Here is a 144,179-nt window from a genome sequence, read left to right on the forward strand (position 1 = left end):
TAACTCTGACCCTCACATCATCAACACTAAGATCAAGACTTTTCAACACTTCTAAAAGTTTATTAAAAAGCCTTAACCCAGTTGTATCATCCACTTTTAGAAACTCAAGAAAGTACTCCTCAATTTTTATTTTCTTACCAGACATATTAACACATCGTACTACTAAAGTCATTTGTTCTTGATCACTCACATTAGGAGTACAATCAAGAATAATGGAAAAGTATTTGCTTTCTTTGATTATAAGACGATCACGTCTCAGATTCTTCTAAAATTTGATGACTTGATAATCAGTATTCAGTGATGATTCTCCTGCCTGAGCTCTTCAAATTTTCAATAAATAGAAACAATATCCGTAATATAAAAAAACAATATCAAAAGATAAAATCAAATTTATCAAAAACATCAAACTTATCTGAACAATTAAAGCGGAAAAATTATGCAAAATCAAAGTAGCAAAATTATAGAAAAAATCAAATCAAATCAAACTTATCTGAAACAAAGAAACACATAAATCAAAGCAGCAAAATTATTATAGAACAACAAAATCATAGGAAAAAAACAAATCAAATTTATTTAAAATATCAAACATATCTAAAAACATAAATCAAATCAAATCAAATTAAAACACCAAAATCATAGAACAGCAAAGCAGCAAAATCATTATGCAACTTTATTAATTCACTTTTACTTACCAGGGAAACAAATCGCAGCAAACTAGCAGCAGGCAAAACAGAAGGCAAAAATGAAATTGGAAGACGACAAGCCGCAAACAGAAGTCAGACGGCAAAACAGAAGGAGAGAAAGATGCAAACGGAAGTTAGGAATGGCCCTGACAGCAGCAAACGTGAAAAAAGAAGGAAGAAGAGAAGACGCGAAGAAGAAGAGAATGAAGAGAAGAGTCGGTGCAATTGGTAGGTTATTATCCTATTTTTTATAATTATAATTTTTTTTTAATATACTGAACTAAAAAAAATTTGGGACCCCTAAAATTTATGGGCCGTGGGTCTGCGCCCCAAAAATCAAGACCCACGGTCGGCCCTGACTTTAATCACCCCAGCATTAGTTTACCTTTAGGTAATAAAGTCTTCCCCATCATAAGGCTCCTCATTAGAGGAATCATAGGATTCTAACGATGACCAAAGAATATTAAAAATTCTTCGTATTCCTCATTATGAATCACAATGTGGCATTTTTCTCATAAGGATCCATCTCACAACTTTGCCTAAAAAGAGTAGAAATATACCAATAAGCCAAAAACAAAAATATACGGAAGATAAAAACTTATTAGTGAAAAGATAGAAGATTTAGTGTGAATTCCAAAGGGGAAGACAATTTGTGAAGCAAAACTCAAACGAGAATATGGAAGAGAAATGCATAATCCTCCATTACAGGGGATGGAAATTTGAAAAGAAAAATGGCGGTTATTAAGAATGGACTCTTGGGTTTCTTTTCATCCAAGCATTATACATCTTGCACCTCTACATAATTGAGGCCACGCTTCAATAGATAGGCAGCCCAAATGAAGAGAGTATGAAAGTTGAAGAGTTCTCTCACACCATTAAAAGGTGTTTTATCCTTACTACGGAGGCTTCTAATAACAAGTCGATAAATATCTCATAAAAACGCATCGTCAACTTTTGATCGAGAGTCCAGAGCCAGGTTATATAGATCTGGACATTCGGCTTTCAAATGTATGGACATTTAGTTCTATAACAAACCAATAGCCTCATATATGAATAGAGAATCGGCATCTGATGGCCATGAAGATATTAGCTCACTTGACATAAAAACCGAGTGTCAGTGTGAACGTAACAATGGAGGAAATTTACATGCGATATCTAGGGGAGTAGGAGGAAAGAGTACAAAAAGCTCCCCCGCACAGGACTCTCAAATTTAAGGAGCCTAATTTTTTTATATAATATTTAACTAAATTATTTTTATTATTTATTATGTTAAAAATTAAGTGAATGTTAACTTATCTGGAAAATATCTAAGGTCTAACGGTCTAAGAGTCTTAAAGAGCCAATTTATTAGTATTATTATATGATATCTAATTAATTGTTTTTTTCTTATGTCAAAAATCAAATTAAATTAGTTTGGTATTTAACTTTATAGAAACATTATCATAATATAAAAGTATTATATTTTTAATGAATGGTGTCTAATCTTTTCATTTAGCGCATGGTTCCAAAAATGTTAACACGACCCTAGTGAAGGTTTCCTATGAGATGATTGTGTTGTCCTCATGAAAGTGTGACACCTCAAAAGCCCTAATAGAAAAGTACAAACCTAGAAATACAAGGTTTTATTGAATCTTTGAGGTATGATGAAAAATACTAGCTTGTTTTGTTTTTTCTTTCTCTTCAGCTTAGACTGAAACTAATTTAGGCATCGAAATTTCAACAAATGATAAGATGAGTTTGTACTATAAACGCTTTAAGTCAGGAGCCATTCACGAAAGAGTATATTAAAGATTATAAAGAGTCTTAATCATTAACTTAACCTTTTAGAATTAATTCACATTGTATTCTTACCAAAAAAAAAAAGAATTAATTCACATTGTATAATTAACAATAAAGTATAAAGTATAAGAGTTAATGGATAGTCGAAGGTAGGACGTTAATGTAGGTCAAATGCATGGACCATACACCTTTTAGCAAAGGGAAAGAAAGAACTCCGGTCACAAAAGGGGAAGAAGGGTTGCACCAAACAACAGAGAAATAGTATTCAATTCTAATCTACGAAACTTCATTGGTTAGGTGGGGTCCGATCTTTGCGGCTTAAACCCCTCTCCTCTCCTCTCCTTAATAATTCTAATAATGCTTTGAAATTGAATTCTTCTATTCTAGTTCAATTTAATACTAAAAGTATGCTTTTAAAATTAGCTGGATATTAGTTTACTGCAAATTGGATTGAGGCCTGGCCTGGTGTTGACATTTTCATTCAACTTTTGTTTAAAAACAAGTCAAATACTCCACGCTCTTCTCTTCTCTTTATATACATAACAAGCTACGAGATCCCAAAAGACAAATAAGATGGCTATGCAAGAAATACTAAGAAAAGACCAAACTTCTGCACCTCTTTCCATGGAAGATAAACTACCTACTGCCGATGATTCTGCTTGCTGCGCAGATGTTAAGGTCACTTCTTCTTCTTCTTTCCATCTAAGTATATGTTATATAATCACACACTTCATATATAGTTTTTATATATGTTTATGCCAAAATTAATGGTTATTTGATGTATATATTAAATACAGGTTGGAAGGAAAAGAGCATATCATGAGACTGAAGATCTGAATTCATCTTTACCAGAAAATAATAAAGATTTAAGCAAGACCAAGCAGGTAAAAAGGATGGAATCATATAATACAACTTTCTTTATCTTCAAGTAGATTTAATTAGTTAGATGAATATCTGATATTCTGAAAGGGAAATCTCCAAAAAATTCCAAGAGAAATGAATGAAGATGTAGGGAATTACTGTTGAGACAAACTCATCAACATCTGCTCACTTAAGGCCAAGAGAACCACTAGTTGGGGGTAGGGTAGGGACACCTCCAATTTGTTAAGTATGGTTGCACAAAGTAATAATCATGAAATATCAATTCTAAAAGTCATATTAATTGACTTAATTACATGCTTTCATGTTGATTAACAGTGGGCTTTGACCTTTATTAATTGCGTGATCCATGTTCTAATTCATTTTTTAACTTAGAATATTCAATTTCATACTGTTCTCAAATCAAAACCCTAGTCAAATCCTCTTCCCTATATATCTTCTTGTTTTCTGTTTTTTAAACTATTCTCAATTTTTCATCAGACAATTGCTGCTGCATCTGATAAAGAAAGACCCACCATGGAATCTGATTCAAAAGCATCTTCTTTTAGCCACCAGGTTTAATTTTTTCCCTTCTTTCTCTTATAGTATTTTCAGTTTATATATCTATCAAGCATGAATTAACCAGAAGTCTCATTTTCTGATGATTTTTCTGAACTTGATCATAGATTCATATATGAAAACATCATAAATTAGTATCTATACATTCTTTTGGTCAACCATGCATATAATTTTTTTTAATTCCATGTATATATAGTTGACTAATCATTATACTATCCTATTTCTAAATTAGGTTATAGTAATCATATAGTTGAGAATCAATATTTTAATATCCACTTATATATCCTTAATTTTGCATGAATTAAGTTATTAATATTCTTTTTTATATTTGTGTATATATACAGGAAAAATGGGTTGAATCAACTAGAGCTGAAGTGAGAGAAGTGAGAGAAGAAAATGAAAAACTGAAGAAGCACTTAGGCCAAATGATGAAGGATTATCAGGCCCTTCAAATGCAATTCTATGAAATTATACAACAAGAAGAAAGAAAGAAATCAAAAGTTACGGTTACAGAAAACAATTATGAAAAAGTTGAAGCAGCAGATCATCAACTTGTTTCGCTTAGCCTAGGGAGATTCTCAGGTGAATCCAAAAAAGATGAAAAGACTAAAACTTGTAGCCAAGGAATAATATTGAAAGAGGAAGACGAAGATCAGAAAAGTGATAACAGAGACTTATCTCTTGCATTAAAAAGCAAGTTTGAAGCGTCAGAAAGTGATGGAAATGAAGCTAATTTGGAAAAAAGAAGTCCAGTTAGCAGCTTTGAAGAACCTAAAGAAGATTCAAGTGAGACTTGGCGACCTAATAATCAAAAGGGAGAAGATGAAGTTGTGCAACAAAACCCCCTCAAGAAAACTAGGGTTTCTGTCAGAGTTAGATGTGATACTCCAACGGTTAGTTCTCATTCATCTACTATACCAATTTTATTCACTATAAAACAAAGTTAAATACTTTCATTGAGATTTTATTTCTTTATAATTTCATATACAAAGATTTTAACTTTTTCTACTTACATTTTGAATGATTTAATACAAAAAAAATCAAATTCAATCAAATTACTCTTTTTATTATTATTATTATTATTATTATTATTGGGAAAAGGGATGAAGTCCTAAAATCTCTATATATTGTTTTGGAATTACCCTAATCAATCACCAATCAAGTCCTACAAATGATCTATCTCTTACTTGTGTCTCGTTCAATTTATGAAACATTACATATTTATCATACTTGAATTGGGTTAAAGTATGATAAATATGTCAAGTGTGATAAATGAAATAAAGAACAAGTAAGTAATGAGATAGAAAATTGAAGACAACATATTTTCTTCTTTAAAATTCGATTGCACTCTATAAAGACTTTTTAGTGTATATCTCTCCGATGCAATATAACTAATCAATGAAAAAAGTGAGGCATATGGTATGTATTAAGAATAAAAGTGCACAAATGGCACTAATTTATAGAATGTATTGCATTAGGAGTAGAGTATAATTTCTTTTATCTATATTCAGGTAAAAAAGCACAAACGGTTACTAAAGTAGAGAGTATTTGCACCAATGATCACTAAAGTAGATTCTTCATTAATAAAATCACTAAAATAGAGAGTATTTGCATTGGATATCACTAAAGTATATTCTTCATCAATAAAGTCACTGAAGTAACACATCTCCTTCAATAAAGTCGCTAAGACCGACTCCGGCGACTTACTCCACCAAAATACTAACGTCATCGACATATCGTAAACATGATTAGAGGAGTAGTCACGTGTTGTTCACATGGTTGTCAAATGTCCAAAAAGGAAAAGAAAGTATCACATTATCTAACACTTGGCAGCCAAGTGAACAATACGTGGAGCAAGTCGGACATTGTGACTTTATTGACAGAGATGTACTAGTAACTTTATAGTCTCAAAATCTACTTTAATGACCAAGAGTTTTTGGGCTAAACTATCAAACATTGTAAGTTTAGTGACCCAGAGTTTTAGAAATAAAATGTTCCTCGAATATTACTGCAGATGAACGATGGGTGCCAGTGGAGGAAATACGGGCAGAAAATATCAAAAGGAAACCCATGTCCTCGAGCATACTATCGTTGCACTGTTGCACCATCTTGCCCAGTAAGGAAGCAGGTGCAAAGATGTCCCGAAGATATGTCCATATTGATAACCACATATGAAGGAAAACACAACCACCCACTTTCTCTTTCAGCCACAGCTATGGCTTCCACTACTTCTGCTGCTGCTTCCATGCTCTTATCTGGTTCATCCTCCTCAACCACCAGGCTCAATCCATCAGCCTTAATCAGAACCACTCCTGCTGATCTTCATGGCCTCAATTTTTATCTATCAGATCATCATAACCCTAATTCAAACCAATTCTACTTTCAAAACTCCTCTCAGATTTCACCTTCCCCTTCTCATCCTACCATCACTCTTGACCTCACCAATTCAATCCCTTCTTCTTCTTCTTCTCATTTAAACAGGTTTTCTTCCTCTCCTTATCCTTCCAATATCCCCAAATTCATCCCCTCCACTCTTAATTTCAGTTCCGCTACTGATCAATCCAATTGGGGCAGTGTTTACACTTCTTCTCAGATATACAACAGGAGCCAGATTGGAGGTTTAAACATAGGCAGGCCACAAATGAAAACACCTCAACAGGAGAATATAGCTGCTGCAACTAAAGCAATCACAGCAGATCCAAGTTTCCGATCTGCTTTAGCAGCTGCACTCACATCCATCATTGGTAATGCCGGCGGCGGTGGTGAAAGTCTTAGTAATGTGGATAACTCTGTGCAGAAGTTGAAGTGGGGTGAGCATTTTGCAGTGGGTAGTAGTGGCTATTCTCCACCGACGTCGAAAGCTAATGCATGTGCGACTAGCTACTTGAACAAAACGACGACGAATTCTCATTCAGGAAGTTTGATGGTTCTGCCTAATTCATTGCCCTTTTCTTCCCCGAAGAGTCCTCCTGGTGGTGACAACAAAGAGCACAATAGTTAATTATATTTAATTTGTTGAATCATTAAATACATGATAGATTATTATTTTTTACAGCAAGTAAACCAGGTGTTTTCCATAGTTAATTATGCCAGTTGAACATATATATAATAGGAGAATCTCTTTTGTGGATTTGAGAGGGAGATTAAATATTGGTAATTTAAATGTAATTAATATATACTTTGTATATGTTTTTTTTTTTTAAGAAACTTTGTATATGTATTTAAATGTATGATTTGAATGCATAATTTTTTTATTTTAAAAATTACTAATATGTTATTTAATTTTCAAACATAAATATATTTTTTTTTTAATAAACAAACATAAATATAATTAAAGGAATGGTAAAAATAAATATTTTATAAAATATTATCACTATATAGTAGCGTTATAAACTAATTGATGTTAACGTGATAAATTTTCATAAATTTTTTTTTAAAAAAATGTTTGTAATTTCATTAGATGAAAAAAAAGTACAAGTAAAATGTAAAGGAATAAAACATCACATAATTACATGTTAAAACAAATATAATATCCACATAGGGATGAAAATAACTACAAAGAGCAAAAAGAACTCGTAAAAGGTATAAAAAACACAAAACAACAATATATTTCTCGTAAATCCAAATCTGTAGAAAAATATCTGCAATTCAAATTTCATCCTTTAGACCATTCCGAAAATTCGGATCTGAGTCCTTTTTTTCAACCACGTAGATTTATTGATCTACGGACAAGATAAATCATTTCCACTCGTACTAAATCCGAAAAAAAGCATAAATGACAGAATAATAAAGAGCAGATACAATCAGACGGATAAAGAATTCCGATGAAATATATGAACACAAAAAAGCAATAAAAAGAAATACAAAAACTTAATTTAATATGAGGAAGTAGATCAACAAAATAAAAAGATTGACGGAAAAAAGGAAAAGAAAAAAAGAAGAAAATAATGGGTAGTTTTTTCTTTGTTTCCTGTAACTCCTAGAGAGGATTTGAGCAGTTATAACCGTACCTCACGCTGCGCTTCTTAATTAAATAAATTTTCATACTTAATTATAAAAGATGAGATGATTCTAAAAATATGAGTGAATAGATATAAGTTTCAAGTTTTTTTCATTCAAAAAAGTTTTTTTTTAATTCTTCTTAAATAATTAATTAGATTAGACTAGAGAATTGTATATGAGCTATTTTGATTAAATAAATTATAATTTATATTCAACTACTAATTAGTAAATGATTCAGTTTAAAAATTGAGATTTACAAGTAGATAATAAATATCACAGTATAGTTGATATGCTTGGTTTAGTAGTTCATGCATATCTATTGTTTACGGATCTTGTAGAATTGGTTTTTCTTACGAAAATAGCTATTTACGGTTTTTTTTATGGTATTGTTAGCGATATTTTCGAAATATCTCAATTTTCAACCTTGATATGTTAGTAGAATTAAAAATTGTAAAAATAATACGAGCGTGGAAAAGAAGCTAGTTCTCAAAAGGGTAAAATGATAAATAAATAAATATGCTTAATGACTTGACTTTTAACGAGTGATTGGACGAGAGCTACAAGGACTAAAAATAAAAACAACTATTTTCAGTCTTCGATGTTGCTTGACATGTCGATTGGAAAACAATTTTACTTATATGAGTACCGAAAATAAAAGCGATTAAGACACAAAGATATAAATTTCTATTTTTTATTATTTTTTTATTTTTATTGATTTTGTAAAAAAAAATCAATGTTTTTGTATTACACTTGTGAAAAATAAAGCATAAAATTACAACTAGCAATATCACTTGAAGCTGACAATTCAAAGCAATGATGCAAGCTATAAAACTTAAATTAAAAATAATTGCAAAAATGTGTACGAGATTAGACAAAAGTAAATAAACTCGTTGACATTATCGGAGTGGTCGTGGGTGAAGCTAGGAACATCGTGGAACTCAGATTGGAAATCGTCGCGTTGTTTGGGTAATTCTGGAAGAATTTGGAATAACTTTTAGGGACTATATCAGTACTTTGCCATTTAATTGAATATGAATATAGTGATTTTTAGGTTTGGAAAAAGCAGTTGATTTTTGTGGGACTTTGGAGCTCAGTTTCGAAGGTTGTAGCGATAGGATTTGAGTGAAACGGAAATTGAGATTTAAAGTTCGCGTGTAATGGAAGGGTTTGGAAGTGAAATCTCGAAAAAAGGTTGAGTAACGGGCTCGGAATAATTTTTTGAAAATAACTCTAACAGAGTAGTTGTTTGATGGGTTTGAAACCAAAAGTTTGATTCTGTTTTGTGGAGGCTACTTCAAGGATAGTTTTGAAGACTAGAGAAGGCTGAGTTTCGAGATGTGGTATAGCTAAAGGGATTAAAATTAATTTAGGATGAAATGATGGAGTGCGGAGTTTGAAATAATTTTTAGAAAAGTGACCTTCAGAAAAGTTGTTTGATAAATTTTCAAAAATGAAAAATTCAAAAGCTTATTTTTGGGTCTTTTTAATTGATTTAAAATCTATTAAAAAAAGTCTCTAAATATGATTTAGAGTAAGTGTGCAAACTAAGAATGACTTGAAAATGTGGTATCAAAGATATTGGTTTCACAAATTTGTTTGAAAGCTTTTGAGGAAGATGACAATGGTGGATTTTAGTCTAGACTAAGAAAGGTCGAATTGATCACTGGGTATTGTTGATAATGATTAAACTAAGAGTTAGCAAAAAACGGATTGAGATTTGGTTAACTAAGAGAATTTGAAGATTGAAGTTTCTGAAATTTGGAAGCTTTATTGAAGAATTTGAGAACTTAATTTGGAAAAATAGGTTAAGATTTACTAAATTAAAACTAAGAAGACGAATTTGACAGATTAAAGATTGATAATATGGTTTGAAATAGGGTTGATTTGTTGATAAATTGTTTTAATTGGTTTTTATTCGTTGATTTATTGAAGAATTTGAGAACTTGATTTGGAAAAATATGCTAAAATTGACTAAATTAAAGCTAAGAGTACGAATTTGAGAGACTAAATATTCATGATATCATCCGATGTAGGATTGATTTGTTGATATAAATTATTTTGTTGATTGGTTTTTATTGATTGATTTGTTGGGGATTTTAAATGAAGAAATTGAGCTTCATTTATAGTTCTTCGGGCAACCAACTACCATAATATAAGAACTCCTCTTCTTATGCGTCCCCTTCCATGTCTCCCACTAATTTTTTTGACATGTATCATCCTTAATCTATTTAATCCTAATCATTTTAACGTTAGTAAACTATGATTCCAACTTTAGTTAACTTTCTTCCTCAACAGCATAACAAGAAGACACCAAAATTCTTTTTCCTCTCTGATCATCTAAACACGTCTCTCTTCCAATTTCTTTTTATTATTCACAGATTTTTCTGTTTCAATCTGTAGATTGTTCAACATACCTGTGTTCAATTCCAATTTCCAACTCCTCCTTGTTCAATCTATTGATAGTTAATTTTTAAGTTATTATTCAGAGAAAAACGATGATCGGAGGAAAGAAAATGACAGACGCATCCGATCGGAAGAGAAAATAAAGTTAACCATAAATGGTACTCTTAGATTCTACAAAAGCTTTGTAGTGATTGCATCAGCAATTAAACCATAATTAATTCCTATAAGCCTGAATGAAAAATTACAAAAGAAATTAAAAAAAAAAGGACTGTGAAATTAAAAGAGATGCATGAATGAAGAAGAAAAGAGAAAATTGGAATTTATTGGCGAAAGTACAAGAGTGAATGAAGAGGAAACAAAAAAACCAAATTCATCTATAATAATCATCCATTCCACTATCCATTCCATGAATCCATTGTCGAAGGAGAAAAAAATAGCAGTTAAAAAGAGTGCTGTGAAGTTAATCAAAACTGGTTAAATAATGTTAATAGAGTTAATTAATATTAAATATCATTAGATTTAATATAACACATGTCAAGAAATTAGTGGGAGACATGGAATGGGACATATAAGGAGGGACAGTAGATTTTCTTCCCTTTCCGTGGTGAAGCTCTTAGCCTAGTGGTTAAGAGCTTACTTATGCCTTGAGAGGTCATGGGTTTGAATCACATCCGGGTCTGGTTGGGATTTTTCTTTCTTGTTTAATGTAAGCGCATTGTGCGCAATTTTGAAATTGCTGGAATTTCTCGCATGTGTTTTTATTTTTATTTTTATTTTGTTGAAAAGACCAAATTAATTAAATACATTTAAAATAGGATAAAATTATAACATATGTTTAAAAATGTAAAAATTAAATTATCCCACAACAATTTCCCCTATTTTATTTTATGCGTAAAAGATTGGAAATAAATTTTGAATATAAAATAAGTCTTCTAAAAATCTAACCCTTAATTTCCAATTTTCAAAAATTTGACCACAATCTTTCTAAATTTTTTACTCAAAATACTCAACTCTAAAAAGAACTCTAAAATAAAAACACCTCTTCTCCTTCTTCTTCTCAATCGCGTTTCTCTCTCTCTTACTACACTCAAAAATCAAAAATAACTTCCTCTCCAAACCTCTACACAAAATGTGATTTCTAGTTCTCCTCTCCTCAAGAATCATTTCTCATGGGTAAGTTTCTCACTCTTTCTTCTTCGTCTATGCTTTAATCAAGAAAAATTTGAATTTGAAGGTTCAAGAATGTTGGAAAAATCGGCCATGGAACCCGAAATGGGGTTTTACGATTTTGTGGATTTTCCACTCGAAATTCTTGTAGAAAATGATGTTTATGGTTCAAGGAATGTAATGGGAAGTAGAATATGGATTTGTTCGTGTGATTTTGGATTTTTGGGTGGTTTGTGTGCCGATTTTTGCAACTTTTGACTAATGGTATTTCGAATTGCAAAGATTCAAAATTGAAGGGGTATGTGATGTCTATGATGTGTATGTAAGCTCTAGAAACTGATTTGAGTGGAAAAGAATAGAAATTTTTGAACTTAGTACCTCCCACCATGATTCGGGAAAGTCGAATTCTCTGCTTCTTTTTATTTTTATATATTTTTTTCAATCTTGTTGCTCATTTAATCTCTCAATGCTATTGATGATAAATGAAAAACGTAAATAACTAGCTTCTAAAACCGAGAATTAATGAGTTTGAGTTTTACCAGTCAATCTTGTCTACGTGTTGCTTCATGAGATCACTATGTTGCCACAGTTTTGGAAGAGGCCTTGAATTTTTGGTCGCCTCATTGAAATTTTTTAATTTTACCCCTCGTACCCATGTCAATCACATTGAGGGATGTGGTGGAAATTACTGGATTGCCGATTCTTAGAGATGACATTCTGAGTTTAGTCCAATGCGGATCTTCCGAAGGGTTTTGTGAAGGGTTTGACTACTTATGCTTCGATGGTGTCCAAGCTGTTAAAGAAACAAAAGTTCACTGATGATGATCATCTCAATTTTGTTTGGATACTTTTGAGTGAATGGCTTGTTCTCCGACGGTGGAAGTATTTGTGATTGCCAAGGTGTTGTGATAGTCGTTACCCCATAAGTGGATCGAATAGCCACAATTCTCTTCGAATCTTCGGACCTTCCACGTTTCTAGTAGGGACCATGGCAGGTGCCGTTATTTGGGAGGTCGGTGGATTTGTCATTCTGAGTGGCATGTATGTGGAAAACTTAGGGAGAGAGCATGTACTATGTGCATCAAGAACATATGAAGGTTAAGGTATAAGCGATATGTTAACTTACTACCATTGAGATTTGATGCAAACTGTTGGATCCATGCAACACACTCTGCGATGGACCACTCATATGTATTTGGACTCCTCTAGTTTGAGGAAGAACAGCAGATGCGTCTATTCTTGCTGCCAAACCTGGAAGTATCTCAATTAAACGATTTTCCAAACGCTGACTCATGTGGGCGGCAAGAATAGACATTGGTTCATTTAAGAAAGTGGACGAAAATGCATTATCCAGATTTTCCACCGGTACTTCTTCTAAAGTTGGAACCATGGTAGTAACCCGTGTGGGTATTATAAAACCCCAAATAGTTGGTATCGTTCCATTAGGTTTCATTGTATTTATTGGATATAAAACTTTATTTATGCAGAGTTTCACGCTCACCGCACCAATTTGATAACAAATTTCCTTTATTGACAGTTGTTCCTTCCCTGAGAAACGTCGTTGGGTTCGGCTATGGACACTCCGATAGTAAAGTCAGTACAATATTAGAAAGAATAAATGAATATCCAAATGATTTCAAGAAAGTGTATTAACTTACTTACAAAGATGTCCTAAGGTCCTTAATTGGGCTTTAATTAGACCGTTGCACCATTACTTCCATTAATAGTCATTACTCCTATTAATTGTCATTTTTCTCCTTTAAAAGGAATAATTGGATTCTTTATAACTGCTCAAGTGGCGTATTAATGTACATTCGTTCCTTCTTGATACTATTTTAGAGCAAGTCCTTTAGACAATCTTATATACGGATCTGGATGTGTATAACTTTGGCTAATCTCCTAAGATGACGAGTCTAACATATTAAGATTTAGGAAGGCAAATCTCACATGTAGATTCATTCGTCCTATTTGTCAGTTCCTCACTTTTCTTATTTTCCACGTATTTGAGGGCTGATGGCATCTTTTCCCAATCCAAATGAGAAAAATTAAAGTGCTTGTTCAAATTTGTTACTAGTTGATATCAAAAAAGCCCATTTCAACCAATATCACTCATTGTTTCGTTTCCTTCTATTCGACTTCATTACTTTTGAGCTAACTCAAAATTTAGAAGCAAAAGTAAATGGCGGGTTTTGAGAATCCAATTTCAAATATAATTTATCAAATTTATGAATAAATTTATTTAAAAGATGTGAAATGTGTGGAAAGATCTGACAATCAAGGTCATACAATCACACCTGGACTTTTTTTTAACTGGAAAGAGGAGAGAAGCTAGTAAGGGTCAAAAGAGGGAGAAATTAATTTATAATAATAAAAATCTCTATGCCAAGCCATTATTTTAATGGTATGTGTTGAGTTGAAATTAGTTGCATCCATTTAAATCGTAGCTTCTTAGATATGGTGGAGGTTATGCTTACTCTCACCATTGGATTGGATAACATAGAAAGCACATTTAGATCTCTGAATCATTAACAAGTAATATACCAAAAACAAATTAATTTGCAAATTCATGTAGTACAATTTGTTTTGAGCAATAAAGAAGACAAACCTTATGATACTAGACAAACAAACGAAAAGCTTTTGCTTTCACACCATTAATGAGAATACCAAAATCACTATTTAACTTCTTCTATACAATGGAAAAACCCCACTTCAAACAAAAACAACTGAAGATAAGCCAATCCAACTTGGATTAGGAGGACAACAGATTTTACTTAACTTACTTCAGCCAAACTAACCTCTTCCATCGGACCATCCTAACATAGAAAACAAAGAGAATATAATAAGCAACTCATCAAATGAAAAAAGCCATTGTAAAACCTTATCCAATCCTTACCACATTTTCTTTGTTTTCATCAGATCCATCAACATTGTCTATGGGGCTGCCTTCGCCTGTTAATCCAACTGTTAATGCAAGTAATTTATTAGCTTTAAATCAAAAAGTAAGACTATTTGTTACCTTCTTCACTAGAAGTAGCCGAACTCTTTCCCTGCTTTTCCATCTTAACTTTTTCTTTCTCCTTATGTGCTTCTTGCTTACTCGGCCTTTGAGGTTTCTTCTGTGACTTACGACCACCAGCAGTGTCTTGTGAATTTACAATGTTTTTGCTCCGACGTACCTGGGTCTTGGGTGTACTAGTGTTTTTCTGAAGATTCACTTTCTTGTCCGATTCTCGGACTGTGGAGACTTTAGCACTATCAGCATTCAAGGACCTAGGTCTCAGTTTCCTAAAGTCTGCTGTAGATGAACTGTGAACTTCATCATCAGATGATCGAGCTCCGACTTCAGGAACTTGTGAACAAGTTTCTGATACTTGAACCTGCTCTTGATTTTCTGTAATGTTGTAGCTCTCTAATAGTTCCCTCACAGATTCTCCAATTTCACTCAGTTCATAGCGTCCCACATATGATTTGAGCTCATCCCTCATCCGTTGAATAGGCTACATTTGATCATATTTAGTACAATAAATCAGAATCAAGACACAAAGAGTAAGTAGAAATCCACAAGAGGGTAAAAAGAAATTGACAGACCTCACATCCAGCCTCCAAAGCAAGCTTGAAAAAGCCAATAGAAATGGAGTGCTTAGAAACAGATTCAGAAAGCTTGATTTGTGATAACCAATATGAAGAGGAAGCCAGCATGTTGAACTTCTTGCGGCTAGAAGTTCTAGAAATATCAGAAAGAGGTGTCTCATTTTTTGCTTGTCCACTTGTAGACCTTTTAGACATAGTTCTAGCCTCAGATATGGGAGTAATGGTCCCAGTTGATTTTGCAACCACATTAAGTGCTGACTTGGCAGGAGTGGACAGCCTTCTTGGTGGCTTTGCAGATTTTTCCTTGCTGGAAAGATTAAGGACGCTCACACTTTTGCTTACACTTGAAACTGACCTTCCCCTGGAAATGTAGAAAGGAAAGCGACATCAGCTTTAACTAACAGATCATATAAAAGAAAAAATGGGTCATGATATCTAGTATGTCTCCTACCTTTAAAGCACCAAAAATCTAGGACAGTTTTGAAAAAATCAACTTATAAATGTAAACTCTCGATAATCAATGCAAAAAAAATTAACGAAATTTAGTTTGGATTAAAGCCATGGTTTCAGTTCTATAAGGGTGTAGACCAAAAGATGCAAATTTTCCAGTTAATCTTGAACTTGGACTTAACTCATCCCCATAAAAACAATTTGGAGGAGAGGATTTCGTGACACTTATAGATAATTCATTGGAGCGTGAACTTTGCAGGACCGGACATCTAGGCCAAACAATGGCAGTGGTCACATTGGACTAGAAAACTCGTGTAACATCTTAACTGGGGTTTAACTCGTCCAAAAGGCACCTTAAAGGAAATGACTTATATTTACCTTTATAACTAGCCAATATGTAATACTCAACCATCTTCTTCACCCCTGTTTACCACCCTCCCTAGAAAAGGCTACAATTTATTGAAAATGAAATCATAAAATAACTATCTATAATTCTTGAAAGCTATGAAAAAATCTGTCCACTCTGTAATCCTATAAAGACCAATTAGCACAACAATTGAATCAACTTAATAGCAGTTAATTGATCTTTCCAATTTGAGAAAACAAAACCTAATTCCTTCAAAAAAAAACCTAATGAATTTAATCAGAATCTACTTCTAAATTCCGCCAACTACTGAATTAAATCAGAATCAGTTTCTCAATTCGACTTACAGAACAGCAAAATCTCATAGTTACCATAGTTTCGAAAAGGATTTCGTTTCTCAGGGAAGAAAATTATAAAACAGAAACAAATATTTTAAATAAGAGCAAAATAAAGAATTACTTCTTTGAAGTAGAAGAATTAGACAAATCAGCCACCGGTGGGCTTTCCTCTTTCACCTTCGTCGCCGATCTGAGCGGATATCTCAATTTGGATTTCCCTATACAACAAGATAAACAGATCAGGACTCGATTAAAAAAATCCCTAAAAAAAGAAAGGAAAACCAAGAACAGAAAATAGTTATACCAGTAACAACAATAGCAGGCTGCTGCTCTTTCACAATTTCTTCCATTATTAAACTTAAATCAAAGAGAGACAAAAACACAAAACCGAGAGAATGTATGTAAAAGTATGTATGTCTTTGTGTGCTTTTTCTAGGGACAAATGAAAATTATCAGCCTTATAAAAGCATCCAAATAATAACAGCAAAGAACCGACTGTTGTTCTACCGTTCCGTTTGACGCAAATGACTTTTTAAGGCGGGAGTATTCCATAACTCAAATTTCATTGCTCACTCGCTCTCTAGAACCAACACCTGTCACCTATTTACACGTGGCTATCACCTATAGGATGTGATGGGTCAAAGATGAGTGACAGCATAAGAGAAAACGGACATATATATTTGAACGAAGGAGCGCCCTTGGTGTTGGGGGCCCATCGCCTCCATACAAAACGCATTAATCTGGTTATTTTCGAAATTTGAAATTCAAAATCATGAGCCGTTGATAGATGAAACTTGAAACTGTCAGTTGACGGTTGAGATGGCATGTTTTCTATTGGATTAGGGTAGGGCTTTTGTGGGCCTCAAATTGGGCTTTGTGGGCTATGTTCTGCTTCATTTGAAATAAAATAAAGATAAATAGTTGCAATCAGTGTGGAATAATCTCATCTGCAATTATTCATATTTATCTACGAACCTTCAAACATTTTGATTTTGAGGAAGTTCTGAAAACCATACATGCATCATCCCGGACTAAATCCATATCTATCTATAATGTTATTGTTAAAAATTCTAGGGTTAATGTTAGAAAAAATGATCAAAGTAACAATTTTATATCGTTATTATTTGTCAACTTGAAATTTATATACATAACGTACTAAGTGTAGTTTCACTAAATTGAAATTTATATGCATAACGACTAAATGTAGTTTCACTAAATTGAAGTTTGCCAATATATTCTATGTCATAAGATCTTTCCAACAGTATATTATAAGTTTAAAATGAACAAGTTATGAATAAGAAACCGGTACTAAAAGCAATTGGAATAGATTAATTGAGAATAAAAAACAAATGCTTCCAAGTAAAAAATGGACAAGCATTTTGTTGAGTTTATATAGAACTATTCTTAAACTAATAAGCTTAGATGCTCACACCTAGAGGGTGCAGTAGAGATTCATTGCGATGGGGGTATACCTACACGTCATGAGCGACACAAATGTTGAATTGACATAAACCCTTAATTAGGCTTGCTTACTTTTGCTTTAGTCCGTACTTTTTATTTCTCAACAATTCAGTTTTTATTTGCATTATAGAATTAAATCTCATTTAATAAATTAGTTTTCTAAAATTACTTTAATTAAAATTTTCTAATGGTCACCTCCATTCATGAAGGGTCACCACTATTTATTCCAGTTCAAACACGTAGAAATGGAAAGTGTTTAAAACAAATTCCAAAATATTTTACTCTTAAAACCTCTCTATCCATCTGTTCTTATTGTTCTTGTTTCGATGATAACAAATTACACACGGTTAGTATTTGCCTGCGTAACCTATATCCTCGAAAACTATAATCAATAGTGATGGAATCTATTTTAAGGGGATTGTCCATACATGTCTCGGGTCCTTCATTTTCTTGTCGCCTTTTCCTTCAGCCCGTTTTTTATTTATCAACAATTTACGTTTTTTTTAGGTTCATTTAGCATAATTAATTCTCTTCTAATGAATTATTTTTTAAAATTAAAATTCAATAAAATATTTCTAACCGTCACCTCTATTCATAAATAGAGGTCATTGTTCCTGATCATACACTATTTTGTGTCTATTTATTTTAATTTGAACAGATAAAAAATGTTTAGAAAAAATTCCAAATTTTTTCACTCTCTCAACATATCTCTATATATATATATGGATAAGTAACTATAGAAGGGGCCTATATATATATATATCTGTTTATGTTGTTTTTGCTTCTTATTCTGGTGATAACAAACTACACACGATTTGAAAATTTATCGTAAATAATGAGATACTATTCATACAAGCATCAAATTCTTCGTTTTCCAAGTTTCTGTGAAAGGTTTAAACCTTTTTCATACGCCTTCAATTCCTTTCTAGCATAGACAAAAAAAAAATAGTATTTTTTATTTTCCAAGTAAATATACATGGATACTGTAAAAAAACAAAACCGATTGTTTCTGTTTTCGAACTGAAACGGCAGAGAATGGGAAAATAACAATCTATGTAATAACCAATGGGATATTCTGAGCAACTAAGTGATAAATCCTATTTAAGGATTATTATAACTAATACGAAATGATAACCAATTACAGTTCCTATTCTGTATATTCCTATTCTGTAACACTTCTCTCAAACTAACTTGTACAAATGTAATCAATTTGAGTTACTAGTAAGGCTTTGGTAAGCACATCTTCTAGTTGACTCCCTGTTATCACAAGAAAATGACATTAAACTTCTATATAATGACATTAAACTAGACCTGGGCATGGGCCGGCGAGCCCGCCCGCCCGGCCCGGGCCCAAGCTCATTTAGCCGGGCCTGGACACATAAAAATGTATTCAGGCCCGGCCCGGCCCGGCCCAAGTCCGTATAAGCCCGTTAAAAACTGGGCGGGCTTGGGCTTTGCATATATTACATCGGGTCGGGCCGGGCCCGACCCGATACAATATATACTATTTTTAAATATTATTATTAATTATAACTTATAATATAATTATATAAACAAAAATATAAATATATAAACATTTGGGCAGTGAAAAGGGTGGAGACAGATTCAGAAGCAGAAGGGACGGTGGTTCTTGGGTTCATTGATGACAGATTCATTCCTCAAAGATCCCTTGTCACCATATTTGGCGGACCAGTAACCGCCTAGATCAGGCTTCACCATCTGCACAAGGATTGGAAGGTCAAAACTTAGATTCACAATATGGGGAAAAGAAACATTAAAGCAGCTTACCTGTTCTTTCTCCGCAGGGGGCATCACGGCTCTCATGGCATCCGCCGGAAGTTGTAGGCTTCTTCTTCTTCTGCAGAGGGAGATCAGCCATTGTATCAGCGGGGCGCTTTTCTGCACCCTTCTGGGGATCCGCTGCCTGCCCCTTCTTTCGAGCCTCATCCTCCTTCAGTTTCTTGCGTATCTCTACAAGAGCGTGACTGGCCTTAGACAAACCCCTGGCAAAAGAACCATAAAATAATCAAGGTTCAAGGAAAAACAAGGTTAGCTTCATCGAGATCTGTAAACTTCACATAAGAGGTCTTGTCCCCATCCTGGCGGATCAAGGGAATATCATTCATCATGAAGTCCAAGGCGTCAGCGTATGTCCAGGCATCCGCCTTGACACTTTTCATGATTTCCGCCACTCTCTCATCATTGTCCGTCAATATACGCATATCTCCAGCCATATGCAAGGGTCTGGCACTCCAAACCGACGGAAAGCCTAGAGACTCGCCCTCCCTTATCTTTACATAGAAGAATTTCTCATCCCAAAGATGGACATTGGACATTTTGCCGCTAAACGGCGAATAGGTTCCAAACTTAGCAAAGGTGTAAAAGGACTCGGCTTTTCGTTTCGTCGGTTTGTGAAGAGTTCAAAAGACTCGAGGGTTACAAACTACCCCTAAATTTGAAGCTAAATAACAATCCAGAGCTACATCTAACCAGCCATTTGGATGCAGCTGGCTGATAGTGATGTCAAAGTAAGCTAAGATGTCCGCCATCATCTTAGGAAGAGGAATCCGGAACCCTCTTTCTACGTGACAACTGTATACAGATAAATACCCCGTTGGCAGACAGACGGGTCTCTGATGAGCTTCCGCTAATTTAGTCTCGTAATTCTTTATCCAAGGAAAGCGATCCGCCAGATTTGCTAGATCCGCAGCGCTCATACGGGAGGAAGTGGACTCCGCACGAGGCGCCTTTTTCCTAGATGGGGCTGAAGAAGATGCCTCCATCCCTGAAAGTCGCCTAGAATCTAATGCCGGAGAAAAATAAGTGACGGCGATGGGAAAGTTCTGAATCCTATCGGAACGAGTTCGATTGCTATTACGCGCCGAGTTACGCAACTCAGCTAAGTCGCAACTGACAGTACCTTCGGAAGAATCGGAATTTTCCGAAGAAGAAGAAGTCCAGCTAACTACGGTTTCAGTAGAAGTGGTCAAATTAAAAAGTTCAAATGTAGACTCGGAGGATGAAGAAGAACTCCTAAACATTCAGAAAAATAGAATGAAGAGATTCACTTACATGGGAGTTAAAGCTTTGAGGATTCTGAGCTCCGAGAGAATCTGGGCAAAAAACTCGAAGGAAAATGAAAGAGGAATGCAAGTGGAAGTGGAAAGAGAAAGAGAGGAAGGAAGAAAACGTTTTCTCTTTCCTCGAGCGGCGCGCCTACGACACGTGTCACCCATCGATTGGCATCGAACAGAGTGACCATCAATGCAAGTCATCATGACGGCGCGCGAAGAAGCTCAAAAGCCCTAAAGGACTTTAAAGGAACTTTAGGGGGGCTTCTGATAACATGGGGATATTATCCAAAGGATCAAATGAGATATTCTCCTAGAACCGTCGCGTCTTGATCACCTGATATCGGAATGGTACGGCGTATTCAGCAAAGAGATCCGATAGGCGGATCACCAAGACTTCGCCACAAGAGATCCGCAATCAAACCTATGTGGCGATCCGCCACAACATCCCAATCCGCCAGCGGAACAGCTGAGCCAACCCCGCAATAAAGACCATTAATGAGCTATTAATAAGCTAACGGGCATACTTAAAGGAAACCAGTAACCGCCATTAATGAAGCATTAATGGAGACTTTCTAGTTACTAAAGGTTACAACTTCATGACTATATATAGCTTGCATCTCAAGCTATCAAGGTACACATTCACACAATCCTAGAAACCCTACTTTGTCAATTCAGTTTACTCTTTCATACCTTATACTGACTTTGGCATCGGAGCTTCCCCCCGTCGAACCCAACGACGCCCCCCACAGGGACGGAAGCTAGTCGGAAATTCTCCACAAGTCATCACACATCATATAATGAAAACCTTTCTCTCTACCTACGTTCCATAGGGAGACTATTGCACTACCATAACCCACAGCTGGCTCCCACTCACCAATATTACTTTGACCACAAATTAGTCATCCACACTTTCCTAAACAACTATTTAGCCACGGAGAACAAAATCTCGGTTAAAATATTAACTTTGCGTGTCCACGCACTAGTGATGACCCCACGCGGCCACACCCGGACAATCGATAGCCATCCAGTCGAACTCAACTGTCGCATATCACTATGCCTCGACTCATCAACCGACGTCAGGCAGAAGAACACTATTGACTCACATCAAATTGTTCGTCCTACTTCCTTCGGGGGGAGAGGAGACTACTTGATCAGGATTATGGATTAGGATAGACAAACCCACTAAGGCACTAGACCAACACCTCCCGGGCCAATGCCTATTGGCACACGGTGGCACCTTTAAGCTCTATAAAAAAGACTTCCAACACTCAATTATAATAAGGTCAGTCACTTTCTCTCTCTATCTTAATACTCTATCTTTCTCTCTTATTCTTCGATTACTAGTTTGAGCATCGGAGTGTTCCGAAGGACCGTTCCTGGTACAGAGACGTGAGAAGTCCGAAGATTGCCAACTAACCCACATCTATTAAAATATATATTCTACCATTTTCTTATATTTACATATTCATAATAATTATTATTATTCAATTTTTAAAATATATTTTAGAATTTTGAATTATCATACTAAATTTATTAATCTAGTATCCTAAAATGTCATGGATTGATATTAAAAAGATATTATTGTTTATATAAGCTTTATTAATATTATTACATTTCCCTATGTTATAAAGTTTAAATATGATTAAAGATATTATGTTTCATAAGATTTTTTTTAATTTCGTTTAAATCTTTGTTAATTCCTGTTTGATTTTTTAACCTTTGACTTTTTGTGTGTGTGTTTTTTTTTTGGTATTTTGGATTGTCCAGTTTTGACAATGATAGCATTTCTAAGATAAAATAATTTCTAAGATAAGATAATATAATCAAATGGATAAGATGAAAAAACATGTTAATATTGTACGTCTAAAATTTTACAATTTTACTTTTAATATTAGCAAGTAAGATCAAATTTTTCTTAACGTTATTAAATTGTCAATTTCAGACATCATTATAAAATATAAATACTTTTTTTGAATTAATACTAAGACTTTAAATTAACGAGGTATTAATATCCTCAAAAATAATAACTGATAACTAATCTGGCAAATCAAAAAATGAAAAAATACTAGCATGGGAAAAAACTTTTCTGGCTACAGAACGAACCGTTCTATTCGCTAGCCTAGGAACAAATGATACCGAAAATATATTACTTTGTGTAAATTACAAATATTTTGTTCTTTATTCTGCACCAGTTCCATTTCATCTGGTTCTAAAAAAATAAATTTCACATTTCTTATGATTAAATAATAGAATTAGAGCTTAATATATTTAAACTCGACAACATATTTGAATTTTTTTGTCAAACTCGTACCAAACACAATATAATTTTTTTAAAAAAAATTCCTCATCTATTCATATGTTTATGATTTGTTACTAATGAGTGATAAAATGACACAAATTTATTGTATAGATGACAAAATTAATACAGTTTGATGAATTATTTTTGAAATTTCTCCTAACTTATTAATGTTACGCATAACATTGTTTTAACTGTTAATATTACGAGTAAAATTGTACAAGTTTAGACATTAAAAAATAAATTTGTTCTTAACTATCTTATCTCTAAAAAAAACTAGTATAAGAAAAGAAACCCATGAAAGTAGTTGTAGTATAAGAAAATGAAAAACAAATTGAGAAATGTTTTTTGCTTTTCTTGGATGAAGAGGATTAAAGGGGAAAAAACAGAAAAGGTGGTTGGTCATTTTATATATCTTTGGATACACTCCAAGAATTTCAATGAGTTTCATTTCATGTTTACTTCATTTCCCATATATTTCTAATTTTAAACATTTCCAAAATTATCCTAAATATAATTCGGTTAAAAGTTGTTGCTGGTAGACATGACATTTCAACATTTTGTTTAATTTAACTTAACATTTTTAATTTAATTTAATACTTATCTCAACAGTTTAATTACTACTCCTGTTGCCGCAGCAGGCAGACAACTCCAACTCTAGCGTGGGCCTGCATGCACCACCTAACTTCACCACCCTCAACCATCACGCGCCACCACATTTTTGTCGGTTTCCCTCATCTACGGCTTAGATATTTCACGCGCTTTGCCACACGTAGTGCAATTTCAAATTATGCGTCAGGAACAAAGAAGCTGGACACTTGTTCCCGAAGTAACTGCAATGCCCAGCTCAACCGCTTTTCATTTTTGTTATTATTTTCTGTTCTCGGCCTTACCGTAACTTTCAATTTTCAATTATTTTTTGAAAAATTATTGAGCTAGTGAATATTGATTTACGTAAGTTTTTTGTGAATACTTTTTTATATGTATAAAGGAAAATAAACCACAAAATACCAGGAAAACAAAAAGAAAAAGGAATAAAATCTCTAAAGTCCGTAAAAAAATCAGCAAACAAAGGAAACAAACCACAAACTTCAATCAAATTCATGTTCTTTATAATTATTTATAATTATAATTATATGTTGTTTATAAATTCAAAACTGCAGAAAATAATTGTAATTCAAATTTTATCATTGATTTTTTTTTAAAAACCTGAACTGATCCTATTAAAATCACGTAAATATAATGAGTTATGTTGCAGTCTAGATAAATCGTTCCCGCTCATGTTGAATCCGAAGAAACTATAAAAATAGATAATAGATCAATGCAAATCAAACCAAAAAAATATGATAAGGTATATGGATTCTAAACAAATTAAAAAGTAATAAAAAACACAAGAATAAAATAATAGATGAGAGAAGAAAAAAAGAATATAAACTTTTTTTGCTTAAACCATGCAGAACTCTTTAAAATCGTCCATTTTGGTTATTTTGTTCCTTCAACTTAACAGACAACTCATTAGTCAATCTAAATCATTGAAAGTGAGATAACACCTTTTATTTTATTTTTCAATCGGAAAAGATTTTGACAACTCGCTTTTCAGTTGACTTTCCATATGCAATGTGGCTTTTCCCTTTGAAAAAAATTACCCGTTCTTATAGCATATTTTGTAATAGTCTCTCCAAAATCATAAATACTTTGAAATATCATCATAAAAGATCAAGTTGCAATTTTTTATAAAAAGAAAAGCCATATTCCATATGGAAAGTCAATCAAAAGATGAGTGATCGTCATTAAAAGTGCACGTGATCGGTTAACTAGTCCATTAATGTTAATTTGATCGGTTAATCATTTGATCTTTTTTAAAAATACTAACCATACACTAGTCCACTAAATTTGGTTAACCACCAACCAATTGACTAATTATTTCAGTCGGTTTACATTTTATTTTGGTTTCTAACCATTAGTAGATAAAAAAAAGTAATTTTTATTGTGAGTGAGACGGCGGGTTAATGACAAACTGAAGAGATTAACGGCGGAGAGGGAGATGTGCGTGTACTGTGTCTGTGTGGATATAGACTAAAGAGTGAATGAGATGAAGAAGACGATAGAAACGAGAAAGATGGACTAAGTAAAAATATAATTCAAAACAAAGAAATGAAAAAAATAATATGTGGATGGATTATAAATTAACAATCTATAGTTGATTTCTGTCATATTTTTTTTTATTAATTGTTGTTGATTATCATTTTATGTCGATCATTATTAATTAATTCTTATTATTTTAAAATTTTAGTTTCTTCTACTTAATAAATGAAATTGCACTTAATTGAATTTTCAATGAAAACTATGCCTTGGAATTTTATACATGGATTGAGATGGCTTCACACATTCTTCATTTTTTACATTATATAAAACCCCTCTTCATACTTGAATTTTTTTAGATTTACGTGGGATTGTAAAATAAAACCTACCTATTTCTTCCTAAAGAGAAAAAGAGTTGATCTTCTAGCATATAATTATACATATACAAATAAATAAATAAATATATTTTTATATTTTTAATATTTAATTGATATTCGGTCGGTTTCGGTGAGTAAATTACACCAATGGTACCTGAACTTTACCCTAATTTACACTTTGGTACCTAGATTACATTTTATCTTAAAAATATACCCGAAGTAACGATGACCGGACAATTAAGTATATTTTACCGGTTAATGATCGGTCAATGCGATTTTGACGAGTAAATTACACTGACGGTACCTGAACTTTACCCGAATTCACATTTTGGTACCTATATTTCATTTTATCCAAAAAATACACTTCAAGTAAAGATGACTCAATATTTTAGTATATTTGACCGATCAGTGATTGATCAACCCGAGTTAGACCATTTTAAATTAAAAATTGAGACCAATCATACACTCAATTAATATAAAATTATAATATTGTCATTTAGCTCATAAATGACAATATTATAATTTTATATTAATTGAGTGTATGATTGGTCCCAATGTTTAGTTCATATTACCCGGTCACTAACCGATCAAATGAACTAAACCTTTCAGTCACCTTTACTTGTCTTATATTTTTAGGATACAATAAAATCCAGGTACTGAAGTGTGAATTATGATAAAGTTCGGGTACCATTAATGTAATTAACTCATGAAACTCGCGTTGACCGGTCATAACTGGTAAAAATATACTAAATTGTCCGGTCATCGTTACTTCAGGTATATTTTTGGGACAAAATGTAATTTAGGTACCAAAGTGTAAACTATGTAAAGTTTAGGTACCATTGGTGTAGTTTACCCCGGTTTCGGTTAACCGTGATTTTTGAAATATTAAAACTGTAACCACGACTATTAACCATTGTTTTTTAAATTAAAAACCATACACTAGTCCATTGGTTTCGATTCAGTTTGGTTTTTCGGTTTCCAGTTTTTCGGATTTTTATGTGCACTCTTAGTCAACATCTTATTCGATTGAGGAAAGATAAGGGGCGCGTTATGTCACTTTCAGGGAGTTGGAGTGGTTAATAGAATGTCCCTTAAGTTCGAGGGACAAAGTGACCAAAATGGACAACTTTAAGGAGCTTCATGTGATTTAGACCAATTTTCTTTCTTCCTTCTTAAAAATTAAGAGTGGTCAGGGTTTTTTCAAAAAAATATAAGAGAAAAGTTGACTACATAAGGACTTTATATTACTTTATCTTAAACTCGACGATATTTAATTATTTAATTGGTAGCATACTAAGAGCATCTCCATCCACTTGCTAATTGAATTGCAAGCGATGGTTAATCCTATATGACATATTTTATAATAAATATAAGGGTTCCGATATTTACAGCCTTAAGGGCTGTAAATAAAAACCTAGAAATTCTTATTATTAATTTTAATTTTGTTTTCCAATATATAAAATTTGTTGATACTTCAATGTTTAAATACTTAAATGCATTTGTCATAATATTGTTTATGTTTCCAATACAAATAAATGTTTATTTTAGAACTAAAATTCTTTTTTTATTGAAAATATAAAAAAAAATTATGAATAATTAATGTTTATATTTATTAAAAATATAAAAAAAAAACATATGAATAATTAATGTTTATATACAACCTTTCTTACAAAAAAAAAAATGTTTATATACAATCTTTAGGGTTGTATATATCATTTGCCTAAATATAAATGTAATTAAGAGTATTTTAATAATTATTTTTTCTGTAAAGGTTATAATAGTCTTTCCATGTACAATGATGGAATAGACTTTACTGCTATTATATAAATAGAACTTTATATGCTAAGTTTAGAGTTAATAAAGTTTTATAGATTCTTTGTATTCTATTCGCCTCTCTTTCTATGTTCTTCATCTTCAATCAATTCCAGATTCATTTTGTTCTAAATCGTTTGTAATTTCAGTTCTATTATAGTATCAGAGCACGTTTCTTTGATAATCTTTATAGTTTCAACTTGAATCTGTTGTTCTTTCCATATGGAAATCATGTTTTCTATTTTTCTAGAAATCAATTCATTCTATCTTTGTTTCATTCATTCCAATACAATTTTATCTCTTAAAAACGAGTTTATGCTCAAGTTCTAGTTTTGAATCACCTCATAATATACATCGCACAACCCCTAGTCAACCAAATCGACATGCAAAAACCTCTTTCTCGATCTATCACACAATCCTTCGAGTTTTTGCTATTTGCATCCCATAGAGAACTGATGAGAGTTAACCTCGAGCTAATTCTCGATTTGCTAAACTAAGGGATAAGTGTACTACGTTGTTAATGAAGTAATAAATCTGGTTAAGTACATGTATCTAATCCACAAGATTTATACCCACAAATATCAAACTACTCAGGTTTACAACGTTATCTAGTATTATACACAAGTAATATATTACTCTTGCAAAGACGATTACAAATAAACCGACAAACTCTGTTAAGTATTTTAAATCGTGATTCCCTTTTAAGGCGATGTTAATTCTAATTGATTCAAAACTAGGGCGTGTAAATGTCGTGACTTGTCAATTCTTACAGTTTTTGGGTTGTCAATCCCGATGAGGCAACTGTTATCGCCATATTATATAGAGTCTAGAGTGTAGTTTAAGCCCCATTCATATGCTTTTTTAGCCTTAATACCCTAGTTGATAGTGTCTTCTGTCTATTATTCATCTAATGATTGTTTCGAGTTGTTTCAGGAACAATCGAGCATGAAACATAGCAAAACGAAGCAAAAAATGACAATAAGCGAAGTGCTACTCGACGAGCTATACATAGTGCTCAGTGAGCTACACATCTACTCATCGAGAACAATACCAACGAGTAGTCAACCATTGAGAAGAAGTCAACAGATTGAGAAATCACGAAAACTGACATAGCTCGGCAAGCAGAAGCAAGGCTGCTTGGTGAGCAACGACTTAAAAGACAAATTCGTTTCCTAATATGCTTCTACTTTGAGAGTTATGTTTTGATTCAATCTCGAACATCATGATCCGACTTTGAAGAGGCCAAGAAGACCTAAATGGACTAGGAAGGAGACCCAATCATTATAAATACAGGCTTAAGCTCTATGTATTAGGGATCATTCAATTATCATTAGTATAGCTTAGTCATAGTTTTAGTTTTACTTTCCATTTTCGTACTTTAGTTTATATATCGTTTTTCCTGTAGTTTAGTTTTCTGTTTTCATTCCACTATTATAGTTAAGTAAGCTTTAACATTAAGTCGTTTCTCACCTTTTATTCTCAAGTTCAGTTTGTCTAATTCGAGTCCCCTCTTCCTCTACATTCTCTTCATCTTTTATTCTTGAATTAATAAACCCAACTTGATGGACATGAATTCATCTTTAATCCATCTGATCATGCCTTAGTGTCTTAGCTCAGACATGAGCTAAAACACTATAGGCTAGGATGGCGGTGAACCATGCTTAACGAGTATGGATCGTTAATAGGCGTTTATATTGTGTTGTAGGATTTAAATAGAGAATTAACTAAAAGTAATGTTTTCTTTTATCTAAGAAACCTAACCAAGTAATTAGGTAGAGAAGTTGATTGTGAAACCTAACCGAGTAAACGAGTCAGCTTAGCATATTAGTTAATCATATACACTAACTGGATAATGCGGCTTCATGGTCTAGGTTACGGCTTACCCTTGGTTTTCATAGCGTTTAATGCCTTCAAGCACTATTAAGGATGTTGCCTAACCAAGCATTGACCTAATAGTATTTGAGTAAGATTTAGTAAGTTCTTAACCCGAGCTACTATTTTCTAATGGAAAATTACTGTCTCGAATTAACCTTTAAATTCATACAACATACACTTATTGATGCATATGAGTTAGCAAGAGGATCCTAAATCCATATGTTCAAACATATTAACTGTTTAATTGCTTGCTAGTTTAAATTACTTTATTAATAGTTAAGATTACAAACTCAATACACTTAATTCAATCCTTAGATAATATAAAATTTGAGTACAAATAGGGCATTAAGTAGTAGTCTCTGTGGGATCGACATCGTTCTTAGGAACGTTTACTACTTGATATGATAGAGTCCACTTTCTCTTAATTGACATATGTGATTACCCCTAATAGTAACACCTAGATAAATCCTAATGGATTTCGTAGTTTGTAATCAACCTACACAATAATCAATTATGAGAATCAAAGCAAGGAATAAATATCAACAAGTATAATGGAAATGAAAATCGTAAATTATATATCGAAACTATGAAAAGAGTTTAAGCGGAATACAACCGAATCTAGCATATAAAAATAGTACAAACTAGTTAACATGGTAAAGAGGAGGAAGATTCGGCCTATTAGAACTAGCTAACCGGACTCAACGTCGTGGCTTCGGATTAGGAGGTGGAACTTTCGAGCTTGGGGAAAGAGGATGGAACCATAACTTCGTCAGGATGATGAAGGAAATTTTGCTACCACCAAGCTATCAAGGTGTAAGGAACTTTTTTTTTTTGCATAAAATCTGAATATCTAAAATTGGATTTTAAGCTAGTTTATATAGAGAAAATTACAAGACATAGTGGCAGAATTGAAATTACATAAAGTAAGAAGACTTTGAATGGTTGCAAAAAGACTTCGAATTTGCATGTTGAAAGAAGACTTTGAATTTGCATAAAGGTTGCAAGAATATTTTGAATTCGATGTAGAAAATAGGCTCCGTACGAATGTAGAAGCACATGATGCTTATAGGAAAATATGCATTTTTGCTGAATTTGGATCCAATACGGTGTGATGAGTTTTAGCATGGTGTGTTGGGTGCCAGCACGACTTGCTCACTATTACAGCACAACGTGTTGGCCCTAGTGTTGGGCTTATGTAACTCTTTTCTCCCTTTCACACTTTGTCCCCTTTGCTTGTCTTTTCCTTTGACTAAAACATTAACCATTAAAAAGCTCAAATTATACATTTCAAAAGGGTGACTTTCATTTTCACACATGCAAATTTTTATTCCAAGAATTACACCTTAATTTAATTCTAATAAAGACTTTAACATTATTGAAAAGATAAAAGAGATTAAAAATATGAAAATATAAAATTAAAATAACTCAAAAATTGATCTTTTTTAACTAAGAAAAAATGAAATTGGATGAAAGTGATTGAAAGTGGGTAAAATGGAGTGAAACTACAAACTAAGAAAAAGTGAAAGTGAGTGAAAGTGAATGAAATTAAGTGAAAAAATAACTAAAACCATCGAATTTTGACTCAAAACTCACTAAATAAGTTCAAACAAGTACTTTAACTACAAACGTAATAAAAAAAGTGACTTAAATTAAGCCAAAAGACTGTAAAAATCCTACATAAAGATAAGGATAAAACGTCCCTATCAAGAACCCTAGTTTGGTTCTTATGGCTCAACTTCTTAGCACTATGTCATTTTCCCTTTCACATGACACAAGATACATGACAGACATTTGTTTTCGTGTCGTCTGAATATTTTTCGTGACAATATTTTAACTGTATGTCATCTGAAGACGAAATAAAAAAATGCGCTCAATTCTCAGATGACATTACGATTACAGAATCCTGTCATCCAAAGAAAACGCGCATTTTCATTAAATTTGATGTGCTCAACAGATGACACTTCTAATAAATGAATGTCATTGTATGCCGAAAATAAAAAAGCGGCAAATGAAATTTCACTTACGCGGCCATACCAAATTTTAGGCGCTCTATATCATTTGACTAAAATTTCAACTGATATATAAACCCTCTCTCAATCCCAAACCCCAGTTTAGGTTACAAGTTTCATCCCTCTCATCCCTCTCATCCCACTCCATCTCCATGGTTGATTTGAACATGCAATCACTAGGTGAGCTCAAAATATGGTACTGGTAAGCCATATTTTCTTCGTTCCTAGCTGTATTAGAGTATCATTGTTCCTTACTCTATCTTTTCCTCATCCGATTTACTTTGGTGTATATCGATTTCAGCAGCTGGTATAATGATTTTGTGATTTTCAGACCTATCGTTGAAAGGTTTAGATCTCTCGCTTAGCTACGCTGATTTTTTATTGTATTTAGATTCACTGCTGTAAAGCTTGGGTCTTTATCTTTTTTAATCTAGGGCAAGACAGCGCCTGATACAGTAGATGGTATGAACTCATCTGATTCCTTTTTATTTGAACACTATTTGCAGGGATAGTAAGAATGCTTCAGTACATGGGAAGGCTGACTGAAGAGATTGTCAATCGGTTCATGCCTTTAGCATATGGGAAGATTTCTTTAACTTACTGAATATATATTAATGTTATGTTGGTTTGAACTGATTGGTCATGCCTTTAGAAGTGATTGTGTATGTATGATGTACTGTTTTGTAACCTATAACTCATTGATTTAGGAAACTAGCCTGATTTAGTATATATATTGTTATGTGGGTTTGAACTGAACGATTACATATATGTATGATGTTTTGGGTGATGATGAAATGATTGGTATGAACTGATTGGTTAGATATAACTGTTTAGGAAGCTAGGACTCATAGAGTTTATGTATGAATGATCATTAAGCATGTGGCTGATTAGGCATACTCTAAAGCTTTGAATGTTCATTGAGATTGGCACTACTCTTACACCTATGAGTTATACTGCTAGAAGTGATTGAGTATGTGTATGTGTATGAAACATGTTTATGTATGATGTTCTGTTGATATTTATGTTTGAGGTTCTCTATGAGTATGTGTATGATTGTTCATTTGGGCATGTAGCTTATTCATCATGCATCAAGTATTAGAGAAACATTGTAAAAGGGTCATTAAGCATGTGGCTGATTAGGCATACTCTAAAGCTTTGAATGTTCATTGAGATTGGCACTACTCTTACACCTATGAGTTATACTGCTAGAAGTGATTGAGTATGTGTAAGTGTATGAAACATGTTTATATATGATGTTCTGTTGATGTTTATGCTTGAGGTTCTGTATGAGTATGCGTACGATTGTTCATTTGGGCATGTAGCTTATTAATCATGCATCAAGTATTAGAGGAACATTGTAAAAGGGTCATTGAGCATGTATGAAGCATGTATTAAAAGGTAAATTTAGGCTAATTGCATGTACTGGTATGGCTTGCAAATGATAAGATATCACCATACTCTTTTTTATTTGAACATGACCTATAATGATAAGTAAGGAATAAGTTGTCTTGAATAAGTAAGGAATAGACATGCACGAATAAGTTGTCTACTTGTTATAGCATGTTCACTTGAATATACATGTCTACTTGAATAAGTTGTCTACTTGTTATAGCATGTTAGGCATACTCTTAAAGCTGAAAATGTTATAAACTCAACTGGCTCATTTTTATTTGAACATGACCTATGATGATAAGTAAGGATTCTGAATACAATTCGTTTATGAAGCATGTATTAAAGGGTAAATTTAGGCTAATTGCATGTACTGATATGACTTGCAAATGATAAGATATATTTTGATTAGATAGAATATACATATACATACGAACTGAATAACAAGCTCTACATAAAGGGTTATGTATGTGCATTGGCCATACTCTTACTATGTTCCTTTCCACTCGGTTTGATATCGTAACAACAACATTAAACATAGTGATAGGTTTATGATGCATTCAGCACAAACAGAGTCCCTTGTTTTGACAGCATCATAAACCTCATTACTAAGTTTAGAGTACCACGAGTACAACCCAAGTGGAAGAAGCATTGTAAAAGGGCTAGTTTAGTCTACTTGCAGATACATACAAACTGAATAGCAAAGCTCTACGTTATATTACAAAAGGGGGGATGAGTGTTGCCTTTCGGTTGTAATTGACAGTCCAAAGTTCCTTAGCTGTTTTGACTAGTGAGAGGAAATTTGGAATTAGAATGAGAACCACATTTGGATATCACATTGCCTTTCAATTCTCCTTTCACTTAGCCAAGACAACTTAGGAGATTTGAACACCCTTCATATTCAGCACAAACAGAGTCCCTTGTGGTGACAGCATCATAACCCTCATTACCAACTGGAAGGAGCATTATAAAAGGGTCAGTTTAGGAGCACAAAGCTCTACGTTATATATTACAAAAGGGGGGGGAATTAAAGGTCCAAAGCTCCTTAACTATTTTGACTATAGAAAGGAAATTTGGAATTGGAATGAGAACCACATTTGGAGCTCACATTGCCTTCCGATTCTCCTTTCTCTTAGCCAAGATAGTTTAGGAGATTTGGACACTCTCATATCCACTTTGCATACTCCTCAGTCCATATCCGGGCGATCCCCTCATACTCTTCCCTATTGCTGCGGTATTGCTCAGCAACTACTTCTTGTCCAGGATATGGCTCCTCACTGTGGGGCTGTAGAAGTAGATCATATATGTGTCACAGACACTACAAATGCATAGAATAATTAGAACCAAAATATGATGTTGTATGTTTAGCAAATGAAATAGATAAATGGTTGCATTATACCGTGGCAGTGGAAAAGCGATGGTTATTAAGGATACGGGGAAGATGAATCGACCCCTGAGGAGCCACTTTAGGATGATATATCCTATTCCGGAACCAAAATTGAGAATAAGAGGAGAGATTTATTAGTGTATTTTTATGGAGGTGATTATATCTTACTGATCTGAGTTAATATTACTCTTGCAGGTCTGTTTGGGAAATCCGGATTGTAGCTGATTCTGATTTCAAATACACCCCTTTCATATGGGGTATATTAGGGGCCTTTCATCTTGATCGACCATGTGAAGAAGTTACCATCGAGAGGATATGTATGTTATCATCCAAGAAGAATCATTAGAAATACACAGAAGAAACCAGGAAGGGTTACAGAACAATTATGGATTGACATACGTACCATTGATGGCCAAAAGGCACTCTGGGTTCTCCATGTACAACTTATTCAAGTCAGCAATTATGTCTCTTGGAGTTTCAACAAGGGGATCCATTGTTGGTAAGTTTTCTGGATGTTGAAGGTATGATTCTGAATTATGATGCATATATTTATAGTGATATGATTGTGGTAAGTGAAAGACCGTGAAAGGGGAAGGGTCACGTAATTACTACTGAGTTTAGGATTGTGTGTAATATTAATGACCTGTTTGGCTTTTGCAGATACCAAGACCTTTGGGATTATATGCCTAATTATTACTCCAAGATATGGATTGACTTATGGAAGATTGATTTTTTTTTGTGTTTTAATTCAGAAATGTATTGGTTATTCAAGATATGGATTGATGTTAGACACAAATGTAGACATATTATGAGTATTGGTCTCCAATAAAATTAAAACCATTGATATACAGAATTTAATATTCATATTTTAGAATGTTTCTGTATTCAGGTATAAAAACCAGAAATTCAAACGAAGAAGAAGGCATAAAGTGACATTTTAATTTTTAAAAATGTCATTTAAACAGCAATAAAAAGACATTAAAATTAATGTTTCTGTTACATGAAAAAAAATCATTTGACATGATTGATTAAGACGTGTGCCATCTAAACAGGCTATAACAGCAGAAATTATTATACGAACTGTCATCTCAAATTAAATATGCCAATTTCCCACACGCTAACCTGACGGTTTTAATTGTAAAAATGTCATTTGATGACATTAAAGGTGACGGCAGTAATAAATAAGCTGCATTGTAACAAGGGTAAAATGACAGTAAGAAAATAGGCTAATGTCATGTGTGATGACGAAACATGACAGAACCTGACCGTCGTCTGAAGGTGCAATAGACGGCAGCGAGCCCCGTGACAGATTTATATCTCGCAGGACGACGGTTTTTAACCGTCGTTTGAAGAGGGTTTTGGCATAGTGTAGTCTTAACAATTGCCATTATTGGAGTAGAGAGGAAAGTCAATTATAGTCAAGGAGGACCCATGGGTATCAAAGCTCAATGGTTTTTGCATAAATTCATTTTTAGTCCCTAGAATGGAAAAGGCAACAGTTGCTGATCTTTTACTTGAAAATAGGAGAGGGTGGGATATGAATAAAATCTAGGGATGTTTTAGTGAAATGGAAGTGCATGCAATTACTGATATAATTTTACCCGTTCGGATTTGTGAGGATGAATGGATCTGGCAATGGTCAAAAGATGGGATATATAGCATGAAGTCGGGATACCGTATGGGATTAGGGTTTGGTGAAGGGGAAACGGTAAACAACGGGTGGAGGAAGCTATGGAGATTGGAGTTACCACCTAAATTGAAGATGTTTATTTAGCGAGTTTGTGCGGGTTGTCCTCCAAGTCGATCTAGATTGATCCAAAAGAGAGTTTCGGTACCATTGGAATGTCCTATATGTAGATGGAGATGAAAAAGAGAGTCATTTGTTTACTACCACTTGTTTTGCAGGTACAGTATGGAAAATTGCAAGACTAATATCACCTAACCAGGCGAGCTTAGCTTCAGTACCTGGTTGGTGCGGGAGCTGGACTCAGTATCATCTGACATAGCTGTCCGGTTGTGTTGCGGGCTACAGACCATCTAGGACCATCGGAACAGGGTGGTGTGGTAGGAAGATTGGTGGCCGACTGAGCGGAGCTGGAAATGGTGCATAGAAGGCTACCGAGACTGGGCGGCATTTCAATGGAAGATGGTGCGACAGAGACCCCTTAGCCCGTCGGCGCCTCAATGGCAGCCACCCCCTCACGGTACGGTTAAATGTAACACGGATGCAGCTATTTTTGCAAATGAGGATAGATGCGGACTCGGAGCCGTGGTACGGGATGAGACAGGTACATTTATTTTATGTAGTAGTAGTCTAACCCATGGTCTAAAAGACTTAAAGGTTCTTAAAGCATTGACGGCCCGTACAAGCATGCTCTGGCTTAAGAGTCTTAACTTTACACAGGTTGAGTTTGAAACAGAAGCTAAATTAGTGGTGAATGGAATTCATTCTTCCTCATTGGATCTCTCAGAGTTTGGATCAATAATATAGGATTGTAAGGTCATTCTAGCTGCTAATCCTACGTTTAAAATTTCATTTATTTCTCGTTTAGCGAACATGACTGCTCATCTATTTGCTAGGCGAGCCCGTTCCAATACTAGCGATTACGTTTCGACAATTATATCAAGTTGGCTGTGTAATGTAATTTTTTTGGAGAGGACTCCTATTATTTAATGTTATGTTGATTTTTGTAAAAAAAAGAAGAAGATAATTTTAAGAAATGAAAGGTGCATTTATCAATTCATAAGTACCAAATTTGATTATTTAGAAAATAAATTCAAAAATATAAAAAATAATATATTTTAAAATGAACAAGATAGTCCAAATACACAATAAATTTTTCAATAAACCGTAAGTCAGACCGTCGGTGAGCAAACTAAACTTGAATTACATGAAACAGCAACCATTAATATTGAATTATATCAACTACCTCAAATAAATAAAACAAAGACTTATCAATTTTAAAACAATCCAATTATATTAAAATTTCACACAACAAATCAAAATATACTCACAAAATTGACAAATAAATTTCAATTCATATGATAAAACAAATGTTTTGACTATTTTTTTTTTTAAAATTTTTACGCACAATATGCTTACAATAAAAAAGAAAGAAAAATCCCTACCAGACCCGGATGTGATTCGAACCCATGACCTCCCTAGTCATAGATTTAATTAGTTTTTTTTTTTTTTACAGAAGATAGATTTTTTTTTAAGAACATAGATATAATTAATTAATCGTTCATTTAGTTCAGATTTCATTCCTCTTAAAGCTACAATAAATGATATAAAAGGCCAATGAGAATTAGTCCGTATTAAGGAGTTGAATATCTGTTTGTTAGGTTTGAGTTTGAGTCTTTCTATCCAAAATTTGCCTATTATTGATAGGCGATCTATAAATCTTACTTTAAATTCTTATCAAGGTCTATGATTTACTCTGTCCTTGGAAATGGATATAAATATCGTTGCCTAAACTTTTTGTGAAAAAAAAACTAGAAGTCTTTATTTCACTTTTGAACTTTTTCAATTTAAAATACTTATTGTCCTTCACATTGTTTTAAGGGATAAGGTAAAAAATACACCTAACATTAACAGTCAGAAGTAATTTTAAATTTATCCCTAATATTGGCGAGTAGAGTCAAATTGAGAAATAATTTATCAAACTGTCTTCTTAGTCATGAATCGTGTCTTCTATACTTAGCACGTGCGTCATTTTGTCACTCATTAGTAACAGATCAGAACCATATAAATAGGCGTAGTTTTTTTTAATAAATAAATAATATATTGTATTTTGTTCGAGTTGAGAAAAAAATTCAAATATTTCATATAATTTAAAAATATTAATCTCCAATTTTATTATTAAATCAAAAATTTTAATGTGAATTTTTTTCCACGATCAACTGATAGGTAACTGGTGTAGAACAAAGAACAAAATATATGTATCTTATATTGATATTTGAAATTGACTCAACTTACCAACGTTAGGGATAAATTTGCTTTTTGCTGCAAACGTCATGGATACAATTGCATCATTTTAAATGTTACGGGTAAAATTGCTTCTGAATGTTAACGTTAGAGACATTTTTACACCTTATCATTTTCTTAATAAAAATTAATAATTCAATAGATTAATTTAAAAAAAAAACGTGTGGTTTCATGTTTCACAGATCGATCCTTGCTGATTTTTTCAGAGCAAAAAAAATAATGCGTTTTTCTTTGTTAGCAAAATTGTGGATTTTTACCTAATGCTGTTATACCACTAACATCGCAAGAAAATTTTTTATCTACTTTTTTTACACTTTTTGACTTTTCAAACATGGTTTTCTCTTCTTTCATTTTCTGGAATTTCCAATCTAATGATTTTTTCCGTGTTTTGTGTATGCCATATATGTCACAAATTTCAAAGGTAGATTTAAAGGGTATGAACTGAAAGATCTCATCTGGAATGCAACAACATCATTGTTATCGTCGTAATTTATAGCATTTTTAGTATTTAATTACTAGATATTTTGTACCATTTTAATAAATTTTAATAATGATTTTTGTATATTTTTTTTATTTTAGATATCTAAGTCAATTTGTGTGTTTTCTAGGCAATTTCGCAAGGTTTTCGGCACAAATAACCAAGTCGGGGCTTAAGGCGGAAACTCGGGAGTAAAAGGGACCAGAAAAAAGGAGTTTTAGTGACACCCAGCGTGCATTTCATCTCGGATAGGTGCTGTAAAATAAAGTCCAATTGTTCACACTAGGACAGATTTGACACATTTTCATATTTTCAACTTATCTCCCTCATACGGACTCGGATTGAGGCGATTCAAAATGCGTTGGAAAGCTAAGAGAAAGATGAATAAATGACTAATAATAATCATCTCCAAATTCGAAGTGAATCAGGCCCAGAAAATTATCCAAAGTTGATGAATATGTTGAAGTCTAAGATTCCTTTCACACCTTTACACATTTCAACTCCTAAATTATTAAAATCTTCCACCATGCTCTCTTAAATGCTAAATTCAGATGATAAAGAGTGGGAGGCCATAAGGATGACTTGGTCTTTGGAATTATGTGTGTTATTTTACTATAAAAGGAGGCATTGAGTGCCGTTTGAAGACACACCAAGCTTAGGCTTAATTCTTCCTTCTATAATATTATTTTGTTGATTCTTCTCTTCAAGAATCAGTTGTGTTTGTTATTGTGATTATTGTTATTGTTGTTAAAGTGTTGTTTGTGCAAGAGTTCATCTAATAAAAGTAAGTTTCAAGTTACCGAAGAAGTTCGTTCGGCAATTGTCATTACGGTTTCTTCTAAACTTTAATCTTTTTTATTAATATGAACTCTATTATCTATCTTTCTAAGGTGTGTTTTAATCTAATCATGGGCTAAAAACCCCTTAGCTAAGGCTAAAAGCGGATCTTAACCTTAATTATGTGGTAATTACGTTTAATCTATTTAAGTTATCTTTATCCTTTTTGAGAACTAACTTATGATTCTTAATGCTTGTAGGAGATGGGCCAACTCTCTACTTGAATATAATTAATCGTTTATATTGACTGTGATTAAATTGATTAATCGAAATTCATAAGTTGGACCTAATGACCATTTAGTGTGGCTTATTGGTTTTCCAAGGTTTTTCATGAATCTTATTACAAATCTTTGATTTATTACTTGAGCCGGACCAAGGGAAAGTAATAAATCGAAGGTTTGGAAATAAGAAAACTTAATGCTTCTTTGGATTAATTACTTAAGCCGGACTAAGGGAAAGTAATTAATCGAAAGTTTAGAACTAATTACTCGAGCGATTTTTCTTGAATCTTAAGTAATCACTTTAGTCGGACCAAGGTAAAGTAGGTTAAAAAGGTTTAGATTTAATCTTATTATAAATCTTAGATTTATTACTTGAGCCGGACCAAAGGGAAGTAATAAATCGAAGGTTTGGAACTAAGAAAACTTAATGCTTCTCTTGATTAATTACTTGAGCCGGACCAAGGGAAAGTAATTAGTCGAGAGTTTAGAACCGATCTCGAGAACTATTAGTTAATAAGAAAAATTACCATCTTAAAAAGGATAAAACAACTTAAAAGGGGTTAAGTGTTATTACCAAGCAAAGAGGTTAAGTGAAGCTAGAAGCCTTAGTTTCTTTTATTATAAGTAATCTCTCACTTAATTTGTGTAATTTTCATTTCATTTCTTGCTTAAGTCTTAGCTTGGTTGTCCAACAAACTCTACATTTCGGTTGTTTAAATAATAGATAGTAAGCAAAGAGATTAGTACTTATAAACACCATTCTCGTGGGAATGATACTCTACTTTCACTTTATTACTTGATACATGACTAAGGTACACTTGCCTTCACATGCACGTATACATAAAACGTGCATCAGTCATTTTAGAAAATCATAAAGAATGACTAAAAAAGATAGAAGAGAAATCAACTGGAGCCAAAGAATGGTTAAGATAGAAACCCAACGAGCATTGGGCTAGAGCTTGTTTCCATGGAATGAGAAAATGTGATATATTGCTAAATAACATACGTGAGTGCTTCAACAAATATATACTTGATACAATAATTGAAAGAATCATCACATTGTCTAAGATGATTAAGGTGAAGCTGGTGAAAAATGTGCGAAGTTCAAGTCAGACTTGATGAAGAAGAGCAATAAAAGATGGTGTCTCAAAATTCTGAAGAAACTATAAGCCAACAAATTAGGATTATACAAGACATTTTGAAGATATATTTCCAGGTGGTCAAAGAGTCCATATCAATGGCTTACATACTTAGTTTATAGTAAACCCGGATGCACATATATATAGTTGCATGAGGTGGAAGCTGACTGGTATATCATGTACTTATGCACATGCTTCCATCATTGCACAAAATGATGTCATAAAATTATATTGCTAATTATTATTCTGTAAAAAATTACCTTAAAGTGTACATTTTCTTTATTGTGCCAACAAATGGAATGGATGAGCAACCTTAAGCAGATGGACTAGTATTTATTGTGCCTACAATTTTAGTTTCATTAATTTAATTGATAGTTCAATAATTACCTATTGATAACAATGCAATTTTGTTACCTAACCATAAGTTCCTCATTACATCCAACATCTATTTTAACCAACATAATACATAAACAATCACAATATAAAATAAAATGCCTTTCCATGTGCACATTAAGCTCCACATTATGTCTCCATTTAATATTCTATCTTTTTCAAGCTCCACTATTATCAACCTTTGTTGTTCTCCTTCTCATTCTCATTCCATTTCTCTTTCTCTTTCCACCTCTTCGAGTCTCTCACATTCCCCTTTTAAGCTTCCTCAATAGCCTAAGGACGACAAACTTTACCCTTTGATTCATAGGTGGGCCCATCCACTTAAAAAATTTATATACATTTGGTTTCTTCAAATTAATGCACATAGTTTCAAGAAAAAAAACCAAGACACTCTTATAGATAGAAGAGTAAGCTCAAATTGCAAAACACACAAATAATTATTTACCCCAAAGTTCATATAGTTGAGATACATTCTCCCTAGATTCAAATCACTTCAAGAAGTTATAATTTGTATTTGGATTCTATAACGACATATCCATCTCCCACAAAGTTCATGAGATTTTGTTTTTATGAGGAAGATGCCACATATATTGTTTATGGATTTTGATTTTAATCTTTAGGTTTTATGAAATAAGGGGATGACTGAATGTATGATTTGATAAAATAAAGTTAGAGACGATTAAGAAAGAGAAAAAAATGGAGAAGGGAAATAAGGTGGGTAACAGAAGAGCGAGAAGACGATCGTTTATAGGAAATTGAGATATTTTTTTTGGAAGAAAAATCTTATAAAAAATTAAAAGTAATTCAACTATTGGCGGAGGTTGTATTTCATTTTAAAACAGGTGGATAATGATATCATGTGATCGTTTATAGGAAGCTGAGATGTTTTTTTTGGAAGAAAAATCTTAAATGAGTGTAAAAAAATAAAAGTAGGCCCTGTTTGGTAAAGAGCGTTTTGGGATAAAAAGAGCGGTTTTGACCAACTTTAGAGGTTTGACCACTGAAACCGCTAATTGGAGTGTTTGGTGGAGAGAGGTTTGGGAGAGAATTTTGGGATGAAAACGCTAATTTAGAAAAAGCTCTTAAAAGGAGTTTTTTCAATTAACGTTTTGCAATATTAAAATTAATGGACTTCTTTAACCCTAATAGATAGACTCACTCTTCTCCTGCGCCAAAATTAATGCCCTTATTCATCTTTTTGCACAAACCGCTATTATCAATCAACTAATTTTTACCAAACAGGTCTACACAAACAGCTAATCAAATCAGCTAGTCAAATCAACTAATGTAATCAGCTAACAGCTAATAGCTAATTCCCAAACAGGGCCGTAATTCAGCTATTGGTGGAGGTTGGATTTCATTATAAATAGGTGGATAACGATATCACATGATCGTTTATAGGAAACTGAGATGTTTTTTTTGGAAGAAAAATCTTAAATGAGTGTAAAAAATTAAAAGTAATTCAGTTATTGGTGGAGGTTGGATTTCATTTTAAAGTAGGTGGATAACGACATCACCTGATACGAAATGTTTGACCAGTGGAGGTTGGATTTCATTTTAAAGGTTGGATTTCATTTTAAAGTAGGTGGATAACGACATCACGTGATACGAAATATTTGACCAATTATATGTACCATAGAAGTTACCAGTAATCTACAAAATTGAAAATTTTTACACCAAATATTATTTGTTCCATGATTCAAAAAAAATGTTATTTGTTCCAAAGATAATATACATACCAAACTATCAACCTAAATAAACTTTATCTAGTTGAATTTAATCAATATTAATTAGTAAGACCATTTACTTGCGAAAGTAATGTAAAAATTCTCATATTTGAGACCGGTTTAATAAGAGCATCTCTAGTGGTATGGGAAAGGGACTTACTTGCAAATAAAAAAAATTGGTTGGTGGTAACCAACCATTAGAAAGGTTGCAACTTAAATAGGTTTGTAACTTGTGTTGGTTACACCCAAAACCATTACCCAACATATACACATATTACACATAGAGGGGAGAGTGTAAGCCAATCATCCAATTTTTACCCTTTGATCTAGCAAGTGTGATCCACTCTCCAAAGAAAACGTGTAAAGCTCACCAAAAGCAAGATAAATCTAATATTTTATGGGCCCAATAATCAATATTAGGTTATTTATTTTAGGGTAAATTCCAAAAAAAAACCCCTGTGGTTTGATGTTATTCCAAAAAAACCCTTGTGGTTTGTTAATACAAAAAAAGGACTGTGGTTTGCACCGTTACCCGAAAAACGGAGAATGGCTTAACGGTGTTAAAATGCTGACGTGGCACAGGGGTAAAGTTGGAAATTCGATTTTTTTTCCTCTCTCCTCCTCCTCCTTCTTCTTCCTCTCTCCTCCTTCTTCTTCATCTCTTCTCTGGATTCCAGAAATCTATGCACCGTACACGACTTGAACTCTCTGAACCTCACAAATCTATCCAATCCAAAACACTCCAACTTTCTAATCTCCATTGCACTACTGAACTTTTGCAACACACCATCCGTGCTCTTCGACTGTCTAAGAAGCTCCATGATCTGATCTCAGCATCAGAAACAGACCCTGAGAAGCTGGATCTAGCCAAGGCACCGCAGCTTCATTGCGAGATCTTGAGCATGTGCGCTGAATATGACTTGATGGGAATTGATTGCATAGACGAAGAGCTCAATTGGGTTAAAGAAATTAGGGAAAGATTGAGAAGTGAGGCGATGAAAGTTCTGGAGAGGGGAATGGATGGGTTGAATCAAGCTGAAGTTGGTACCGGATTGCAAGTTCTGGAGAGGGGAATGGATGGGTTGAATCAAGCTGAGGTTCGACGAGAATCGGAGGAGGAGGAAGGGGTGCCAGGGGATTGCTGCGTTTTTGGTAATAAGGAATTAGTGTAAATGTATTTCTTATTTGATGGATTGCTGCGTTTTTGGTGTGGAGGTTCGACGAGAATCGGAGTCGGAGGAGGAAGGGGTGCCAGGGGATTTTCAAGAATTTTTAGTCGGAGGTTCGACGAGATATCTGTTCAGAATTTTCAATCTGGACAGATTTTCGGAAATCTGGAAATTTTCCAGATTTCTGGAAATTTCCAGATTTCTGGAAATTTCCAGATTTCCGAAGAAATCTGGAAATTTTCAGAAATCTGGAAATTTCAGAAACTTAAAAAAAAGAAAAAAAAGAAGGAAGAAGAAGAGGGATGAAGAAGAAGAAGAATGAAGAAGAAGAAGAAGAAGAAGATAAAAAAAAATCGATTTTCCCGTTTTACCCCTGTGCCACGTCAGCACTTTAACGGTGTTAAGCCAATTTCCGTTTTTCGGGTAACGGCGCAAACCACAGTCCTTTTTTTTGTAATAACAAACCACAAGGGTTTTTTTGGAACAACATCAAACCATAGAGTTTTTTTTTGGAATTTACCATTTATTTTATCATTTTATTGTTTAAATGTTGTTTATTGTTTTACATTCATTTTATCATTTTATTGTTTTTGTATTCTATTTTTTTTTGCATTTAGTTTATTGTTTAAAAGCATTCATTTATCTTTTTTTTTAAAAGCATTCATTTGTCCTAATATTTATATATGCAACGGATCTATAAATAGAATCATAATAATTGTGATCTATAATTATAATAATAATTATTCATTTGTTTCTTTCAAAATGTTACCATTGTGTCTAATCCCGGTGTAGTTGCTTGTTTTGCTTTGCTTTGCTTTCCTTTTCTACCAAAAAAATAATAATAATGTATATTAAATTAATTATTATATTAGATAAATATTTTTTTATTAATAATGAGTATTGAATTAATTATATTGTTGGATAAATGAAGATTTGCAAAACGATTATCAAAGCAATTGAAGCTAGAGATTAAATTGATCAATTGAAAGGAAATAGAAGCACAAAAGAAACAAAATAATGGACAGAACTGACCTGTATAGGAAATAAAAAGCAGAGTGAAGGAAAGCCATGGGGGAGGAGGGGGCGAGTTTGAACCGATATATGAATATCGCACAGAGGAGAAGAACTTCCGTTTCTTTTTCTTTTATGGGTAATTGAAAAAAACAATAACTAAAAAGAATAAAACCTCCCACAACTAAAGAGATGGACCAAACCTACATCTATAATTAGCACGAATAAGGACAAAAAAGAAATATATGGAAAGTATAAACAATTACAGTATAAACAATTAAAAAGTATAAAGAATTAAAAAGTATAAATAAGAAGAAAGTACCAGATTCAGAAATTGGAGAAAGAAAGATGCAAGTAGAAAGTACCTGATTCAGAAATTTTCCATGGATGAAAAAGAGAAAGTAAATGGAGGGGCTGAGGAAAAGAGAGAGACGCTTAGGAGATGGTAAAGGAGAAAGTCATTTGATGTACTAGATTAAGGCTTATACGGTTTAGGGTTTAGAGATAATCTTTTAGTAATTAGTTGATTTAATTAAAAAATTAAAAAATTAGAGAAGAAAACCAAGAGTCTGATATCATAAAATTGGCGCCAAAATATCCCTCCAGATTATTTTATTTGTTATGGAGACACAATAGACTTTTGTCACAACAAAATCATTTTGTTATGACAAAAAATGGTCATAATAAATATTTATTTATAATTTCAAAATCTATTGTGGCGAATACCGTTTGTTGCCCTAATTACCAATATTGTGACAAAACTCAAAATTGCAGAAGTATGTTATTGTAACAAAACTATTGGTCACAATAAAATAGCTTTGTTGCGACAAAATAATTGTCTCCGTATATGCTTAATTTTGCACCAAATTTTCCCGGCATATATATTGCTACAAACTACTGTGACAAATGGAATTTGGTCACAATATATATTCGTATAGTGACAAAATTTTGTAAAAAAAAAGTATTTCATCACAATCTCATGTAGCTTGTTTACGTATTGTGACAAATATTTTATTTTGTCATAATGACCATGTTTATTGTGACCAACTTACTTTGGTTATAATACAACACAATAACATGAATTTTTTTGTAGTGACTGTACATAGTTTCAGAAAAAAAATCCAAGAGACTCTTATAGAGAGAAGAGTAAACTCAAATCGCAAAACACACAAATAATTATTTACCCCGAAGTTCATACAGTTGAGATACATTCTCCCTGGATTCAAATCACTTCAAGAAGTTATAATTTATATTTGAATTATATAGCGACATATCCATCTCCCACAAAGTTCATGAGATTTTGTTCTTATGAGTAGGATGCCACATATATTGTTTATGGATTTTGATTTTAACCTTTAGGGTTTCATGAAATAAGGGGATGGCCGAATGTATGATTTGTTAAAATAAAGTTAGAGACGATCAAGAAAGAGAGAAAAAATGGAGAAGGGAGATAAGGTGGGTAACAGAAGAGTGAGAAGACGGTCGTTTATAGGAAACTGAAATATATTTTTTTTGGAAGAAAAATCTTATAAAAAATTAAAAGTAATTCAGCTATTGGTGGAGGTTGTATTTCATTTTAAAACAGGTGGATAATGATATTACACGATCGTTTATAGGAAACTGAGATATTTTTTTGGAAGAAAATTCTCAAATGAGTATAAAAGATGAAAAGTAATTCAGCTATTGGAGGAGGTTGTATTTCATTTTAAAGCAGGTGGACAATGATATCACGTGATCGTTTATAGGAATCTGTGATGTTTTTTTTGGGAAGAAAAATCTTAAATGAGTGTAAAAAATTAAAAGTAATTTAGTTATTGGTGGAGGTTAGATTTCATTTTAAAGGTTGGATTTCATTTTAAAGTAGGTGGATAACGACATCACGTGATACGAAATATTTGACCAGTGGAGGTTGGATTTCATTTTAAAGTAGGTGGATAACGACATGACGTGATACGAAATGTTTGACCAGAGGAGGTTGGATTTCATTTTAAAAGTTGGATTTCATTTTAAAGTAGGTGGATAACGAAAGGATACGAAATGTTTGACTAATGATATGTATTAACCTACAAAATTGAAATTTTTACACCAAATGTTATTTGTTCCATGATTAAAAAAAAAGTTATTTGTTCCAAAGATAGTATACATACCAAACTATCAAGCTAAATAAACTTTATCTAGTTGAATTTAATCAATAGGGCCAATTAGGAAGTAATGTAAAAATTCTCATATTTGAGACCGGTTTAATAAGTTAAATTGGATATCCTGTTAAGTTAAAGTGGCAAAATGGGGTTTTCTTAGAGCTGGGAATTGAGTAGCTGACGTTGGTATTAAATGAGCGGGGCAACACACAATAAAGAAACAGTTATCTTTTTCAATTTATTGATCTTTTTTGAATATCTATTTCTTTTTTATTTTAAAGCTCTACACCAGTAGAAAGAAAGTAAGCACAGACACAGAGAAGAGAGAGAGAGAGCAAGCAAAGCATAGCAAAGGAAATAAATTGATGTCACTTTAGATCGCCATTTCCTTCAGATGCAACCGCACTTGCACTTGCACTTGCACTTGCTCATGGTACTTCTTCATCTCCCTCAATTATAAATGCCTTGCATTTTTCTCTATTTCTTCTCATTCCTTTAATTCTTTATTTCCTTTTCTCTCTCTCTCTTTTTCTTTTTATTTGGGAGATTACATTGGTGTATACTCATGTGTTGATGTAGGAATGGTAGATTTGAGACTTTTAGAGGACACATTCTTCAGGTATGTTGCAGATCTGGTCTAACTCTAACTTATTGATTGCCTTTCTAAGTTTAGCTCTTTATTCTCTGTAATTTGCTTCCTTTTTTTTAATTGAACTGGATCTTTGTTTAGGGATCTTCATTTAATTTCTGGATTTTCGTTAATGCTTTTGTTTATCTGGTCCTCCATTTGAGTTCACTAGAATTTGACGTGTTTTTGTTCAAAATTTTTTATATGGGTATGAATTTAGTAGTTGATTTATTGGATAACAGGAGTTATTTTCTCCCTTGATTCATCACTAATCTTAATTGGTGAGCAATTCAGTTGATTTTTAGCTCACGTAATGGGTTATATTGGGTGAAGCTACAGTCTTCTCAGGGAGAAATTCTCGGGAGTGAAGTTTTTATCTAAAGCATTTACAATGCTGTCAAACTAAAGGGAGGAGAGGCTTTTTCTTTAACTGTTTGCTTGAAATCTGCATCTTGAACAGGGTTGTTGATGAAAATGAGTTTTGTTTGATTGGTTTACTAAACTAAACTGGAGTATAGAAAATGCAGTGAGCAGATTTGGTTCAGGCATTTTAAGGATGCGTTTATTCTTTTTATATTGTTAAACATTCAAAATGAATTATTTCTTAAGGATGCGTTTATTCTTTTTATACTGTTAAACATTTTGTAAGTGCAGAATTTGGGATTTGAGTATCTGTGATTGTCATCTATCCAGTCATGGGCAAATCACCGGGAAGATGGATCAAGAAGGTACTGTTTGGAAAGAATTCTTCCAAATCTCATACGGCCAGGGGCAGGGAGGTAATTTTTCTCGTTGTAATTATTAGGTGCCATCACTACCTAACCCTTGCAATTTTCACATCATCTCTTTGAAATACCATGAATTTCATCTATTTAATGTAAATTTGGCATCCCTTGTAGTTTTCCCTTTTGATTTGATCCTTTCTTGATAGATTTGAATCCTAGTTGCTCTTACCATTGAGGTAAGACTTGATGATTGACTGCATTGGACTTCTAAAATATAGAAATGCACGTTAGCGATTTGCATGTGGTGTTTTTTTGATATAATATGCAGGCATGCAGCTGATTACGGCCTGAGCTATGCTAAATAATATAACATGTATTTGTGACTGGAATTTAATTGTTTGCATGGTATTTTAAAAGTTACAAAGTGTTTATCTTGTAACTGTTTTTTATTTTTTCTATTACAGTATGTACTTTAGAAAATTTAAAGCATATTTCTTTTCTTTTTTATTTGTCCCTTTTGTTTTTAACTATCACAATATTACCATTGACTTCCCCCAAGTGCATTTACAATTGTACATGGATGCTTGTTCTTTAACTTGGACTATTGTGTACAGAGAACTGCAAACCAGAAAGAGGTATTGGTTACTGCCAAAGCAACTGAAGACGATGATGTGTTTTCAGTCCCTCCCGTGATCTCCAATCCAATCCCCATTACCACTGTTCTCTCTGAAAGGCATATAGAACTTGAGAACCAGGACGATGCAGATTTACATAATAACGAGGGTATATCTTTGCAAGGGAATCAAGATGCAAATTCACAAGTGTTGAGACCTCAAGTAGAATTATCTGATGCAGAGAAAATAAGGCAAGAGGAAGCTGCAACTTTGGCACAAGCTGCATTTAGGGGTTATTTGGTAATCTTCTCCCTACTATAGATAGTTGACTTGTTGAAGTTATCTCCTGAAATAAGCCTCTAAGTTTTGGTGATACAGAGGTCTGTTCCCTGTGGGATATTTCAATAGGGGCTAGGCTCACATTGGGCAAGCACTACTTTGAAAAGCAATAAGAAATTTGAATTTTCCCATCCCTTTTAACAAGTGTTCTTCTATTTGAAATAATTTTGTGTGAATCGTGGAGTGACCTATATTTTCTATGAATCTTCAATTTTTTACGCTGGAAAATATTTCCTCTAGTATGCTTGCAATGTAATCCACTGTGGTGCTTTCATGGCTCATAAGAGAAGGAAATGAAATTTGTTCTCTGGAAATACCGCACCAATGCTTCCAGTAGGAATACTTTTTTTTTTGATACAGTAGGAAAACTTTTATACGTTCACTTACGTTAATAGTCAGTTCCTTGGATTTACTGCTATGAAGCTTTCAATAAAATAATTTATAAAGTGCATCAATGTTTACAATGCATTTGCATTCATGTTTGAGACATCTCTCACTGCAAAAGGATTCATGGGTTAATCTTCTATCTACTTGTAGTTTATTGTTTGATTTTCCATAAAATAAACCATAGAAGATCTCAGTAGAGGTTCGACATTCACTAATTTAGTTTATTTTGTGAAGGCTCGTCGGGCATTTCGAGCCCTTAAAGGCATAATAAGGCTCCAGGCTCTTATACGTGGGCATTTGGTCAGGAGACAAGCTGTTGCCACTTTAAGCTGCATGCTAGGGATTGTCAAGCTACAGGCCCTTGCTCGAGGAATGAAAGTGAGGAATTCAGATATTGGGCTGGAGATTAGTAAAAAATGCAATGTGTTAAAGCCTCTGGTAATTTCTTGAGTAATCATCCTTACAAAAAAATTCCGGAACTGCCTTATCTATCATCATGTATGTTACTTTGTTGCATGTTTTGTTAAAACTGCTCAATCATGTCTCTTATATAATAATAACAATATTGATAATTGTTGCTCGGACACTTCTCTTTAGTAGTGTTTCTGCGTCCTGTGTCCTTTTCGTGTCCGTGTCTGTTTTCATTTGAAGGTTATTTTATGAAGGTTATGTTAACGTTTCCGGTGTCCGTTTCCCTGTCCGTTTCTGTGTCCGTGCAAACATAGGAGAGAAGTAGTTCTTCTGCATATCCATTTGTCCATTGTTTAGCTATGTTTGATATATATGTTGTTGATCAGGATGGCAAGCTTGGAGATCGAAGTGGAGGTCATGTTTCTATCGAAAGGGCAAGACTATCAGCAAATGTTTTTGTTCTGAAGGTATGATTGCCCCATGTCATGCCAAAGAATCTTTTGGATGAGGAATTAATAAATTTTACAAACTACTTCATGATTCGTAATTAATTAAGCATACACATCGATTATTATGCGTCTTGTGAATAAAACTAAGGCTTTACTTTGAATAAAACCGTTTCAAAAGTTAAAGCATAAGCTAGCATATATGCTTGGTTGGACTGTGATATCCTATTTCTTGCATTCAGGTTTGTAGAAGTGAAAGTATAAGAGTAACCATAGGATTCTAACCCTCCGTTTAAGCTAGAAATCTCCAGTTTGACTCCTAGTGTACCCAATAGACTTTGATTAGGAGAGGAGCTACCTAAAGGGTGTCTAATCAGCCTTGAACCGATTAATTGGATTCACTTACTCAAAAGAAATGAAAAAGAAAGCTTCTAACCCTCTGAACATGTATTTTATGCCAAATTTGCTACTAGCTAAACCTGCAGATACTCAAATGTTTTTCAGTGATGACATCAGAAATTCTGGTTATCATGACATCGACATATTTGTGACTAGCTCATCAAATTTTTGGAATAGGCTGTCTGTGGCATGTAACTCTGGTCTCAAGCATTTGCCATTTCATAGCACCTCAATAGCATTTGATAATATCAACGTCAAAGTGAACATTAAACCCTCATGAGCCCCTTATTTTGTTGGTACCCTTAGATTTTGGGCTTTGGCTTTTTAGCAGTGAAATTAATTTTGAACATTTGGACTAATTTTAATTGCAAATGTTATCCATTTTAAAATCTGATGGGCTCATTTCCGCAGCTTGTGGCTTTGTCACCTACTGCGATGCCACTGTTCTTGTATTATGATTCTGTGGAACCAAATTCAGTTCCAAACTGGTTAGAACGCTGGTCAGTATCTAACTTCTGGAAGCCAATTCCCCAACCAAAGAGAATTCCTAAATCTCAAAGAAGACAGAGTAATGGTCATATACTGGAAGCTGAAACTGGTAGACCAAAGCGCAGCGTTCGAAGGGTCCCTGCTGCAAATATTGACAATACCTCAGTGCAAGCAACCTCTGAATTGGAGAAACCAAAGCGCAATTTTAGGAAAATTTCAAGTCATGCAGCTGATACAGTGCAGGAAAATCCACAAAATGAGCTTGAAAAGGTGAAACGCAGTTTGAGAAAGGTTCATAACCCTGTAACCGAAAATGCCGTCCAACCAGAGGTTGAAGTTGAGAAACCAAAAGATAGTCTTGATAAAACATCAGGTACTACTGTTGATAATCTTTTGGTACAGAACATAAGCAATTCAGGGGAAAAGATGAAGAAAGAGATAACCTTGACAACACCAAAACTACCTGATGTGGTGAAGAATGAGCCGATTTCGATGACTTCCAAATTGCCAGATATTGAAACTACTCCTGAACCATTAGGAGTTACTGGAATATCAGAAATACATAGTGATCAAGCTGTGGTTGAATTAGAGCCTTCAGTTGAGAACTGTGGGAAAGATGAGAACACTCCTGTAACAAATGGAGAGTTAAACCATAAGGATGATCCAACGGAAGATGGTAATAACAAACACAGTAAAAAAGCTTCAATTCTACCAAAGCAAGAACGTGCAGAGAATGGATTACAGAGTAGTCCAACAGTCCCAAGCTATATGGCAGCAACTGAATCTGCAAAGGCAAAGCTAAGAGCGCAAGGTTCCCCAAGGCTTAGCCAAGATGGAGCTGAGAAAAGTAATAGTGCACGGCGTCATTCTTTGCCATCTTCTACAAACAGCAAAATCAGCTCACACTCACCCAGGACACGAACAGTTAATTCTGGTGGCAAGGGGGGTAGTAAAAGTGACAGATCTCTATCAAAAGAAGGAAATGGTATGAAACATTACTTTGTAATTAAATTACCAAGCTTTGCATTCTCATGAAATGAACTTGAATGCATTTTGTTATATGAAAAATTCCGATTGGTCTTGGACCACTGTAGAAAGTCTCTTCGTTTCATAGGGAAATGGTTTTTCTTAGCACTTTGACTAAATTACACTGTTGGGATTATCCCTTCCCGGTTCATGATTTGCATCTCCTAAATGTGTGATTATGTGTTTTATATATATATTCATGTCCCGAAAATCATCATCTGCCTATTTTCATCATATAGGACTTGATAGAAACCTGGCAAAACTTCCACTTCCACTAGAAGCTTTTATCTAATCTTCCTTCTTAATTTTTTCCTACTTTCCCCAAATGGATATTTAGCTGTGTTAAACTTTAAGAACTGCATGTTTGTAAGTTAATAACTTTGGTGGTGATTAATTTTGCAGCAAAGGCGACCCCGGTTGAATGGAGGAGATAACTTTTGAGCCTAGCATCCGAATGATTGCATGCGAGAAACTGAGTTCCGATATCATCCACAGTTCTCATCTTTTGTGTCTGTAGTACAAAATTATGTTGTAAAACTATGACTTGGACTATAGTTGGAGGGTATGTTGGGTCTGAATCGTGCTAGATTTTCCTGCAGTGGATGTTTGTGAGTGAATGTACATCATAGGTTTTGAATATCTATTGTGCTATAATGCTACATTAATTCTTAGCTTTGCTTGATATTTAAACAAGTCTTGATGCTGATAGTGAAGTTATTCTTGTCTTTCATCTCGATAAGTTAATATCAATGTGTAATTAAAAATTACTTGTTTCCATGATTCCTTATTACATTATTACATGTTGAATTTCTGTGTTATACTGCTTCGTCCAGTGCTCTTCCCGACTAAGTCATTTTGACATCTCTAGTCAAAATTGTAGGTATGAGATTCTGAAAATCTTTATTGGCTTGGAGTAAAATGTACTGACCGCGAACATAAGAGTTCAAATCGTACAAATTGCATCTCAGACTGGCCATGATGTTAAAGAATACAAACAGAAAAACTATGGATGTTTATTTCATGCTGCTGGAAACCTATACAACACAGCAAAACCTGTATACTAAGAAAAGAAAAAATTGACAAGATAATGTATCATCGTAACTAATTTAGTCATTAATCTGATTGGGATCTATCACTGTTCCATAAACTGCTGCTCTATTCCTACTTAGTAAGTTTCTGCTGGTTGTTGGTGCTGCAGAACTCAAAGGTCCAACATTAGGAGGCAGAGGCATTTCAGCAGAATGTCCAGAAATACAAAGAGCACCAGAATCGTCTTGCAGCCAGTATACTTCAACCATAATACCTCTAGGATTTTCTTCAGATTGTGTTCCTGGAATCCCAACAAATCTGGCTCCCACAGGAATCTACATTTTGTATGTAAATAAAGATAAGTAGAGTTGAATTTATGATGCATTTAAATTTTCCTACTCCATTCTTCTTTATATGCCGTTTTAACATCATTAATTTGTTCGTTTTTACATGCCATTTTATATTATCTACACACTTTTGACTTTTTTCTTTCTTTCTCAATCTTGTAACTAAACCATAATAATTAAGAGAGGTTCAACCATTTTAATAGCCTAATTAATACTTAATTGGTATTGGTGAATAACCTTAAAAGACAAAAAAAAAAAACCATGACTATCATATAATCTGATCTACAAATAACTAAGCTAGGTATAATACCTGAACAGCAATTCCAGAAGTTAGGGTCAAAGTCACCATCTTTCCTTCGGCGGCAGCATTCTCTAGCTCAGCCTGCCTAGCAATATTCAAGAAAACTTCCTCAAGTGTTGCAAGACCAATTTGGATATCTGCTATACCAAATTCTCTTTCTTGATCTTGGAGCTCAGCAAAAAAATTCTGTATAAAAAAAATAAAGTTATAAAGGTGTTATAGATAAAAAGAGGCAGAACATGCTTGTGTGACCAAACGTTTATCATCTATCAAAAATGAATTTAAGGTACTACATATATATTATAACTATCTTAAGCTATATTTGAGTGCTGTAATGCCATTCATAGTAAAGCCAAAACGTGTAATTTGAACAAATATGCATGCAGGTGACATCTACCTCTATAGTTTCATAGAACATATATTGTATTCAATTGATTGAGCAATGTATCCAACCCAACAACATGTGCAAACCATCGAGGCAACAGTTAAAATAAAATGAAAAAAAAAGCACGCATTAAAAAAATTTACCATTAAAAGCTTCTCTCTATCACGAGGTATGACGAAAGTCAGGAAAGATTTATTCTCCTCTGCTGGCACTACATCCAAATGCTGTTGACAGATTTCCCCAAATCAGAAATGAGCAGTAATGATAATAAATTACTGAATTATGTCACTCGATCAACTTACATATTTGAAAAACTGCTTTACATCCTCACGATTCTTTGCAGGCTCCACATTGCCGCTTGAAGTAGACTGTCCTACAGTGCTTTCTGTAAAACTAACATTTGTAACAAAACCAGTCCCAAACCTTGATTTCAACCTTATTGAAGTTCCAATGCATCGCAGTATACCCTTGGCCATAATTCCAATACGATCACTGAGAATGTCAGCTTCTTCCATGGAATGTGTAGTTAGAACAATGGAACGGCCTACTTTCGCATTCTGTATGATATCCCAAACAAGCCTCCTCGATATTGGATCCATACCAGTAGTCTGGCATATTAACAGTTATGAGAAAGTAGTTTGCATAATAAATAGATCAAAAGCTCATGCAGCATTGCAACATAACACATTGAGAAAATGAATTCATTTCATATTGAATCCCATGCTTCATACCGGTTCGTCCAGAATGACCAACTTTGGGTTCCCAATAAGAGCTATTGCAACACTGAGCCGGCGTCTCATTCCTCCACTATAACTCCTCGTTCTCACTTTAGCTGATCCAGTAAGTCTCACTTTTTCTAATGACTCTTGAGCAACCTTCAGTGACAACAAAGAACTCCAAATTGTCATACACTTGGTTAAGTGAGATCATCAGTCAAGCATCAAATATATACACAGAAGCAGTCTTGGTTACCCACAATTAATCTTTAATTAGAGAGCATGAAAAAGAGAATCTACAAATATTCTTATTAGAAGTTAGTTGATACCGAATTGATTGAAGACGGATGTAGGCCTTTAATACTAGCAAAGAGATGGATGTGCTCTTCGCCAGACAATGCATCCCAAAGGATGTCAAACTGTGAAAAGATGAAGTAGTTAGTTCTAGTATAGATGCAAAGGCAAAATTAAAACAAAATTATACAAGATAAACAGCACAAACAAATGCAAACGTATGCATAAATATAAAATATCAAATGCTAAAATATGCACATAAACACACAGAAATTTCACCTGAGGACAAACTCCTATAAGTCTTCGAATGTTTGACATGGCAACAGAACTTCTAATGGAATTTCCATAAACCAAAGCTGTCAACAAGTTAATGCATGACATTATTATATTACTCTTGACCTCATACCTGTTTCCAATGTAGTTTTGATCAACAGAGAAAGATTTTAAATAAACATATTACCATCTCCATTAGTCACTGTTGTTATGCCAGTCAAACAATTAATTGTTGTAGTCTTTCCAGCACCATTTGGTCCAAGGAGACAGAATAACTGATCCTTTGCGAAGTTCAACCACAAGCCCTGCATGTTTATTCCTAAATAAGCACCCAAACAGTACAGAAATTCAAAAAAATTATGGGAAAAATAAGCAGCTTAATCTGTCTGATACTGGAGTTGATATACTTTTACTTACCTTAATTGCATGATAAGGTTTAGTCTTCTTGCATTTACAACAACCAAGCGTCCTAGTCCCACTATATGTCTTTACAAGCCCTCGTACCTGAACTGCAATACCATGATCAACTAAGCCTTCACTCACATCACGCTTAACAGTGTTTTCCTCTTCAAGCACATCTTCATCTTCTGGAGTAACATGTTCTTGCAGTGGGACTGAGCCCATGCAACTACAGATGCCACCCTCTATAAAAATGGGAAACACAGTCAGAATATTAGCCTATAAAAAAACATGCATAGTAAATTTCATAGTTCACTTCACATACCTTCGACCTCATTACCACCTTTCCCAGTCCAATACCCAGGGTTTAAGAAGTAAAACATAGATCTTCTCACACCGTATGCATTTGGAATTATATTATCAAAGTAGATAGCCAAAACACACCACAAAAAATACGTTGCCAGAAGCCAAATGTAAACACCATTCTGTCAACAGCACACAATAACAACCAGATTAACTTTTAATGCAAATAAGAGTATATAGAAAAATTAAGAAAGGTAAATTTAGTGGAAAATGTAAGGGGATCAACAGTCCATATATGGTTTTGAACTTAAAAGGTGTGCAGGCTGGAGTGTTATGCATAAGTTTACATACAATTGTTATCACGCAGTCTTCTACAGCAGAAAAATCATAATCTTCTGCACACCTTTTCCGTCCACTCCAGCTAATCCCAGCATCTTCAGGAGTTGCAGTTGCCTGAGCAAGCAAATTTACTGATACTGCCAGAAGATTTGGTGGGAAGAATGACCAGATAGTTCGTAGAGCTCTAGAAACATCTAGACCATATGGAAATCCAAATATCGTAACCAGCTGCAATGGAAAAAGGAAAGTTGAAATAATAAGAGCACAATGAAACAGTAATCCTGCATTTTCTAATTGGTATACATCTATTTCAAAAATCTACTTGAGATGAAAACCAAGCTATATACTGGATACAAAGATTAAATAATGAATCTTTCTCTTTTTTTGGTTTACAAGGACAAAAACTCTATTCGCTCCCATTATGCATCTGCAAAGGTCTGATAATATTTCCTCGCTTTATTTTTTTTATTTCTCTTAAATCAAGTAATATATATATATATATATATATATAGAGCGAGAGAGAGAGAGAGATAATAACACTGTTTTTAGAAAAACAGCCTAGAAGAGGTGTTTTATGTTTAAATCATATTTTATATTCCCCCTGAAAGAGGGTGATACATATCATCCAGTATAACATGCCTATCACCCTAATACAAAATGGTGAGATCCGGTTTGTCTTATATCGTTATATGATGGAGTAAATAGTCTTGCCTGAGTAAAAAAGCCAACAATAAATACAGAGAAACCAACTGTCGTCGCGGAAGATGACTTGCTAATGAAGGTTGACAACAGGAACGCAAAACCACTCTAACATCAAATGCAAGATTATAATAGAAAAGGTTAGAATGAATAGGGATGAAATAAATTAATAATATCCCAGAGAATACAGAATATTGTCTCACCATGTTAAGCAGAAAAAGATAAAACAAAAGAAAGACAACTGCAAAACTGTTTTTCTTGAAGAAGTCAAACTGAAACATCATTCCAAAGAGAACAAGCAAAACTGATGAAATTAATGCAAGTATTCCGTCCCATATGATCCATGACAACCAGTATGCAGATTCATAAAGACCTGTCATATTCAATGCCTGAGGAACCAAATAACCAAGAATCAAAAACATAATTGAGAAAATATGTAGACTTGAAGTACACAAGGGGTCAGCTTAACCATCAATTATATACGATTTTGAGTTAAAGGTTTCAGGTTGAGATCAAAGAGATGTGGGTGGGTGACCATGTCGCACAATCATTTTCATCCTACGTATCTAAAGAGTATTGAAGCACACCTGACGAAGTTTGAGCTCTTTCTCTGCAACCAAAGATCCTATTTGCAATACAAATCCAAACATGGAAAAAGCAAGAAAAAAAGCTGATCCAACTTGAAGCAAAGCAGAGACTCTCTCCTGCGCAGGATGTGGAAATTCCTTCAGCCCAACCACCCAGCTAAACTTTGGATCTGAAGAACCATGATAACAAAATTAGAAATGTATTTATTCAAACGATGGACACACTTTATGCATGTCAAGATTCAGTCTAAGAGCACCAGCAATTCTTAATTCTGAACACTTGGCTAATGTTTTGACAAATTCTTTATGCACACGTCACAATCTTGCAAGAGAAAAGAAAAAAAAGCGAACAAATGTTTCTCACCTCCAATGATGGACCGAGCAATTTCCCGTTCTGCTGCAATCTGAAGTGGAATTAGAAATTTCAATACAGGATCCTCAAATGAACCTCGATTTCTAACTGGGGTAGAATTAGTCTGCAAACCGTAGCTGATAATAGTAGAGTTTATTTCTCTGAAATGGAGAGCTCCTGGGCAATGCATAGGATTATTCAAAAGCCAATTATCTACATCAGCTGTTGTTCTGAATGACTTAACCTGCATTTTGCCAGTCAAACTTAAAGATTTTATGATGTTAGACCCTAAATACAGTAAGTATAGTCTTTCATCTACTCAATCCTTCTCTTGAACTAGTTTCTGCTCAACCAAAACCAACATATCCAATCATAAGAATTTGAATGCCGTAGATTCAGTATATGCTCTTGAAAAGTAAAGAGTGATATATGATCGCTCAAAGGTGCAATTAACCACTACCAGAGTCAGATAATAAGGAACTTCCAAAATAAAAAATAAAAAATTAGATTTAAAACGCTGTTCATTCAGAGTTAGCAATAGACATCCTTCCTAAAAATAAAAAATTCTGCTTTTTTTTCTTTCACTTCCTCAGGAAGAAGAACCTGCTGAGCAATACTTCCTTTTGAAGAGATTTTATTCTTGGTTTGTCTTTCAAATTTCATTTCTAGTTGAAATCAACAACAATTTATTTTTTTTCCATATATCCCGACAGAAATCATTTGGAAAAGATGGTAAAAATAAGAGTTTGTAAAAGAAAATCATTTGACCAGAATTGGGTACAAAAAAGTACCAAAACCAAGAGAAGAGTACATATATCATATATGTAACACTCGATCAAAATATACTCCCTTTCATCAATAATTTCTACGTGAGCGCTTCCCACTTCTCATTCAAATTTTTGCCAGTTAGGAAGTAAACATTTCCGCTAACACTTAGTGATAATAGCAAATTACTTAATAATACAGCTCTGAACGGAAAAGATACTTTCCTACTTTCCTCAGCAATGTAGATCATACCTTATTCGACGGAATCGGCCTCTCAGGATTATTGGCCAAAATGGAATTGACAATACGATTAACTCTAACGCTGTCGTTTCCACTCCATACGAAGTCAAAACATGGCCTCTTAACGTATAATTTATCCTCGCAGGGAGGAATCGGCGGTGAGACAAGAGCCTGAGGATCAAGAATGGTCTTGTACACCGTTGTATTAGAAGTGCTAGCATTGATTGCCTTGTCAATAACGAAGAGAAGGAAAATGAAGAACAAGGAAGAGAAGAGCTGGAGAAAAGTAGAGGTCTTGTTTCTCCATGAGAGCAAAAGGTTCTTCTTGAACAGAGCATTGAATTGCAGGACTAGAAGTGGAATTCCAGTAAGTAATTCCATATCCGTGAGCGTACGTGCCTTCTCTTCTTCCTTCATTCTCCTCTTTCCTTTCCTCGACTCGATGTGGATTCGGAAGATCACTTTGCTTGTGGCTTCAGCAGGTGTGAAAAAGCGCGGTTCACATATATGTTTAATGGAGGGGCAATAAGGTAATTACATTTGGTTTTCTTAATTTCCTCGAAAACAATTGATGTATGTGTTAATGGACTGGGAAGGGTAAAGTGGGAAAAAGAATTCGGGAAACTTATGGAGCTTTGTTTTTGTCGAAATTACGATATGTACCACTGGAGTGTGAAACAGTTTTTTTTTTCTTTTTTAGTTTTTTAAGATGAAAAAAAAAATGATTTGACTGGTTCGCGAATCTCCAATCTGGGCAGGGAATCCTCTGTATCAAATTTCATATTCAAATATGAAAAAGATTTCATTGACCCTTTACCCCGTGTAGTAGAAAGTTGTTTGATTAGGATATAATTATTTTTAAAGTATAAAAACAAAATTAATATTAAGTTCATATCTTACTCTGGGAAAAAAAAATCATGAAGAAACAAAAATGTAAAAGAGTTTTAAGATAATTATTTTTTCATATAGAGTCTTTGAATATTGGTTTGGTTATGGATCTAACTTTTATTTAACTTTTACGTCGAGTTTAGAGACACGCACCGCTAAAGGATTCGACCAGCTGACGTAGATATTTTCACTTCTATGTGGACAAATTAAAAAAAAAGTTTCTAGACTAGGGAAGTGAGTAAAAAGAAATTACATAAATCGATTTTAAATATGTTTTTCCAAGTTGGAAATCGATCTTGGAAGAACCTGCTTGAAATGAATTTTAATGTTAGTGGAGAAGATCAATTCGGCGATTCTGATACTGGAAATCGCGAAATGGGAGGAGGAGAAAATCGAGCTTTGAAGAACTACTGACAATTGATTTTTGTAACTTCTTTTTAGTTTTTACTCTCTATCTCTCATAGTCAAGAAACTCTTATTTTTATTTCTCAACGTCAACACGTCGAATCGCCCCAATGACATGTGTTGTCCAAACTCGACAGAAAAATTAAATAAGGGTCGGATCCATAAGGAAATCAATGATCAATGACTCAATATGGAAAAATAATTGATTAAAAGGTTGATCCTTAAAACACGTAAAGTTCAGAGGAATTATGCCTTTTGCCTTTTTAAATAAACAAATGTTAAGTTTAATTTGGCACTACTGGAAACAGACTTGAAACTTATTAATACTCTTAATATGTTGGTTAACAGATTGTTCAAAACTGAATAGTATGCTTGTGGTTCTTTCATTTCCTCTAAATTGGGTAATAACCCCAGTTTTGTTTGGAGGAACATATGAAATTCGATTAAAGTATCCAAAAGCGTATTAGCTGGAGGATTGGGAAAGGAGATTTGATTTCAGTATGGCATGGTCTGTGGCTAATAAATGATGGAGGCTGCCAAATTACTTCTGTTTGCACTAATGAAAATAAAGATGTGACGATAGTAGATCTGTTTATACCATGAACTTACATTTGGAATCATAGTAGATTGGTTGAATCAAGAAGTCGACATTATTTCTAACATGGTGATGTGAAAGAAAATATGTTGTTCCCATTTCAGTGTCCCCTTCCATACCCCTCTCATAAAAAGTGGTCACTGTTTAATTAAAATAATATATTTTGTGAGCTAAGAGGATCCACACAATAAAAAAGGACCACTTTTTGTGAGAGGGACATGAAAGGGGACACTGAAATGAGGACATCAGATTTTCTTCCGGTGATGTCTGCGGCAATTCGAGATGATAAGCTCATATGGCCTTTCTCTAGAGATGGGTTGTACTCATAAAAATCAGGATATCGTTTTCTTAAAAGTACACGCACGGGGAATCTGACTAGTGCATGATGGAGTCGATTATGGAGTCTTCATATTCCGGCTAAAAATCACATTGTTTTTATGGAAATTATGTGCTAAACTATTGCCTCTTAGACCGAGACAAATACAATGACAAGTTCCTATTTTAAGCAATTGCTTATTATGCTTATCATATATTGAAGTTGGTTGGCATTTATATCTCGGGATATGACTATACAAAGGCATGTTGTTTGGCCGGTGGTTTGCAAGCTCCTGGATGAGACTAGGTTCTATATATGATGTCGACAGTGGGGAGTGAGGAGGCGAGTCGGCCTAGTGTCATTTTGTGGATAATTTGGCAGCAACATAATGATAAGATGTGGATGGGGAAACGTCGGTCTCCCATGACTGTTGTTATGAGTGTAGGGTGGTTTATTTCGGAATGGAAAGAGGCGCGGAATGAGGGTTCTGGTCAAGCTCAAGAGGTAAGGCGGGAGGTCAGTCGGTGGTTCATTAGCAGAAGCCGACTGCTGGCTATGAAAAATGTAACCTCGATGCGGCCATATTCCAATTAGAGAACACTTTTGGTATGAGAGCAGTCTTCAAGGATGCATCATTAATTTTATTACGTGTTGCAGCTCCTTTGCGACAGACATATTCAAACCTCGGTGGCTGAAGCATTGACTCTATGTGACGTGAGACTCTGGGTATTCTCAATCGAATTTCAGAATGTTCAATTCGAGACTGATGCCAAAGGAGTGGTGGATCGTATTTCAACAAAGGTTTTTGATATAACTGAGTTCAGGGTTGTTATCGAAGAAATTCATGATATATTACTTATCCATTCAAATCGTTATGTGGCATTTGTCTCTAAATTAGCGAATAAAATGACACACTTAATAACTCGTAATTCCCGTTCTAATTTTAACATCTTTAATAATTTTATTGCTTCTATTTATTTAGATAATGCATTGGCAGTTGATTGATAAAGTTGACTTTTTATATAAAATTTTCTTTTACTAATAATGTGTTCCTTTAATTTGGCCAAAAAAAGTTACTATTTGGTCTTCTAACTTTTTTTTTTATCAGATCTCTAACTTTTGAAAACCATATATTATTAATATCATATGTGAAATAAAATTTAGAGTTTAGTTCTTAGCGAATCGCATTAATGATTAGTTTATTTATATTACATTTTTGTTTAACATATTTGACTACTTGTTTGTATAAACATGTTAATACCCGCTGATCTACAAACATGATGATCAGGCTGAACTGGAGTCATCTGAATAAACTGAACAAACTTTCAAAGAGAGCCGGGCATCCCTTCTCCGTTGCTTAGTTAGTATGTTACTAATTAGAGTAAATAGACTTGAAAGCAGATTTTAGATGAATGTGATTGCGTACCTTATGTTTTTTTTTCCCGGAATGACTATTTATAGATAACTGAAATGTATCTACCATTGAGTAGTTTTCCACGTGTTGACGGTTGATTGGCTTTCATTTCGTGTCCCTTTTCCTTTACTGTAAATCATGGTGTGACATAGGAATTAAGAGCGTATTTCTAGAATTTGGCCTTGTGATTGGCCTACGCCTAAAGCTCTTTATTGGTCCACGTGTACAGGCTTTAATTTCATATGATATCACCTGTTTAATGAAACTTAGTTATTTGCTAATAGTTATTTGAATAAAATGATAAATAAGGATATTAATCTTTTATAGATATTATTATCTTCTTTAATAATTCATATATAAATGATGAGAGATTTATAAATTAGTAGTTTGGGGACAATCCATTTTCTCAAACTCTTTTTCATCAAACAATATTATTAGAGATTTTAACTAGTCAACCTTTTAAAATAATAAAAATAAAAACCTTTCATTTTATTCAAAACTTTTATTTACCAAATAAGGCCTTAGTATAAATCGCCCTTTTAAATTTCACTAGATGACCTCAATCACCGTAAAATGAGTATTATAAAGTGGATTACAGACATGTATACATAAATGCCTAAAGTTTGTGACTTAACACATTAAAAATTTATATTTGCTGGGCTTAATTGTTAGGTTGGCCCCAAAAGTTTTATCCTTCTCGTGGGAGTTTTTAGATCTTCTCCTTTTTGTGGGAGTTTTTCGGGTTTTCTTTTTCGATTGATCGTGAACTCTGTCCTCGTGTTACTGACATGTTTTTGAATTTCACGTCTGGTCGTTGTGGCGTTGTCGTTTACTGGATTGAGTTTTGGTTCGTAGTTACTTGGTGCCTTGGTACCGTGGATATTACGTTTTTTGATATCCCTATTTCTGAGCGTCCGTTTCCTGTCTTTTAGTGTATGTTATGAAGCAGTCCTTCATTGATATGTCCTTAGCTGATGGGAGTGTTAATACCACGGGTAGTTTGGCATTGGTTAGCAAGTTCCTCTCCGAAAGGTCGATTAATTTTGCCACCATGAAATCTCGTTTGGCCGATATTTGGATGCCAAAGAAATGAGTCTGGATAACTGCAGTTGATTCTAATTTATTTTTGCTTTGAATTTTTCCACAAAATTGATAGGGATATTGTTCTGGACGGTGACCCTTGGTCTTTTGATAATAAGATGTTGATTCTGGGGGAGTGTAAAGCGGTTCAGGCTCCGGAGCAAGTTGAACTTGTGATGTTGAGTATTTGGGTTCAGGTGTATGGAATGCCTATTGGGTTTTGCTCTGAAGTTGTGGGAAAATAGATTGGAGACTTTATTGGAAGCCTCCTTAAGTACGATACCACTAATGATTCGGTGGCTCGTAAACTAGACTTTATGCGGATCAGGGCAACCTTGGATGTATGTAAACCACTCAAGCGTTGTAAACTCATTAAGCATTCAGAATCAGAATCCTCATTTCTTCATTTTAAATATGAGAGATTGTGTAACTTCTACTTTCTTTGTGGTATTGTGGGTCATATACGCTATTATGATAGACTTTTCCACACAGACACTCGAACTATAAAGAGAGAATGAGGAATCTAGTTTGTTTCCCAGGCTCTGAAGGAAAATAGACAAGCATAGGTACAACAGAATTATAATTTTTTATCTATTTCCCTTTTCTCAAGATCCATTAATTGTTATTTAATATAAAGAGGAAATAAACAAGTGTACCTTTATTGATGATCTATCTACTGTTACAAACGAAGTACCCACTAACTTCTCAATCGTGTTTCACGAACAATGAAAACAATAGAATAGAAAACGGTTGGTAATCAATCAATGAATAACAATCTAAATTGATTGCCTCTAAAGGAATCGATACGAGATCAAAGAGAGAGTAAATGAAAGGAGTAATTAGACGAGTGGAGGTCGGAAGAATTTATTCTCTTCTCTTTTTATGTTGGCCGAATTCCATATGTCATGGGGTCTATTTATAGCCTCTAAAATATTAACCCTAATCGTATTAGGTTAAAACTCTTAATTGGATTCATATTCCAAATAGATTTATTATTAGATAAATAAATACAATTTATCTTTATCTATATCTTAATATATATAGATAATAATCTTAATCATAATTAGATATTTATTTATGTTAGAGATTTAATTAATTAGAGATATAATAACATTAAACCTTGTAATTAATATTATCACATACTTATTTAATTTAACTATAACTATAATCTAATTATAATTATTAATTAAATTATATTATCCCTAATATATAAATTCTGGCCTCCATTAATCTCCACCATCTCAACTACTATTTCGTCCTTCGATTCCAAATCCCATGTGCAACCCAATAGGTTCTTACCGCCACTAGCCATATATATTTATTGGAATTAATTCAACCTGATTAATTTCAACTAAATATATAACGGAATAAGTTCAAAGACTGTTACTAGCAGAACCGTAAAGATCCTCCAGATTGATAAGAAAACAGGTTGATACTAGCGTTTACCTTTCCATATTAGGTCCAGTATAATTCAATATTTTATCAACTATATCCTTATACAAATCTGTAGCTATGGAATATGTCAAGTTACATATAATGAGATGTCTGTTTTACTTGTCCAGGTAGAATAAACTCTGATTAGATAGGTTAAGTGAAATCTTCATTTATACTCTTAATTCTATCACCTTGCACGGATTTCCAGTTAATTCTCCACAAGAGGCCATGTATACATCTCCTATCTATCAGGAGTGACGAATGATCAATCTAATGTTAACTGCCCTATAATTACTTTATATGATACCCAACGCCTGCTCGCACACACCCCAGAGTTATCCTTATTATGGACCATGTTTAAACAAAGTCAAAATACCAAACTCCATAATCCAGAATCACTAATTAATGTTTGTTTGAGTATGAAGATTACTTATACCTGCTAATACTATTTGAGATGAACCAGATGACATTTAGATAAATCCATCCATCATGTTATCTTAAGTCGGGTCCCTAATCCTAATGAACTCCTTCACCGTATCCATGTAATTGCCTAGATATTTTCAGATCTAAAGCGTGTGGGATCAACTCTCTGTTAATTACACCAGAAGACACTATTACATACAAGTCTCAACAACACTATGTTAATCCTATGAACATATTACTTGACTTGAGGTTGTTTTAAGTTTATTAACTTATTATAAAGTATAGTCTCACTTCATGCTTGTATGAACACTTTATGATTGCTTAAATAAACATGTGGTTTCTTTTATTTAACTTAATTAGTTCTGATAAAAGATTAATGCCTTTATATAGTTAAACATACTATATTTTATAAAACAAATGATAACGAACGATTCATTTACAAATAGTTTATATCCTACAACAATTGTCTATGGCCATGTTTGGGAATTAGCTGTTAGCTGATTACATTAGCTGTTAGCTGTTAGCTGATTTGACTAGCTGTTTGTGTAGATCTGTTTGGTAAAAATTAGCTGATTGATAATAGCGGTTTGTGCAAAAAGACGAATAAGGGTATTAATTTTGGCGCAGAAGAAGAGGGAGTCTATCTATTAGGGTTAAAGAAGTCCATTAATTTTAATATTCCAAAACGCTAATTGAAAAAGCTCCTTTTAAGAGCTTTTTCTAAATTAGCGTTTTCATCCCAAAACTCTCTCCCAAACCTCTCTCCACCAAACACTCCAATCAGCGGTTTCAGTGGTCAAACATCTAAAATTGGTCAAAACTTCTCTTTTTATCCCAAAACGCTCTTTACCAAACAGGGCCTATAGGACACTAAACCCCAACATCTCCCACTTGGACTAAAGCTAATTGTTTCTAAAAACATTCCCATAAGCGTTCGTATGACAATTATGAACCTTTTGGGGTAAGGCATTCTTTAAATGGATCTATAAAATTGTCCTTGATGGGCACTCTTTTAATTCTCACATCTACTCTAGTTGTTATCTCTTGGAAGAGATAATAACGACCGAGGTAGTGTTTGGACGTATTATGAGACTGTGGGTCCTTAGCTTGTGCAATAACTCTATTATTAATACCATTAACAATGTTAGGCACCATGCCTAGTTTATTAATGAACTTCCATTCTAAACTTCCTTTTAAGCTGCTATATACTCTAATTTGATACTGACTCGCTTACAGTTTCCTACTTAGAACTATTATAGCTAATCGTACCTCTTATAGAATAAACTTGTATTCTATGAAATCATCTTTATCTATTTGATGACTTGAATCAGAAAGTCTCCAACTTTCAAATTATCATCTCCATATAATCGGAACATACCTTTAGTCATTTTAAGTACTTAAGAATGTTCTTGACAACAATCTCACGACCATCACTCGGATTGACCTGTAATCGACTTTGTCATGCTTAAAGCAAAAGTGATGTCAGGTCTAGTACAAAACGCGTTTAGCACTTTGCCAATATATGTAGACTGGGAGGGGTCAAGCAATATTCTCAATCTATCTCCATAGATCTTAATCCTTAAGATATAAGCTACTTCTCCCAAGTCCATTATGGAGAAATTTATACGATAACCAAAATTTTCATCGATTGTAGTATGGCTACGTTGTTCCTGTTAGTAAAATATCAACGACATATAATACTAAGTAAGCGATTGAGCTCCCATTGGTTTACATGTAAAGGCTTACACAAGCTCCCACTAGCTTATATGTACATGCTTACAAAAGCCTCATCATAAGTCGTTGGTTCATTGTCTAACACGAGAACCTCTTCACCGTCTCCCACTAAAATCCAGATATTTCTAGGATTTGATGAATTCAACTAGACTTACGAGGTAGTAGTATCATATGTGTCTCATCTTATGAGACAAATTTGGGTTCCACCATCTCCCACTAGAAATTCAAATCTCTTTCAGATTTGATGAACTCGAACAACCCTACAAGGCAGTAGTGTCACCAACGTCTCATCCTATGAGACAGATTCGGGTTCCACCATTGATTCCACAATTTCAGTTGATCCCTCTTCTTGAACTTTGTCAAGTTCAATCATGCTTCCGACTTGTGTTTCTAGCAGAAACTCTTTCTCTAGAAATATAGCGTGTTTCTAGCATAATTTTATCAAGTATCCATGTAATCGACACCCTCAACTTGAGTGTATCCATTGACTGCCAAACAAGCTTTGTACCTTTCAAGGGTACCATCACTCTTCAATTTAACTTTAACCACTTATCTATATTTAATAGGGACTTTGCCTTGGGGCAACTCATTCAAAGACCAAGTCTTAGTAAGATGTATTGCCTTTAATTCCTTATTCAAAGCTTCTTGCTAACAATTCCTTATACGACTTAGGTTTTGGAATAACAGACAAATTCAAGACATAATTCTTAAAGGAATAAGAAATCTTTTCATAACTCAAAACCCGCGAGAGTGAATATCGAGCATTTTGTATAGGACAAACACATTACCAAGTTGATTACAATGATAATCATTAAGGTGATAAGAAACATCCCTATTTCGAATAGACCTCCTAAGTATAACTTCCTCAACATAATTTTGTATTTAATTATCATAATAGGAATTATCAGGCAAACTACTAACAAGATCATGATCATCAATATTTACAATAACATATTGAGAAAGCAAAGGACTAGGTAAGGAAGATGAAGGCATACCTGAAGCATTAAGTTCTATATTAGTTAGATGAGTATGAGAGACTTGACTATCATGCCCTTATGTAGATGCAATGTCTGGATCAGACTAAACAATCACTTGTTCCAAAACCAAATTATCTAAGAACTCATCACTCAAAAACTGGTTAATCTTATGCAGTTCTGCTGTGCAAATGCAGCACAAATTATTATATTTTGATCTTGCATCAAGTATTTGGGCACTTTCTCTAATATTTTCCATCATGCCTTTAAAATTTCACATGCGCTTTCAATATAACTCCTTAAGGAAGAATAGTTTTTTGGGACCTTTTTGGATTTGCACCATGAAATTCCGATTGATGATACATTATCTTGTGGTAGGGCATCAAATATCATTCCCTTTTAGAATACCATTTATCTATCAAGTAATATTTATCTAGACATGTAAATATAATTATTAAAGTAAAATGAATAAACTTAATGAATAATGCTAATTATCAAAAGGAGGTTTTGAAAAATTTAAAATTGGATTGCTAATAGTATCTTAAATATTACATAATATATATTTTATATATACCAATTCATTTATAATTTAACATTTCTCAAAACAAAAACCTAATATTTTTATATTCTTCAAAAAGTTTCTAATAATTTCATTAGTTTAATTGTTAATTTTAATCCATATATTCTAATAATTTCATTAGTTTAATTGTTAATTTTAATCCATATAAGCTTGAATAGAAATATGATTTTCAAAAACATATTAGTAAATTTAGATTTATTAGTTTACATTTACCATTAAAATGTAGCTAGATGAACATGTTATCATGTTATTAGTTACTTTTAGTAAAAGAACAAAACAACGTTTATTTGGATAAAGAATAGTATTACAAATAAAAAAGTTCTTAAATGTTGAATTGAGAAAACTCATAAAACTAACATTTTTAAAATTAGAGGTTTGAATCCAATAAGTATTTTTAAACATCTTTCACCAAACACTACTATTAGAGCTTGAAGTGGTCTAAATTTCTAATTTTACCTCAAACATCTCTTGTTAGAAATGTGCCTTAGTTAATTTATTAGCAGATAATGTTTTATTTAATTATTTGAATTTAGGAGAAGTTATTCAGTTATTGCTTATGTTTAGGAGAAGTTATGGAAGTCAGTTGTAACTGATGTTTGTATTGCTGTATAAATTTCCTGAAGTTCAATAGAAGTTTGTGTTGGTTCCAAACTCTTAAAAGTTAATTACTACAAATTGGTATCAGAGCATTTTTTTCTTGAAGGACTTGTGAGTGAGAAGGAGAAAGATGGTAACAAATAATCCATCAAATCTTTCACCTCCAATCCTTGATGGAGAAAATTATCAAGTTTGGGAAATCAAAATGAAAACCCATTTAAAAGGTATTGGCTTATGGCAGTGGGTTGAAACTGAGAGGGAAATACAACCTCTTGGAAACAATCCGACACTTAATCAAATTCGAGCTCATGAAGACGAAGAGACGAAAGGTCTAAGAGCCTTGTCTCAAATCCATGCCGGTGTTGCTGAGTCCATTTTTCCAAGAATTATGGGCTATGAAACTGCCAAGCAAACTTGGGATACTTTGAAGGGTCTCTATCATGGCAGTGATAGAACAAGAAGAATGCAATTGTTAAATCTCAAAAGAGATTTCGAGATTTTGAGAATGGAAGAAAAGGAGACTCTACAAGAGTTTTCTGATAAACTAATGACGGTGATAAATAAAATCCGATTGATGGGAAAAGATCTACCCGATAGCCGGATCGTAGAGAAGGTGCTTGTAAGTTTGCCCGAAAGATTTGAGGCAAAAATTTCATCTCTGGAAGATTCCAGAGATATCAGTCAAATTTCCTTGTCTGAATTAATCAATGCTCTACATGCACAAGAGCAAAGAAGAAGTTTAAGAAAAGAAGGAACCCAACAAGTAGTTGAAGGTGCTTATATGGAAAATGGTTCATCTTCAAAAGGAAAAGCTCAGTCCAATATGCTATCTGTAGCAAGCCCGGTCACCATGAAGACGATTGCTGGTATAAAGGGAAGTCTCAGTGTTACAAGTGCAAAAAGTTTGGGCATATTCAAAAGAATTGTAGAACCAAGCCTAAAGAAAGTGTCAAGTTGACACATGTTGCCGAAGAAGAAGAAGAAGAAACATTGTTTTGAAATTGGTGAGATGTGCACCAATATGAAGCATTTGGAGAGAAGTGCTCCAATTCTAGAATGGTGATGGGAAGTACATCATCAAAACAAACTTTGAAACAAGTTGGGTGTTTGTAAATACTAAGGCAAGGAGGAGTTTGTTGGAAATGTGCCTTAGTTAATTTATTAGCAAATAATGTTTTATTTAATTATTTGAATTCAGGAGAAGTTATTCAGTTATTGCTTATGTTTAGGAGAAGTTATGGAAGTCAGTTGTAACTGATGTTTGTATTGCTGTATAAATTTCCTGAAGTTCAATAGAAGTTTGTGTTGGTTCCAAACTCTTAAAAGTTAATTACTACACATCTCTTTGCCAGACTAGGTCTAAATGATGGGTTTGAGTTCAATTCACTTTCTCAAACCGCTTTTCACTAAACACCACTAATATATGTTTTAACTAGTCAAACCTCTAATTTTACACAAAACATCTATCTCACAAGTAGAACCTTTGTATTTTTTAAAAAAAAAATGCCATATATCATTCCATTAGATTAAAATGTACAAATACATCACGAAAATTAGGAGGAATAAAACCTCTCACCTATACATGCTACAACTAGTACAAGATCCACAAAGAGAATAAAAAAGACTACAAAGAGCAATAAAAACCATAAAAGGAACAAACACAATAAAGATAGAAATCATATCCTTATCAATGTAATCCATTCTTCATCATTTAGGTTCTTCCAGATATTTGGATCTGAGTCATTTTTTTTTTGCAAACGTGCAGATCTATAGATCTACGAATAAATGAACATTTTTCGCTCTTGCTAAGATAAAAAATAAATAAATGAAAGAAGTATAGCTAACAAGTGTAGATCTGACGGAAGTAGAAGTTCGATAAGGCATATAGACTTCAAACCAACGAAAAAAGTAAATCTGAAACTAAAAACTAAATCTAAAACATAAACATGAAGAGGAAGAAGGAAGACAAACTTTCTTATTCATCCTCTAAGTAAACCTGATTAGAAAGCTAGAACGGAAAAAAAAGATGAGAATGGAGCAGTAGGGCAAAGGCAACAGTGGCAGGGAGTTGGGAAGGAGAGCTTAATGAGAAGAAAATGTGGAGAGAAGGATGAGCCTCTCTTTACTTTTCTATAAAAGATAAAGTCTTTGTATTTTAGAATACTGCTTTTCCTAGGGATGTAAATGGGGTGGGGATTCCCCGTCCCCATTAGTGACCCATCCGGACGGGGTCGGAGAGTCCCCCCGATAAGGATCACCATGGGATGGGGATGTAGATAGTTTTGTCCCCATGGTGGGGATGGGGAAAGGTATTCCCGTTCCGTTAATCCCCGACTATTCCCCGTGATAATTGGTTTTTTAGATAATTTAAGTACACTTATTAGGTGATCGATTGTTTTCAATTTTCAATTTGTTGTGGTTTGAAAAATTTGAGAATGATTGTTGATACTTGACATTAATTATTAGCTACATACTATTTTTTTTTTCTTGAAACATAAACGGTGATTCCCCGCATAGAATGAGAAATGGAGAAAAAGTTTTTGAAACATTTGTAAACGGGGATTGAGGATCGCCACGGATAGGAATGAGTATCTTCGACTAATTCACGGGGATGGGAATGGGGAATCCCTAGTCTGGGAGCGGGGATGAAAAATACATTTTCCGCCCCGTTTATGTCCCTAAATTTTCCCTTCTTTCATTGGAGTGCATCTAGTTTCTTTGTGTTCAATTAATAAAAGATAAATTCTAAATTTGCCTGTACGAATTTATTTCTAATGTAATAAATATTATAATTTTATCTCTAATATATCCAAGTAAGATCAATTTTATTTATATTTAATAAAAAATTTAATTAAACTAATTTAATGTTATTTTATTAATGATTTCATTGTCTCATCAAACTTTCAAAATATCTTCTATTTTTTTTATTATGTACTAGCATACTTATAAATAATCTGTGAAAATATTAAAAACTAAGTTTTACATATGAAAATTTATCAAAAACATAAAAATTTATCACAAAAAAATACCAATAAAAAATACCTAAAATGTTTACTATGTTATTTTATTTATTTTGATAGTTTCTCTGATTACTCGGTTGAAGCTCATCATATACTATTTAAATGATTTTTTTTTTCTAATTAAAGCTTTCTACGTACATTAGGAGTTGAACTCGAAATCTAATTTAATCGACTTAACTTTAATTACTAAATATTTATTATATTATTAATATAATAATAAATAATATGTTAAAATGTATAAAATACTTCAATTTATAGGTGCCTTATATGGTTACTTTGTTTTTGGCAAAGAACCATTACTTGGTGTGTTTTCACCATTGGATGATGGATTAGAAAATTAATCCAATGGTGAAAAACACACAAAGTAAAACTTACTTTGTTAAAAACAAAATAAGCATAGTCTTTACCCAATTTTTATAAATAAATTTATTTAGATGTTCCCATATGAGAATTAAATAAGGATCAAACCATCTGCTCAAATTTTCTATTAGGAAGAGAATAAAATAAATAAGGATCAAACCATCTGCTCAAATTTTCTTTTAGGGAGGGAGAGAGTAAAATTGTACTAACATTTACTATGCGAGGGTGCATTTTCTCAACAATAATACAGACAAATTTGGACATTTTCTATAATTCGTCTATCCAAATTGCCAAAATTGGTAATTACTGAATATGGGGGTTTATCTTTAGAATAATTAAGGGTTTAAGGGTTGCATAGGCCATTTGCAGACATTCACTTCACAGTCCATACATACCGGCTGAATCGGAAGATGCATGAAGCCATTTTTACGGAAGTTTTGGGAATTCAAATTTGTTGCAGTTTCAAGCATATCTATTAGATCTTTTAATATCCACAATATCCACCCCCATAATGCCAATATTTAGCAGAGAGAGACCTTCCATTTTGTTGCTCTCAATTTCTATCCCTTCCCTCCTTCCGTCCAACGCGGCCTTTGCACCGGTCACTAAACAACCTCACTTAAGCCAGCATTTCAATGGCGGATGATACCCATAATGCTGCAAGTTTTTGGACTCAGGCTGATGCATTGCTTAGGAAGAACTTAACTTATCAGGTCTTGTCCTTCTCCCTGTAATCGCACATCATTGTTAGATTATGATTACTCTTTTTGGAAACGGCTACCGTGTGATCAATGAAATTTGACAGTGGTAGAAAACTAGAAAAAACGTTACAATTCAAATTTCTGCTTTCTCTTCTTCTGTTTCACATAAAAAAATAGAGAATGATTATTGTACTGGTTTTTGATATACTGCTTTGATAATAATTGTATTTTGATTTTCTTTTCTCTTGACAGAAACGAAATGCTAGGGCGAATTGCTGCCTAATTTTCTTTCCTGTCTTCCTGTGTCTCCTGTTATTTATTGCTCAAACATTGGTTTCTCAGTTTACTAGTGATGATAACAATGTCAAGTGTGATTGTCACTGTGACTATTCAAAAACTCGTGAAAGATGTGAGAAACTCTGCGGTCGAGAGTATTCAAATTTGGAAATCAGGAGTTCTTGTCCGCTTCCTAGTCCGCCACACTGGCCTCCGATGTTACATATTCTACCTTCTTATGCTCGTGGTGTGAAATTCAATGCTATTCCATTCACAGACTTGGCAAACGACGGGCTTAATGACTCCTATCCTGTAACCATACTTCTTTTCACTGGGAAAAATCAGTCGCTAGGAGAAAGTATATCTCTTTCAACTGATTGTGTAGTTCAATTTTTCTTGTTTTGCTTAATTTAATGGTTCTATATTGGAAATGAGTGATTTATTTTACTTTATTTCATTTTATATTTTAGTTTGCCCTTAACTTGTAATTCGTTTCCCAATAGTTGTGGCTAGAAGCATGTTTACAAGTTCTTTTGCTCTTAATTCTTCCGACCTTTTGGATAGTTTAGCTGACATTGCTCTTGTAAGTTCTTTTTCTTTCTTTCTTTCTTTGCCCAACTTTTATGCTGCATCTCATTTGCACTCTTAATTCGTATAATTTAATTGTCCAGTATTTTCAACATGTAACTTGCTTATAGCAAATGTTGACTTTTCAAAATGTTGCAGGGTTCAGATACATTTTTGATAGGTGGATTTCCTGAGGAGGCCTTAATTGGGGAGGCTCCCCTTTACTATATTCAACATGACTGCTCATCAAACTCAAATTTGGCTATTGCCATTCCTCAGTTTGATATCCATTCAGGTATAATTTTATGGCGATATTCAATAAATACTGAATTGCTCGTGTCAAAAAATCTATGGTGCACAAGTTAATATTGTTGACTGTGAACATGCGGATAGGTTTATCTCAATATCAACCTGTAGAATGCAATTGAATTTGAGAATATATATTAAATCAAGTTTTTTGAAGAACACATAAAGAGACCTTTGAATTTTAGCATATATCGTTCTTAGTTGTTAAATGATAGGCTTTTTCTCAAGTCCATACAAAAACTGTTGCAGGATTTCATTTGCCGAAGAAAATGAAAGAAAAAAAACACTCATGAGTGTTTGAAATATAGAAGTGGCATGTTTTCTAATTTATATAATATAAGGATCAATTAACAGTCTCAGTTCTGATGACTTAATGATAAAACATGGCAACCCATTACATATTTATATTATAGTCAGACAAGACTATCTTGAAGTTTTAAGAGGATAATTTTGATACTGGTTTGCAGTCAAATAGAGATATATAAAAACTCAACAGAATTGTACAATTCTATAATCTATACCTTTTTGTTCTTATCCTCACCTGCCTACTTTTCCAAATATGACTTTTACGTGTTACTCAGGCACACCTACAGAATCTGCAGAATGAATGATACTTGATTTCTCTCTCTCATTTCTTTTAATTGTGTAAGGTATTTTTGATTATGACATTCTGACTTTTTTGTTTTATAACCTCTTACCGGAAAATATAGAGGCAACGTGTATTCAAGGCCTAAATTTGTGGCGCAATAGTTCTTCTGAGATAAATGATGAGTTGTATAAAGGATATCAAAATGAACATGGAGAGACAATTCAGATACTTACAGGTTTCTTGTTAAATTTGTTTTGTCCAACTTTATTGTATGCTTTATGCTTAAGGACCGCCTATTGTTCATTTTCTGCAGCCTATGATTTCTTAAACTCTAATGGGAATACTTTCAATGTGAGTGTTTGGTACTATCCAGCCTTTACGCTGCGTGTTCCACGCTTGGTGAATCTGGCAAGTCTCTGTTCATGATGAGCCTGTTATTGTCACTTATCTAGTTATGATTTCTATCAATTATTTTTTTGACTATGGGTGAATTATTGTATTAGATTACTTCATTTCTTATTTGGAGAAAGGTGATTTCATATATCTACATGTGCAGTTGTATGTGTATAAATAAAATTCTCGTATAATGGACAAAATAAAACAGTTAATTTACATCTTTTGATTTCTGATTAGTTTTGCATTCTAGAGATATTATTTGCTGTGGAAAATTAGAATGCTCGTTTTTTTTTTTTTTTCTCTGTGAGGGTCACTTGGTGGCCTTTACAGCCGGTCCCAAGCCCGGACAAAGGAGGAGGGTTGCGGTAGGTTTGTGGCGGCCAGCGTAAAACTTAGCCACATCTTATGACATGAACCATAATATAAATATCGTTGGGGCGTTCCCTACTCAGCGACGCGCTGCACTTCCTAGACCCGGGTGTAGTGATAAATGTGCAAGGGTTGCTAGGTCGTCGCCCCGAAGCGGCGCGCCACCCCAGGACCCGGGGGTGGTGTCAAATATGCAAGGGTTGCGGGTAAATAAGCTAGTCCACGGTAATGGTAAGGGTAGGGGTAAGGGTAGTAGGTTACGCTTTGGGACATGGAACATAGGTTCTTTGACAGGAAGATTAGCTGAAATTGTAGATGTTATGAAGAGGAGGAGAATAAATATACTGTGCCTACAAGAAACCAAGTGGGTTGGAGCCAAGGCTAGAGAGATAGCTCCTTGGGGTTATAAGCTTTGGTACTCAGGAAAGGATAAGGGTAGAAATGGAGTAGGTGTTCTTATTGATAGGGAGTATATTGATGATGTAGTAGCGGTGTCTAGGAAGAGCGATAGAATTATGAGTGTTAAGCTAGTGATAGGGGATGAGGTTGTGAATGTCATTAATGCATATGCGCCACAAATAGGATTAGATGTGTCTATAAGACAAGCTTTTTGGGATGACTTAGAGGAAGTGGTGCAACAGGTTCCTAGGGATGAAAAAATGGTACTGGGGTGATCTCAATGGACACGTGGGTTCTAGGCGAGATGGGTTTGAGAGTGTTCATGGAGGGTATGGTTTTGGAGATAAGAATGAAGCAGGAAATGATATTTTGGAATTCGCATCAGCCTATGACTTGAGTATCATGAACACATGGTTTATGAAGAGAACATCCCACTTAGTGACTTATCGGAGTGGCGGTAATGCGAGCCAAATTGACTTCTTCTTAGTAAGGAGTGCTTGGAGAAAGAGTTATATTGATTGTAAGGTGATCCCTGGTGAGAGTACGACAACCCAACATAGAGTAGTGGTGCTAGATTTTCGAAGTAGGAAATGTATAAGAAAACAAACACCACAAGTAGAGACTAAGATTAAGTGGTGGAAATTGCAAGGGGAGAATCAACAAAAATTTGTGGATGAGATGACCAAAAAAGATATTTGGACTTGCAATATGGATTTAGATATAGATTCGATATGGAATAAGATGGAGCATAGTATAAGGGAAGTAGCGAAGGAAGTTCTAGGGGAATCTAAAGGTAGCATGCCATCGGGTAAGGACACATCTTGGTGGACAGAAGAAGTACGACAAGCAGTAAAGAGTTAGAGAGAATCCTATAAACTATTGGGGAAATGTAGGAGTGACGAGAACTACGAAAAATACAAAGAGGCTAAAAGGGAAGTAAAGAAGGTCATACGAGATGCTAGAGCAAAGGTGAATCGGGATCTGTATACAAGATTGGATACGAAAGAAGGGGAAAGAGACATATATAGAATTGCTCGGATGAGAGATAGGAAGACGCGAGATCTCGGAAAAGTTAAATGTGTGAAGGATGTGGACTAGAAAGTCCTAGTTGGAGATAAAGATATCAAGGAACGATGGAGGTCCTATTTTGATGACTTATTTAATGGAGATCGCCAACAAGATGTTGGAGATATAAGTATCCATCACGATATGATAAATCATGAATGCCTGCGGAGAATTCAAAAGGGTGAAGTCAAAATGGCATTAAGTAGGATGAAGTTGAAGAAAGCAGTAGGACCTGATGGCATCCCTATTGAGATTTGGAGATGTTTGGGAGAAAGAGGAATCGAATGGTTAACGACGTTCTTCAACAAAATTTGGAGAAACAATAAGATGCCATCAGAATGGAGGAAAAGTATCTTAATCCCTTTGTATAAGAACAAAGGCCATGTCCAAGATTGTGCCAACTATCGAGGAATCAAATTAATGAGTCACACTATGAAACTTTGGGAGCGAGTGATCGAACAAAGGCTAAGGAGGACGGTGAAGGTCTCGGAAAACCAGTTTGGCTTTATGCCGGGAAGATCAACTATGGAAGCCATCCATCTAATGAGACAATTAATGGAGCACTATCGAAATAAGAAGAAAGACTTGCATATGGTTTTCATTGACTTGGAGAAAGCATATGATAAGGTACCAAGGGAAGTACTTTGGTGGGCCCTGATAAGGAAAGGCATTTCGCGGAAATATATTGACATCATAAAGGACATGTATGAGGGAGTATGCACGAGTGTACGTACTAGTATTGGGAAGACTGAAGAGTTTCCTATTACGATTGGAGTGCATCAAGGTTCCGCACTAAGCCCATTTCTTTTTGCCATCGTTATGGATGAACTAACAAGTTCACTTCAAGATGGTATACCATGGTGCATGCTATTTGCAGATGATATTGTGTTGGTTGATGAGACGAAAGAAGGAGTGGAGAGGAAGTTGGAACTATGGAGACAAACTCTAGAATCTAGAGGCTTTAAGTTGAGTCGAAGTAAGACACAGAATATTTGGAGTGTAAGTTTAGCGGCCATAGGAGTAGGGAGGCAGGGACAATCACCCTAGATGGGAGAGTTGTTCAGGCCTCGGATTGCTTCCGGTATTTAGGATCTATTATCCAAACGGATGGAGAAGTAGATGGAGATGTTGCTCATAGGATTAAAGCTGGTTGGTCGAAGTGGAAGAGTGCTACGGGTTTCCTTTGTGATCCCGGCATGCCTAATAGATTGAAGGGAAAATTCTACCGGACGGCAATTAGACCAGCATTGTTATATGGTACGGAGTGTTGGGCAGTGAAACACTGCCACATCCATAAGATGTCGGTGGCGGAGATGCGTATGTTGAGATGGATGTGTGGTCATACGAGAAAGGACCGGGTGCGTAATGAAATAATTAGGACAAAAGTAGGGGTCACATCTATTGAGAATAAAATGAGAGAAAACCGACTAAGGTGGTTTGGCCATGTGAGACGTAGAGCGCTTGATGCGCCGGTTAGGAGAACCGAAGAGTGGCAAAGGGATGTAGTGGTGAGGGGTAGGGGAAGACCTAAGCAAACTTGGAGGAGGGTGATAGAGAGTGATATGAGTTTACTGGGAATGGAGGAAAATATGGTAGTGGATAGGACGGAGTGGAGGGAGCGAATTTGTGTCGCTGACACGACTTGATTTCACGGTTTTATATGATGGTTCATGTTAGCCGACCCCGAATCATTTCGGGACTAAGGCTTTGTTGTTGTTGTTGTTTCTTTACTTTCTCTTTCTATTTGTCAATCTCAAGTTATTATTTTAATTTTTAACCTTTCAATTTAATTATTTTATTTTATTTAAGAAAAAATTGGCATGTTCTTGTGTGAGAGAAAGTTGAATATAGTGTAATTTGAATTAAGTGTCAATTTGGCCCCTGAAGTTGGCAGACAGGTTCAGTTTAGTCCAAATCGAAGTTTAATTATCAACTCAGCCCTGAAGTTGGCAATATTTGACAAATTAGCCCAAATACAATCCATTTCAATACCTAAATTTTTTCCAAATTTGGGCTAATTTGTCAAATTTTGCCAACTTGAGGGTTGAGTTGATGCATGAAATTCGATTTGGACTAAACTGAACCAGTCTGCCAACGTTAGGGCCAAATTGACCCTTAATTTAGTGTAATTTGGTAATCCTAATGCTGCTCTTGAATTTCTCTTGCATTGGAAATGTTTGCTCTATTATTGCAGTCCTACGCTGTCTTCTTGACAATGTTATGCAGCAAACAAAAATGATAACTTTGTCTTTCGAACATTACATTACTTATATGCAGCTACAGCCCTAACTCAGTTATTTCTTTGCACACAGACATACATCTGCATGTATTATGCGAAATATTTGCACATTAATGTGTAATTATCCTTTCAAAGTAATGAGCTACATCTGTAAAAATCTGAAGAATTTGCATCCAATGTGTTCAATAAATTTGTTCAATTTAATTTCTTGGTTTCTATGTTTTGCATCATTAATATCAACTTTGTTAGAATCTTGTTGTTTCTACCCTCTGTGATTTACCATTTCCTTTTTCTTGATTTTGTCATTCTTACCTCACTATGATCTGATATTTGCAGGTATCCAATGCTTACATTCAGTTTTTGCATGGGTCTGGTACAAAAATTCTATTTGATTTTGTCAAGGAAATGCCTAAACTTGCCACACCTACTACCCAAATCAATCTGGATTTCTCATCTCTTCTTGGTCCACTCTTCTTTACATGGGTTATTCTACTGTTATTCCCTGTAAGCATTTGAAGCATTCTTTGTTCACATTTCTTTTGAGGCTTCAATTTGCTTATGTATATAGTTTTTTCATTCGGTCCTCTTAGTGTTCAAAGAAGCGCATATAGAGAACAGTTGAACTAGCAAGCTGTTTGTGGAAGCACTAGATAGTTTAACTTGTGGTTGAAAGTTGAAATTTAATCCTAATTCTCCTTGTAGAAATGGAAGTGAGTTCCTGATGTAAATATCTCCATATATCTTCTCACAAGTTGCTTACAAGATTCTCGGTGTTATATAAATAGATTGCGTCCTCCATTGGCTAAAGCTATGGACTGCCGATAAGCGAAATTGTAGATAGACAGGCTTTGATTATTTAATGATATAGTTGCGCTGGATGCTCTGTTGGTTTTGGTTTACTTATTGAAGATTGTAGAGTTCAGCTAATAATATTCAGAACTGGCTTTTTCATCAGAAGCTAAGTGGTTTGGAACTGTTCCAGCTTTTAGATTTTTTTCCTCAATGCTAGATCAGATGGAGTTTTAGCATAAGCTCCTTCAGCTTAGTTTCAATCATTGATTAATAGAAGCAGAAAACATGTCCCTAATTTTACCTTTTTTCCAGTTATTAAATGTCCTCTTTTTTACCTTATGGTGTAGGTGGTGCTAACATCATTGGTTTATGAGAAACAGCAGAAACTGAGGATCATGATGAAAATGCATGGTCTTGGTGATGGGCCCTATTTTATAATTTCTTATGCCTACTTTCTTTTAATATCTTTGATGTACGTGATAGTTTTGGTGATTTTTGGCTCGCTAGTAGGTAACAATCTCACTTTTAATACGCTTACAAGCCCTTAATTTTTTAACCCTTTTTGTTCCCTTCTTGTTTCTAATGGTTTTAAATTGCAGGATTAAAATTCTTCATGCTGAATGATTACAGCCTCCAATTTGTGTTTTACTTCATCTATATTAATCTCCAAATTGCCATGGCCTTTCTGGTTGCTGCTTTGTTTTCACATGTTAAGACTGCTTCAGGTTTAATTAAAATTGAGTTTGATTTATTTGTATTTATATTTACCTCAAAAGTATATTAATTTTCCCTCTCTTGATGGTTATAATTTCATGGTTGCAGTTGTAGCGTACGCATGTGTCTTTGGAACTGGTCTTTTGGGTGCCTATGTTTTCGAAAACTTTGTTGCAGACTCATCATCTAGTAAGAAGATGAATTTTTGAAAGTGATGCATTTGCAAATTTCTTTGTGTATTTTGACAATTTGGAATTGATTCATACTAACAGATGAGGGGATTTGTTACATTGAACTTAAAACACTAATAGTACCTCTGCTACATGTTATGTACTCTTCCTCACAATTATTTCTGTAGGTTCTGCTACATTTTGCATCCATTATTTGATTTGTATTCCATTATTTCAGGAAGCTTGGTTATTGCATTGGAGTTATACCCGGGTTTCTCTCTATATCGTGGGTTATATGAACTTTCAAAGTATACATTAGCCGATACTAGGATGGGGTGGGGAAATTTAGAAGATAAAGAAAATGGGATACAAAAAGTCTTATACATAATGCTTGCTGAGTGGTTAGTGTTAGGTTTTGTTGCATATTATATGGACAAGGTTTCATCATCTGGAAGTGGAAAACATCCTTTATTTTTCTTGCATAACTTTGGAAAGAAGCGTCTATCATCTTTCCAGAAGCCTAATTTGCAAAGAGAGGGATCTACAGTCGTTGATATAGATAAACCAGATGTCTGTCTAGAGGTAAGATTTCCTCATCTAATGTTTATTAATGGTTCTGATTTACTGGTGGAGCACTCCGTCTAAGATCACTTCCTGCTCTACTAATCTGTGCATACAGTGAATAATAAGGTGGAGGTTGAGACAGAAAACTTGATTTTTGCTTTTCTTGAGAAAATTTGAGTTTAAACCCAACAACAATCAAATGTCATAAAGAGCTGGAACATATTTAAATAACTGGAACTCCTAAATGCAGAGATGGGGCATAATTAGGACGCCAATTTGCTCAAATGTTTCTCTTGAGTGACAACAGTTAATAGGTACCACAATCTTCTTGTGGTAGAGAAATCCAATATGCAATTGCAAGGGCATTATTGTTGTTGACATCAAATAAAATCTCTCCAACAAAGCAAAGGGCAATAGAGGGCTGATAATCTTGGAAAAAACAAGCCAGAACCCCAAAGCTTAGATGCACAATACACCTGATTCACTCTTTGAACGCTGTGTCAAAGAAGTTCATTATAGAGCCCAGCAAATTCCAATAAAAATTAGTTCGGCAGTTATGTGCTTATGTTTCAGTTCTTTTTATATTTTTCTGCTGCTGAAGCAGGATGATGCTTATCTGCTTCCAGTTTTGAAATGTCCGATGAAGACTGGATACTGTATTGTTGAACCAAATGTTTTTGGGTTGCAGTCTATTTATACTCTAATTATTTCAGACCTGTAGCACCAGTGTTAATTTCTCAAACAGCGAGGCCGGTCTCATTTATCATTATTCTTTTTTTCCTTTCATTCAGAGGAATAAGGTTGAGCAGTTACTTCTGGAGCCAAATGCAGCTTATACAATTATTTGTGACAACCTCAGAAAGATGTATCCAGGAGATGATGGAAACCCACCGAAAATGGCAGTGCAGGGATTATCTCTTGCATTGTCTAAAGGGGAATGTTTGGGTATGCTTGGTCCTAATGGTGCTGGGAAGACCTCTTTCATTAGCATGGTAAGTTAAACCTTGTCCTTCCATTTTCTACTATGAACATCTGTGAGATATTTCTTTAGGGATAAGGGACTATTAGGGTTCATTCAGAACCTTAAAAAGTCTATAGATTAGAATGTAATGCATAATTGCATATGGGTTGAACCCACAACTCCCATCTACTTTATTTGTAGATGGTAGAGCTCAATAGGAAAACTGAAGATGCATTTTGCTTCCAAAAGTTGCAACTTTCTTGTTCTACCTTGTGATTAAACTAAAGCATGAGTAGATATGTTAGCTATACAACTCATCTCTGCTCAAAATATTTTGATCATTTTGATCATCTCTTATGTTCTGAGCAGAGATGTTAGCTATAGAAGTGATCTCTGCTGAAATTATTTTAATCCAGGACATCCTTGCTTATCTTTATTTTTCCATTTAAGTGGCCTTTTTAAATTGAAGTCATTCTTAAATGCTTGCTATCCTTTTTTAAATTATAGTTGCTTCTCTGTAACATTCTTGAACAAATTTGTCTAACTTCAGAATCTGCTTGTCAAAATGAAAATCAAATCAGTATTTATGCTTCTGTTATATTTGAGACCCAATTTTTCTGGACTAGATGATTGGACTGACGAAGCCAACCTTGGGGACTGCATACATTCAAGGTTTGGACATACGAACACAAATGGATTGGATTTATAACAGCATGGGTGTTTGTCCGCAACATGAGTAAGAAAGAATTCTCATTCATGTCTCTCTAGAATACTTTATTCATCCTCGATTTGAAAGGAAACTTTTCAAGTAATTCTACATTTCGGTTTCTACTGTTGAATTCAGCCTGCTTTGGGAAAGTCTAACAGGAAGGGAGCACTTACTGTTCTACGGAAGACTAAAGAACCTAAAAGGTTCTGCCTTAAAACAAGTTAGTTGCTGTTATCCCTAATAAGAATCGTCTATTCTTCTTGTTCTGTAGTATTTGCTTTTACAGTACTTTTTTTTTTTTCCCACCGTACTTGCTGCAGGCAGTGGAAAAATCTCTCAAGGGTGTCAACCTATTTAATGGTGGGGTTGCTGATAAGCAAGCTGGGAAATACAGTGGAGGTATGAAGAGGAGGCTTAGTGTTGCCATATCACTCATTGGAGATCCTAAGGTACAGGACAAATATTAAACACAAATTGGTACATTAAACAATTGGATAGTTGAAAAATAATTATGAGTTCCGTTCATGTTATACCAATACATTTCTTGCAAAAAGGTTGTTTATATGGATGAACCGACCAGTGGGTTGGATCCAGCTTCTAGAAGGCAATTATGGAGTGTTGTGAGACAGGCGAAGCAAGACCGAACAATTATTCTCACCAGTAATCTCTCTATCGCTGCCCTCCATTTTCTATTCTTGATAACTTGCTTGTCATTGAGGTTGTTCTTTTTTCATTGTTTAGCACATTCAATGGAAGAGGCAGAAGCATTATGTGATCGAGTAGGAATTGTAGTGGATGGAAGCTTAAGATGCTTAGAAAGCCCAAAGGAGGTAAGTGATGCAAAAAAATGTGTGAACTTGTAAGAGTTTTGGGAAAAAGATGATCTTACTTAAGCATTGACAGCTGAAGGCAAGATATGGGGGATCTTACACCTTGACAATGACAACGTCTGTGGATGAGGAGCAACAAGTAGTGAACATGGTGCAGAAACTTTCTCCAAATGCTGAGAAGATATATAACATTTGTGGAACCCAGAAGTTTGAGATGCCGAAATGCGAGGTGAGCATTGCAGATGTATTTCTTGCAGTTGAGATGGCAAAAATTAGATTCCCAGTTTCTGCTTGGGGTCTGTCTGATACCAGTTTAGAGGATGTATTTACCAAGGTCGCTAATGGGTCTTAGCCATACAACATTCTTTATATGATTGTCAGGTTTTTATGCTTATTTCTCTAGTGGATCCTCATCTCATCCATACAACATTTAATCTATGCTACGTGTTTTTAACTTATTATTGGGATGGAATGGAGGATTTTGTCATAGGATAGAGAGACAGAAAGACTTAATGTTCAGTTCATGCATCATTTGAAAAACGAGTTTATCATTTTTTTCCGGTTAATCACTATGTATTCTACGCACAGCCCAGACTAACTACGTATTTTAAGTTACATACCTACCAAGTATTTTATGTTACATTCTTATCTTCAGGATTCAAACCCTTATTGAATGGTTAAGCTGATTCAATACCTTAACTTAACAGAAGATATGATTTGATATAATTTTTGCTTGGTTACATCTTCTTTGCTATGTCCATGAGGGTAACTTTACATTGATCTAGTTATTTCTTTTACTTGCATTTTGTTATTGTTATTGTTGTTTCCCTATAAGGCTCTTATGAGTTGGTTAGCTATATTATAGGCTACTAAGTTATTTGAAGGTTGTAACCGTTTTTGTAGAATACAACTGTTGTAACCGTTTTTGTTCTATTTAGAGGACAACAAGGCACACAAAAAGTAATGAGATCACTCTTCTCCTAAATTCTTCTCTTCTTCTCTTTCTTCCTTTCTCTCTTTCTCTTTCTCACCCTCAGAACCTTCTAATTCTGCTAAATTCTAAAAGTCAGAATCTTAGTTCTAACATTAGTATCAAAGACCTTTCGCTGGCCAGTTCCTACCTTGTATGGTAAGCAACACTGTTAAAAGAACCCGCGCAAAGAAAGCACAAGCTATCGCCATGGAAGCTTTGGAACAACAAATCAAGGCTATGGATGCTAGGATGAAGGAGCAAGCTAAAGACTATTGCCACCAACATGGAAGCTATAAAATCTCAGTTCAGTGATGTTCAATCCGCTCAATAGCCGAGGATTGAGTCCATTCTTAGATAACAAGCTAAATCTCAAAATTCCATTAAGGAAGTTATGAGATCCTTAGCAAACCTGACCTTGATGTTTCATAATGGCCCTGTTTGGTAAATAGCGTTTTGGGATAAAAAGAGCGGTTTTGACCAACTTTAGAGGTTTGACCACTGAAACCGCTAATTGGAGTGTTTGGTGGAGAGAGGTTTGGGAGAGTTTTGGAATGAAAACGCTAATTTAGAAAGAGCTTTTTCAATTAGCGTTTTGCAATATTAAAATTAATGGACTTCTTTAACCCTAATAGATAGACTCCATCTTCTCCTGCGCCAAAATTAATGCCCTTATTCGTCTTTTTGCACAAACCGCTATTATCAATCAGCTAATTTTTACTAAACAGGTCTACACAAACAGCTAATCAAATAAGCTAGTCAAATCAGCTAATGTAATCAGCTAACAGCTAACAGTTAATTCCCAAACATGGTCAATACCCAATCAAATTCGCCCCCTCTTAACTCACCTCGGCCTAATTCTCCACTCTAGAAGGATAAGGGAAGCTCTTCCTTTATTCCTCCCATCTTAAAAAGGGAATATTAGGACAACATCTCAAGTTTCCAAACTCTTAGGTTTTCATTAAGGCTCTTTATTTTAATATGATGCTACCTAATGTGCTATTTCTTCCTTTGATGGAACGCATGTAGAAGTCTTATTGAGCAAACATGAAAAATATTTCCAAATGTTTGAAGTTGCTCAAGAAAGGAAGTTGGATCTGTTGGACTTATAGGCAAACCTCCATTGTCATGCAATACCAAGATCAATTTGAAGAGCTGAAATTGAAAATGGAAAGGATTCACCCCTCTAACTTTGAAACCTTCTATGTTTCAAGTTTTATATCGAGTCTTAAGCTTTGGAAACCGTATGGTTGGCCGAAGGCAAGTCAGTTCAAATTGCATTAGAAATTCCAACTCAGCCGAAGGAGGATATTGTCTCTACTATAAAGTCAAACATCCAAGCCTTCGGTTGGAGCCCTATGGACATCACGGGAATCTCTCTTAACTTGATGGTGCATTCACTAAATATTCAAAAGGATGCTTCTCCAGTCAAGTAGAAACTCAGAAACCATGGGTTGGAGAAGCAAAAAATTATAAAAGCTGAAGTAAAAAAACTACTTAATTGCATGCATATTAAGGAAGTCGTGTACGCGCAGTTGATTGCCAATGTCGTGTTGGTCAAAAAATCCAACGGCAAATGGTGTATATGTGTGGATTTCACAGACCTGAACAAGGCTTGTCCGAAGGACTCTTATCCATTGTCGTGCATTGACATGCTGATTGATTCCACAACTGGCTTCGCCATCTATTCACTTCTAGACGTTGCAACTGGATATCATCAGATCCCGATGAATCTTGAAGATGTGCCGATACCTGCTTCAGAATAGACGAAGGCACGTATGGCTACAGAGTCATGCTATTTGGCTTGAAGAATGCAGAGGCGACTTACTAAAGGCTGGTTAACAAAATCTTCGGAGATACAATTAGGGAGAAAATAGAAGTATGCGTGGATGACATGATTGTTAAAAACAGATATGTTGAGGAGCATGCGACTAACCTAACTACGGTCTTCGCCACTTTACAGAAACATAATCTTAAACTGAACCCAGAAAAATGTACCTTTGGAGTCTTTTCGGGTAAGTTTTTAGGGTTCATGATTTCTCAACGTGGCATTGAGGCTAATCCGGACAAAGTTCAAGCCATTATTGATATGGAGCCTCCTAAAAGGATTCATGACATTAAGAAATTGAATGGGAAAATTAATGCCTTGGTGCGTTTTATCTTTTGTTCGGCTAAACGTTGCATGCCATTTTACAAAAGTTTGAAGGGAGTAAATAATTTTAACTGGACGACCCAATGCCAAATGTCCTTTGAACAGTTGAAGCAATTTCTCGCTTCTCCTCCACTCTTAAGCAGACCAGTGCCTGGTGAGACTTGTACCTTTACGTAAGTGTTGGCGAAGGCTCTATTGGCGTGGTTTTGATTCGGGATGAGGAAACATATCAATTTCCTATTTATTATGCCAGCCGTGTGTTAAGAGATGCAGAGGTTCGTTACCCGAAGCTGGAGAAGTTGGCATATGGAGTGGTTATTGCAGCTCAGAAGCTAAGACATTATTTCCAAAGCCACACCTTTGTGGTTAGGACTGACATGCCTTTTAGAAAAGTACTGCAAAGACCTGAGACTTTAGGAAGGATTGCTGAGTGGGCTTTCAAATTAACAGAATTTGACATTCAGTTTAAGCTCCGAAAAGCGCTTAAAGCTCAGGCTTTGGCTGATTTTTTGGTAGAAATTCTTGATGAAAAAGTCTCATTCCGGCAACTTCTAAAGTTTGGGAGAGTTTTGTTGATGACAGTTCAAGCAGGGAAAGGTCTGGTATTGGAGTCTTCGTTCAAGGGCCTGAATGGCATTAAGCTTCGATATGCTCCAAATTTGGAGCTCGTTGCATCTAATAACGTACCAGAGTATGAGGCATTATTACAAGGTCTACGGATCCTCAATATCATTAAACGAGATAAAGTCGTCCTCAAAAGTGATTTTCAGCTGGTCGTTTGCCAGCTTACTGAAAATTTTGAAGCATGTTCGGAGGTCCTCTAAGTGATTTTCTAGGTATTTCTGTCACTCGCACATCCGATGGCCTCTCTCTCAACGAAAATATGTAGCTGAAATTATTGAGAAAGCCGGTATGTCAGTCTGCAAACCGTGTCTCACACCCGTTGACACCAAAGCTAAGCTCAACACCTCCTATGGCAATCCGTATCATGATCCCACTTCTTATCGTCGCCTTGCTGGAGCCTTACAGTACTTAACTCTCACGAGACCGAGCATCGCTTATGCCGTGCAACAAATTTGTCTATTTATGCATGATCCGCGCACCCATCACATGAATGCACTCAAACGCATAATCTGATACCTTCAAGGAACTCTTCATCTGGGTCTTCATCTTTATCGCACATCACTCGACAAATTGGTCTCCTACACCGATGCGGATTGGGGCGGATGCCCAGACACCCAACGGTCAACTTCCGACTATTGTGTATATCTAGGTGACAATTTGCTTTCATGGTCTGCAAAACGATAACCCACACTCTCTCACTCTAGTGCTGAAGCTGAATACCTAGGTGTCACCAATGTCGTATCTGAAACATGTTGGCTCCGCAACCTCCTCCTCGAGCTTCACCACCCTCTCCCCACCGCCACCTTAGTCTATTGTGATAATGTGAGTGCCATTTACCTTTCGGAAAATCATGTTCAACATCAATGCACAAAGCATATTGAAATGGATATTCACTTTGTTCGAGAGAAAGTGGCACGTGGTCAAGTTCGGTTTCTCCATATAAATTTTCGTCACCAAACTGCGGATATTTTCACCAAAGGTCTACCAATTCAATTGTTCGAAGACTTCCTCTCTAGTCTCAACGTACATCCTCCTTCCGTTTCGACTAAAGGGGGTGTATTAGAATAAGTCAACTTTCTGTTACCATTTTATTTGTTACCATATTTTATCTGTTACCATATTCTATCCCTAAAATCTTGTGAAGATCACAATTTGATTGTATTTCAATTACCTAGTTAGGACCTTAATTATAGGGATATTTATTTGTAATTATTGTATAAATATTAGTGAAGGGAATGAACCAAGCGAGGATTCCAATCCTATCAAGCTGTAGATTGTTTATAAATAAAAGAGTTTGGTGTGGTTTGAACCCATGACCTCTCATCTTAAAACAAGACTTTTACCAAACTTAACCACTTTAAGCTATTAAAAAAAATTCTACACAGGTTAAATATAAAGCAATATTAGATGGGCTACACGAGATAAAACTAACGATACTCAAGGGCAGAGCCGGTGGTCGGGGGGCTTCGGCCCCCCGGGCTCTGGGTTGGCTCCGCCCCTTCTTGTCTAAAAAAGCTGACTGTATCTTCTGTATTTAAAGTGATCAATTAACTCTCTGAAAGGTACCTATTATCTTTCTAATTTTTTTTAAAATAATCTATTAGCTCCCTGAATTTTTAGATTTCAACATTTTCAAAAAAATTTCTTATTCCGCAACGTGAATTTTAAAGGAAATCATTTTAAATAAATTTAACTACAAATTGAATATTTTTTTAAAATTGGGGACAATTGATTTTTTTTTTTTTTATTATTATTTTTTTTAATACTGAAGTTAAAAGATGCATTAAGCCCTATTATGGTGTTGCTAGGTGGACACTCATTTAAATATAGATGGGATTCTTGCGAGGCAAATCTGCCAAATAGTATTTTAAGTTAAACTATACCTTCAAACATATGTCATTGTACTAAATACCATTAAACTATGATATTCTAGTTTCAACCCTTTATAAAAATACAAATTTTATTTCAGGCTACAATACAATTTCCAACAGATTTCATATCTGCAAAATCATAATTAGATCGAGAAAATAAGATACTGTCAAATTAAGCATGTGGCCATTTCACTTTTTTCTTTCCGCTCTTGTCGCCCAAATAACAATTTCCTTTAATCATAAAAAAAAAACAATTTCCTTTAACTTAATCCGAAAAATCATAAGTAATAGATTTATCTATTTTAATTGTATTGTAATTAACAAGAAAATGAATATTATGTGAATATTAGTCATTTAAAAGTGATATTGGCCGTATTTAGCAAATAGTTGTTAGTTAATAGCTGATTATTTTTTTCGTTAACTGATTTGACTAGCTGATTGTGTAAACTTGTCTAGTAAAACTTAGTTGATTGTTAATAGCTGTTTGTGTAAAATGACAAATAAGGACATCGTAAAGTTTTTATTTGGAGTTAGAGGGTAGTAAATAGAAGTAAAAATTCCATAAAAAAAGATGGAACAATAAGCTAATTGAAAAAACTCCTAAAATGAGCTTTTTGGACCTAATAACCTCTTTTAAACCTCTCTCCACCAAACGCCACTATTAGAGATTTGACTAGTCAAAACCTCTAATTTTGCATCAAAAAACTCTTTATCAAACAGAGCCATTATAGAATGATATTTTTCATTTTTCAGAATTGCTTTTTGCCTTTCAATACCAAACAAGAGATAAAAACTGTTTGATAAATTTCGAAAAAGCTGTTTAAAAAAAAAAAAAAAAAAAACAACTAACATCTACTGCTAAAACAAATGAGTTCTAAAAGTGATATAATTAATTTCTAAATATTATGTCACATAGTAAAAAGAGATTCGCAAAAAATTAAAATACTAAATTGAGAGAGGTATCCAAAATTTAGAGAATTGATCAACCTACTAGTTTAAAGATCCCTTGACTTATGTATTAAGCTATTTCCTTTATTTGTTTAATTTTTGGCACTTTCTTGATGTCTTCTAGGAAACGACTAAACTAATAATATCATTTTAATTAATGAAAGGTCTATGTTGCAACACGTGGATTAATTATTAATATTAAGCAATTTACATTTATTTAATCTAACTATGCAAGTGTCTAACAACTTCACTCCTGGGAACAAGTAACCCACGTAGACGGGCCATTGACTAAATATATAATAATTCATCAGTGAAGGGGCATTTCTGATATTCCGATCAATCAGAAGGGCATTTCTCACTTCTTGTTTAATTCACCATAGTTTGTCAAAGCCGTGTGAGGGCATTACTGTAATTTGACCAAGGCCAATTTCGGCATTCAACCTTGTTCTTTTTTCTTTTGTTTGTCCAATTTTTGGTATTACTGCTACTAAACAATGGAGTTATATAATTTATTTCCAACCTGAAAATCTAAAAATATATAATACTTTTTAATTTTTTTTGAAGAAAATACTTTTTAAATTCTTAAACGAATCCAAAATAAGACAAAACCTCCTGAATAAGTACTAGAATTTATAATGATTAGTGTAGTATGATAATTCTATAAAATCATTACGATTATTAATAATAAAAAATAATAGTAGCAGAAAAAAGAAAAAGGTTATATAAGTAATTGCAAAATTTTGTAATGAGCGACCAGAGAGAGTGCATATTTACAGAAAGTCTCCACAGGCAAAGGTCTGATTGGAGAAAAATGGAAGACGCTCTTCTTTTATATTCCTAACTGTCACCTACACTAACTAAAGAAACGGTCTCTTTGCTTCCATTTTTGGCGGGAAAATTCCAAGGTACTATATATCTGGATATATTACTTGCTGTAGATCCTCTTTCGTGCGTGCGTGCGTCCATGGCTGATACATCACGTAGCCCTGCAACTTTCTGGACTCAGGCTGATGCTTTGCTCAGGAAGAACTTAACTTATCAGGTTCTGATTCTCTCTCTGCTCTCACTGGGTGAAGATTGATTGATTTTTTTCATGCTTCATTTTTATTTGGGCGCTTTTTTTATAGTTTATTCTTGCTTGTTGATTAAGGTTCCAAGCTTTTTTTTTTTTTATTTCCTTTTTATGTTCTGCGTTCTGGATTGTGTGTAATTAGCTGATTACCGGTGTATTTTGTGGATTATTGCTCCATTATGTATATCAATGATACTACTCTCCTGGGAGATTTCCAGTTATTTTTTTAATGTCTTGAATTTTTATTTGGGGGTTTCCTTCATTTAGACTCCTTTTTCCATTTGGAGCAATTGACTTCCATATCATATAAATTTTATATATGTTTTAAGTTAAACTTCATCTTAATTCCCCGTTGTTTCTCTATCCTAGTGGAAATGGTTTCAGGCTATTACTCATTTTCTTCCATTAACTTTTGACGACGATGGATGGTTATCTATGTCAATATAGTTAGCAATTAATTTTCAATTCAATGGGGCTGAAGCTTGATTTGTTTTTTGAAATTCCGTGACATGAAAATACTGAACGATTTTCTTTTCCATTTTTAATTCAGAAACGAAATGCTAAGACGAATTGCCGGCTCATTTTATTTCCCTTTGTCCTCTGCATTATACTTGTCCTTACTCAAGCATTGCTCGATAGAGAATTGAACAAGCCAAGTAGGAATTGCGGTTGTGTTGAAGAGGATACAAATGGAGATGGTAAATTGGAGAAAGTTTGTGGTTTGCAATACTCCACTTTGGATCAAGTTGCCACTTGTGCCATTCTCAATCCCCCCCAATGGCCTCCCTTGTTGCAAGTTCCAGGTCCTCAGTATCGTGCAGTCAGATCTGATGTTTTTCCTGCTAGAGACTTGCCAAACGAGTCATGCAGGAGCTCAGGGTCCTGTCCTGTAACTATACTTGTCACCGGGAACAATCATTCGATGGGAGAAAGTATATCTCTCTGACCCTATGCTGATGCACATATGTCATTCCCACTTTACTTGTTTTCTCTGTCGCATTTCTAATTCTACTGATCATGTTTTCTCACTTACTAGAAAATGGGAAAATGAATATTCCTTGTTTTGTATAACCTGTGATTTTTTTATGTACAGGTTTGGCTGGGAATATGTTCCCAACTTCTTTAACTTTTAATGCTTCTGATACTATGGGTAGTATAGCCGGAAATCTGCTGGTAAGTTATTTTGCCTTGTTCATTGCATTTTCTTCTGTCCTTATTTAGTTTCACTTTTACTGTTTGTTATTTTATGCGAGTAGTTCTTACTCTAATGTGACTTCTCTTAACGGTTCAGGGATCTGATACAGAACCAAATCGAGACATCTTTCTTGATCCAGCTTTCACTGAGAAGTCGCCTCTGTATGATGTTCAGCCCCAATGCCAGTTTAACTCTAAGCTCACTGTTTCTGTTCAATCAGTCATTGAATTTAAAAAGGGTATGATTAACAACTTTACAGTTAAGATTCATGTAGTTACTGGTATAGTAATGATGCAAATATGTTTTGACTTTGATCACAATGGTCCATAGGAAATTTTGTTTGTCCTTCTGTTCCTTCTGTTTATTCCCTGCTGTGCTGTTGGTGTAGCTATTTATATAAATAGTTTACCTCCCTTATTGGTTCTTTAATTGTGTAAGATCATGTGCATATAATCTTCTCATTTCTTTTCTTGTATTGTCTTAACTACAGATGTAGAATGTGTTCAAGGTCTAAACTTGTGGCGCAATAATTTTTCTGAGGTGAATGAAGAGCTATACAAAGGATATCGCCGAGGGAATTCAGCTGGGAAGATCAATGAGATACTTGCAGGTCACTCTCCTGGCTGATTCATTTCTTTTGTGTGGTTGAATTTGATGCAATACCATGTATGCGGAATTCTAACAATATCATCTTTTGCAGCCTATGATTTCTTAAACTCTGGTGGGAATAATCTTAAAGTGAACGTATGGTATAATTCTTCCTATAGAGATAATGATATTCAAGGGCAATTTAACTATGTACGGGCACCACGTGTAGTAAATCTGGTATGTATGGATTGGTTGCGTAGTTAATTGGCTTGGTTTTGAATCTTGTGAACTAGAGCTTGAAATCGTTTCTTTTTCAAACTTACTTAAGACTAAGGAATGAAAGTCATAGGAAAAAAATGTTGAAAGTTAACGATTGTGATATTTCGTTTTTTTGGTGGGTGGGGATGAAGGAAACTTTAGCTATTTACTTTTGGCGGGGAGAAAGAGGGGCAGGGGGCAGCCTTTATCTTGTTTTGGGAAGGGATGTCATATATTGTATTGGCTGGGTGATGCCTTTTCTCCATTATTGACTGGGGAAATTTTATGCAGTCAGTTTAAGAAGTTCTCCCTGCCCTTCCAGAAGAACAAGGTTACAACTATAACTATCAGAGTATTCTCTTTTACTTATTTTCATGTTTCTAGGTATCAAATATTGTATATAACCTGTTGTAGAAATTCATATTTACCCCCCTTCTCTGAACTTATGTGCTGTTGAAGCATTTCATCATTCAAAATTATTTACCCTGACATTTATACACTTGGTCTCAGGTGTCAAATGCCTACCTTCAGTTTCTCCAAGGTCCTGGTACTAAGATGCTATTTGAGTTTGTCAAAGAAATGCCTAAATCTGCCAGCAAGATCAATGTGGATCTTGCATCTCTTATAGGGACACTTTTCTTTACATGGGTTATTTTACAGCTATTCCCTGTAAGCATACGAATTATTTTTTATTGCCGTATTTCAATTTAGTGTCTTCTATTTTATTTAAAATTTTGTTTGCAACGTGATAGCTATCATTTGTTTACCATAAATGGTGGGAAAGCATGAGGACCCTGGGTGCAAAGGATTATTAGGAGTGATTATAACTTATCTCTTGTTACAAAATTGACCCAAGTCATCTGAGTTTGTTTGCTAATAGGAAGTTCTATTTGAAGTTTTTCCTTTAAATGAACTGAATCATGACAATGAAGATATCAAGTAAGAATTGTTTCATAATGCAACATAAAACATATCAAGTTAGAACTGTTCAGGAACAAAATATGGTCAGTGGGATATTTAAGCATTGATGCATAGTTTGCCTTCACAAATGGCTATTTACAATATCAGACTTCCTATTGAGTGGCTTTTTGTATATTAATTTTGAAGCTCAATTATTTAATTGTGTCCCCAGCAATCTGCTTTGTCCTTGATCTCATTTATACCACATTCTGGTTTTTGTATGTGATTTTGGGATTACCTCTTCCTTTACATAGTTTTTTTCTGATGAAGAACAATGCGCGTAACAATATCACTAATGCCATCTTTCTAAATGATGTAATCTTCTGAATTTACCTTCCAATGCAGGTGGTGCTGACAGCACTGGTGTATGAGAAACAACAAAAACTGAGAATTATGATGAAAATGCATGGACTTGGTGATGGGCCTTACTGGATGATTTCTTATGCATATTTTCTTTCCATATCTTTGTTGTACATGTTTGTTTTTGTGCTATTTGGCTCAGTTATAGGTAAAATTCCCAACATTTATGCTTTTAGTTGTTGTCTTGTGTGTTTGTGTCAGGTTTCTAATACAGTTAATTTCAGGGTTGAAATTCTTCACAATGAATGACTACAGCATACAATTTGTGTTTTATTTTTTATATATGAACCTTCAAATTTCCACGGCCTTTCTAGTTGCTGCAATCTTTTCAAATGTGAAGACTGCTACAGGTTTGATATATTTCTTATTATAATTTCAGTCTAGCTTTTTTTTTTGGTATGTTTATGGTTGGACTTCTGTGTCTGCAGTTGTTGGCTACATATGTGTATTTGGAACTGGGCTGTTAGGTGGCTTTATTTTTCAAAACTTTCTTGAGGACTCATCATTTCCAAGTAAGTAATAAGTTCTGTGAAGTATTTTCTATATAATTGGTAAAACTTTAGTTATTAATTTTATTTATTATGATTAGCCATCCATTCAGTTCCCTTTCCTATGATTTGTCTTCAATACTTTTTCCCCCTTAGTTAACTGATGAGGTGCATGGTATCACTAGAATGAAAGAATATGTTTGCTGATACAGATTGAAAGCGATAAATGAAGGTTTTAATCGTAAACCTACAAAGATGTTCTTCTCTAGCTAGACTAGAAGGAGTGAATCCCGATAAACAAGGTATAAACCTTAATTCTCAAAGAGAAAGAGTATTTGATTGATAAAGTTGCCTTATCCTTACAAAATGAGGGTTTAAATACAACCTCTAAATGATAAGTAAAGGACAGGAACTACCCCTATTAGGGTTACAATATGGTTAATAATAAAAGGGTAAGGTAGGTAATGCGCCCAGACAACTGGTACAGAGGTGCAGGTACGGAGCGTCAGAGGTTGTTTGTGAATTCCTTTGGCAGGAAGTAAACTTGAGAGCCGCCCAGTGTAGTTGTTGGTACGCCTCATGGCGTACGCCTAGATCCGCCCCGCTCGCGTGTCCAGGGGATCCGCCCTCTTAGATACAACCTCTGTGGGAACGCCGAGAGGAGATCCGCCAAGGCGCGTGTTATTATTGATCCCAGTTAGGATGTCCGCATCATTCTCTCCTTCTTTTAAAGAATTCGGCACTGGTTTGTCTGTGTTGTTCTCCAAAGGGCCATCTGACTTCCACGGGCTAAGGTCACGAACATTGAACGCCGGTGAGACTTTACCAAGCCAATTTGGCAAAGCTATGTGATAGGCATTGGCATTGATCTTCTTGGTGATCTTATATGGCCCGTACTTTCTCGGTCGAAGCTTGCTGCTTGTGGCGTTGGCGAGTCTCTCTTTTCCTAAGTGTACCATAACCTCATCTCCCACTTCGAACTGTAGGTCCCTGCGGTGCTCATCCGCCTTAGCTTTTAGTTTCTGGTTTCTCTCCTCAAGAGTCTCCTTCACCTCTTGGTGCATCTGGACATAGTCTTTGGCTAGCTGATTTGCAGTCACGTTTCCTTTGGGAAGATGGGCTATATCAAGGACGTGATTCGGGGTCTTAGTGTATACCACCTCAAAGGGTGACTTCCCAGTTCCCGAGTGTACAGATCCATTGTAGGCGAACTCAGCTTGTGCTAAAACCACGTCCCACATCCTGGGCTTATCCTTACATTTGCTGCGCAGTAAGTTTCCCAGAGTCCGATTGACCACTTCTGTCTGTCCGTCTGTCTGAGGGTGGGCGGTGGTACTAAACTTCAGAGAAGTATCAAAAAGAGCCCACAAGGTCCGCCAGAAGTGACTCAGGAACTTTGTGTCATGGTCTGAGACAATGCTCTTTGGTACGCCATGTAGTCTGACAACCTCTTTGAAGAATAGCTTGGCAGTCGCTGAGGCGTCGTTAGTCTTACGGCATGGTATGAAGTGTGCCATTTTCGAAAACCGGTCAACAACCACAAAGATGGAATCCATGCCTCTCTGAGTTCTGGGTAACCCTAGGACAAAATCCATGGACAGATCCTCCCATATGGTTTCTGGTACAGGCAAGGGTAGCTGTAAGCCAGCATTTGTAGCGTGTCCCTTGGCGGTCTGGCAGATATAGCATCGTTCTACCAGGTACGCCACATCTCTTCTCATTTTGGGCCAGAAATAACGGGAACTCACTGCTGCATATGTCTTGTCTCGCCCAAAATGTCCCCCCAGGGATCCGCCATGTAGATCTCGGACCACCTTCTCGCGTATAGAAGTGCAGGGTAAACAAAGTTGGTTGCCCCTCATTAGATACTCATCCATCAAGTGATACGCCCCATCCCCAGGTTGGTGCTGGCACTTCTCCCAGATACTTCCAAAGTCAGGATCCGCCAGGTACTCTCCTCTGATGTGTTCGAAACAATCGGTCTCCAGGTTGACTGTTTTTATTAGTGCAACCCTCCGACTCAAGGCGTCCGCCACTATGTTCTGTTTTCCCGCCTTATGGATAAGCTTATAGGGGAACTTATCTATGAAGGCAGACCACCGGGCGTGCATGGCACTTCGAAGTTGCTTCTGACTTCCCAGGTATTTGAGAGCTTGATGGTCAGTGTAGAGGATGAACTCTTTTCCCACCAAGTAATGTTCCCATACTTTCAACGCCCTCACTACAGCATAGAACTCTTGATCATACGTTGCCCACCTTTGCCGTGCCTCACAGAGCTTCTCACTGAAGTATGCAATGGGCCTCTTTTCTTGCATCAAGACACCACCAATCCCAATTCCACTGGCATCACACTCAACTTCAAACAGTTTGTCAAAATCGGGATACGCCAGCACTGACGCTGTACTCAGCTTTTCCTTGATCAAGGCGAAGCTCTCTTCTTGGGCGTCCGCCCACTCGAACCCCTTTCCCTTCTTCAAACATTCCGTCAACGGGGCCACTATGGAACTGAAGTTCTTAATGAATCGGCGATAAAACGTTCCTAGCCCATGAAAACTCCTGATATCCCCCACGTTCCTCGGAGTAGGCCATTCTCGGATGGCTCTTACTTTCTCCCCATCAACTTGGATTCCAGTCCCGCTGACCACGAATCCAAGGAAAACTAAGCTCTCCATGACAAAGTCACACTTCTTGGTGTTGGCGTATAGTTGGTGTTTCCTTAACAGGTCAAACACTGTCTGCAAGTGCTCTTCATGTTCCGTCAAGGTCTGGCTGTGGATCAAAATGTCGTCAAAATACACAACTACGAACTTCCCAATCACTGGGCGAAGCACCTGATTCATCAGTCTCATAAAAGTACTAGGGGCGTTGGTCATCCCAAAGGGCATAACTAACCATTCATACAATCCATCTCTTGTCTTGAAGGTCTTCCACTCATCCCCAGATCGGATTCGTATCTGATGATACCCACTCCTGAGATCAATCTTGGAGAAGACTCGAGATCCGCCAAGTTAGTCCAACATGTCATCCAACCTTGGAATCGGGAACTTATACTTGATGGTGATCTTGTTAATAGCCCTACTGTCAACACACATCCGCCAAGACCCATCCTTCTTCGGTGTAAGTAAAGCTGGAACAGCGCAAGGATTCATACTCTCCCTAACGTATCCCATCTCGATGAGTTCCTCCACTTTTTGCCTCATGACATCATTCTCCTTTGGGCTCATTCGATAATGTGGGAGGCTTGGCAAACTAGCCCCAGGCACCAGATCGATATGATGTTGGATATCTCTCAAAGGTGGTAACCCACTCGGCAGTTCGTCGGGGAACAGATCTTGATACTCGCCAAGTAGGCGGGTCACTTCATTCGGCATCTCTCTTTCGCCCCTTCGGGCGGCCTCGTGATTCGCCTTAACCATCACCACATACACCATCTGGCTCTCCTCACATTCGCTGACGAACGATTTGTGTGTAGGACAGACTACCAAGGTAGACTTCTCGTCGGCCTTTGGCTCTCTCACCATTGGTGTAAGGACAAACTTCACCCCATTCTTCACAAATCTGTAAGTGTTCTCTCTTCTGGCGTGGGTGGCGTTGTTATCAAACTGCCAGGGTCGGCCCAACAATAGGTGACATGCGTCCATGTCGACCACATCACAACAGACTTCATCATGATAGTTACCAATCTCAATAGGTACCTTGCATCTCTGGGTCACCCTCAACTCGCCCACGTTCTTGATCCATCCCACCCTGTAGGGATCAGGGTGCGCCTCTGCCAACAATCCGAACTTCCGAACGGCGTTGCTACTCACAATGTTCTCTTGGCTCCCACTATCTATTATCACATTACATCGCCCACCTTTCACAAGACAGCGGGTCCTGAATAGTCGGTGCCTCTGATCTCCCTCTATTCGGCTGGAGACTAACAAACGCCGTACCACATGAATGGCGTATCTCTCTTCACCCGCCTCATCATCATCTTCTCCCAAGGGTTCACAAAATACTTCATCCTCTTCGTCATAGTCATCTTCATACCTCTCCACCATGTTGGCGCTCTTCCTCCTAGGACACTCGTTGGATCTATGGCCTGACTCATTGCACCGAAAACATTTGAAAGGTGCTGGCCTTGCATACGGATTGTTGCCTTTGGGTGGTATAGGTGCTTCCCTGTATGGTCTAGTATCTCCAACGGATCCTCTTCCCACACTGTTGACTTTGGCCCCACTGGCACTCGCCACCTGCTTGCCTTTGTCATAAGATTCACGTTATCTCTTCCTCCAGGCGTATACTCAGTAGTGGCGGATCTCCTGGATCTCCCGGTCAGTTGGGATTCAGCCTTGAGGGCTAAATTCCTAGCATCTTGTACTCGCACCACCATCTGTGTGCCAATTCGATCTGGATGTTGTATCTCAACCCTTCTAGATACCTAGAGGTCGTTTGGCTTTCAGTCTCAGACAAGTTGGCTCTCGCCGAAAGCCTTAAGAACTCTGAAGTATACTCATGGACACTTCGGGTCCCTTGAGAACATCCCCTGTCGGAGCTGTAAATATACTGCTCATAATCCGGCGGTAAGAACCGCTCCCTCAACATCGCCTTCATCCGTAGCCAAGATCTAATCGGATCTCTGCCCCCTCTTCTTCTTTCTTCCCTCATCTGATCCCACCAAACTGATGCGCCACCCTTCAGGCGATACGCCACCAGTCTAACTTTCCTCTGATCAGGAATACCCGCATACTCAAAGAAACGTTCAACTTCCGATAACCAATCTAAGAACCCCTCTATATCCAATTCTCCTCCAAAAGACGGTAAGTCTATTTTTAGCTTAAAGGCATCATCTCTATCAAAGTTCCCTAGATCTGGTTCTGCCCTAGCAATACCCACACGTCTGTCGTCAATCGGGCCACCATTCCTCACATTTCTAAAGGCACCATTATCCCCAATATCCTCAAAATCATCACTATCACTATCAGCGTTATGTACAAGGACAAAGTTGGGTCTTCTTACCTCAGGATCCCTAGGACCCATTCGTGGAAGTTGGACATTTGCCAATGGTAGTCGAGGTGGCGTGGGTTGCCTTTGGGGTCGTGGTTCAAGGACTCCTTCCCTCCTCTGGTCGGACTCCCCGGCGGCTGGTCTGACCACTGCACGGATCTCCAATCTGAGGTTTTCCAGGGAAGCGGTTAGCTCCTGGAACCGTTGGTCGTTTTGTTTCTGCCGCTCAAGGCTGGCCTGGATTTGTTCCGCGAGGTGCTCTCTCAGCTCCTCATATCTCCGGTCACTGGTTTCCATGGAATCTTGCGGTTGTCGGGGTTGAACCATTGCCAAAAGAAGTTTCGGGTCAGGAAACGATTGGCTCTGATACCAACTGATACAGATTGAAAGCGATAAATGAAGGTTTTAATCGTAAACCTACAAAGATGTTCTTCTCTAGCTAGACTAGAAGGAGTGAATCCCGATAAACAAGGTATAAACCTTAATTCTCAAAGAGAAAGAGTATTTGATTGATAAAGTTGCCTTATCCTTACAAAATGAGGGTTTAAATACAACCTCTAAATGATAAGTAAAGGACAGGAACTACCCCTATTAGGGTTACAATATGGTTAATAATAAAAGGGTAAGGTAGGTAATGCGCCCAGACAACTGGTACAGAGGTGCAGGTACGGAGCGTCAGAGGTTGTTGGTGAATTCCTTCGGCAGGAAGTAAACTTGAGAGCCGCCCAGTGTAGTTGTTGGTACGCCTCATGGCGTACGCCTAGATCCGCCCCGCTCGCGTGTCCAGAAGATCCGTCCTCTTAGATACAACCTCTGTGGGAACGCCGAGAGGAGATCCGCCAAGGCGCGTGTTATTATTGATCCCAGTTAGGATGTCCGCATCATTTGCCTTTTGTGCTATTCCATATATTGTTTTAGTACTTCATAAATATTTGACCTTTTAACAAATCTGAAGAAGGCTAGGATCATTAATTTGATTTACTTTAAGAAACCAATTGCCGCTTCTCCATGTGCTATGCAGTGTACTGTTTTATTTGTTTATGTAGCCTAATCATAATGTTTCAGTGATTATTGTCTTCGGCTGTCAGTTTCTATTTGTTATGATTATTCACTGTATGCTGCAGGAGGCTGGATCATTTTCATGGAGCTATATCCTGGTTTCTCTATGTATCGCGGGTTATATGAGTTTTCAGAATATGCTTTTTCTGGAAATGCAATGGGGAAAGATGGGATGCGGTGGGGAAATTTGAGTGATGCAGAAAACGGAATGAAGGAGGTCTTGATTATCATTTTTGTTGAATGGTGGGTGGTACTTTTGGTTGCATATTATATGGATAAAGTTTTATCATGCGGAAAACATCCTCTATTTTTCTTGCAAAATCTTCACAAGAAGAATCCAACTTTTCGCATACCTAGTTTAAGAAGGCAGGGATCTAAAGTTTTTGTCGACATGGATAAACCCGATGTCATTCAGGAGGTAACAATTTTCTTATATCTAGTTTTAATACTGAGCATTCAATTATCTGACGGAGAGATACTGTGTTTAGTGAAGTGTGGTGTTAGTTAATACTATTTAAAACATTCTACATATCTTGTGGGTTGAAATAGGAAAGTTGACAATTCCATGTTATTAGTTTCATTCTAAATAATGAAGAATGCTTTTGCTTTTTCACTTTAAAACGTAGAAGAAGAATGTGGTTGCACTTGTAGGTTAGTCATTGTCTATGGAACAATAGATTTTTGATGATGATGCTCTCAAGTTATATGCCACTTTTACTTTCAAAATTTTGATATATGTAGAGGCTTGTGGAATGTTTATTTTCTTTGTCGAAATATTTTTCTTTCCTTTCAATATACGTATGAATCTTCAATAATACAGAGGGAGAAGATTGAGCAGTTACTTTTGGAGCCTACCACAACTCATGCGATAATCTGTGACAACCTAAAAAAGGTGTACCCAGGAAGAGACGGGAACCCTGAGAAATTGGCAGTAAGAGGATTATCTCTTGCTTTGCCTCCAGGAGAGTGTTTTGGAATGCTTGGTCCTAATGGCGCGGGGAAGACCTCGTTCATTAGTATGGTAAGTATATGGTATATGCTCTTTGGTTGCAATATGCATAAACTACAGAGATTTTTCAAAGTAAAATCACCTGTTATTAGCAGGTTGCCGCAGGAATATGAACCACTGTATTGAAATAATAGATATCACTTCAAGCAGTTACTTTCTGAATTTGTTGTCGTAGTTAAAGAAAAGAATTTTTGAAGGCTGAGTTGGGAAAATGGGCATCCCTTTCGGCTTGGTAAAGAAAAAGTGGTTGCTCTTAACTCAAATCATGTGCTCAATATGTATTTGGTCTCTACTTTTGTACTTTATATTTGGTTCCTTGTAGCAGCTTCAGTTTTAGATGGGACGTTCTAACTAATTCAGTTGTATTTGTAGGTTGGTTAACTTTTATAACTTTTTTTTTATTTGTTCTGATGTTTAGATGATTGGGCTCACCAGGCCAACCTCCGGAACAGCATATGTTCAGGGTTTTGACATACGGACTCATATGGATTGGGTGTATACCAATATGGGTGTTTGCCCTCAGCATGAGTAAGCTAAAAGTTCTTGTTCTTTTCTACCTATAGTGCAGTTCTGTTCTCAACCTCAAAGCCAGCCTGTTTCTAATATATGTATTTGTTTCATGGACAAATTTTTAGCCTCCTTTGGGAAACATTAACAGGAAGGGAGCACTTACTATTTTATGGAAGACTTAAGAACTTAAAAGGTGCTGCTTTGAAACAAGTAAGTTATCATCTTCACCTTTTGGTTGTCATTGAAATGTGATTTGCTTTCTTCAAGCAATTGGTGGCTGTCAGGATTTTGGAGGATTTTGAGTTGAAAAACTGGCATTCTTACCTTTGATTGCTGCTAGTTTCAAAGCTTAAAAAAAGGCAAGATTATAAACCCTCAAAGTTTAATCAGAAAATACGGGTAGTGGAATTAGAATTTTATTTTTTGAAGAAGATAGTGAGAAGAGAACAGAATTCCATAACTAATATCTTCTTGTTTAACATGTATAAGGATTTTAATTCTAAGTAAATCTGTCAAATATATCACAAAGTGCCAGTTCATGGTTGTGTTAGATAAGGGAGAGCATTTGTGTGAAATGGCAGAGCGTTTGATCATGTACGCAGTTGAGTTTCACTCTTCTGTTTCCCTTTCATATTTTTCTTTATTATTTCTCTTCTATAGGCTGTTGAAGAATCTCTCAGGAGTGTTAACCTGTTCAGTGGTGGGGTTGCTGATAAAAGGGCTGGAAAGTATAGTGGGGGTATGAAGAGGAGGCTTAGTGTTGCAGTATCACTTATTGGAGATCCCAAAGTATGCCATAATATCTCCTAAATTGGATGATCCTTTTGATAACATCTAAACGTTTTATGCAAATGCCATAACAATTGATATTTTTTTCTAGGTTGTTTATATGGACGAACCAAGTACTGGATTAGATCCAGCTTCAAGAAACAGTTTATGGAATGTAGTGAAGCATGCGAAGCAAAAGTGTGCAATTATTCTCACCAGTATGCATTTACATCTCTCTCATAATTTCCATGTTTTGTTTTTTTGACTAGTTATAGCATACAAGAAAGCCCTTTCATTCGCTATACTTGTCTTTATATATGTGTTCAGCACACTCAATGGAAGAGGCAGAAACATTGTGTGACCGGCTAGGAATTTTCGTTGATGGCGGATTGCAGTGCATAGGAAATCCAAAAGAGGTAATTGATGTCAAAACTGCATTTGTTGTACATTAAGATTGAATATTACACTGAGAACATATTGTGATGTTTATCTTCCGTTTGCATTCATCTGTCATTAGAACTGTTCGAGTCCTTTATATTGTTTTTATTAGAATTTTGTATATATATGGCGAATGACAGCTGAAAGCTAGATATGGAGGTTGTTATGTGTTTACGATGACGACTTCTTCGGATCATGAGGAAGAGGTGTTGAACATGGTGAAGCAACTGTCCCCAAATGCGGAACGGACATACCATACTAGTGGAACTCAGAAGTTTGAGATGCCAAAACATGAGGTGAGAATTGGAGATGTATTTCATGCTGTTGAGACTGCGAAAAGCAGATTTCCAGTTTTCGCGTGGGGATTGTCGGACACCACGTTGGAAGATGTCTTCATCAAGGTGGCTCAAGGGGCGAACTAGCTTTATTGATTCTGTTCAAAATTATTCATCTGTAAATTTCAATGCATAGGTAAGTATACCAAATGTAGTGACTCAGCCTCAGTGCTTCTCTTTTGTACTATGAATTACCTAAACATAGTATTGATTTTTGTATATGTATAGCAGCAAACTACACTCTTTGTAACGATTGCCTTGAAATTTGAAATGATATATTCATTTGTATACCTCAATATTCAGAATTAATAAAAATAAATTAGTGACATTCTTCAATGTTGTTTGAATTGAATAATAGATACTATCCATACTGCCAAATCACTAATTATGTTTCAGATAAATATCAATTATGTTTAAAATATTTACGATGTTACAAAACCTGTCAAAATGCTAATAACTAAATTTGTCATAAGTTAATAATCATAAAAAAAAAAAAGAATAAAGTTCGTATTTGCTTCTATCTTTTTGGAGAAATTCAAATTTACTTCTAACATACTAAACTGTGCAAACTTAATTCTAATATTTCTAAACAAGATCAATTTTTACCTAACAGAATGAATGAACTAATTTGACCGTTAAGGTAAAATTGTCTTGATAAGAAATATTAACGGTAGAATTGCACTATTTCTTACCTTAGGAGTAAATCCCCACTTGCTAAAAAGCGATAGAGTTCCTATAAAAAAAAATATCAAACTCTAAAATATTTAGAGTATTACTAACAAAATTACAAATAATCTATTAAAATGTACAAATTGTATCAATTTATCGATAAATTTATTTAGAAAGTCTGATATGATAGTGAAATAATTGTCAAATTAATCCGTTTTTTGATAGAGATGAAATTGATCATGTTGAAAATGTCATGGCATTTTATACCAATTCTCTTATTTTAGATGGGGACAACTGAAATAATAAAATAAAAAAAAACTTAACCATGAAAAGAAAAGTGAGCTATAACTCAGACTTCCTTGGACGGAGGAAGTAGATTTTTTATTGAGAGAGTTTCGGTCAAATAAAACTAATATGGTTTAGAAATGGATATTAGTATCTCTAATTAAACGTAACTGATTTGGAAATTTTACCCATCTCTATCTTCTTTTTTCTTTTCTGTCATCGACATCCTTATCCTCTCTCTCTCTCTCTCTCTCTATATATATATATAATTAGTAACAGTGAATTAAGATATAGTATTTGGTGAGAACAGAATACAAGGTTTAAGGATGGCCAAAAAGTACTGTTCAGTTTATGGTTTTGTTTGGATAGCATTAATGTTGTTTGGTATCAGTAGCAGCAGGTGTGAAGCAGATCAGAAAGAGGAGGTCGGAATTTATGAACTTATAAGGGGAAATAAATCTTTCAGTTTCACTAACTTTGGTGCTTCTATGCTTTCTGCTATTCTCCCTGACAAACATGGTCGGTATAGTAATTTCACCCCTCCTTTCTTTCTTTTCTTTATCATCAATCAATTATCAATTTATTTGCAGGGAAGTTAGCCGATGTGGTTCTTGGGTTTCCTTCAGTCGAATCTTATAAGGTCATATCTTATTTTAATTATTCTTTTTCAACTATTGTCTATGATTTCTCAAAAAAATAAAAAATGGGTTATGAATGCAGAATGATACAACATACTTTGGGAATATTGTTGGACGTGTTGCAAACAGGATTGGAAAAGCAGAATTCAAATTCGATGGAACCCTTTACAAATTGGTCCCTAATGATGGCAAAAACATGCTACATGGTACTACTTTTTCTCTCTCTTTTAATTACCACCATTTCATTTAATTTCATGCTCAATTTAATTAATTCCTTTTTGTCACCACCAGGTGGTCCAAAGGGATACAGTGAAGTTATATGGAAAGTGCTCAGTTACAACAAATATAGCCACGTCACTTTCACCTATCACAGCTTTGATGGAGAGGAAGGTACACACCTTTTTATTATATGATTAAGCCGGTTTGTTTTACTACTGTTGCGATGAGGTGTTTTTTTTTAATATAGATAATGATAAAATCTTAAATGATCTTGAAAAAGCAACGAGAACCAAAAACTTTCTAAATCTCTTTAATCCGGATGACTGAATAAATTGATTTGGACAAATTCAAATATACATCAAGTTTAAGGTGACAATAGATCATTATAAGTAAATATATCGCACATTTTAAACAAATTAAAGTGGTTAATAAACATTTTAACCAAATTCAGTGAGCTTACAACATCCTACAAAAATTAAAATGGCTAATTATCGTTTTAGACCAAGTTCATAAGTTTTAATGTATTAAACCAAGAAAAAAGGGTTAATATATTAGGAGCCAAACAACTTATGCCGGTTCTGATATTTTATGGACTCAAAAGTTATTATATATATATATAAGGAAAGAAAACATTTAAACCCTTTTTTGACTTAAAACCTATGCAGCCGCACTCCTAATTTATATTCAGAACCATCCTGCTTATATAATGTCTCATTAACTCCTAAATTTTCTTAAAGTTACTTATCAGCTATAATGTTGGGAAACAAAAAAAACTCTTCAAACTTTTTTAGAACAATAATAAGGTTGATATCTTGTATATAGGTTTCCCAGGAGCAGTATCAGTAGAAGTGACATACATGCTAATGAGAAGAAACATGTTAGGTGTAAAAATGGTAGCCAAGCCTAAAAACAAGGCAACTCCAGTTAACTTAGCACTCCACACATATTGGAACCTAGGCGGACACAACAGTTGCAACATCTTGAACCACACAATCCAAATCTTCGGATCCAAAATCACACCAGTCGACAATGATAAAGACCTTATCCCAACAGGAGACATCGTCTCAGTCAATGACACACCTTATGATTTCTTACAACCTCGTCAAATTGGAAGCAAGATCAATGAAGTGGATGGTGGATACGACATCAACTATGTGCTAGACGACCCTACTTCTGGCCGTCATTTCAAGAAGGTAGCAGTGGTTAAGGAAAGTGTGTCCGGAAGAAAATTGGAGCTGAGGACTGATAAACCAGGAGTTCAATTTTATACAGGGAATATGTTGGATAATGTTGAAGGGAAAGATGGAAGTGTTTATTCAAAACACGCTGGATTTTGCTTGGAGACTCAGGGTTTTCCTGATGCTGTTAATCATCCTAATTTTCCTAGTCAGATTGTGTTTCCTGGCCAGATTTATCGTCATTTTATGGTCTATAGATTCACTGCCTGATTTTGTTCTAATTTGTATTTTCAGTTTGCTAATTAGCTTCATCAACTATTAGATTCAAACTTTTCTTATTATTATTATTGTATTCAGGACTTTTAGGATTTTCCAAATAGAAGGATAAAGGTTAAATTTAATCTTAATGTTTTAAGAAAAGTTCAGATTTAGTATGAAATTGTGTAGATTTAATACTAACAAAATCAATTTTGGTCTTATGTTATCGAAAATTGATTTAATTGATTTAACTGATATTTAATTGTCACCTCACACCTTTCAAATCTCAATTATGTTTAATATATTTATTGTATTACTAACAAAATTACAAAAATTCTGTTAAAATACGGGATTGGATACCCCCAGACCACGGAGGCCCGTATTCCTTGGACTAGGCTTGGACAGTATAAATTAAGCTTAGGTCTAGGCCCGCTAACGCCCATCTATTTTTTGGGCTGGCTTAGAATTGATTAAAATAGCACGGACCAGCCCGCCTATTAATATGAACTAATTAAGCTTAGGTCTAGGCCCGCTAATGCCCATCTATTTTTTTTTGTTTAAATATTTACTTTTAAATATAAATTTTATTTTTTATAATTAAAAATTATGTATATATATTTAGATGAGTTTATATGAGTTGGGCTTGAAATTTGATTTTTAAGCACAAGCCTAGTCCGGTTCGAACCCGCCTAAATTTATAACATGAGGAGCTGAGTTTGGACTGAGTACTTTTATATAAAAACCCAATAGACCCGGTCCGAGCACGACCTAGCCCATGACCAAGTCTAGCTGTATATAAGTGAATCACCAATTTTTTTTTATCAAACTGTTTAAAATATTAGTGTGTTATTAATATAGTTATAAAAAAACTCAAATAAAAATGTATGAAATTGCTTTAATATTTATCGATCAATTTGTTTGATAACAATTAAATAATAATTAAACCATTGCAAATATTAGGATTAAATTTACACTGATTGCAATCTCATTTAAAACTCAGTCACATTCAACGGAGATTCTCATTAAAAAAAACAGAAAAAGAAAAAAACACATAAAAATAACTGATTGACGCTCAAAAAGACAAGGTCATTCACTAATTATTTTGTCTTTATGACATTAAGAATCAAATTGACAGAGAAAGAGACCATGCCATAGATCCTTCAGATTAAATTTGTAAACCCTCTAATATTCTACGATTTCTGAGACAACACCTTCCCAACCAAAGCACAGACTTAAACGACACGGAACAAGAGTAACTCAAGAATCTGGAATTGGAGTCCTACACAAAGGGCAAACATCACTGATCCTCAACCAACTGGCAATACAATTTTCATGGTAGACATGTGAACAACCCAAACGAATACCTTCTAATGCTTTTCCAACCAATAAATCTTGCTGACATATTACGCATCTCGACACTGTTTCAATCCTAAACCTCTCTAATGCTCGAGTGTGCGACTGCATAATTGTACTGATACGAACAACCATAGGAATAATCTTCGGAACAGTAGAAACCGGAGATTGACGAGCACAATTTATAATTTTGGTAATGACGACGACAGGAATAAAATTATAGGGTGTGTTTATCCCTTCTAATATACAGGTTAAGACTTGCCAGGCAGATGGGTTGTTCAACAGAAATTCCCTTTTGGCTTCAAAAACAGCTCTTGCTTTCTCATCCTCTCCACAGTGTACGTGGACCATGAATTTTGCTTCTTCTGCCGTTGCTAAATTCTCTTCGTTTTGTTCGACCAGCCGTGTTTGGCATTCGTACCTTCTAACACTTCCCATCGAAACCGAATTAGATTTTCTTACTTTACTTTCCTTCCTTACAGTAGGTTTTATATATATATAGGGGTTGATTCTTAGTTTGAATTTAGGATTCCAAGTTCTAGTTGGATTCGGAAAATATATTATTTCCTTTCTGCGTGGAAAACAAATTACTTGCTATAATTTCATTACAATATACAATGTTTTCTATTCCATCTCTAGGGACATCTCTCCCGTTGAAAAAAATAGAGAACAATATTAAATATAACGATGTAACAGATTTTTTCTTATTTTTTTTCTTATTAAATATTGTAAATTAAGTGTATATATATATATAGGTGCCTTTTAAAAACAATTTTTACCCAAACATTTATCGGTTTACTAAAAATTCATAAATAATTTATCAAACTATATTTTCAATCATAAATTTTATCATCTCCATTCTATATATATGCGTCATTTTTTTACTTGCCTGTAATAAATTACAAAAGTATATATACATATGAAAAAAAATTAAAAACTATACCATGTTTCATACGAGTTGGACAAAAAAAATTAACAATTCAAATATTTTGTCAAAAAATATATTAATCTCTAATTCTATTATGAAATTATAAAAAAACATAATTTTTTTAAAATCAACTCATGTAATGTAACTGATGCAGAATACGAGAATAAAATATCCATGTTTTTAAATAATGTCTAAAATTGACCAAACTTATCAACATTAGGGATAAAATTGCTCACAACTTTCAATTTTAGGAGTATTTTTACATCTTATTCCTATATATATATATATATATATATATATATTGGAGTCCAATCACAGAATGCGTCATATCCTCACACGCCTTTCACATATTCTCTCTAGATTTTTATATGCTTTCTTCTTTATTCTGTCAAAATAAAGAATTTTCTTCTTTTTGGGAGTCTCCATCACTCATAGATTTCGACATTTTCGGAGTCATTTTCTTAGTGGATTCGATCAATATTTTCCTATTTAAACAAGCAGTCTCAACTCCTATGTAACAAGGCAACTCTCTTTATTAAAGTATGATATAATATTACTTCTCTTTTTATCTCTTTTCCTTTAGATCAGAACTGACTCGGAAGTATTAAAGTATTTGTCATTGGTATCTCACAAAGCTTAAGCATACTCGCCCAGAACTCCGTCCCTAGTGACAATATCTGCTTTCTCTTCTGGGTCAATACAAAATTACAACTAAATCATATTATCAAACTTAATTCTTAATATGTCATGATTTTCTATATATTATAAATAAAGTATGTTTTTACACCATAATTTAAAAATTCTAGATCCAATTTATAAATCCTAAACCCTCAAAAATATACCCTTTACATTAAATTTATAAATTTTAATCCTTAAAATATATTAAAAATGCTGATTTTACTAGTTTGATATAATTCAAAATCATTATTTGATATAGTTGTAAATATATATATATATATATATATATATATATATATATTTGAAAACAGTTGTAAATAATTTTTCAAATATGAATTTCTGTGTAAATTTCCCTTCTCTCTTATCCTGTTGTTGGGACCCTTAACAACAGAACTTTCTGGATTAGGCCTTGACCTATAGGTTCTGGTCCAATGGACTTGATATTTTGTATGGGCGAACAGAATGCAACAGTTGTTCGAATATTTTTAGGCCGCTTCCGTGGGTGGTGCTGAAACTTCCAACAATAAATAACTAGACCCTTCGGACACAACTTGCATTTTTTTTTTCTTATAAACCAAAATAAAAATGTAATATTTATTAATTATCAATAAATTTGACTTTTTCTTTTTCAATAATATTTTTTTTTGTTATTTTTAATGATTCAACTAATCAATAAACTAATCACTATAAATTTGGAGTCACTTGGTGGTTTCTTTGGAAGAATAGAAACACTGTAATTTTTGAGCTCAAGTCCAAGACATGGTTTGAACTCTATCAGAATATTAGGGTCTTCTGTAATGAGGTTAAAAAGGCAAACTATTTACTGTTAAGTGATTGACAGCAACATCAACATCCTAAAGTCGAAAAGTTAATTTCTTGGAAACAACCAACTCCGCAGTGGGTTAAGTTTAACATTGACGGTGCCTTCAAAGGTCACTCCCTCCGCGCTTCTGCTGGCGGATTAATTCGGAACCAAAATGGCAATTTGACCGTTGGCTTTGCAAGGAATATCAGTCACTGTTCCATTACCAAGGCGGAGCTTTGGGGTCTTTTTGAGGGTCTCTCACTGGCTTGGACCAAGGGGCTGCGTTTTGTTGAGGTGGAATCGGATAGCCAAACCGCGATTAGTATGATTCAGGGCCGAGAGCAATGCCCCAACGACTTTCATAATTTGGTAAATGCCATTGAGGATCTGCTGAGTCGTGACTGGATGGTAGTTGTCTTCCACATCTACTGTGAGGGAAACAGAAGTGCGGACGGGTTAGCGAACCTTGCCTACGATCTTCCTTTGGGCTTGCATATCTTTGACCAACCCCCTAGGGCAATTAAAGATCTTCTTCTTCAGGACATCCTGGGTGTCTCCTTTCCCAAGCTGTGTTCCCTGTAGCTCCTAGACTACTCTACCTAATAAAAAAACTGACATTTAGAAATAATTTATTTTCTAACGGACCGTTTGGTATTCTACGAGAATATGAATAGAAATAAAGGTTTGAATAGGGATAAAGATAAAAGTTTGAGATAAAGATAAAAATAAGTTAGAAGAACTTATTATCTCATGTTTGATAGGTAGGATAGGTATAGAGATGAAATGATTCATTTTACTATATTACCCTTATCCAAATCTATACTATATATAATAGCGGAAGCAGAGAGAATTTACAAGAAGTGTTTTAGAGTCTTTTTTGCTTATGGCATCGTAGGAACAAAAGAATAAATGAGTTTTTTTTTAAAAAAAAAGAATAAATGAGTTAATGAGCTTTTATTATCTCTGCATCATAAGTACTATATTAACACATTATTTATTGTCAATTATTAGCCTATTAAGTAAATTAATCAAAGAAAGTGTGAGTTACCAGAAGATGAAAAAACATTAAGCGAATGAAATCCAAAAGTCACAAATAAACCTATATATAAAGCATGATATATCGTATTCCATCATTATATTCATTGGCCACCGAAAATCAAAGATCTCGTTTAATTTTGATTATGTATTAGTTTTGTTCTTAATCTTATAATTTTGTTCTTACTTCAAATAATATAGTCTTATAATTTTTTTCTTACTTCATTAAGAGATTCTGATTTATTTAAGTGTAGTTTCCATTGATAATTATATTAATAGATTTTTTTTCAAGAATTGGGAGAATTTAGACTTTGATATCTCTAATTGAAGAAATCAGATGGAAATAGAAGAGACATAGACAACTAAAATTGGGAAAAGCAAATGTGTCAAAAATTAGAGGAAATCGTTATGTTTCCAAAGGTAATTATTCGATTTTTTTATGTAGTAGTTATTGTGTCATCAATTGTGTAGTTCCACACCTCTCGCTGCCTTATCTATGTTTTCTTTTTTATTTGTCTTTTTTTTTCAAAATGACTAAATAAATATTTGTATTTTTCATAATTTTTTAGTATAAGTTGCTAGGTGTAATCGTTTCGATTGTTAACTCTAACTAAAATATCGATTTTCGGCTTTATATAAACTCAATTATTATGTTTAATTGGAGTTAGATTAATTTTCCAAATTCAGAACTTGGTGAAGTCCACTGATTTTTTTTAATTTAGGTTTATCTAACTCATATGGATTGAATTTTTTATTTTTATACATTTTTGGTATGAACAGATATAAAATTTCATACAATAGTTGCTTATTGAAGTTGGAGACATATTGAAGAAAATAATTAAAGAGGTATTGAAACATTATACTTATAATGAAATTTATTTCAATTATAAATTATGTTTTGTCATGATTATTATTCTAAATTTTTTTGTCATTTTCAGTGATGGATTTTATATCTATATCTATACTATATATAATAGCGGAAGCAGAGAGAAATGAAGAGAAGTGTTTTAGAGGCTTTTTTGATGAGTTGTCATCGTAGAAAAAAATCAAAATTTAAAAGGTTTAATTAATTAAAAATAACAAATTTATATTTATAATATATTAAATAATTACTAGCCCATTAATTAAAATAATAAAAGAAAGTAAGAGTTACAGGAAGATGAAAAAATACAAAGCAAAGGAAATTCAAAAGTCACAAATAAACTTCAATATAAAGCATGATAGATAGTACTCCACCACCATATTCATTGGTCATGATAGATAGTATCATATTTTTGAAGGTAATTATTCGATTTTTTTTATATATTGTAGTTATTTTGTTCTCAATTGTGTTGTTGTTTTATATTTATTAAACAATAGTTTTTATAATTTCATCTTTCATATCTATTTCTGCCGTTATCCAGGTTCTATACTGTCATATTCATTGGCCATGATAGATAGTATCATATTTCTGAGGTAATTATTCGATTTTTTTCATATATTGTAGTTATTTTGTTCTCAATTGTGTTGTTGTTTTATTTTTATTAAACAATAGTTGTTATAGTTTCATCTTTCAGATCCATTTCTGTAGTTACCCGGTTCCATACCTCTCACTACCTTATCCATGTTTTCTTTTTTATTTGTCTTTTTTTTTTCCAAACTGATATCTCCAATTGAAGAAATCCGATAGAAATAGAAGATGCATGGACAACTAAAATCGGAAAACACAAAAATGTCAAAAATTACAAGAAATTCTTATGTTTCTCAAGGTAATTATTCGATTTTTTTCACATATTATAGTTATTTTTGTTATCAATTGTGTTGTTGTTTTATTTTTACTAAACAATAGTTGTTATAGTTTCACCATTAAGAGATAAAATTTCATTTCTGCTGTTACTCAGGTTCCATACCTCTCGCTAGCTTATCCATGTTTTCCTTTTTGTTTGTCTTTTTTTCTTTCAAAATGACTAAAATAAAGATTTTATATATTTGCATTCTTTTTAGTATATGTTGCTAAGTGTTATCGTTTCGATTATTAACTCTAACTAAAACTTAGATTTTCGGCTTTATATGAACTCAATTTTTAGCTTTAATTGAAGTTAGATTAATTTTTTTTAATTCAGAATCTGGTGAAATCCACTCAATTTTTTAGTTTGAGTTTATCTAATTGATATGGATTGTATTTTTATTTTTATGCATTTTGGTACAAATAGATATAAAGTTTTACACCATAGTTGTTCATTGAAGTTGGAGACATTGAATAAAATATTAAAGAGGTATTGAAATATTATACTTACCATGGAGTTTATTTCAATTATAAATTATGTTATATTATTATTATTATTCTCAAGAAGTTATTTTTTCCCACCTCTCTAGACAAAGAGATTGTAAGCATCTAATACACTTGATAAGATGTTTATTCTTGAAGAATTTGGATTATGCTAGATACGAAGGTAAATAAAAATAAATTTTGATGCTCAAAATCCTAAAAATGTACATTAATTATAGGATATTGAGATAATTGTTTTTGCAACATTGGATTATATAGTTTTTAACTATTATATTGTGGTTTGTACAAAATTGTTAGTATTTCAAAAGTTTTTAACACATGAAAATGAAACATGATCATAGGACAAGTTGTTGAAAAATATTAATTAAAAAATATCATTATTTGAATCTCTACAAATTCTCAAATGTTGAGCATAATGATTCTAATTAATAGAATTAATTTCACATATTAATTATAAAATATTTTTTTGTACTGAGTAGTTACGATTGCAATTTAATTCTATTTAACTAAAATTAATTTATGGACTTAATACTTCATTAAGAAAAAATAAAAAATTTAATTAATGGGTAAAAAATATTTCCACTCTCCTCTTTATATGTTTATATCTTGACATTCTCTCTTATTTTCGAAAAAAAATGAAAGGAAGATAATTCTCTCCTAATTATCTTTTTTGTCCCTTCATTTTTGTTTTCTATTCTTTTATTTGTTTTTCTTGCTTACAAAATTCAAGAATATATAATTATTAGAAAATATTAATAAAGTCAAATAAGTGATATCTGCGAGCGTGACTGATATTCTATACAGTGAAAGAATGAAGAACAAATTGATTGAATGTCTTGATGAGATATTACAAGATGAAAATATGATAAATCATCACCTTAAGCTGACTCAATTGGATATATTGGATTATTGTAGGAGAATGAATAATTGAATTCGAATACTTGGTGATTTTCCATCAAGCAAAATGATTATCATCAAGATGAATTTGTGACTAATTCTTATGAATTTATTTTTTTATATGTACTATATTGAATTGATAAATTTTCTTCATATGCAATATTAGAAAAGTATTAGCTGTAATAGTTTTTAGCATAATATATTGATGTTGCTTCCATTTTAACATAGGTTGTAATTATTTTGTATCATAGATTTAATCTTTAATTTTAATTGTAGTTTAATTCAATTTTTGTTTAACATATATTGTAATTCTTTTGTATCGTAATATAATATTTAATTTTAATTGTAGTTTAATTCAACTTTTGGTTTTTCATTATATTCTAATATATTTCTTAATTAATCTCCTATTTTATTATTATTTCATAGAATTCGAGTTATAAAAAATTAAGAAAATGTATTAAAATTACTAAAATGTACAAATCATTGAATTTTGTAAAAATAAATAAATCATTTACCTTTAATTAAAAGTATATAAAAAAATTAATCAATTATTTTCAAAATTAATTTAATTTAATTTGAATTATCAATAAAATATATATTAATTTCAAATATACATAATATAAAAAATTTTCATAGTATAGCATGATATAAAATTACTTAAAAATAAATATGTTAATTTATTTATTTATCTAAATTATATAAAATTTTCATATCCAGTGGTGAAGCTCTTAGCCTAGTGGTTGAGAGCTTACCTATGCCTTGGGAGGTCATGGGTTCGAAATGATAGTAATTTAATAAATTTAATAAATTTCATTTTAAATTGATACTACAATAATATATGGACAAACTTAAGTTTTCAAAAGTTCAAATATTAAAATTAACTTGAAAAATATTTGGAACACTATCTAAATTTTCAAAACACAACAAATAGAATAAATAAAAAAATTGAGGAACAAATTAGATTTTTTCCATCTAAATAAACTATCCCCTTATACCACCCCCTCTAGGTATAACTTTAGCGGGATAGGAGACTTATCCCTCCTTATCGGATAACTTGTCAAAATTAACAAGGTGAAAACCATGCCCGAGATCAATCATGGTGAAGTTGCCTTCAGTCTTCCAAATCTTAGTCGCCCAATTTCGTAGAGCAATATACCCCACATTCTAGCCCAAGATTTTGATATTCAGAGCATCAACCCAAGCTTCTGACCATTCATCAACAAGTTTTGATTTAATCATAATATTTGGGAATAATGGATCTCCATCAACACACTCAATACAACCCATACCTGTAATTCTCAAATCAATTGGCATATAATGCGGCTCCTTCATAACTTCATTAGCAACCATATCTCGGTAAAATCGCGGGAGACTAGACTGGTTTTAGGGAGAGCCATCAAACAGATCTAGTGGTGTTGGCGGCGGCGGCGACCTTTGTGAAAGAGAGGGGAAGGGTGTAGTGTTAGCGTGAGCCATTTAGTTACATCAAATCAAAAGTTGGCCAAATATAAAAATAGTTTCACGATATCAATATTTTTTATATAGATTCTCAAGTGAAATTTTGATCGACAACTTAATTTAAATGTAATAATTGCTAATTCTTAATATTAATATTATCATATATTTCTTTAAAAAAATTAATTTATTTTAAAATTTATAAATTAGGAAATTCATTTCAATTTATAATAAATAAATAAATCAAAATATGTATATCGACAAGACAAGAGCGAGTAATAAGCCATGAGATGCATATTAGAATATTGGATAGGAAATGTCGGCCCAAAATGAAATTTAAATGTTATACGCGGTACAAACCGTGTTTATAGCTACCCCAACCCAACATAACAGCAACTTGTCTCTCTTACTTAACTTCTTTTTGTATCTAATCTATTCTAATATATAATAACAATTTACACTTCACCCTTTCACTTCCCACTGCCATCCTTTTCTTCTCCATGGAATTTTCAGAAAACCAGACAATTTCTTGCCGTGTGACCAAACTCTACAATGTTAAACCCGAAGACAACATCTTCCCATGGTACATGTTTTCCTTAGACATTTCAACTACTTTCCTTAACTATTCCGACAGATCTATTTTCTTAGTCGAGCGTTCCAAGCTTTTGGATGAAAAAACTTCAACATCAAACATCCGTGACATTCTTCTTGAAATGAATGTTCCTGTTCGTGAAGATGCTGATGAGTTCATCATCCATCGGATTTTAGAATCTGCAAAAACTATGGCGGCGACTGAATCTCTCAAAACTCGGAAGATTCTGCGCTTGAGTGTTGAAATTGATGTTAGGGTGAGTTTGGATGACGACGGTGTTTGGAATGTGATATTGCCGTTACCGGCAAGTGAATCTTCCATTGAAGCTCTGGAGAAAGTGAGTATCGACATGGAGCATAAACAGAAACATAATTGTGTGATTTGCTTAGAGGAACTTATGATTGGTTGCAGAGGTATTCGGCTGCCTTGTTGGCATCTTTATCATGATAGCTGCATTCGGATTTGGTTGAAATGCAATGGTGTTTGTCCTTTGTGCAGATTTAGAATTGTCTGCTGAATAGTCATTGTTTTCTGGTTTTTAACTATTTTAAATATAATTGCTTGATCAAGAGCATTTACAAAGACATTCAGCCATTTGCTCCTATTTTGTTATTTGCTGTTGTTATTTATTTTCTATTATTAAAATTATTATGTATAAAAAATCATTATGAATAGTAAAAATCTTCTATAATAAATTGTTATTACACAAATAAAAGAGATAAAATGCAAAAATATTCCTAACATTTACAACTAACGTCTAACATGATACAATTTTACCCTTAAAATTGAAACCGAGAACAATTTTACCCTAATGTTTTTGGATCAATTTGAGAAATAATTCATTAAATTATCTCCTCGATTATGAATCTTGTCATCTACACTTCACATGTGCGTTATTTTATTACTCAATTAGTAACAAATTATAAACATAAACATATGATTAGACGTGAAAAAATTAAAAAAATATACTAATTTTTGTACGAGTTGGGCAATTTTTTTTAAATATTTCGCCGAATTCTCTTATCTGTTTATTTCAGTTTCAGAAAAAGAATGATACACATCTGATTCTTTTTGTGACTGTTTGGTTCAAATGAAATAATAAACTAGAGTTGTACACTATTTTTAACAATAATTTTTATAAATACATGCTCTGAATTTATAAATTAATCACATGTAAATACTGGAAATTAAAATAAATTATTTTAACTATTAAAATCAAAAGACGATAAATTGGAGAAACTGAAATAAAATTAATCAAAGAAAATACATAAAATTATAGTTTAAAAAACAATCATTTTAAAATAATTAAAAATGTATAATATGATAAAATAAAAAATTTAGTCAAAATTATTTTTCAGGATAAAAAAGTAAAAATAAATAAGTACATGGATCAAAAATAAAATTAATCTAGGGGATAAAAAAAGTAAAATAAATAAGGATACCAAAATAAAAATTAACAAGTAAAATTTGTTCAAAATAATATATAATAAGTAAAATGATTAAAAGTGAAATTAACCCATAGATAAAAAAATAAATAAATATATAGAGTATATAGATGCAAGGTAGTAAAAGAGGAGAAAAAGAATAGAAAATCTTAGAAGGAAAGTGATGAGATTAGAAAAATGTGAGATAAATTCAAAATTAAAAATAAATAAAGAGAATGACTATATTGATCAAATTTTCTGAAATCCTGAAATAAACACTTTCTTAATGATTTAAGTAGCTAATAATATTTTAGAGTTAATTTTTAACCTAAAATTTAAAACCCCAACAAATTTTTTTTTTATTGCTAAATAGTCACAATGAAAACACTAGTGAGTTGAAGATATGTTTTGGCCCAAGTTGCCGGTTTGTATTTTAGTGATCCATGGAAACATAGCATATACCACATGGGAATTACTCATTCATATGTTCAAAAGGGGTAAAGGATGTGACAAAAAAAATAAAAAATAAAAAAAAAAAAATGTGCACATGTTTTTTTTTGTTAATTACAAATACATGTAGTTTCACGAACTTGTAAATGGGAACCTGTAATATTTTCGTTACAAACGCAATTATGTGGTTTGTAAAATTTTCGTTTTTTTTGTTGACTTTGTCAAATTTGGTCGATAACGATCTCAAAACGAAAATTATCAAGAATTAAATAATATTTTAAACAACTTTAATTTTGTAACTTTTTAGGTTTGAACTAATTTATGCGTTGTTTTTTTTTATGAGAGCGAAAGTTAATATTTAGAGAGAAAAAATTCTAAAAATGATGATTTTGAAAAAATCAAAATTTGGTTACATAATAAATATGATACTAAACAACTTTAATTTTTGAAATTTTTTTTCATTTTAAGATCGTTATAGATCAAATTTGGCAAGATCAAATAAAAAATAAAAGTTTTGTAAACCACATGATTGCGTTTGTAACGAAAAATACTATAAATATCTATCTATAAATCCATAAAACCACATGTCATCTATTTATAATTAATTTTTTTCCATTATGAGCTGTATTGTTATCATATTTTAAGTTGTATTTTTATTGGGTAAAAAATCATTACCATTTTTCCAATTGTATATATTAGTAAAATAATTAAATTTTGATAATGAAAAATATATTTCATAATTAACTAGAGTTTCAAGACATTCTAATTGTCTTTTATTTTACTATTATTTTATATGCTGAAGTTATAATTTTTTTTATAGAAATTGAGACGAGATAGAATTTGGACCCATGACCCAAGAACTGTCAAACCCGCAATATATTAATAAAAGAAAAAAAGTGAGTGTTTGAACGAGAGAAGAGGAAGGAAAACCAACAGAAAGAAGGGTGGAGGAGAAAAGTTAGAAAAAGTTAATAAAAACGCAAGTGTGAAAATAAAATTGTTAATTATATTAAAAATATTAAAACATATTTTAGAAAATAAAATTAAGCTATTCAAAAATAGATTCCAATTTTCAAATAAGAAAAACACGATCTTAAAATTAGGGTTAGACTATGCTTACTTTGTTTCTTACTTTGTTTTTTTCCACCATTGGATGGTGATGAACTTTGACAAAGTAAGTTCATCCAATGGTAGATAAAACAAAGTAAAGTTTATTTTGTCAAAAACAAAATAAACATAGAAGGCACCTTAAAATTAACTTGCAATCAATAATAATATATCAAAATTGATACTTGAAAATTAAATAATTAAACACTAAAATCATACATAAAAATTGGGATATCAGTGGGATAGTGTGAGCCCTTTGACTTCCTGTCCTGTTCCTCCGTAGGGAAAATCTCTTCTGTCTCAAAGACTATACATCTATCTAAAAAAAAAAAAAACTCTGTGTATATATACATTTCAATTAAGTAATTTGGAAATAGAGATCCTTTGGGTTCAATAGATACAATTAGGTCCCTATTGAGAAAGAATATAATGAGTTAATTTAGGATTGGGAATGAAGATAGTAATATCTAGCTAGCTAGGTTTAGAATTAGAATTGATAGGTTTAGACAAAGAAGAGTGTCGGGAATTAGATGTACAATCCTTGTATCTCAAGGGACAAAAAGAATATGGATCTAATAAAAATTGTTGAGTGGAAAGTTTAGTTTTAGATTTAGAAAGTGGAAGCAGCTCTAAAATAGCTAAAATTTCATCAATTTGAGGACGAACTTTAACCTCGCCTATACAATGACAAGCAAGATGTGCTACTAAATATGCTTCTTTTAGTGGGTAACGCCCTTGCAAATTTATATCCATTATTCGGAACAACCTGCGTTTATCACCTAAATATGGTTTAGCCCAATCCACTAGCTTTTGCTCTACCCCAACTTTTGTTTTGTCTAGAGCTCGTCGTCCTGTTAGTAACTCTAACAATACCACTCCAAAACTATATACATCACATCTTGCTGTCAGCTTACCTGTTCACCGTTTCACCCGTAATTAATATCAGAAATTGATATAAAATATATGATTGGACCTTAACTATAAACTTGAATTGTTGGTTAAATTGGTTCCATAACATGGTATCAGAGCCGCTTGGACCAAGCGGTCGAGGATTCGAGTCCTAACAACCTCATTAATTTGTGGATTTAAAAGTAAAGATTAAGCTTGACCGAAAATAATATCAGGAATGGGAGATGAACTGGTGAAAACATATTTGTTTAAAGAGAAATTAGAAGGCCACCTGTTGCAAGATATTCAGGAGCAGTATAGCCTTCAGTGCCCAGGACTCTCGTGGAAACATGAGTACGATCTCCTGTAGGACCTGCCTTTGCCAACCCAAAATCTGATAGTTTTGCATTAAACTCCTGCTTTAAGTGCAATTCAACAAACATATTAATGAACAAGTATTAGTTTTAATTAAACTAGAATTAGTTTTGGTTACATAATTACCGAATCTAACAGGATATTGGATGACTTAAAATCACGAAATATGACTTGCTGCTGAGAGTTATGCAAGAATGAAAGTCCTCGAGCTGCTTCTACACCAACTTTTATTCTTATTTCCCAACACAATGCTGATGAAACACCTACAACATAACACACTCTATAATAATTACCATTCTTAAATAATTGAAGTGCTAATTAAAACATAAATTAATTAATTACTTGTAAACAGATGATTCTCCAGGCTACTTTTAGGCATATATTCATACACCAAGAGTCTATTTTCTCCGTCTAGACAGTATCCAATAAGCTTGACAAGATTGGGATGATGAAGTTGCCCAAGATGATTAAGCTCAGACTACAATTAACAAACAGGAGAAACAAAACAATTAATCATAATCATGACAAGTTTCTTAATCAATAGCTAATTAATTAACAATTAAATTGAATTCATACCAACCATTCCTTGTGACCCTGTAAACCATTAGTTTTAAGTTTCTTAATAGCAACAGTTATCCCATTTCCAGGCCTTGTAGGAGTAAGAGTTTGCTCATCCATCCAGCCCTTGTAAACACACCCAAAACCTCCTTCTCCAATTAGATTTTCTGGATTAAAATTTCTAGTTGCATTATTTAGCTCAACTAGTGTGAAACTTTTCGAATTTGTTAAATATATCATCTCCCCATCACTTTTTTTAATTGTTTTCTTTTCAATCTCAACCTCTACTTTTGTACTCGAAACAGCTGCAGAATGCTGGACTTTATCTAACATATATATGGATGAACAAAATTATATTAAATTCAAACAATTAATCAATACTGAAACATGATTTATAGCCATTCGTTGTTATGAATTGAAACTTGAAACCAAAATAAAATGTGAATCTAAATTCTGAAATTATAAGAAAATGAATTCGGAAAAGAAATAAATGTTACCTACCAGAGGGAGAGGGAGAGGGAGAGGGAGAGGGATCGATTTGGTTCCTATGTTTGCCGTAACAATAATTTCCCATTGATTAGGTAGTCGATCTTGTTGGATTTTTGGATAGAACGATTGAGAAGAATCATAAAAAGCATGAGGAGGGTTTCCCTGCTTTTGATATTCAATTTGGGGGAAAACATGGGTCAGTGGTGAATTGCATTCCTAGATCTCCAAACAACTTTTTCAATCGCTACTCTTTTACCGGAAGAAGAAGAATAAACAAAGATCACAATCATGACCAATATCATATACCTGTTTTTTCTTTTACGTTTATGCAGTTCCCTTAATAATAATAATAATGATAAATAATCCTTTAGTCCCAAAATGATCGATTTTCCATTAAAATTATTATTTTAAATATTAAAAAAATACAATTTTTTTTTAAATACTGTGCGGCATCTTTTTTCTCTCCTATCTCATTTGAATACAAAGTAAGCGTAGAAAGCAAGTATAGCCTAACCCTAAAGATATAATTCAAAGTTAATACCTATAAACTGAACCATGACTAAAACCCTCGCCTCCCACCCTTCGCCGCCAACCCCCCCGATCCCGCCTGACCCGCCGTTTGGCCCTAGCCCTGCACCACCCAACCCGTCACGTTCGTATTGCGACACCGTCGTTGATGAGGTCATGTCCAAGCCCCGCCGCATGCCGGTGGATCTTCGCGCTACTGGTCTGGGGAAAATCGATTGCGTTGATGGTAATCCATTGTTTCCTGATATCACTATTGAAGAGGAGCTTGTGAATGAATGGTCGGCATCCTGGGCTGATGCCTTGATTGTGAAGATTTTGGGAAGGAATGTTGGTTATATTGCCCTTCGTAATCGTGTGATAGAAATTTGGAAGACAGAAGGGAGCTTCAATATGATGGACCTTGGGCACGGTTTTCACCTAGTAACCTTTGACAAACCCTCAAACAGGGATCATGTTGTCCAAGACGGACCTTGGATGGTGCAAGGACACTATTTAACCGTGAGAACATGGTCACCAGCATTCGTACCATCTACCGCCTCTGTTGATTCCACGCTTGTCTGGGCTCGTTTCCCGGAATTGCCCCTCCAATATTACCAAGAGGATGCTTCAATGTTGATTGGGAATTCTATAGGCAAGGCAATCAGAGTTGATAAGAACACTGCTGGGAAAGCTAGGGGCAAATTCGCCCGTGTGTGCGTTGAGATTGAGCTTAACAGACCGTTAGTTGCACAATTCCGCCTGAATGGTAATGTCTTCCATGACATTGCGTGTATGAGCTGTGATTCGAATCACAAAAGTCGCTAGGACTTACCCCGGAGCCCCAAGCCTCTCAAGGGGCAGAAAATACTAACATCATTCACGAAACTACCTTAAAGGGATCAGAGACAGCCTCAAAGCGCCCGACTGATGCCTCCCCCAGTACTACTCCTTATGGGGAATGGATTTGTGTCCCCCGCAGGAAGTATACGCCCCGAATTAAGAAGGCAGAGAATGGCAGCATGCTTGTTAATACCCCAGAACCTGATGACCGGTAGTCGAGTATGGCCTTACGGAACTCGCGGTCGACGCTGCAGAATAGGAAAGGTAAGAATCAGTTCACAGAGGGATTGACTAATCAACAGCCCATTGGCTTCGCTTTTAAAGCTCCCCCTATTGCGGATACTGGTATTGCTTCAAGTAAAGGCCCGGATAAAGGCTTGAGGAAGGGTCTGCAGAGCGGTAATGCCTTCGGTAGCCTCCTCACTGACATTGCTGATTCTTCTATTGATATGATTAGTGCTCACAATGGGAAAGAGAATTTTATCTACACTGAAGGCTCTCCCAGTAAGAAGAAACAAAGCCGGCCTGGGATTCAAGCGAGATCCCCCTTAGCCCCATAAGATGTGAATGTGATTTAGATAACCAGCGGGGGTCCTAGTACTCATGATCGGTAATCTCTTGGTAGCCATCATTACACTTTCCTTGCTTTTTCTATGATTATGTCCTGGAACTTCTTTGGAGCCGGTGGTAATGAGTTTCACCGGGCTCTCCGACATTTAATTTCTGTGTTTAAACCCAACATTTTTGCTTTGTTTGAAACAAGGTTGCCTGCACCTCATGTAGAGGATCTTCACCGTAAAGTTAATTTTACTAATGTGGAAGTCATTGATACTGAGGTCTTCCGTGGGGGAATATGGCTATTCTGGAACTCTAATGTGGCAATAGTTTCTGTTATTGCTCGGGATAAATAGTTTCTCCATACTGAAGTTACTCTTAAGGATGGCTCTCCGAGCGGGATCTCCTTCCTCATCTCTTTTGTGTATGTTCGCCCGTAGCTCGTGTTTAAAAGAGACTTCATGGCCAATCTGCTCACTCTAAAATCCACAATCTCTGCGCCCTGGGTCCTTATTGGTGACTTTAACTGTATCAAGAGCCCGTCGGAGAAATTTTGTGGCGTTCCGGGGGTTGTTGACAGATGTGGCTTGTTTGCTCGGTGGATTAATGATATGGAGCTTGTAGACTTGGGTTTTGTTGGGCCTGCGTATACCTGGTTCAGGGGAAGCACCGTCCGCACCAGAATTGCCTACAGACTCGACCATGCTCTCTGTAACATCTAATTTCGCAATCTTTACACTGAAGCTCTCCTTTGCCACTTGCCTAGGAATAAGTCGGACCATTCCCCAATTTTTCCTGATCTGAAACTTCTTGCTACTGGCCCTGTTGTGAACCCGTTTGGGTTTGAAGCTACTTGGATGCTCCATACAATGTTTAATCACTTCTTTCATGCTAATTGGGATGCTGCTACCGATATCACGAGCAGTTTGAAAGGTATTATTCCGGAGCTGAATCGTTGGAATAAGTTTGTTTTTGGCAATATTAATTTCAGGAAACATCGAGTCTACCATCGCCTGACAGGGGTTCAGAGGTGTATCGCCACTCGTCCGACTAGAGGCCTGTTGCGCCTAGAACGAAAGCTTCTAAAGGAGTTATCTGACATCCTCCTACAAGAGGAGACTCTGTGGCTCCAAAAATCTAGGGTCAAGTGGCTTTGTGCAGGGGATTCTAACTCTACTTTTTTTCATACTTCCACCATTATCCGAAGAAGAAGAAATAAAGTTGAATGCCTTAAAGATGATGAAGGGTCTTGGATTTGGGATAGAGAGGTGGTCAGAAGGCATGTGGAGAGGTACTATTTATCTCTGTATACTGAAGAAAGTCCTTACCGTCTGCTCCTCCGAACCAGCGCAAGCTTTTCGCATCAACCAGATGGGATCAGGAATCTAGGGGGTCGACGTCTTTCTGAGAAGGAAATTCGGTCAGCCATCTTTGATATGGGTCAGTTCAAGACCCCTGGCCCTGATGGCTTCCAAGCTCACTTTTATCAGAGCCTCTGGCCTACCATTGGGCCTCAGTTTGTCGCTGCTATTCAACAGGTACTTGATTCAGGACTAATCCCAGTAGAGTGGAATGAGACCTTTCTTACAATTATCCCCAAAGTTGAGAATCCTGAGATAATCTCACAGTTTCACCCGATAAGCCTCTGTAATATGCTCTATAAAACTGTAACTAAATGCATTGTGAATATCATCAAGCCCCTCCTCAGATCAATTATTGGCCCGACACAAAATAGCTTCATGCCTAGCAGACAGATTGCAGATAACGTCATCCTGCTACAGGAAACCATTCATACCTTGAAAAAGAAGAAAGACAGATGTGGCTCTATGGTCCTGAAACTGGATCTTGAAAAGTCCTATGACAGAATCTCCTGGGCCTTCTTACAAGATACTCTTCAACTGCTCGGTTTACAGGAAAATCTGATTAAGCTGATCATGGCTTGTGTCACTGGCTCTGGTATGCAGGTTTTATGGATTGGAGAACCCCTGAATCGTTTCTCTCCGACTCGAGGCCTTCGTCAAGGTGATCCTCTCTCTCCCTACTTATTTGTTCTGTGCTTGGAAAGACTGGGACATATGATCCAAGATGCAGTAGATAGTGGAGCTTGGAGACCAATTAGACTATCTAGAGGTGGGTCGGACCTCTCCCATATATTCTTTATTGATGACATCATACTACTGTCAAAAGCGTCTGTGGATCAAGCCTTGGTTATCAGAGATATACTAGGTGACTTTGCGGATAGCTCTGGTCAAAAGGTGAGTCTATCAAAGTCTAGAGTTTTCTATTCTGCTAATGTTGATAACTCTGACAGCCAAGATATTTGCCATATCCTGGGGATTGCAAGGACCTCTGAGCTTGGTAGATACCTTAGAATGCCAGTGATACACACCAAACCCTCCAAACAGCTGTATGGTTATGTGGTGGATCGGGTAACAAGCAGGCTAGCAGGATGGAAGGCAAAGTGTCTGAATATAGTGGGTAGATTGACCCTTGTCAAGGCGGTAATGTCATCTATTCCGAGCTATGCGATGCAAATGACATAACTTCCAAAGAGCCTTTGTAATCGGCTGGATAAGCTCAACATGGGATTTCTTTGAGGATCCAGTGGCGGGAGTCACAAGCTGCATTTGGTGAACTGGGGATTGGTTTGTAAGAAGAAAAGGTTGGGAGGACTTGGGATTCGCTCGACGCATGAGTTCAACCAAGCCATGCTGGCCAGACTTAGTTAGCTTATTCTGATAAATGCTGAAACTCTTTAGGTGAAGGTCTTAAGGGCGAAGTATGGGGGGCAGCGAAAGGGAATGGAGATTTTCCAACCATGGAACTCGCAATCTTGCATCTAAAGAGGGATCCTCGCTGGTAGCACTGTGCTAAAGCATGGGACAGCACAGCTTGTTTTCAATGGGCACACCACGCGCTTCTGGTCGGACCAGTGGTGCGACAAGGAAGCTCTAGCGCAGGATGGTGACATTGGCTTGAGTGTAAGTTGGGACGATGTTCTGGTTGATCAGATGTGGGATGGAAGTTTAAATACATGGAAATGGGATCAAATCACCCCTTATCTCCCTCCTGCAAAGGTCCAGTCAGTTGTTGCGCTTGCAGTTTGAACCTTGTCTGATATTGCGGATCACTAGTACTAGCAGGCGACGGCAACTGGTAAGTACTCTGTTTCTTCGGGCTATGATTTTATCTCAAGTCACTCCCTGGGGATGACAGATGATAGAACATGGGATCGAATATGGAAACTTCTGGTTCCGGAGAAAATTAAGTGCTTCATCTAGCTCCTGTTAAATGGAGGGCTACTGTGTAATAAAAACCGAGCCCGTCGCCACCTCTTGGATTCTACACAGTGTGGTAGCTGTAGAGCTGATGAATCGGAGTTGCACCTTTTGAGAGACTGTTTCCTTGCGCGTAGCTACTGGCATGCCCTCTGTCCTCCGCAGCGTCCTCTAGAATTTTTCACCGCTGATATTTCTGACTGGATCTAGGGAAATCTGATTGACATTAATCAGTCACAAGGTCTCCCGTGGCCTACCACTTTCGTTTAGCCTCTATTGGCTCTGGAGATGGTGAAACGGCCTCGCCTTTGAAGGCATGCAGTGCCCGACCAACAGACAGGAGGTGGTCCTCCGCTTTTGCCGTGAATTTATTCAAGCCAAGCAGACGGCTGCTGCTGATATGCCTAAAACCCCAAGTTTAATTTGGATCTGATGGCGGCCTCAGGAAGCAGACTGGGTTAAGGTGAATTCAGACGGGGCGTGTAAGGGGAACCCGGGTGCGGCAGCAGCGGGGGGGCTAATCCGAGACTATAGAGGCTCCTAGTGTGGAAGATTCAGAGTGAATATTAGTGTGTGTACAGTCACTTTAGCAGAACTGTGGAGCCTCTATTACAGTTTATGCTTGGCTTGAAAGAAAGGTTTTAAACGAGTCATTGTTGAACTTGACTCTTTGGTTGTCTTGAACCTGATCATTAATGAAATTGAGCTCCACCACCCTTATGCTTGGATAATCACTCGTTGTCAAGCTATCCGGAGAGAGAACTGGACACTGGTATTTGTCCACACTTATAGAGAAGGAAACCGAGTTGCAGATTGGCTGGCGAATTTCACAGGAACTTATCCCTTAGGTCATCATGAGTTTGATGTGCCTCATGTAGGCCTCCAATATATCCTCACTGCAGATGCTAGAGGACTGCTTCTCAGTCGTACCGTTCGGCTGGAATCTTGTTTTCCTTTTTCTTTTCCTCTTTCCTCCCCCCCGGGCCTTGAGCCTTCTTTGTTCAAAAAAAAAAAGATATAATTCAAACATTTTTATAATATAATTATTAAGTGATATTGAGAATAATATTTTTAAAATAATAGTGTTTTAATTTTTTTTAATTTATATACTAAAATATTTGAATTATATTTTTTTTAAATAAGGTACAAATATATCCGTAATATTTATAGGTAAGAGCAATTTTATCTTTAATTTTAGCAGCCAAGAACAATTTTACCTCTAACATTGACAAGTTGGGTCAATTTCAGACAGTATTGTAAAATACAGATATTTTATTCCTTATTTTACACTAATTGCACGTAACTTGATTATAAAAATAAAGATTTCATATTTTTTGTGATTTAATAATAGAACTTGACCTCCTCTCCGTAACCTACGGTCAAGAGTCTTGAGTGAGTTCGTCTCTTCCCTCTCCGGCATAAGAGTTGTTTGACAGCGTCGAGATTTGTTCCTGAAGGTCGACGTATTGTTGTGCCTATTCATTCATGCTCTGCAGTTCCTTGGGACTTCTGTTGCGATACTCTGATTCCCCCAACATACATTATCATGATTTTTGGTTACGGCTTCGAAGGACTTACACGACTTGTGCTGAAACGGTAACGGAGACAGGATTTGCGCAATTGGCTCTATCAACAGATGAAGTTGATAGTTTTGATTTTACTGAACCAATTCAGCATGAAGCAACCAATGTTAGCGACATTACTTTGGTAGGCAGATTCCTAATGGATCGGCCAGTGAATTACATGGCTATGAAAACGAAGCTTGCTGAGATCTGGTGACCAAGACGTGGCGTAGCAATTTCGAAAGTAACGAAAAACCTCTACATCCTTGAGTTCTTCCTTGTTATGGACAGAGACAGGGTCATAGCTAGGGGCCCCTGGTCGTTTGATAATAATATACTGCTGTTGACTCAATGGAAACTGGGTGAGATACCAGAACAACTAATTATGAACCATATTGATATGTGGGTTCAAGTACATGAGTTGCCTATTGGGTTTATGACAGAAGCGATTGGAAAATAGATTGGTGACTTTGTGGGGAAGTTTTTGGAATATGACATCAATAATAACATGGGTATGAGGAGAAGGTTCATGCGACTCCGTGTATCAGTGGATATTCGGCTACCTCTCAAAAGATGTAAAAAAATAAAACGATTTGCCACTGAGTCGTCTTTCATTCACTTCAAATATGAGAGACTCTGTAACTTCTATTACATATGTGGTCGCCTTGGCCATATAGATAAATATTGTGAGAATCTGTTCACATTCCTAGAGAAGGAGATTACAATAGAGTGGGGAGATTGGCTACGAGCTACGGTATGAAGAGGGAATGATAATCTAACCTCCAAATGGCTTAGGGAACCGAGTGGGAGTAGAGGAGACAGTGGCGCTGCGCATTTCAACCCCATTAGAGGTGGTATGAGCAGTAGAAGAGGTCGGTATGGACAATAGGGAGGGGGGAAGCAGAGGAGGGGGATAAAGAATAAGAGGTTGATACGAAACTTATTGAAGATGCCGAAATGGCATTGATGGAAGCACGAAAGAGGAGACGAGAGGAGGAAAAGATACACAAGTTCATCCAACAGGAAGGAATAAACAAGGGTACCAATCCAGGAGCTGATTCTTCTAATAATATGATGGATATATCAGCTACTAGTAACAATAAAGTGGCGCGGCCTGGCGAACAGGCCCACTAATTGGAATGAGTTGCCTAAGTTGGAACTATCGGGGTCTGGGCAACCCCCGGGCATTTCGGTTACTGGATGAGTTAATAAAAACTCATGCCCCAAGGGTCGTATTTTTTATGGAAACTCTAGTTAATAAAGTCAGAATTGAAGGTTTGAAAAGGAAATTCCACTATGAGGGTTGTTTTGTTGTGGATGCCAGAGGGCATAGTGGCGGATGATAGGGGTAAAAAACCCCTATCTTTAGGTAACGGTTTTTAGGTTAGTTTAGTATAGTTTTACTACAATAAGCGAGCATTTCTCGCATTTTTATGCATATGTGCGTGATAGTTGTGTTTTGTATGCGTCCTATTCACTTTTTGTAGTTTGAGGTCGTTTTCTAGTTGTTTTTGGGCAAATATCGCCAAAATAGCACGTATGTTAACTTTCAATTATTTATTATGGCTAATTGATCCACCAAAGGTCTCACTAAACAGAGTTTTCACTCAAATCTAACAACTGGTGGGTTAATTTAGCCTCGGAACTAATGTTATTTGGAGTTTACGTGCATGTGCAGGTTAAACCAGGAACGAATTCAGGCGAAAATTGCGTTTCGGGACATCCATCAGTCGCACAAGGCGTCCTGGGCATTCCCGCTCGTCGAAATGGCCTTTTTGGAGCCAGATCGGGGAGCTGGCCCCTAGAGGCCAGCTCGCCGAGCTGGCCCTCAGGGGCCTACTCGGGTGAGCTGGCCTCTATAGGCCAGCTCGCTGAGTAGGCCTGCGGCATGACGCCACGATTGACCTCACGTCTTCCCACCTGCAAAAGGAAACGAATTAGGTCAGAAAGAGGGCCCGAACCGCGACTATAAATAGGACCATTAGCTTCAATTGTAAAATATCTTTATCTTTGTAATTTTCTTCGCTTCTACCTTGAGAAATCCTCTCCACCTCCTCCATCTCCTTCAAACCTCCATTGAAGACACCTCCGAAGTTCCGTTCACCGAAGATTGCTCAAGTTCCATCCTTAAGTCCTAGGAAGACGCCTGCATTGGTAGACAGGTTCCCTGAAAGGGATTTTTCTTCTCTTTTATATTCTGTCTAGCCTTTGATCCATGTTATGAATCCTAGGCTCATTGTATCTATATGACAATACTTTTCATCTTTAATATATATTATAGTTTTGTTTATTCAATTGTTCTATTCCTTAAATCTTTGTCTTACGCTTTGTCTGATTGGTTTAACTCATTCGATAATCCCAAAATTAAGTTGGCACATATTGCGAGCTGAATCTGACCTAGTCAGTGCCTATAGGATTGACGACCCTATAGAAGATTAAGCCCAAATTGCTGAGCCTTAGAGCTAGTTTTGGCCTTATAAGGAAATCACGAACGAGGTACCTCAGGAGGATAGTTAGGGTTAATCACCTCGGACACAAGTGACTTAGATTAGGTTTTAATTCTGTTGTCTAAACAATCTATTTTCATTATTATCGCATCACCTCATGTCCCTTCGGGTAATTACATTGGTAAAAGATCACCTAGGAGTAGAATAATTTAGATAGGAGTAGAAGTAACTTAATTAGGAGTAGGTTAATTTAATCAAAACCAATTCAAACCCCCCCATAGCCTAGATAACATCTGAGACCAAGTAGCTCGATACTTGTAGGAATAAATCCTGTGGATTCGATACCTGGACTTGTCCAGATTTTATTACTTGATAACGGCGGGGTACACTTATCCCTTAGCGAGCCTTCTACGGAGGCGCATCAGCGGACTTGCGCTACTTTGGAAGGAGAAATGAGAGGTAACTGTGAGATCATTCTCTGATCACCATATTAAGGGAATTGTTTCTGATGCATAGAGTGGCGATTGGAGACTTATTGGTTTTTATGGGCTCACTAATAGGAGCAGACATCAAGAATCATGGGAGTTGATGCGAAGGTTGGCGGGTAATGCTGTATTGCCATGGGTAATTGTGGGAGATTTTAATTGCATACTGGATCAGCAGGAGAAGATGGGAGGGCCACAGTATCTGCAAAACTTGATTAATTACTTTGCTGAGACAGTGGCAGATTTTCAGTTAAACGAGTTACATATACATGGTAGCTCGTACACTTGGGAGCGCGGAAAGAGGTCAGATTCTTGGGTCCGAGAGAAGCTTGATAGAGCTTTTGGATCACACTCTTAGTGCAATAGGTTTCTGCCCTACAGATTGATAAATATCACTGCCCCCTATTCAGATCATACACCGTTGGTACTCGAATTGAAGGAAGGAAAGGGTAGACGTTCCAATATAGGGTTTCATTTTGAGGAAGCCTGGTTGCATGAGGAAGGCTTTGCTGATCTGATTGTAGCGAATTAGAAAGGGATCAGAGAGCTGACGGTTCCGGGAAAATTAGAAGCATGTCGCATAATGATGAAGAGGTGGGGTCGAAGTTGGCAAAATCGGTTCAGAAGTGATATAATCCGATGTAAGCAGAGGATGGAGAGATTAAAGGATAAAATTGATGCTGGGTCAATTGAAGAATATTTTCAGGCTATGAGAAGGCTGAGTTTGTTGCCTGAACAAAAGGAGACCTTTTGGGGACAAAGGGCAAAGGTATTCTGGTTAGGTGAAGGAGATACGAATTCCAATTTTTTTCATGCAAGCATGAATGCTCGCCGACATATCAATATGATATCAAGCCTTGAGGATGAGAATGGCGCTGAATAGGTTGAATAGGCCAGCATGTGTGAAGTGTTTAGACGATACTTTTGGGGACTTATTTCGGGAGAATGAAGATACTCAGTATGGGGCGGTATTGGTTCTTCCAAAATGTGTGACTATGGAAATGAATGAAACATTACAGGCACCATTTACGTTTGAAGAATTTACTACAGATGTAAACCAGATGCACCGGACAAATCACCTAGGCCTTATGGTTTCAATCCAAGTTTTTTTCAACATTTTTGGAACTTGATTGGTAATGATGTTTTTGTTGCATGTTCAGGATGGTTAAACCGTGGTGAATTTCCTGCTAATTTGAATGATACGGTTATAACTCTAATACCTAAGTGTGAGAATCCTCGAAAAATGACAGAATTAAGGCCTATCTCACTATGCAATGTGTTGTACAAGATAATCGCAAAGGTTCTGCTAATAGACTTAAGGAGATCCTACCTTGTATAATCTCTGAAAGTCAATGTGCTTTCGTGCCTGACAGGTCTTTAATTGATAGTGTGCAGGTTGCATTTGAAACCATTTACTATATGAAAAGGAAAAATATAGGGAATAATGGAGAAGTGGCCTTAAAAATTGATATAAGCAAAGCCTATAGTAGGGTGGATTGGGGTTTCCTTAAAGAGGCCATGGTAAGAATGGGCTTTAGTGATAAATGGGTGAAATGGATTATGTTGTGTATCAGCTCTATATCTTATTCAATTGCGGTTAATGGGGAGCTAATAGGGCCTATTACACCTGATAGAGGGTTAAGGCAGGGTGATTCGCTGTCACCATATCTATTTATTCTATGTGTAGAGGTTTTATCCCAATTGATTGCAAGAGCTGAGCGAAATGGAGTAATTAAGGGATGTCGGATATGCCCAGGAGCACCTAGTGTCACACATCTGTTCTTTGCAGATGACAACTTTTTATTTTTTAGGGCTACAAAGGAGGAAAGTAGACATGTGAGAAACTTGCTGATAGAATATGAAGTTGCTTCTGGCCAGGCAGTGAACTTGAACAAATTTGGCATCTTTTTCAGCGCCAAGTCAGCAAGGAGGTGAAGGAGGCTATTCAAAATGTTCTCTAAGTCTATGCTCCTTTGGACACGGGGAGATACCTGGGGCTCCCCTCACTGATTAGTAGATCTAAAAGGTCTCTTTTTGGTTTCCTCAAGGAGAAGTTGATGAAATGTCTGAATAGCTGGACATATAGATTTCTATCTACTATAGGTAAAGAGGTGCTTTTGAAATCGGTGGCTCAGGCTTTGCCAACCTTTTGCATGAGCACTTTCCTGTTACCAAAGTCTACATGTGATGAGCTACAGAAGATGATGAATTCTTTCTGGTGGGGTACGAAGGAGGATGGGAGCAGATGAATTCATTGGTTTGATTAGGCAAAGCTGTGCGGGTGAAAGAGTAGTGGAGAGTTGGGTTTCAGGGACCTTCGTGAATTCAATATTTCTTTACTTGGAAAACAAGGGTGGAAATTGATTGATAATCCACATACTTTGGTAAGTCGCATGTTCAAAGCTAAATGCTACCCTAGGGGGAACTTCCTTACTTCCAAATTGGGCAATAATCATAGTTTTGTTTGGATGAGTGTGTGGAGCTCAATCGATTTTCTTAAGAAGGGCCTGAGATGGGCCATTGGAAAGGGAGATGAAGTGTCGGTTTGGGATGACCCCTGGATCTGGGGAGCAGATCAATTCAAGGCGAGGCCTAGAAGTACAAGTGCAAACCGAAATGCTAAAGTAGAGGATTTATTTATCCTAGGAACGAGAATCTAGGATAGAGGGAGACTGAACCAATGGTTCTCGGAGGAGGATGCGAATTGGATTGGAAAAATGTTTGTTCCGATGACAAATCGTCTGGACCAATTGATTTGGCACTTCACGAGAGATGGGTTGTACTCGTCCAAATCAGGATATATGTTACAGGCCCAGGCAAGGGAGAGGGGAGTGGAGGAGGCTGGTTGGTCAAACCTGTGGAAACAAAAGTTGCCTCCAAAGTTCAAGTTCTTCGTTTGGAAACTAATATCTGGCATTCTCCCGCTTAGAACTAAACTGGCAGATAGAAGAGTTCATATTCTGATTACCTATTTAATGTGTCCAAACGACGTGGAGTATGGATGGCATCTGTTTTCAAGCTGTAGCTTTGCACGTCGTTGCTGGCATCTTGTTAATATCGAACCTCCAGGGGAAGAATGGGAACAGATTGAGGATTGGGCATTGAATATGTGTACAGGTACAAATGCTGAGTTGATTAGAAAACAAGTTATAGTTCTATGTGCTATTTGGTTTGAAAGGAATAATGTTCTTTGGAAGCAGAACAGCAGGTCTGCTGATACTACTATACAAATTGCTAATGGAATAGTGCAGGACTGGTTAGAAGTACAGAAGACGAGGGAAGATACTGGGAAGAAGAAAGAACCACTTGCTATAAGGCGCGAGGAAGAAGAGGAGGGCAGTCGGGTTACTAGTGTACGTATAGGAGAGAGGGTAGAAGGGCCGGGTTAGGATGGTGTAACTGCAGACACATCAGCTGCTGCAAATTGGAATGAGGTGAGTGCCCAGTTAAATGAGGGGAGAGGAGTCGAACAGGCTGCAGGAAGTAGGCATGAGGTGAGTAGGGGGATAATGATCACTGCCGAGCCTAGAGAGGAAACATCAGATCCGCAGGCAGAATGTGCATGTATATCAGCTGCTGCTGTTATTCCTGTGAATTAGTCGAGGTCGTGCTAAACAAATAAGGAGGGAAGATTGGCGTCGTCGGCAAGGGGACTATGTCGTGCAAGGGGCGAGCAGATGGAGCCGAGTCGGACAATGGAATGAACAAGATGGAATCGTCCAAGTGCTGGTATGCTAAAATGCCATGTGGACGCATTGTTATTTCAGAATGAGGGGAGTTACGACGCTGGTGCTGTTATTCGAGATAGCTTGGGCGATTTTATACAAGCCTTAAGTATGCATTCGGTCGGTTCAGTAAGTGTTAAAATGGCAGAGGCGTTGGCTTTGAAAAAGAGCATGGAGTGGTGTGTGGAGTCTTGTTTTCATTGTGTCGTGTTTGAATCAGACGCAAAGGAGGTAGTTGAGGGTATATATAGGCGAAGAAGAAATCTGACTGAGTATGGTAGGGTACTAGGAGATATTCAATTCATTCTTAATAACCATCCACAATTTTTGGTGGTTTTTGTTTCAAGGTTAGCGAACGAAGCGACCCATGTGTTGGCAAGGCACGCTCAATCCTATGCTAATTCTTTCATTCATTTAACTATTCCTATAATTTTGGAGAGCAGTCTCATTCAGGATGTTTCTCTTGTTTAGTAATAAAGTATTTTTCCTCAAAAAAATAAATAAATAATAGAACTGGAGATTAATATTTTTAAATTCGATGAAATATTTGATTTTTTTGTCCAACTCGTACAAAATACAATATATTTTTTTTAAAAAAAATCACGTTTAATCGTATTTTTGTGATTTGTTACTAATGAGTAATAAAATGACGCACATGTAAAGTATAACGTTATAGAAAAAATCACCAACGGGGTAAAGTAAATATTGGCGATGGATTTGTAGGTGCGGTTAAAACCGTCCCTACATTTTAACCGCCTCTACATAAATTAGTTAATAATTTAATGTGTGAAATTATATTTCAACAAGAGTTAAAGTGTATCAAAGTAAAATGTTAATGAACTAAAAAAAACAAAGGCTGATGGTAATTTTTACAACATTTAAATAAATATAAGTTAATTAAATATAAATACTACCAAATTTAGTAATATAAGTGAGAGGACAAAACTAAGTAGAAGAGCATATCATACTCCATTTAATTAATTTCTTCTGATGAAAAGACTTCTACATATCAACAAAGCTATACTTTTCCTAAAAAAATGATTAGTTACCCACAAATCATAAATCACTTAAGATATTACAGTTATCACATACTTGTAAAAGTAATAATCATTTAATAATTTAAATAATTTAAAACTGCTTCTATCATCTGGCCCTAACTTTCTCAGTATGAATTGCAAATTTTTCTTCCTTCTTTCTTTATATGTTTTCTCAATTTCTTTTTTTATTTAAATTGTGCGCAATGCACTTACATTAAATAACAAAGGAAAATCTACACCCCGCCCTATGTGATTCAAACCTATGACCTCCCCAGTCATAGGTAAGCTCTCAAACACTAGGCTAAGAGCTTCACTATTTATGTACTCAATTTCATTTGTTCACTATCTTCTCATATTCCCGTTTTCACATCACAACCATAACGATAAACAAATTTATCATTAGTTAGTATGTTTTATAACTTTATCTTTCCTATGAAGAATTGTTAATGACAATGGCAGAAGCTTCTTGTTCAAGAAATATCTATGCTATTCCAAATAGAACCCAAACTATTCCATACTGTCATTGCAAGTTCTTGTACCAAGAAGAATTTTTCAATCTGACTTTTGATAAACAAATTGATAGGGGAAACAGAGTTTTGGAATCATTTATTTGTTAATCTCAAAGACAAAGTCTACATAATATGGAAAATCATCTTGTTATATAAAAAGTGGTTCTGTCATGGAAATTTCACAGAGAACAAACTTGTAAGAGAATCTAGATAATCGAAGATTTTAATGAGTGATGAAATTTATTATGAATTACATGGTTAGATTATGTAACTATAAAAAAGAAAATTCATAAAAATGAATTGAAAGAGAAAAACAGAAAACCAAACGCTAACAAAGACACTAACTGCAATTTGAGATGAAAAATTTAAATAATAATAAATAATTCAATGACTACTCACTGCAATTTGACAAAATCTGAAATAATTTAATAAGATTCAGATATTTTAAATTTAAAGTACATGCTAATAATAAAAAACAATGAAAGAAAATATTTAAGTGTAGAATAAATTTTAAATATGATTTATTGTGTAATTTCCTATTTTATCAAGGGTTTTGTTTTTTCTTTTAAAGAAATATAAGATTTTTCAAGAAATGAGATTGGTTTTATTGCAAATTAACATAGAAATTTACTTTTAAAAAACTATTTACAATTATATTAATTTATATTTAATAATAATATTATTATTATTTATAAATTTTGTTAATAAGTAAACGTACAAAATACTGTAGTTCAAAAAATATATTTTAATTTAAACCTTAAACTTTACATGTTTTACTATTGAGTCAACTTTAGTTTTATTATATCAAGTACAACATAACTTATTTTCTTTATAAACCATACCAAATATTACGAAACAAACATGAATTTTGAAGAGTTTCGATGCAACATAGCTTAAAACTGGTAATTTTGCCAAAGTTTGTAACTTTATCAATTCCCCCTTTTTTTATAATAACAATTCCAACTTTCAAATGAGGGCTTAAAACTATTAATTTCCATGTTTTAACTTTGTAGAGTCAATTTGACCATTCAACATGATTTACTAGCAATTTAGCCCAAACAAATTAACTTTTTTTCAATTCCCAATTAGAATTGAGGGCTTAAACGGGTAATTTTCATGTTTTAACTTGTAGAGTTAATATGACCCTTCAACTTTATTTATTTACAACTCTCCTCTCCTCCCCTCTATTATATATGCATGCATACATAACATAGTCAAATTCTGCAAATACTCTTTGTTTTATCATGGCACCCAACCATTTTATTACAGCCAAATCCACCCCACCAACAAAACTCCATTTGTCAATTTCATCCTCGCTACTAGAGAAAAACCCAGCAATGAGAAGGTGGAGAAAGCAACAACAGAGAAGAAAAAGAAGTTGTTGGCTGGAGGCTCTGACAGTAAGAAGAAGAAGAAGACGACGAACAACAACGTTCAGACATACAAGAGCTACATCTGGAAGGTTCTGAAGCAATTTCACCCTGATATGGGCATCTCCTGCAATGCGATGGAAACTATGGACAACTTCATCAAGGATATCTTCCAGAAGCTTTTTGAAGAATCCTGTAGGTATAACAAAACAACAATGACTTGGAGGGAGATAGAAACAACAGTAGGACTTGTTCTTCCAGCAGAAATGGCAAAAAATGCAATCTCAGGGGGTACCAAAGCTGTCATTAGGTTTAGTAGCTATTAGGTTTGTACCAGATGATGTTGCCTTTTATTTTAGTTTATTCTGAGTTTGTAGCCACAGAGTAACAAATGCTTCTACTAGTTATGCTGTTGTAAAATCGATTACAACAAATGCAGTTTATGTTTAATTTTAGGATTTTAGCTTCTGATATGCAATGGAGGAAATATGAACATCTTTGATTTGGCTGATTTATGGTTTCAAAGTCTACTCAATTCATTCATTAGACTTGGAAGAGGGTTAGAAATTTACAGCAAATGCAGTTTATGTTTTATTTTAGGATTTTAGCTTCTGATATGCAATGGAGGAAATATGAACATCTTTGATTTGGTTGATTGATGGTTTCAGGGTCTACTCAATTCATTCATTAGACTTGGAAGATGGTTAGAAATTTACAGCAAATGCAATTTATGTTTTATTTTAGGATTTTAGCTTCTGATCTGCAATGGAGGAAATATGAACATCTTTGACTTGGTTGATTTATGCTTTCAGGGTCTACTCAATTCATTAATTAGACTTGGAAGAGGGTTAGAAATTAAAAGAAAATTCACTTTATGTTTTATTTTAGGATATTAGCTTTTGATCTGCAATGGAAGAAATTTGAACATCTTTGATTTGGTTGATTTATGGTTTCAGGGTCTACTCAATTCATTCATTAGACTTGGAAAAGGGTTAGGAATTTCTCGTTGTAGTTTACAAAAGGCCAACTGTTGAGTTTGTAGGAACCAACGTTAGAAAAAATCACCGACGAGGTAAAGTAAATATGGGCGACAGATTTGTAGGTGCGGTTAAAACCGTCCCTACATTTTAACCGCCTCTACATAAATTAGTTAATAATTTAATGTGTGAAATTATAATTCAACAAGAGTTAAAGTGTATCAAAGTAAAATGTAATGAACTAAAAAAATAAATATAAATACTACCAAATTTAGTTATATAAGTGAGCGGACAAAACTAAGTAGAAGAGCATATCATACTCCATTTAATTAATTTCTTCTGATGAAAAGACTTCTACATATCAACAAAGCTATATTTTTCCTAAAAAAAGGGTTAGTTACACACAAATCATAAATCACTTAAGATATTACAGTTATCACATACTTGTAAAATTAATTATCATTTTGGCAAATTTTAATAACTTAAAACTGCTTCTATCATCTGTATAAATGTGAAACTAATACTTATTAAATTTAAAAATAATTAATTATTAAAATTCTTTTTCTTCTCCTTCTCTGCACATTATTTTTTCAGAAATATTCGCGTGGACCTTAATGACTATGTGAATGACCAAATAGTGCATGGTCATTAAGGTCCATGTGATCAAAATTGTTTTTTTTTTCTAAATTAGAGGAGCCCTAACTTTCTGAATATGAATTGCAAATTTTTCTTCCTTCTTTCTTTATATGTTTTCTCAATTTCTTTTTTTAATTAAAAATAATTAATTATTAAAATTCTTTTTCATCTCCTTCTCTGCACATTATTTTTTACTAAATTAGAGGAGCCCTAACTTTCTGAATATGAATTGCAAATTTTTCTTCCTTCTTTCTTTATATGTTTTCTCAATTTCTTTTTTTTTATTTTAATTGTGCGCAATGCACTTATATTAAATAACAAAGGAAAATCTCCACACCACCCCATGTGATTCGAACCCATAACCTCCACAGTCATAGGTAAGCTCTCAAACACTAGGCTAAGAGCTTCACCACTTATGTTTTCTCAATTTCATTTCTTCACTATCTTCTTATATTCCCGTTTTCACATCATAACCATAACGATAAACAAATTTATCATTAGTTAGTATTTTTTTTTATAACTTTATCTTTCTTATGAAGAATTGTTAATGACAATGGCAGAAGCTTCTTGTTCAAGAAATATCTATGCTATTTCAAATAGAACCCAAAATATTCCATACTGTCATTGCAAGTTCTTGTACCAAGAAGAATTTTTCAACCTGACTTTTGATAAACAAATTGATAGGGGAAACAGAGTTTTGGAATCATTTATTTGTTAATCTCAAAGCCAAAGTCTACATAATATGGAAAATCATCTTGTTAAATAAAAAGTGGTTCTGTCATGGAAATTTCACAGAGAACAAACTTGCAAGAGAAATCTAGATAATCGAAGATTTTAATGAGTGATGAAATTTATTATGAATTACATGGCTAGATTATGTAACTGTAGAAAAGAAAATTCAGAAAAATGAATTAAAAGAGAAAAATAGAAAACCAGAGAAGGAAACACTAACAGAGACACTAACTGCTATTTGAGATGAAAAATTTAGATAATAATAAATAATTCAATGACTACTGCAATTTGACAAAATCGGAAATAATTTAATAAGATCAAGATATTTTAAATTTAAACTACATGCTAATGATAAAAAAAACAATGAATGAGTATACTTAAGTGTAAAATAAATTTTAAATATGATTTATTGTGTAATTTCCTCTTTTATCAAGGTTTTTTTTTCTTTTAATGAAATATAAGGTTTTTCAAGAGATGAGATTGGTTTTATTGTAAATTTACATACAAATTCACTTTTAAAAAACTATATACAATTATATCAATTTAGATTTATTATTATTATTATTATTTATAAATTTTGTTAATAAGTAAACATACAAAATACTCTAGTTTAAAAAATATATTTTTACGATTTAAACCTTAAACTTTACATGTTTTACTATTGAGTCAACTTTAGTTTTATTATATCAAGTGCAACATAACTTCTTTTCTTTATAAACCATACCAAATATTACGAAACAAACATGAATTTTGAAGAGTTTCGATGCAACATAGATTAAAACTGTTAATTTTGCCAAAGTTTGTAACTTTATCAATTCCCCTTTTTTTTATAATAACAATTCCAAATTTCAATTGAGGGCTTAAAACTTTTAATTTCCATGTTTTAACTTTGTAGAGTCAATTTGACCCTTCAACTTGATTTACTAGCAATTTAGCCCAAACAAATTAACTTTTTTTTCAATTCCCAATTAGAATTGAGGGCTTAAACGAGTAATTTTCCTGTTTTAACTGGTAGAGTTAATATGACCCTTCAACTTTATTTATTTACAACTCTCCTCTCCTCCCCTCCATTATATATGCATGCATACTTAACGTAGTCAAATTCTGCAAATACTCTCTGTTTTATCATTGCACCCAACCATTTTATTACAGCCAAATCCACCTCACCATCAAAACTCCATTTGTCAATTTCATCCTCGCTACCAGAGAAAAACCCAGCATATGAGAAGGTGGAGAAAGAAACAATAGAGAAAAAAGAAGTTGTTGGCTGGAGGCTCTGACAGAAGAAGAAGACGAAGAAGAAGACAAACAGCAGCGTTGAGACATATAAGAACTACA

The 144,179-nt window shown here is 34.8% G+C and overlaps 8 protein-coding genes and 1 long non-coding RNA gene across 16 annotated transcripts in view; 5 read left to right on the top strand and 4 right to left on the bottom strand.

The window, feature by feature from the left end:
- Window positions 1-919, bottom strand: part of LOC136231939 (uncharacterized) — a 3,849-nt gene extending 2,930 nt beyond the window's left edge. Inside the window, exon 1 of the long non-coding RNA XR_010690193.1 lies at window positions 693-919. This is a non-coding gene — a long non-coding RNA (uncharacterized lncRNA). The remainder of the gene's footprint in view (window positions 1-692) is intronic.
- Window positions 920-2,994: 2,075 nt separating this feature from the next.
- On the top strand, window positions 2,995-7,078 carry LOC136200952 (WRKY transcription factor 72B-like). 2 transcript variants are annotated; one of them, XM_065991562.1, is made up of 6 exons: window positions 2,995-3,140; window positions 3,260-3,346; window positions 3,822-3,896; window positions 4,244-4,792; window positions 5,914-6,380; window positions 6,474-7,078. In XM_065991562.1, exons 1-6 carry the CDS (start codon window positions 3,036-3,038, stop codon window positions 6,898-6,900), a joined length of 1,710 nt encoding a protein of 569 aa, XP_065847634.1. In that variant the 5' UTR covers window positions 2,995-3,035; the 3' UTR covers window positions 6,901-7,078. The 2 variants fall into 2 exon arrangements, with proteins under 2 accessions (XP_065847634.1, XP_065847562.1); XM_065991490.1 differs by having other exon boundaries at window positions 5,914-7,076.
- A 6,926-nt stretch (window positions 7,079-14,004) lies between these two features.
- On the bottom strand, window positions 14,005-16,707 carry LOC136231940 (uncharacterized). 2 transcript variants are annotated; one of them, XM_066020980.1, is made up of 6 exons: window positions 16,519-16,707; window positions 16,336-16,432; window positions 15,060-15,423; window positions 14,488-14,968; window positions 14,365-14,432; window positions 14,005-14,284 (listed from the first exon to the last, which is right to left on the bottom strand). In XM_066020980.1, exons 1-6 carry the CDS (start codon window positions 16,562-16,564, stop codon window positions 14,243-14,245), a joined length of 1,098 nt encoding a protein of 365 aa, XP_065877052.1. In that variant the 5' UTR covers window positions 16,565-16,707; the 3' UTR covers window positions 14,005-14,242. The 2 variants fall into 2 exon arrangements, with proteins under 2 accessions (XP_065877052.1, XP_065877056.1); XM_066020984.1 differs by having other exon boundaries at window positions 14,365-14,420; window positions 16,519-16,704.
- Window positions 16,708-47,303: 30,596 nt separating this feature from the next.
- LOC136231965 (protein IQ-DOMAIN 30-like) lies at window positions 47,304-53,247 on the top strand. 2 transcript variants are annotated; one of them, XM_066021002.1, is made up of 8 exons: window positions 47,304-47,510; window positions 47,657-47,696; window positions 48,360-48,484; window positions 49,045-49,344; window positions 50,005-50,208; window positions 50,568-50,648; window positions 51,438-52,500; window positions 52,944-53,247. In XM_066021002.1, exons 3-8 carry the CDS (start codon window positions 48,401-48,403, stop codon window positions 52,973-52,975), a joined length of 1,764 nt encoding a protein of 587 aa, XP_065877074.1. In that variant the 5' UTR covers window positions 47,304-47,510; window positions 47,657-47,696; window positions 48,360-48,400; the 3' UTR covers window positions 52,976-53,247. The 2 variants fall into 2 exon arrangements, with proteins under 2 accessions (XP_065877074.1, XP_065877077.1); XM_066021005.1 differs by having other exon boundaries at window positions 48,399-48,484.
- A 285-nt stretch (window positions 53,248-53,532) lies between these two features.
- LOC136231956 (ABC transporter A family member 2) lies at window positions 53,533-60,054 on the bottom strand. Its single transcript, XM_066020996.1, has 16 exons — window positions 59,583-60,054; window positions 58,578-58,809; window positions 58,214-58,383; window positions 57,830-58,015; window positions 57,639-57,734; window positions 56,940-57,155; window positions 56,611-56,770; window positions 56,304-56,530; window positions 56,074-56,191; window positions 55,893-55,969; window positions 55,649-55,738; window positions 55,335-55,478; window positions 54,906-55,211; window positions 54,747-54,827; window positions 54,228-54,404; window positions 53,533-53,905 (listed from the first exon to the last, which is right to left on the bottom strand). The coding sequence occupies exons 1-16, from the start codon at window positions 59,985-59,987 to the stop codon at window positions 53,648-53,650; spliced, it is 2,943 nt and encodes a 980-aa protein (XP_065877068.1). The 5' UTR covers window positions 59,988-60,054; the 3' UTR covers window positions 53,533-53,647.
- A 13,688-nt stretch (window positions 60,055-73,742) lies between these two features.
- Window positions 73,743-85,772, top strand: LOC136231970 (ABC transporter A family member 8-like). 2 transcript variants are annotated; one of them, XM_066021014.1, is made up of 18 exons: window positions 73,743-74,103; window positions 74,344-74,725; window positions 74,871-74,950; window positions 75,094-75,229; window positions 75,951-76,064; window positions 76,143-76,237; window positions 80,634-80,801; window positions 81,437-81,599; window positions 81,689-81,814; window positions 81,912-81,992; window positions 82,212-82,555; window positions 83,329-83,529; window positions 84,125-84,234; window positions 84,343-84,427; window positions 84,528-84,656; window positions 84,762-84,867; window positions 84,949-85,037; window positions 85,111-85,754. In XM_066021014.1, the coding sequence occupies exons 1-18, from the start codon at window positions 74,026-74,028 to the stop codon at window positions 85,387-85,389; spliced, it is 2,766 nt and encodes a 921-aa protein (XP_065877086.1). In that variant the 5' UTR covers window positions 73,743-74,025; the 3' UTR covers window positions 85,390-85,754. The 2 variants fall into 2 exon arrangements, with proteins under 2 accessions (XP_065877086.1, XP_065877080.1); XM_066021008.1 differs by having other exon boundaries at window positions 75,951-76,237; window positions 85,111-85,772.
- A 6,581-nt stretch (window positions 85,773-92,353) lies between these two features.
- On the top strand, window positions 92,354-105,961 carry LOC136231985 (ABC transporter A family member 7-like). Its single transcript, XM_066021022.1, has 18 exons — window positions 92,354-92,644; window positions 93,225-93,606; window positions 93,768-93,847; window positions 93,966-94,107; window positions 94,360-94,479; window positions 94,570-94,694; window positions 95,226-95,384; window positions 96,021-96,183; window positions 96,260-96,385; window positions 96,464-96,547; window positions 102,637-102,989; window positions 103,392-103,592; window positions 103,999-104,108; window positions 104,216-104,300; window positions 104,751-104,879; window positions 104,971-105,076; window positions 105,186-105,274; window positions 105,437-105,961. Exons 1-18 carry the CDS (start codon window positions 92,567-92,569, stop codon window positions 105,716-105,718), a joined length of 2,814 nt encoding a protein of 937 aa, XP_065877094.1. The 5' UTR covers window positions 92,354-92,566; the 3' UTR covers window positions 105,719-105,961.
- A 777-nt stretch (window positions 105,962-106,738) lies between these two features.
- On the top strand, window positions 106,739-109,030 carry LOC136231993 (uncharacterized). The gene is made up of 5 exons (XM_066021029.1): window positions 106,739-107,104; window positions 107,176-107,225; window positions 107,306-107,429; window positions 107,515-107,613; window positions 108,265-109,030. The coding sequence occupies exons 1-5, from the start codon at window positions 106,912-106,914 to the stop codon at window positions 108,888-108,890; spliced, it is 1,092 nt and encodes a 363-aa protein (XP_065877101.1). The 5' UTR covers window positions 106,739-106,911; the 3' UTR covers window positions 108,891-109,030.
- A 13,293-nt stretch (window positions 109,031-122,323) lies between these two features.
- Window positions 122,324-124,504, bottom strand: LOC136232004 (probable serine/threonine-protein kinase PBL3). 4 transcript variants are annotated; one of them, XM_066021050.1, is made up of 6 exons: window positions 124,194-124,504; window positions 123,711-123,859; window positions 123,477-123,612; window positions 123,261-123,397; window positions 123,052-123,178; window positions 122,324-122,785 (listed from the first exon to the last, which is right to left on the bottom strand). In XM_066021050.1, exons 1-6 carry the CDS (start codon window positions 124,264-124,266, stop codon window positions 122,343-122,345), a joined length of 1,065 nt encoding a protein of 354 aa, XP_065877122.1. In that variant the 5' UTR covers window positions 124,267-124,504; the 3' UTR covers window positions 122,324-122,342. The 4 variants fall into 4 exon arrangements, with proteins under 4 accessions (XP_065877122.1, XP_065877112.1, XP_065877110.1 ...); XM_066021040.1 differs by having other exon boundaries at window positions 123,052-123,175; window positions 123,711-124,018; XM_066021038.1 differs by having other exon boundaries at window positions 123,711-124,018.
- Window positions 124,505-144,179: the final 19,675 nt, after the last annotated feature.

The sequence above is a fragment of the Euphorbia lathyris genome, chromosome 1 (assembly GCF_963576675.1).
Source record: "Euphorbia lathyris chromosome 1, ddEupLath1.1, whole genome shotgun sequence".
Lineage (NCBI taxonomy): Eukaryota > Viridiplantae > Streptophyta > Magnoliopsida > Malpighiales > Euphorbiaceae > Euphorbia > Euphorbia lathyris.

Excerpts from the sequence above, each read along its gene's own strand:
- LOC136231993 (XM_066021029.1), top strand. The coding sequence starts at position 106,912 with ATGGCCAAAAAGTACTGTTCAGTTTATGGTTTTGTTTGGATAGCATTA. Across the intron at positions 107,105-107,175 it reads TATTCTCCCTGACAAACATG|GGAAGTTAGCCGATGTGGTT; the intron begins GTCGGTATAGTA and ends ATTTATTTGCAG. Across the intron at positions 107,614-108,264 it reads CAGCTTTGATGGAGAGGAAG|GTTTCCCAGGAGCAGTATCA; the intron begins GTACACACCTTT and ends TCTTGTATATAG.
- LOC136231940 (XM_066020980.1), bottom strand. The coding sequence starts at position 16,564 with ATGGAAGAAATTGTGAAAGAGCAGCAGCCTGCTATTGTTGTTACTG. Across the intron at positions 14,433-14,487 it reads GGCTACTTCTAGTGAAGAAG|TTGGATTAACAGGCGAAGGC; the intron begins GTAACAAATAGT and ends TTGCATTAACAG. Across the intron at positions 14,285-14,364 it reads ATGAAAACAAAGAAAATGTG|GATGGTCCGATGGAAGAGGT; the intron begins GTAAGGATTGGA and ends TTTCTATGTTAG.
- LOC136231985 (XM_066021022.1), top strand. The coding sequence starts at position 92,567 with ATGGCTGATACATCACGTAGCCCTGCAACTTTCTGGACTCAGGCTGAT. Across the intron at positions 96,184-96,259 it reads GCTATTTGGCTCAGTTATAG|GGTTGAAATTCTTCACAATG; the intron begins GTAAAATTCCCA and ends AGTTAATTTCAG. Across the intron at positions 104,301-104,750 it reads AAGGTGCTGCTTTGAAACAA|GCTGTTGAAGAATCTCTCAG; the intron begins GTAAGTTATCAT and ends TCTCTTCTATAG.
- LOC136232004 (XM_066021038.1), bottom strand. The coding sequence starts at position 124,266 with ATGGGAAATTATTGTTACGGCAAACATAGGAACCAAATCGATCCCTCT. Across the intron at positions 123,179-123,260 it reads CCAATATCCTGTTAGATTCG|CAGGAGTTTAATGCAAAACT; the intron begins GTAATTATGTAA and ends TTGCACTTAAAG. Across the intron at positions 122,786-123,051 it reads TCCTGAATATCTTGCAACAG|GTAAGCTGACAGCAAGATGT; the intron begins GTGGCCTTCTAA and ends AACGGTGAACAG.
- LOC136200952 (XM_065991490.1), top strand. The coding sequence starts at position 3,036 with ATGGCTATGCAAGAAATACTAAGAAAAGACCAAACTTCTGCACCTCTT. Across the intron at positions 3,897-4,243 it reads CATCTTCTTTTAGCCACCAG|GAAAAATGGGTTGAATCAAC; the intron begins GTTTAATTTTTT and ends GTATATATACAG. Across the intron at positions 4,793-5,913 it reads TTAGATGTGATACTCCAACG|ATGAACGATGGGTGCCAGTG; the intron begins GTTAGTTCTCAT and ends ATATTACTGCAG.
- LOC136231970 (XM_066021008.1), top strand. The coding sequence starts at position 74,026 with ATGGCGGATGATACCCATAATGCTGCAAGTTTTTGGACTCAGGCTGAT. Across the intron at positions 80,802-81,436 it reads TTATTCTACTGTTATTCCCT|GTGGTGCTAACATCATTGGT; the intron begins GTAAGCATTTGA and ends CTTATGGTGTAG. Across the intron at positions 84,235-84,342 it reads GGTGTTTGTCCGCAACATGA|CCTGCTTTGGGAAAGTCTAA; the intron begins GTAAGAAAGAAT and ends TGTTGAATTCAG.
- LOC136231956 (XM_066020996.1), bottom strand. The coding sequence starts at position 59,987 with ATGAAGGAAGAAGAGAAGGCACGTACGCTCACGGATATGGAATTACTT. Across the intron at positions 57,735-57,829 it reads ATCTTTTTCTGCTTAACATG|AGTGGTTTTGCGTTCCTGTT; the intron begins GTGAGACAATAT and ends ATTTGATGTTAG. Across the intron at positions 56,531-56,610 it reads AGGTGGTAATGAGGTCGAAG|AGGGTGGCATCTGTAGTTGC; the intron begins GTATGTGAAGTG and ends CCATTTTTATAG.
- LOC136231965 (XM_066021002.1), top strand. The coding sequence starts at position 48,401 with ATGGGCAAATCACCGGGAAGATGGATCAAGAAGGTACTGTTTGGAAAG. Across the intron at positions 48,485-49,044 it reads ATACGGCCAGGGGCAGGGAG|AGAACTGCAAACCAGAAAGA; the intron begins GTAATTTTTCTC and ends TATTGTGTACAG. Across the intron at positions 50,209-50,567 it reads GCAATGTGTTAAAGCCTCTG|GATGGCAAGCTTGGAGATCG; the intron begins GTAATTTCTTGA and ends GTTGTTGATCAG.